This window comes from Malus domestica, chromosome 04, assembly GCF_042453785.1.
Source record: "Malus domestica chromosome 04, GDT2T_hap1".
Lineage (NCBI taxonomy): Eukaryota > Viridiplantae > Streptophyta > Magnoliopsida > Rosales > Rosaceae > Malus > Malus domestica.
In genome coordinates, this window is record NC_091664.1 from 23,037,931 (window position 1) to 23,182,109 (window position 144,179).

At 37.8% G+C, this 144,179-nt stretch overlaps 9 protein-coding genes and 3 long non-coding RNA genes across 14 annotated transcripts; 4 read left to right on the forward strand and 8 right to left on the reverse strand.

The window, feature by feature from the left end:
* The first annotated feature begins 1,581 nt into the window (after nt 1–1,581).
* LOC103433576 (transcription factor DIVARICATA) lies at nt 1,582–4,223 on the forward strand. The gene is made up of 2 exons (XM_008371842.4): nt 1,582–2,965; nt 3,436–4,223. Exons 1-2 carry the CDS (start codon nt 2,541–2,543, stop codon nt 3,932–3,934), a joined length of 924 nt encoding a protein of 307 aa, XP_008370064.2. The 5' UTR covers nt 1,582–2,540; the 3' UTR covers nt 3,935–4,223.
* A 4,666-nt stretch (nt 4,224–8,889) lies between these two features.
* LOC139195188 (uncharacterized) lies at nt 8,890–10,560 on the forward strand. Its single transcript, XR_011579822.1, has 3 exons — nt 8,890–9,013; nt 9,405–9,482; nt 10,354–10,560. It is a non-coding gene; the product is annotated as an uncharacterized lncRNA (long non-coding RNA).
* Nucleotides 10,561–29,270: 18,710 nt separating this feature from the next.
* LOC103433645 (BAHD acyltransferase DCR) lies at nt 29,271–31,296 on the forward strand. Its single transcript, XM_008371911.4, has one exon. It carries the CDS (start codon nt 29,279–29,281, stop codon nt 30,869–30,871), a length of 1,593 nt encoding a protein of 530 aa, XP_008370133.3. The 5' UTR covers nt 29,271–29,278; the 3' UTR covers nt 30,872–31,296.
* A 1,888-nt stretch (nt 31,297–33,184) lies between these two features.
* LOC103433646 (sulfoquinovosyl transferase SQD2) lies at nt 33,185–37,928 on the reverse strand. 2 transcript variants are annotated; one of them, XM_029101243.2, is made up of 11 exons: nt 37,311–37,928; nt 35,698–35,764; nt 35,429–35,499; nt 35,182–35,299; nt 34,979–35,052; nt 34,772–34,827; nt 34,604–34,687; nt 34,392–34,479; nt 34,229–34,306; nt 34,024–34,080; nt 33,185–33,825 (listed from the first exon to the last, which is right to left on the reverse strand). In XM_029101243.2, exons 1-11 carry the CDS (start codon nt 37,652–37,654, stop codon nt 33,324–33,326), a joined length of 1,539 nt encoding a protein of 512 aa, XP_028957076.2. In that variant the 5' UTR covers nt 37,655–37,928; the 3' UTR covers nt 33,185–33,323. The 2 variants fall into 2 exon arrangements, with proteins under 2 accessions (XP_028957076.2, XP_070676754.1); XM_070820653.1 differs by having other exon boundaries at nt 34,979–35,073; nt 37,311–37,877.
* Nucleotides 37,929–64,931: 27,003 nt separating this feature from the next.
* Nucleotides 64,932–65,327, forward strand: LOC103433648 (uncharacterized). Its single transcript, XM_008371915.1, has one exon. It carries the CDS (start codon nt 64,932–64,934, stop codon nt 65,325–65,327), a length of 396 nt encoding a protein of 131 aa, XP_008370137.1.
* A 618-nt stretch (nt 65,328–65,945) lies between these two features.
* On the reverse strand, nt 65,946–68,655 carry LOC103433580 (tRNA (cytidine(32)/guanosine(34)-2'-O)-methyltransferase). Its single transcript, XM_008371845.4, has 9 exons — nt 68,252–68,655; nt 68,103–68,152; nt 67,899–68,007; nt 67,720–67,780; nt 67,573–67,625; nt 67,286–67,378; nt 67,083–67,146; nt 66,573–66,680; nt 65,946–66,386 (listed from the first exon to the last, which is right to left on the reverse strand). The coding sequence occupies exons 1-9, from the start codon at nt 68,420–68,422 to the stop codon at nt 66,145–66,147; spliced, it is 951 nt and encodes a 316-aa protein (XP_008370067.2). The 5' UTR covers nt 68,423–68,655; the 3' UTR covers nt 65,946–66,144.
* A 257-nt stretch (nt 68,656–68,912) lies between these two features.
* Nucleotides 68,913–72,377, reverse strand: LOC103433578 (26S proteasome non-ATPase regulatory subunit 7 homolog A). The gene is made up of 10 exons (XM_008371844.4): nt 71,982–72,377; nt 71,571–71,663; nt 71,396–71,477; nt 71,058–71,154; nt 70,846–70,921; nt 70,650–70,708; nt 70,344–70,466; nt 70,136–70,193; nt 69,958–70,043; nt 68,913–69,366 (listed from the first exon to the last, which is right to left on the reverse strand). The coding sequence occupies exons 1-10, from the start codon at nt 72,166–72,168 to the stop codon at nt 69,295–69,297; spliced, it is 933 nt and encodes a 310-aa protein (XP_008370066.1). The 5' UTR covers nt 72,169–72,377; the 3' UTR covers nt 68,913–69,294.
* Nucleotides 72,378–73,107: 730 nt separating this feature from the next.
* On the reverse strand, nt 73,108–75,960 carry LOC103433647 (protein NRT1/ PTR FAMILY 5.5). The gene is made up of 4 exons (XM_029101738.2): nt 75,158–75,960; nt 74,826–75,040; nt 74,197–74,750; nt 73,108–74,073 (listed from the first exon to the last, which is right to left on the reverse strand). Exons 1-4 carry the CDS (start codon nt 75,180–75,182, stop codon nt 73,203–73,205), a joined length of 1,665 nt encoding a protein of 554 aa, XP_028957571.2. The 5' UTR covers nt 75,183–75,960; the 3' UTR covers nt 73,108–73,202.
* A 3,045-nt stretch (nt 75,961–79,005) lies between these two features.
* On the reverse strand, nt 79,006–82,911 carry LOC103427616 (protein ENDOPLASMIC RETICULUM-ARRESTED PEN3-like). 2 transcript variants are annotated; one of them, XM_008365685.4, is made up of 4 exons: nt 81,246–82,911; nt 81,031–81,142; nt 80,865–80,921; nt 79,006–80,136 (listed from the first exon to the last, which is right to left on the reverse strand). In XM_008365685.4, exon 1 carries the CDS (start codon nt 82,710–82,712, stop codon nt 81,276–81,278), a length of 1,437 nt encoding a protein of 478 aa, XP_008363907.1. In that variant the 5' UTR covers nt 82,713–82,911; the 3' UTR covers nt 79,006–80,136; nt 80,865–80,921; nt 81,031–81,142; nt 81,246–81,275. The 2 variants fall into 2 exon arrangements, with proteins under 2 accessions (XP_008363907.1, XP_008363906.1); XM_008365684.4 differs by having other exon boundaries at nt 81,031–82,911.
* A 13,794-nt stretch (nt 82,912–96,705) lies between these two features.
* Nucleotides 96,706–99,491, reverse strand: LOC139195316 (uncharacterized). Its single transcript, XR_011580132.1, has 2 exons — nt 98,781–99,491; nt 96,706–96,987 (listed from the first exon to the last, which is right to left on the reverse strand). It is a non-coding gene; the product is annotated as an uncharacterized lncRNA (long non-coding RNA).
* Nucleotides 99,492–102,542: 3,051 nt separating this feature from the next.
* LOC103427617 (glycerol-3-phosphate 2-O-acyltransferase 6) lies at nt 102,543–105,757 on the reverse strand. The gene is made up of 2 exons (XM_008365686.4): nt 104,921–105,757; nt 102,543–103,566 (listed from the first exon to the last, which is right to left on the reverse strand). Exons 1-2 carry the CDS (start codon nt 105,536–105,538, stop codon nt 102,670–102,672), a joined length of 1,515 nt encoding a protein of 504 aa, XP_008363908.2. The 5' UTR covers nt 105,539–105,757; the 3' UTR covers nt 102,543–102,669.
* A 3,776-nt stretch (nt 105,758–109,533) lies between these two features.
* Nucleotides 109,534–114,279, reverse strand: LOC114824407 (uncharacterized). Its single transcript, XR_003772701.2, has 2 exons — nt 114,057–114,279; nt 109,534–109,904 (listed from the first exon to the last, which is right to left on the reverse strand). It is a non-coding gene; the product is annotated as an uncharacterized lncRNA (long non-coding RNA).
* Between the last annotated feature and the right edge of the window lie 29,900 nt (nt 114,280–144,179).

Here is a 144,179-nt window from a genome sequence, read left to right on the forward strand (position 1 = left end):
TACTTGGGCTACATTCAAAAAATATAAAATTAAAAAAAACAAAAACAAAAGAAGAAAATGAGGAGAGAATTTTTGAAGTCTTTTTTTCTAATGACTCAAGAATATCAAGTCACCGCCTTCGGCTATCCTCTTCGCTTGGAAACTTGGGGGACTCCCACTATATGTTACTACACTTCGGTATTCAGAAGTTTCGTGATTACTCAGTGACTTGGATTTTTCAAATCCCCAACCGAAAAGCTTTCCTCACGCAGGAACTTAGGGGAGCACTGTTGTACCATACTTGACCAATCCCGAAACTACCAAGCACCAATCAACTTCATACCTTCGAGGATCCACTGAGGGGTTCATGTTGAGGCACCCATGTTGAAGCACAAGAGTTTTCTTCCAACCAGGAGGCCAATTACAGCACGACACATGTTAACGTCAGAATAAAGCTCATAGAGTCCCACATCGACCGCAGACAAAAGCTGAAGACTCTCCTCAACTATAAAAGAAGATCATTCTCCTACAATGAATCCCTAATGTCATTATTGTACTTAAACTAGTCATTAGAACTCCCTAATGATGATTATGCTTGAATATATGAATTTGTGTAAACCCTTCACTATTAATAAGAACTCCTTTACTCTGTGGACGTAGCCAAATTTAGGATGAACCACGTACATCTTGTGTTTGCTTCCCTATCTCTATCTATTTACATATTTATCCTCACTAGTGACCGGAACAACCGAGCAAATGTTACAAACTTGACATTTTACGTTGTTCCAAAATCTTCACTGATTTTATGCATCAACAAATATACAACAATATTATGTTGTGATGTCAACGTGAGAATGTGACTTTGCATGAAATAGTGATTAGAATAAGTTTTTTATTTTTGTCTCATTTGAGATCTGAAGTAAAATTCTAAATCATACTGACCCGTTAACACATTCTACCTCCTTACTTAAGCTAATTTTATGAAGTTTTTATGTTCAGAAGACTTCAAAATATGATTAGAAATATTCGTTACCTTATACCGCAGACACATTGTATGTTGAGTTACCATACGTACATTTTATAAAGAAATTAAACATGATTGGTTCTCTATTTGACTTTGTTGATCACTTCATTGTTTACAAATCCAAAAGATGCATAGGCTTCAACTTCATGCACTAATGAAATTTGAAAGTGTTTAAAGATTATTTAAACGATGAAAATGAGTAAAATAGGTACACGCTTAACATTTATTCTAACATTTTTCTAATACGTACGAATATACGGCATTATATATGCAAGTGCACGTCAACCGACAGTTATTTACGACTTTCAACACACTTAATTAATGACGGTTTTCACACGAATTAATAATTAATAATCCCTTGGTCGTGTGTGTAGGATTGTCCTTAGCAACCTAATTGAATCTGTAATACTAAGATGTGGCAAAAATTCAAAAAATATAATATAAAGTATCTGGGATATTTTACTGGAAATAAAAAATAGTTTGGTCTGCTTCTGTGCGCAATTACCAAAAGGCCCACATGCGCATTCTGTCACCAATCACTGAATCACAGGCTGTCCATTTCAAAGTCTCAACATTTTAGTTCGGTTGGGCATCTCTCCTCTCTCTCTACTCTCTTCCCTTCTCTCTCTACTCGCTGCCCCCACAAACCCCATTCCCAGCAATCACAACTCAACAACTTTGACTTCTCCTTCTCTCTCTCCCCTCTCTTCCTTTCTCTCTCTAATCGCTGCGCCCACAAACCTCATACCCACCAATCACAACTCTACAACTTTGACCTCTCTCTCTCTCTCTCCACTCTCTTTTCTTTCTCTCTCTACTCGCTGCGCTCATAAACCCCATAGCCACCAATCACAACTCAACAACTCTTCTCTCTCTCTCTCATTTGTTCCTGTTCCATAGATCCCTCTGTCTCACAATCCCTCCTCTGCATTCACTCGTTTCACGCTCTTCACCTTTCTCTCTGTCTTTAACTCCAAACCCCACAAACCCAGCAAAAACCCGGCAAAAGAAAACATCCCACTTTCTCCTCTTCAGGTCAGCCCTGTAAAATCCCTCTCCTTTTTCTCACTTTCCTTAATTGGGTTCTTGTTTTCCTTTCTGGGTTTCGTCATAATCTTCCAAAGTTTCCATATCACCGTGCAAGCTTCAATCTTTCATGAAAACTTGATCCGGGTTTTGGTGTTTTTGTGATGTATTTGTGTTTTTGAATCGGATTCTAGGGTTTATCTTTGGCAATCCAAGATCTAATATTTTCGAATTTGCTTGTTGGATCACCTTCGGGTTTGGAAAGGTTGGGCATTTTTCAGATTCCACAACACGTGCTTGCATAAAATCCCCACTGAGATTCCTTCCCAAATGCCACTCCTTGATTAATGCCTCTGTGGTCACAAAGACTTCCACTTTTCTGCATTTCCTATCTGGGTTTTCTCTCTCTTTGAACTTTCAAAGAGAGGAGAGAGAGAAACAGACGTATTGGCATACTTGTTATGTGATTAATTGCTGCCCAGATTGAGCAAACTATCTTAAAAAAAAAACCATGTTCAGAGGAATGGAAATTCCATCTCCAACCTCCTATCTGCAGAACTCCAATTGGTTGTTTGAAGAAAGCACGGGAGCCGAATGGACTGTGGAAGAGAACAAGCTATTTGAAAATGCTCTCGCTTTATACGATAAGGATACACCCGATCGATGGCTCAGGGTGGCGGCTATGATCCCTGGAAAGACTGTTGGAGATGTGATCAAACAGTACAAGGAATTAGAAGAAGATGTTAGTGATATCGAAGCTGGGCTTATCCCAATTCCTGGTTACACCAGTAACAATTTCACAATGGAGTGGGTTAACAATCAGGGCTTTGATGGATTGGAGCAGTTTTACAGTGTTGGTGGAAAGCGAAGCTCCTCGACTAGGCCCGCAGATCAGGAGAGGAAGAAAGGGGTGCCATGGACAGAAGAAGAGCACAGGTACACTTACATTCATATTGAATGGTTATACATTTATTCGTCCTGGTATTTTGTTGAGTGTGAATCCCATGTCTGAGAATTAAAGCCTTTCATAAGAGTTTACTCTCGTAACAATACTTGGCAACAAGGGATGTCTTAAAAGAAACTACTTGAAACCAATTAAAGCTTAGAAGATATATACATGGTATAGTTAAAAATCCAGTTGACAAAGCTAATGGTATATAGAGCTTTTTAAGCTTAGATTATGATATGTTTTAGCAGTGAATAAATCTGGTAAATTAGGTTTAAAATCCAGTTGAACTAAGTCTGTTTGATCTGTTAAATTAGGTTTAATTCGTACAATTTAATATACACATGAACAGTGAAAAAATCTGTTTAAAAATTGGCTTACTATAAAAGTGCTTTTGGATTTGCTTCGTAGTGGTGTTCTGCTGCAGCTTTTAATGTTGGTGCTTCTGTGAAAATTGTAGGCAATTTCTGATGGGCCTTAAAAAGTATGGAAAAGGTGACTGGAGAAATATCTCTCGAAATTTTGTGATCACAAGGACGCCTACTCAGGTTGCTAGTCATGCACAAAAATACTTTATCAGGCAACTCACAGGAGGGAAGGACAAGAGAAGATCTAGCATCCATGACATCACAACCGTCAATCTTCCTGATGTGAAACCCGCCTCACCAGACAGTACTTCTAAAAGCCCACCATCATCGGATCTCTCCTCAACCCTGGTGCAGCAGCCACACCAGCACCAGAAGTTGGCCAGCATGAGCATTGACTGGAAATCGCCCGATGAGGGACAGCAAATGGTTTTCGGTTCTGCAAATGGGAACAACTTCATGGGACCGTTTTGTGGGATGTCTTCACATGTACCTAAGCTTGAGGAGCAAAATTTTCTGAGTGGCAATCTTCATGGATCGCAGTTGGGACATTACAACGCCTGTTTTGAGATGCAATCAATGCGATATCAGTGAACGTGTGCATTAGTTCGATGTTTTTGGAGCGAGAAGAGTGTACTATTTGACCTATGGTGAACAAAAGTCGATGAGGACTGAGAATAGTTAGTCCCCAGGTTCTTGGACTCTACAAAAAGATCAGTTAGTTCATCTTGTGATTTAATATTCGAATTCTGAAAGTATTGATCCAAAAAAGGGAACTTATTTACATGAAGCTTTGAGCTCTATGATCACTCGTGATGTTCTGGTTGTGTGCTTGAGGAGTTTGAGTAAATAGTCAGAAATGAGATTAATTTGGGATTGAAAATTTGCATGTGTTTATAAAGTATAATTTCTTTAAAAGTTATTCGATGGTACATAAAATTAAGTGATCAATCTCCCATCTACTTTTAAGTTTTTTTTGTACAGTTAAACCATCATGCAGAAATCAAAATCCAAAAGTCTTGGAATGGGTAGATTCTTGCATGAAACTGATAATTTTATTTTTCATTAGTATTTCGCTCGTTACATGATTTATATAAAAAAAAAAGGTCGTACCCAGTGCACAAGGCTTCCGCTTTACGCAAGGTCTGGGAGAAGCATGCATAATTTTGTTTAAGCGTGACTCTAGATACAAAAAACACACACCAACCTCCCCTAATTTATCATGTTAATCATGGCACACTTTTGGTCTCACTCCCTCGCATAAAAAAGGATTGCGAGTGCTGCACAGAAAACCCTCTCCTCTTTTTTTTTCTTCCAAAAAATTTTTCGCTCATCAAACTAGGTCATTGCACGAAACGAGCTTACCATAAGTTTATTCACCAATAAAAAAAATTAATGTCATATGGTTATATCATATATCTCTGGTTAAAGATTAACTCAATATACAAGGCATCCAATGGTACTCACAATGGATTTTTTGTTTTTTTTGTTTTGGGTTTCTAAAGATCATGCCATTCTTAATGTAGCTCTCACTTGTACAAAGACAGCAGGATATCACGTCATCTGTAATGTTATTAATATCACACAACGTCATTAGTATTTCTTTCGTCACGTAAGTACTAAAATAATTTCAATGCCTACGCATGGTTTTACACAATCCATGTCTTCAGATGCTTCAGTCCAACTGTCCAATGGATTACTGCAGGTGACAAATATAATTGGATCTCTTCATCCCTTACTTGTCTAGGGAAAATAGTATTTTATATAATGCATCTGACTTCCCTTAATTGGATCGAATCTCGACTCTAAGCTAATACCAAGAGCCACTAATTCAAGCATCTCATGCTTCAGTCTGCCCTCCTCTCTTTCGTCACTTCTTGTGGATGACTCTAGCCAACTACTTTTTGTTCTCATATACTTGACATTGTATTCATTTGGTCACACTTGGAACGATTTTATCTCTTAACTTATTATAACCTTAACTCATTTCTTCTTTACATTTCTTCATTTTGATAAACTCAAAAGTTAATTTATATAATCAAGGCGATGTCAGGAATTAAAGTAAAAGGAAGGGAACCCCAAAAAATTCAAGCTCTTTTTAAGAGACAAATCAAGCTACTCTTAATTTTAAATCTCAAACTATCTTTTTCTTTACCTGTTTTAAGTAATCGAATACTCATGCATATTAAAGGAAATATATACAACTCAAAAGGGAATTTAGCCACGAGGAGTGGAGAGAAAAAAGCAAACAGAAAAGGGGCACTTAGATTAAGGGGAATTTTTTAATAATTTTTTAATATCTAGTGGTTAAAATCTTTTATTCTGCACATAAAATTCTGAGTTCATGCCTCCTCTCCTAGTAGCCCTTGTATAAAAGAATATATATCAAACTAACAAGGCTCCTCATAATCCAAGGAAAAGTAGATCCTCCAAGATAATCCAATAGTAATACCAATCTAGTGAATAATTCTCTGTGTGTTTTCAACAAAGAGCCGTACACAAGAAAAAAAAAATGAAACCGTACAAACTTCCCTCCCTCCCTCAAAAGCTGGTATCTGCAGAGCCTTGGATTTTGGTTGACCTGCCAATTGTAATCAACAAAGGGAATCATGGTTTAATGATTCTTAAGTGTACTATGCCACATAAAGCTAAACTTCAAAAAGTCCCCCATAATCCTAATCTTATGTTATTTCATGGTACATTTAAGCAATTATGTGTCAACTAATCACTCTTTATGTCAATTTTCTGCATTTTATCATTTTTATTTGGACCTCAACATATGGGGGAGCTTTGGATTCTTTGAGAAAAATATCTTCTTGGCCTTTTATTATGCGTGAAAGCACTTTGATGACAAAAAGTACCTCTTGCTAGTCAATTTGCAATGTGGATGGAGCGATATTGACTGCCAAGTTGCCAACCTAAGAGACTGTATGAGTCACCGGTGCATGGATATCATCAAGCATATGAAACAGTTAACCATCCGCGTAGTGCGCATAAACGACAATAAGGGTGCGTTTACGTAATTTGATTGGGGAAGTGTCTGACTTCATTCCTGCGATTTCTAATTATTTTGATTCCTGGTTATCCTAATTGTTCATTAGTAAACGTGTCCTAAGAGTAAGGATTCTTCAACCGTTAAGTTAAATGAACGTAAGATAAGATTCAAAAAGACCAATTTCAAATATGTAGCATTATAGTTGAAAATTCTCCAATATTTAGACCAATGTCGAAGTAACAACATTATTGTTGAACACTCCATAATGGTAATTGTTATTTAAGATAAATAGTCCTCAATGCACTCGATCATTATGTCTGAGTATGCACTTACTATTATCGGATGAAACAGTTGTGAGTTGTCCAGTCTTAATTGGCTAGATTTGAGAAAAAATAATTCGTACTTAAGAGTAGTCTTAATCTCTTAGTATGACTGTGGATGAGCAGTCATTCCACCCAAGTCTACTTGTTGTTTTACAACTGTGTGGAACTGTTCTAATTGTGGAACTTAGGACTAACCACCAACTTTGAGCTTGACTAAAATCAAGTAATTTTCTTGGATAATCATTCTTTGTGTCACGTGTCATCTTGTCACTGGAACTAAAAGATTTACCCCATGCTTTACCTAGGAGGTAAATCCCAAACAACATCCATTAGGCAGTAAAAAAATTGAAGGATAACACGATCCCTGTATTCCTATTCCCTTTGTTTAGTTGCATGCTGTTGCTAATTGCTGGCACTAAAATTATTGTTTGCTTTTTGCAAAAACCTTATGAGAAGTCTAGTGCCCACCATATTGCCTTGCCCACGCACTAGACAAAATACTTGAGGCAACATGACCAAATTGTAAAGAATCCAAACAAAAAATTGAACTATTAAATGACAAATTTACCCACTTTCTTTTTTAAAGAAGCAACTTTTCTGCAAGTTGCATTGCAAAAGCACTTTTGGCAACCTTTATTCTAATTTTGATTATTAACTTTTTTATGTTTGATTTATGACCACTCATACCATAGTCTCCCACAAAACCACCGCCCACTTTTTGGCTTTCTTGTGTTCCTTCAATGTTTATGCAAAAGTATTTTTATTCTTAATGGTTTTGAACTTTCAGTCGACATGCCTCTCGGCCATGTGTAAATAAAATTTGGCAACCCACATGCCACCCTGGTCTACTTCACGAGCCTTCCCTGTCCCGTTTGGTAACTTCCCTTCTTTCGTCCGTTCATGACGTTGTAAAAAAAAAAGAAGAGAAAGGGGCGGCTATCCAGCGGGAGTCGTTTCGGTTGTATGCCACGAGGTCCCTATGGACAAGGGGACAGGTGAATCATCGCTTTGGGGCGTGGACAACTCTCTACCATCCATCCTATTGCATTCCATCGTCTTGTATTGTACTATACCGTATCAGACCAAATACATCTATTGTGTGAGAGAAAGGAAGAAATTTGTTTTGTTTGAACAAAAACTGTAGCAATAATTCATTGATACGAAAACTCGTACATTTAAAACTCTAAAATTTTTATAAACAAATTACATAAATGTGAATTTAGCAGGCGACTTCACGTGTAAGAAACTAATCGTACTTGAAAGAAAAAAAGCTCAATGATTAGTTCGTGAAGATTATTTATTAATTCTCTATAGTGCATCATTCTAGTCGTTAGTGTTTATCACCAGAAAAAAAAAATTAAGAGGGAGAAAGTGGAAGAGATTTATTATGTAATAACCCATGTACACACTAATTATATTAAGGAATACTTTGGATTCGGTCCCTAATCCTTAACATTTTTTGACTAAATCCTTAATGGTTTTCAAAGTTTGATCAAAGTCCCTTGACTTTGTACACCTCATTATATTACTATTAATATATATATTTTTATAGTTTTAACATTAATTGTTTAATATTATATGAGATTTATAATCCTATAAATTTAAAGTCCCTCATTATAGTACTATTAGAAACGGTTGCAATAAAAAAATTCAAACATTTTGATTGAATAAATGGATAAAAACTATGTAACAATAAGAAATAATAAATGACAAAATAATGCATCCATAGTGTTAAAAAAATTGGTACGTTTTACAAAAAAAATGATACATTTCATGTCACAGCCCGTCCCGAGATTTTCTTATTAAGGACGTGAAATGTCGGATTTGCCCTTAGCGGGGGCTAAGGTACGTGTGTGTGACATTATTTGGATTAATTCTATATAAGTTTTGGATTTAAATTTTAGTTTTATAAAATTTTGGTTAGGGAATTAGATGATGGAGGGTGAGGATTGGATGTTGGACCATCTAAACCCCCTGCTCTTTCTCCCTTCCCGTAGCACTCTCTCTCTCCTCCCTCACGGCTTTCTCTCTCTCTCACTCTCGAAGTGTACGGACGAGACCCAAAACCATCCAAAACTCAGTGGATCGAAGCAAACAAGGTAAGATTCTTCATCCTTGTGATGTTCTCAGTTGATTAGTGCTAGTTTTAGGACGTGGAACCTTCGATATCATGTGAACCCGAACCCCTCATTTTTTGTCACTGTTCATGCACACGTGAAATGCTGTGTTTCAGGGAATTCTAAGCTTATTGTGGGCTTAGTGAGGTCCCAAGGAAGCTCGAAGTGCTTCGTTTGAAGGTTTTGGACGTCGGGATCACTAGGTTCGATTTTGGCCAGTTTTGCTTGGAATTTTCCGGTGAGATTTAGTTGTTTTTGGAGCTTAAAAGTAGTGTATCGTGATTCTACATGTTTGGGGCTTCATTTTGGTATAAAATACGAAGAAAATGGTTGAGAAACGAAGGAGAACAAGGAGTTTCAAAGTTGGCCGGAAACCGGCCGTCGAAAAGTTCAATCCGGCGAGCCGAGGTTAGGGATGATGCGCGTGGGGGCGCGTGTCCCCGTGCCTGTCCCGACGCGTGTCCCCTTGCCTGTCCCGGCGCGTGTGGCCTCCAAAAACTTATCTAAAAATTTCTCGACGTCCGTGACGTCGAGTAGGTCGATGTGGTATATTCATATACCCAAATTGAGCATCGTATGAAAAGTTATTTCGAATTGTTGGTTATGTGTTTAAATTAACGTTTTTATAGTTGTTTCGCATATGACACCTATCCCGAGGACGAGCACATCCAGGGACGTCACGGGGGTTACGACCCATCGACTTACCAGTGAGTGGGCAGTTTTGTTTTCGTATTACCTATATACTACTGTTTTTCCCAGAAAATGCGTTTATATGAAAATATGATTTAAATTGCCATGCATGTAATTGTTGAGTTATGAATTGATAATTGATGCATATATATGTGTGAATTGGTGTCGTGGACGCACATGTGAGTATCAGGTGAGTTTATATGGTTTATATGAATGAATGATGATGTGATTGCGTTGTGAGCTCATAAACTGCACCTTTCGTATTAGTGCTTATAGTATTCACCGCACCGCACACTCGCCTTGGATCCAAGTAGGTGGATGTCGTACAGACCACTAGAGGTGGTTCCGACATGCCAGTCGTACAGACCATTAGAGGGGTTCCGACTGGTGGGTGACTTTAGATTATGTGCACAGATGATTGATAAGAAAAGCACTAGAGCGTATTATTTCACCATCTTAGTCGTACAGACTACTATAGGTAGTTCCGACTTATGTGCAGTGTAGTGCCGTACAGGTCACAGTTGGTGACTCCGGCACGGCCGTACAGGTCACAGTTGGTGACTCCGGCTGGATGGGATATTGAGCTATAGAATCAGCCGTACAAGACCACTGCAGGGTCTCCGATTGATTTATTATTTCACCTGAGTTATATTGATGCATTCATATTATATTTTGGCATGGCATGGCATATTCTTTCTGAGATGTTATGTTGATAGATGGTAAGCTGAGTTTTGATGATTTATGTATATATATATATATGTTTATATACTATTTTTCTGGGAAAGTATACAGGTTTTACGGTGAGGGGTTAGAAATGTTTTAAATGAAATGTTTTGGAAAAATCTTTGGTTTTACTGACCCACTCATCTTTGTTTTGCGCCCCTCCAGGTTCTAGTTAGCAGTTGGTGGCTCACGAGGTCTTTTTCGGCATTTTGACAGACGTTCTGCATGTAGGACTCACCTGCGGGTGTTGTACTTTAATTATGGTCCTACTTGACTGCACTTATACCTACGCTCTGAATTCGTGTGTTTTACTTTATAACTCTCTCTTGTATGCTAGTAGGTTATGCTGCTAGTGGTTGGTTTAAATTCCTTCATATTTATGTTATATCTTGCTTCCGTGTCGCACTTTTGGCTACGTCACACTCACGTGACGGCCAGCACGCCTTGATTCTAGGATCGGGGTGTGTCATTTCACATATAACAACGTGGTACATTAATAAAGAATAATGGGTACAATATAAATAAATTAGGGTACAAATAAAAGATTAAAAAATTATGAATACAAATGAATTTTTAAAAAATATGGGCGCTAAAAGAAATTAATATATGGGTACAAATTAAAACTAAAAAGAAAAGACTACAAATTTAAAAAAAAAATATTGCAAATTAAAAGTGGGTACAAACTAAAAATATAAATATATGATACAAAGTTTAGACATAAAACATAAATATACCATATGTAGTTTTTCTATCATTGATTAAATATACAAATGTTAAGTGACGGTAAACACATGGGTACAAATACAAATAAAACTTTAAAAAATATGGGTACAAAAAGAAACTAATATATAGGTACAAACTAAAAATAAAAATATATGATAAAAAATTTAGCCATAAATATAGATGCACTAAGTGTAACATTTTAAACACTAAAAGAATATATTTAAAAATAAAAATATTTTATTATTCAAATAATTAATGATGTTATTAATACCCAAGAACCTTGATCAAAAATTAAAAATGAATAGGGTTTTAATCAATGTAGTAGCAAAATGAAGAATATGAACCTAATTAAATTAAGTTGCACATTTGGCATCCAAACAAATTAAACATGTTTTAATAACTTTGCAACAAGGAAAGATATAGTAATATAACTAAAATAAGAGTGGCTTGCAGCTTTTGGGAAATAGCAACACACAGCAAAAGTTGATTATTTCACGTGGTATGTGTTATTCATCCGTTTTGAGCTGCGTGGGTAATGTGGTGAGAGGTGCAATTCCTTGTCATGTTTTCCATTACTTGGTTCAAAACCCTATCTTTTCCTTCTCTTTGTGAAGGTTGCTCCTAATTCTTGTGCATATATACCACCGTTTAAGGATGTGTTTGGAAGTGTTTTTAAATTGATTGAAAATGTTTTTGGAAATCGTTAGTAAAAATGCAAGTAAATCCTAAAAAAAAAAACATTTAAAGTGCTTCTTGTAAAAAGTACATAACTTGTGTTTCTTCTAAAATTCATGCTCTTGCTTGTGAAAGGGGTTGCTACTTTATTAGAGTGGAAAGGGGAAAAAAGGCAATAGCACATACACCTCGTTTGGTGGTATCAATTCACTCATATTATTAGTTAACAATATCATCTTCCTATATTATGACACATAAATTAGTAACATCATATGACAATGTGACCATCACACTTAAAATGTTTCATACTGTTATAGACTTCATTATTGCAAGTTGAGGCACATGATGATATATATACCAAAAGCAAAAAAAATTATATGGAAACAAGAACAAGAGGATTTGGTAAACTTTTGCATGCACAGGGGTTGTTGGTGTTATCATTGATTAACACAGAATCTAGGTCCTTACTACTCTTGCGAGATAAAAGATATATTTCAGTATGAACATCTCACAATCACGTAATGCTATTAATTGCTCAAGTTAAGATCAACTGTATTTGAACGAATTTGTAAAATCCTTATGAATATGAATAATAGATATATATCATTTCTAATCTAACCCAACTATTCTCAATTCAGAAGTGAGATATTTCTAAAGGAATATAAAGCTATTCTTTAATTATAGATAAAAAGGACTAAGATAGACTAGTTGTATGATTAAAATTGGAGCTGACTTTGTATCAATGTCAACCCCTTCCAAGAAATTTGACTTGGAACCCAAGAAATATAATTTTATTCCCACATGAATATGGAACGAAAGAACCAGTACGGATTGGATTTTCCATTCATTGATTTGACCCATTCTCCATCTTGACCCAAAATCCTAAAGTTGAATTCTCATATTTGCATCCTGAGTCCAGCCCATATTTTGAATCTTTGTTACTTGATTTGATCCGTTTGGTGGACAAGTGAAATGAAGTGAAAATTTGCCCAATCCAATATGAACCATAAGGAAAATTTGGCATTTGTTTTTTTTGTTGCAAAATATGGAAAAAAGGAAGTTTTTATTACTTGAAGATTTCGTTTTGTGTTATTCTATTAAGATTTAGGTTTTATTTTTTGTTGTCATTGTGCGGTAAGGTTTGTTGTGATTTATTTCCTATTATTGTTCATTTGTACTGTAATAAATACTTCATCACGGTAAAAAAAATTAAAGTATTTTGAAGTTTATAAAGTTATTAGAGAATTCTGAATTTGTCCTAAACTTTTATTTTTGGCCTTTTCTTGATATTTTTTCATTAGAATCCAGTTAATAATATTCTTTTAAAAAAAAATTAAATAAGAGATAGAATAAAATTGGCGTGATAAATATATAAGAAATGTATAAGGAAATACATATAAAATGAAACTAAAAATCAAAAGTCATTTCAAGTTGTTTTCACGTTTAATATTTTCTCATTCATAAAAAAACCCCACTTTACGACAACAAAACAAAAGATTTCAAATTTTATGGTTGATAGGAGATGTATATATGCAAAGACCTTTAGTCAAAAATGTGATGCAGACCCTAAACCCTAACCCTCGCGAGCTTACTTGTCAATTCCTCAGTGACACTCCCCAGTTCCCACGGACGTACGTACACTAAGCACTAAAACATTGACTGATCTTAATTTTCCTTCCTATTTTGACTAATTCCAATCATCAGCAAGAGGTGAACATGGAAAAAAGAACAAGTATTTCGCCATCATCTCTCTTCAAATATCTTTTCAACGACCAGATTACATGAATGTATTGGGAGACAATTCAGATAAGACCTTAATAGGACGTTGTTCAATTCATCTGCGCCAGTGGACCATTCCTACTTCACCATCCAATTCCATCCATCACGTTCTCCATGAAGTTGTTTCTTTTCGGTAACATCTGTTCGGATATCGAATGATTCTTTTATCTTCACATCTTCACACGTCCGTTCATATGTCACGAACTTTTAAATCAAACACGTGAACAATACGAATTGGATGACGTGAAACACTTGTGGTCATTGGGCTTCGCATGTGGGCTAACCTACTTTGATACTCTAAAGAAAGTTGAGGTTCTACCATAAAACAAATTGACAATATAAGGAGTAATCCAACCTCTCATAATCCCTTGCAAGATTTCTCCTTTCATCGATGTAAGACTCTTTTACCTTCACATCCTTACAGATACTGTATTTTATAACTTTGTTTCTAGTACGTATTTGTAACTAACGCAGCAGATAATGCATCTAAAACAGGTCGACAAAGGTTGAATTCAAGAGCGTCAACTGGAATATATCCATAATTTGAAAATCACCAAAAAAATAGAGAAAACTCTCAAGTTTAACCGGTAAAATGGTGAATGATCTTGACTCATAAATGCAGAGACATAAATTGACTTGAATAAAAAACATAAAAACTCTAATTCATAGGAATCCCTATAAAGTATCTAGAACATTTTCTTTAGAAAATTCTAAAGTTTAATCGAAATCGGCTTCTCAAATATGTTCTTTAGACTCACTCCAATGGTGGGCTATGGGCTAAATTTTCTCCCAAAATTCCCCCCCAAACTCAATCCAACCCAAGGGGAAACTTTGGACTAAAAGCTAAATGGGGAAGTGAGGCCAGATTGAAGATTCCGCCCAAAATTTAGCCCAAAAGTCGATGTGGGCCCCACCGAAATGTTTGATTTTCAACGTTTGGGCGCCAAATGCAGCCCAACCCAACCCCCAACGGGCCTAACGCGCAAGCCTTCCGACCGCAAGGGACCCACCCACGTGGGCCTGTCGGCCATGTTCCGCCTTGCATCCAACGGCTCTTTGCATCCGACGGTCGTGATCATCAGGCTGTTGGTTAATCCAACGGCCTAGATTCAATTTTTTTTGTTTTTATATTTATATATTATTGAATCCAACAGCTGAGATCGAATATAATCAAATATAACGGTAAAAAAAAAGATCTAACAGCCCAAATGTGAATCCAACGGCTAAAATAATTAAAAAAAATTTGGTGAATTGAAAGTTAGCCTATGGTTGAAAGATTGGTGAAAGTTGAAGGCTTGCTTTGTGGAAAATTTAGTGTTTTTTCAATATTTATCCGAATTTAAATTTTTTTGGATTAAAATGTTCATAAAATTAATTTACAATAGTCTACATATTTTTTTTTTTAAATTTAATTTAAGAAAAAATAGCCTAAGTTCATTCTTTAATAATCTCGGGCTAAAATTTTATGCTAGAACGGTTAGAGCAGAAAAGCTGTTTTTAGGCTAAAAACTAAATTTTCCGGGCTAAAAAATTTGGTTTTTAGCCCAACTATTGGAGATGGTCTTAGTGCTTTAAAATTTTCTTCAATTCAAAAGCTAAGTGATGTGAAAACTCAATAGTAAACTCAACAGCTTATTTATTATCTTCTGTATATATGTTACACCATCATCAAAATAGTTGCACATAAAGTGACATGAAAGAAAATAACGATTCATGAGAACTCATTTCATCATTTGCCATTCTTTGATTTTTAACTTGACTTGTCTTTCTCCGGCTTTTTGTAGATAATTTCATCACGAAAATGCACTTCCTAATAGTCTAGATGTAATCATCTTTACCATATTATTTATGCGACTTTGATGATATCAAAGTACGTGCATGAGACATTTTTTGAATCACGACGTACTACGCGTAATTTATACGTTTTAATGTATTTATATGCGTAGATTGACAAAAGAAAAGTCAAATATTTGAAGTAAATGAATAATCTTAGATCATGATAGAAAAAACCCCTCACAAACCTATCAAAGCAGCTGAATTCACATAATAAAATCGATATTTCAATTTCCATCTACATTCTATTGAATTTACATTAAAAATAAAGAAAATAATATTTAATAAACAACTTATTGAATTACATTATTGCTAGCTTATTGTGAGGCTAAGCCCAGCCCCCTCCCCCTTAGTATAGATAATATCATTTGTTCAAAAAAAAAAAACAATCATTTGACAACTAATTTAATCACATTATTATGTGCGTGTGAAAGATTTTTTTATTACCTGCATTACACGCCTCTTAAGATGTTTTTAACATGTTTAAAAATAGAGAAAATAATATTTAATAAACAACTGATTGAATCACATTATTATTAGCATATTATGAGGTACTAATTTATAAAAAATAAAAAATAAAGAAAACTGTAGAAAAAAAATTAATTATTAAAAAAACACTGTTAAAATGACAAAAATATCCCTGCATTATTTTGGATTGCTTTTGAAATTTTTTGTTTTGAGGGTATTTTTGTTCAAAAAAAATTGTTGAAACTTGTGACCCTAAAAGGGGTTGTCGTTGGCTTTATATATAAAGATATTGTTTGTCAGCCGTCCAGTCGCTAAAATTTTCAGTATGCAAACTTCCCCTAAAAGAAGCACTAACCTTAATATCTTCAATATCCTCAAAATCATACTGACGACATCCGCTGCAGGAAACTCCTCCAACACATCCCTTCTCAACAAAAGACTGTCTACAACAAGCAGTGATTAACATTGGTGTATCTTAAATACCCTTCCTCCAATTATCAACGTTAATGTGAGGTTTAACTGTATCTCCCATGGTCGTTTTCCATTAGAATAGGATAAACTCCTCTTCTATTACTAGTTGAAACAACGAAAAATAACCCATTAAACCATAAATCATTGATTCTCTAATTATTTTTCTGGATTAAATGTTACTTTTTTTTCTTTTAACTTTATTATATTTAAAATAAGGAAGTTTTAACGAAAAGCCCACGGTACTGTTCATTTTAACAAAAAACCACATTTTTACACTAAAAAGTCAAACCTGGTACTATTCACTTTACCCTTTATTTTGTACTTATCATTAAAATTCAAAATTTTCAAGCCTTTTTCATTAGTTTTTCTTTAAAATAACTTTATTCTTTTTTTTTTATTTTTTTTTAAGAAAAAATAACTTTATTCTTTAACCTACAAACAAAGGACAGTTGTGCGTGACTTGATTTTGACACTGCGGCCAATTAGAGCCAAAAGAGGCTTATGTGTTTGCCAGACTTGCTATGGCCCAGGTGGTCTTGTTTTTACGTGTAGAAACAAAACATAAAACGCTAAGAGCTCAAGCCATCAAAGTTGCCAAGAATCGGTTGCGCATAATGCACAAGTGCTCAACTAAGTCTATGTATATATATAATGCTTTTGCCAACTTCTTGTTGTCATGAGGGGTTGAACTTCCCATGTAGACATTGCATCTAATCTAATCATGGCAAAATCCTACGTACCACGAAAAATAAGCACACACAGAGCGTGAAAGAGGGTGTACTTGTACCAGCTTCTCACTCACCTAAGTTGTTGGAAATGGAATATGGTTGGTCAGCCTGTCTGTGACCAAAAACCAATGATTTCTTTTTTAGAAAAACTAATGAAAAGAATTTGAAAATTTTGAGTTTTAACGATAAGAATAAAATAAATGAGAAAGTGAATAATACCATGATTGACTTTTTAGTATAAAAATGTGGTTTTTCGTTAAAGTGAACAGTACCGGAAGCTTTTCGTTAAAATTCCCTTCTTTTTTGGGTCTAAAAGACATAAATATCATTGAAACCTAAGAAGTTGAAAATGTAATAGGATGCCATCCTAGAATTATACGCAGAACTGTCAATATGAACATAATATTGTCAATTGTAAATTTGAATCACACACATAATTTATTTATGTAAGAACTTGTGGATTTCAGCAGAAAAGGATCCTCTCCGGATCCATCAATCACGACCATTCATCGTACATCGTGCGGTCAGTTTTCGTTAGATATTATTTATATTCAATTTTAAATTTTAAATTTTAAATTATTTTTGACTGCATAATGTATGATGAGCGGTCGTGATTGATTGATTCCCCGGATCCCCACAAAGACAATCCGGAGAGGACCCTTTTCCAAAAAAGTTAGCAATTAGGTTAATTATTATTATTTAACATATATCCGTAGGGTTTCAGCGTCTTTGTATTTACAAAGTTGTATTTTTCTATGTTATATGATAGTTGTAAGACGCACCATCCATGTTGTGTCCTGACAATGTATATAATCCTTCCTTTTTGTTTGGTTAAATTAGTAGGAAACAAGTGTTCAATACTTTCTTTTATGTTCCCTTTGATTTATAACACAATATAACATAAGTTTGATTAAAGAACATATTGCTCGATATTAAAATATCTTTCTTCCTCTCGAGTTATTTGCAAAAGTTAATTGTATTTTAATCCTAAGGCCCACTCATTACTAGCAAAAGACTCACAACTAGGAAAGTATGTGGGCTAATCATTTGGATTAGTATCGTTGCAGCAGTAGTCAAGATACCGGATTCTTATTCTTAATGTGATTACGTTCATGCACCAATGTCCAACTAATCATTGGGATTCTATTAATTAAATGGGTATTACCACCAAAACATGTTTGGAATCACAGAAAGACTAGTATGAGTGGGGAAGTTAGCATCTTGTCAAAAGCACACGATTAAACAATATCAACATTCATTTCTTTCAAAGAAAAGTAGTTGATCTTTTTTCCTTTGGCTCTTGTCGTCTTTCGTCCTCTCTCCTAGTAAGGTAAACAGGTTCAGATCCTCAATATCTTTGCTCCCAAGTGGCTTTACACATGTTGATGAGATGAGAGGACATGGAGTGACTATGTTCGAACAATCTACTTTTTTTTTAATCTAGGGTTTATATACTCTCTAAATTAACTGCACTTAGGGCTGTTAAATTGACTCGAATGGTTCGAGTTCTGACTCGTGTTCAGCTAGTTTGTTATTATGTTTATTTTAGTAGGTCTTGGTGAAAAATAAGTCAAACTAAACATAAACTCAAGTTTTTTTTGAAGAATGAGCTGAGCAAAGCCAATTAAAAGCTCATACAAATGAGCCAAGCTTGAGCACCTTGGAATTCGACTTGGCTCGACTCATTTACCCCCCTAACTGCACTATATTTATTGACTTCATTACTGTCGAATCTCATTTTCATTACATGTACATGTTGATGTGTGTAGTGTTCATTAAAATGCATCAACAGTGAAAAATTATTACAAGTATATATATAGACAATTGTATTTAATATTTACAAAGGAAGATAATCTAACGGTGCTATCGATAACAAGCAGTTACTCAAAGTTTTTTCAGTATGAATTAGTTCTTAAGTTAGCAGTATCATATTCTCAGTATTAGAAGAATGTCTCAAATTTGAGTTCTCCATCTTTCCATTCATTGAACAATAAACTTACATTTGTGGTAGTGGGAGAAATGGGAGAAAAGTTAACTATTGGTTAGTGTAAGTGTTGGGTGGTCCAAAACCCTCAAGATTCATGAACATCAGAATATGGTTTCATTTCAAAGAAACAATCGAGTAGCCCGGTCTCAGTTGTTTTATTGTGGTTTTGATCAGTTAGGATCTAATGAGAAAAGGGCAGATGGATTTGACTATGTACTTTACTTTGGCCAACAACATATCGATTAAAGTCCGGGCATAATACATGAACACAGCCAATAGAACCAGGACACGCTTTTGAGATTGCCATATACATGGTTGGTCACTTGGTTTTTTTTTTTTTTGTCAATTTTTTGTTGGCCACTCGAACATGCTTTTCAGATGTCCTATCCATGGTGGAAGAGAGTTGAAATTATTGGCCCCCCATTTCTTAGTTAATTGAACAAGATAATTTACAAAAATCCAAGTGGCTGCAGAGGTACCAGATTACACTTTCATCGGTACTTATCGTTTCTTTCATGGCTCCTGTTATCCGTCTAAGTTAGCTTGACATGTTTGATCACTCCATTAGATTTTGTTTTGGATATGTCCCAGCGCACTTAATATTAATTTGCATATCGAATTATATGTGGATGATCTTCACCACTAATTAATCAACTTTATAAGTTAAACATTGTTGAACACAAAAAATCTTAAGTATTCATTTTTCTTTCTCTCTCTCTTTCCGTAAAGATTTATAGCTTTATCGACATAAAACTTTTATTGTGACAGTCTTATTGTTATATAATATTATTCATTCATGTGTTACATCATGCTTAGACGATATTGTTGATACTTCATTAATAAAGGGTATATATTTAATAAATAAATATACATATGTTATAATGTAAATGGACTCGATAACATAGAGTTACAATGTGCTGATGTGACAGTCCAAAAAAAAATCCTCATTGTTGTATTGTCGTCATGTCATTGTTGTGTCGCCGTTACTGAAAATGATCATCTCAACAAATTAAATGTCAAAATATAGTTATTGTAGCTTATCCTTCTTTTATATTCCTAGGTAGAAAACACTATCCTTTTAAATTTTAATGGAGTCCATCAAAGACTCAAAAGTTTCTTTATGTGTTACACATGTTTATATGATGCGTAAAGCAGTGGTTTCGGTACTTTTTCTTTCGTCTTCTTCTTTTTTCAGGGTATAGAAAGTAGTTAATTTCCTAAACAGAACAAAACAAAGATTGTTGGGTGACAAATTATTGAACGCAAATTGAGCAAGCGTAAACGAAATGGGCTGCAGTGCTTAGAAAAGAAAGAGCCTGCGCATGTACTTACCTAATTGTAATTAGATGACAAAACTGGCTTTCCGAGAAGAAGCAAAAATGGTTTTGCACGCGTGAAACTAATATTAAGTACTTGATGTACTTAAAAGTTTGGGTGTGAGAATGTATAAGCCACGTCAAAACCCTAGCAGTGGTGTGATGGCAATTCTGTTCATAACATATCAAAACCCTAGCAGACCTCTAATTCGGTAGTCTTAGAAGTGTGTTTAATTGGAGTGAGAATAGAAATTCATTACTTTAGAACGTTAACCAAGTTAACTGTAGAAAAATCTCGTGCGAATAAACCACATGAGAGAAATTCAGAACAAAAAAACAGAGCAACACATGCCAAGATAACTTACTAGACTAAGCAAATGTCGTTTTACCATAGTAACGGAAAAAAATATTTATGCCTACGCACTCTGATGCAAACTCTATCCCACTAATTCTCTTTTCGCCTACTAACTAATTATTTAGCCCACGAACGTTATCCGCTCCGTTGTAAGAAAAAATCACTCAACTATTACATTATCATATCGGAAATACACTCCATAAGCCATGACGGGCCAGCGTCCTGACAGAAGGAGAGACCTCGAACCTGTAAGCTACACCGAGCGATCCGATTTGCTACTTGATTAACAGTTCGAGGGACATACTGAACATGTTCCTGGTGTGTTTAATCTGTATCTATCAGAAATATGTGTACTTCTTATCGGTGTGTTTGTTCAGATGGAAGGATATATCTCCTCGTTTCATCCAATCGACAAGTTTCTAAAAGAGATGCTAGATTGCAACTATTAACTACTAAAAGCATATTTACTAGCGACAGTGGGCGACATGCAACGTGGGTTTATACGTAGGCATAGATAATTGTGGCGGAGAAATATTCAAGGGTGATGATATTCACACAATTATTTTTATCGCCCATCCATCATTAATTAATTTCTGCATTTGATATTTTTCAATTCATTCGATCCAATAATCAATGTTCGAAAATTGAGAATGATCCGATACCTATATTTCGATTTGGTATGACAATTATTGTTTCGTTATTTTGTATTTTATATCTATGTTCTGACAGTTGAACCAAATAATGAAGTGATTTGGCCTACTAATTTTCTTCTTGAAAACGATAAGAAAATAATTAGAAAATGATTGTCGAGTAAACCCAAAGCAACAAACAGTCAATGAGGTTAGCCCAACGGTGCCGATAACTGTAGGATGATGAGTGGAAATAGGCTTAAGCGCAAGTTCCAAACCTTCCAATGAAAGCAAAAAAATTGTCGAAATCGAGAATCTCCATATGCCAAACCAACCTAAATCGATCAGACTGGCAACATTTTGTCCAAATCATTACTTATTGACATGGTCGATTTGAACTACTAATTAGATCCTAAACCAAAAAAATATCTAACTCTCCCCAACCTTATCCACATTTAAGAGGGATTGAGGGAGTGATCCAAGCATGACTCTATGTAGCAAGAACTAAAAGAGATTCTTTCATAGGGGTATTTTCTATCAACTTTTTATTATCTCACAGTTTCATCATAATTTTTATATTAATATTATACGAAAAACATAAATAGTCCAGAAGTAGTGAGGATTCTCGTCGGATCCTTTTTATGAGGATTCCGGAGATCTACAAATCACATTTATTCATCGTATATCGTGAGGTAAAAAATCATTATAAAATTTTTTATTTAAAATTGAATTAAACAGTACTTAACAAAAATTAACTATATAATGCACGATATACGATGAGAAGATCCTCTCTCGTCTAAAAAGAGTCTCACCTCCACATTACTTTTCTTACTCGAAATTCAATGAGGCAGAGGAACTGCATGCTTTTCAATCGAGGCGTGAATATTCCCAATTCCGAAGGATCTTGGCACATGTCGCACTCTGCTTTACCCATATTCTGATGAAATCAATTGAAAAACCATGCAGCTTATGAGTCATGACCAAATAATTGGTGATCTGATTAAACATGACTAAGTAATTGGTGATCCAATGTAAGCGTGCTAAAATATAAACAAACTATTTTATTGGACGATGTTTTGTGTTACTCTAACTTACGACTACTATTCTAGAAAACCCTGCCTAACCTAAATAATTATAGGCGTTTTGAAAATTAAGAAAGATGTCTAGACCTGTTTAGACCGTAGCTTTCATTCAAACAAAAAACTTAATAACTTTCATTTTTATTTTTATTTTTAAATAAATTCATAGAGACTTGTTAAATACTTTGAGGAGCACTCATTATATGTTTGTTCACCATATTTTTAATATGTTCTAATTCATTATAATCTATATGTCATTTGATTTTGCAATTTATGTACTCTGATACAATTATGTATTTTTTTAGTATAAGTAGACATTTATATCTACATGTTACTTAAACATTAAAGGTTTAAATGTTATAATGGTTCGTGTGTTTTAGTCATTGGATCAATTTAGTCCATGTGTTTTCAATTTGGCCAATTTGGTCATTGTATTTATTTCCGTGAGCCAATTAAGGATATTTCCATCTAATATTTGTTAAAAAAATTCATAAATTATTATAAACTTAGCTATATAATTATTTATTTGATTTAAAATATTTAATAAAATTTAAAAATAAAAGAAAATTTATTCTCCTCCCAACTCTCCGACTTTCTTTGTAACGTTACTTCCCTCTCTTTTCTATGTCATAACCATAATAATTTTTCAAATTTGAAGTTTTTTTTTCTCTTATATGTGTTATTTCTCATTTATTTGCATTTTTTGTAAAGAGAAAAAGTAATTATATCTCTTATAATTTTTCTTATGAATTTTTTAACAGAGATTAAATGAAATGTCCTCAATTGGCTAACAAAGATAAACACGAAGACTAAATTGGCCAAACTAAAAACACGAGGACTAAATTGACCATATGGCTATAATGTTGAATATATCATTCCAGCTCAACAATAGTTAGTTAGACAGTTAAGAATGTGGCTGCGTTGTTATAGTTGTTATCGAATTAGTTAGTTAAATAGCTTAGGTTGCAAGCTAGTCATGATGGCTATATAAATTGTATTCTCATAGTTGTAAAAATTAATTCAGTATCAATGTAATCAATCACTTTCTTTCTTTCTTTCTCTCTCTCTCTTTGCATTTCTTTGATACATGCTATTTTTGCATTTCTGTGTTTTTCTGCATTTCTGTTAATATGGTATCATCGTCGGAGGTCGATCCTTGGTGATTTTTCTATCTTCGTTTTTCCGCCGCGTAGTGTGTTATTGCTATGTTTGTGTGGGACGATTTGCTGTTCTTGGTGCTCGAATCCGGGTATTTCAACAGGGAAAAGATTTGTGCACTCTAGCTATTTGATGGGTTGTCTCAGCCGATTATCAGAGTATGAAATCTTCTTTGAAGGCCGATTGCCGAAGAAGTTTTGGTTCCTAATCTTGTTCTTTAGTTGTTGCGAATCTGCTATGACAAAGATTGTCGTGTGTGTTCCTTGATGGCCATCATCTTCTGCTCATGGTGGTTTGGTGGAGGTTCTTCGATGGGGTTTTCCGATCACGAGCTCGAGTCTCAGGTTTTGTTACTAAATTCTGCACTTTATCTGTTTGCTTAAATGCCTGAGTAAAAAGAAAAATTTGTTTCTTCAATAGGGTTTCTTCTATGCAAGTTTATCTGTTAAGACCGATAGCCATTTTCTGCGAGATTATTGAAGGAACACAAAGGCCAATATCCATTCATTTCTGTTGCGTGATTAGTTCTTGGTTGTTTGAGATTTGTGCACTCGAAAAAGGATGATTGCCAAGAGTGTGTTGAATGCAATTTGTTTCCTCCATAAGGCCGATAGCCGGAGTGAAAAGTTCTGTCTCAGATATTGTGTGTTACTTCTTAAAGGCCGATAGTCGGAGTAATGTTCTTGAAAAGTTTTGTTTGTTGTTATTGTGTGCAACTCCATTAAGGCCGATTTCCGGAGTGCAGTTCTTGTTCCTTTCTTCATTGAAGGCTGATTGCTGAAGAGGGGTATGTTTCTTGATTTATGTGATTGTAAAGCCTGTTGTTTGATCATTCTCGATTGTGAACGAAGAAGGATTTGGTTAGAGTAATCAAAATGTCTGAACATAAAGTGGAATATGTGAAAATTGAAGGTCTTCTAGGAATGTTGACTGTGAAATATTGGAAACCTTATCGCAAAGAAAACAATAGCTACAGCGTTGTAGAAATCAATTTGAGGGGTTGAAATTCTTTGGGAAGTTGATTGATGAGTATGAAATTGATAATGCAAATGGATGAAGACACCTTTAAACACCAAGAACAGAGGATTAATTGATGATGGGAGCAGGGCTAGGAGTACATGGACAAGAAGGATTTCATTATTCTGCATTTCTCAAGCATTCATTCAATCACAAACTGGGAATCCCAGTTGAGATTGAGGGGGGTGTTGAATATATCATTCCAGCTCAACAATAGTTAGTTAGATAGTTAAGAATGTGGCTGCGTTGTTATAGCTGTTATCTAATTAGTTAGTTAAATAATTTAGACTGCAAGCTAGTCATGATGGCTATATAAATTGTATTCTCATAGTTGTAAAAATTAATTCAGTATCAATGTAATCAATCACTTTCTCTCTCTCTCTCTCTCTCTTTGCATTTCTTCGATACATGCTCTTTCTGCATTTCTGTTAATATATAACACATGGACCATTTTGACATTTAAGCCAACATTAAATATCCGTCTAGTCCGCCTAGGCTAGGCCTTGGCCGCCGCCCAACTAGTGTCTAGCGTTTTTTTAGAACCTTACTTATGAGTTACGATGAGTGGAATTCGAACTTGATAAATGGCAGATATAATATACTAGTCAATGGTAATTTAATCCATAATGTAAAATTTTAAGGTAAATAACTTTGAAAGAAAAGTTGTTATTAATATATTTTTCGGTCAAAATAATTGACATGAAAGTTATTACGCATCAATGTTTCTAGAAAATTAGATATGAACTCAGAAGCATTGGGTATAACAAGAATAAACCAATAAAGTTATTATGCATCATCTCCTTCACCTATTATGCTGTACCTTTTCGATTTTTTATTTTTTTTATTTTGTACCTTTTGATTAAGTACCTACCAATTAAGTTGGAATTTTTGATTTTTTTTACCGAATATGCATACCAATTTCTATTTTTTTTTTAACAAACGATATTATCTACGTTAAGGGAGAGGGGGTGGGCATAGCCTTACAATGGGCTAGTAATAATGTGGTTCAAACTTGCCTTTGGGTGAGAATTGAACATAAGACCTCTCACTTACAAGTGAAGAAGAAGACCATTAGATCGTAGCACTAAGTGATATATATGCTTATCAATTAAGTTCGATTTTTTTTCCCTTTGGTTTGGCAAATAGGTTTATGGTTTTTTTATTTGAGCGCTATTGTTTGGACCCGATTTTACACTATCGGGCCGTGGTATGGTTCTAGACCGTTAAGATAATTTTGTTGGCATTACTATTGATTTTAATCATAGTAATTATCTTGAAAATATTGTTTGGACCCAAATTTACACCATCGGCCCGTGCAATCAAGGTCGTTGAGTGAACATAGTTCTCAATCGTCAGATAGAAAAGTGGAGATAATTTTGTTATTGTTAAAGGGTAATATTATGGTTTTTATCATAATAATTATCTTTTAATATAAATTATCTGCACCTTTTTAAACCAGATATATAGGATGGGAATTCAATCCCAAGCAAGCAGTACAGTTCGAATTGATTTGGGATGTCTGACGACACTTGGAAGGTAAAAATGAATTTGAAATTCATTTGATTAGGATGCATGCATGGATAGGTTTAAAGGTCATCGAATTATGATGATGTGATAAGCATGTGATTTGATGGTCTTGGACAATGGTGAGATAAGAAACCTAGGTAGGCTAGGTTATTTGAGTAGTGATGGGTGTTGTCAAATGAATGATGGTGGAATCACAATGCATGTTGTGTGAAAGATTACTTCCCATGTAATTATGTATTGCGAATTTGGTGGTGATTATCTCCAAAAAAAAGAACCAACCACAGCAGTGCAGGTCGATTGGTGGCTGTTTAAATGAACATTATTTGTTCAAATCTAAGCATGCAGGTTATATTGGGATTCGATGGGATAAGACTAAACACATTTTGAATTTGGTTGCATTTTTTACTAAGTTCAGAGTTTTGGGAGTAGTAAGGCTTATCTGAGGAAGAGTTTTAATAGCTTGGGAGTCTTTATCAGCTTATAAATCAGTGCGTACTTGTCCCTATAAATACAAGACACCGTGTAACATTTCAACCCCTCCAATTCAACACACAAACTGCCCTGCGCAAATTCTCGCTCAACGCGAAACCTCTAAACAACCTTGAGATTTTTTTATTTTCTGTTTCGCCGACACATCTTCAGTTTAGATAAATAGCACTGTGAAGGCAACTAGCGACATCTTTAGTTGGGATAAACAACACTGGAGCCGTAGAATCAGCAGACCGCGAAGCTCCTTCAATTTGGATAAACAACACTGCGTCGAGGCCGATTGGTTATCTATCCAAGTCTCGGTCGAGAAGGATTTTCGAATCCTTATTGGTAGAGGTCATCTCATTAGCCTTCTCGGCGAAGTGAGGTATTACAAGTTGCTTCATTCGGCACATTGAAAGCTGAATTTGATATTGAACTTCGCAGAACTAGCAGCCTTGTCTTTAGGCTCTAAAACCCGAAGGTCGAGACGTGTTCCTTCCTCGGCTGCAATCGCAAGATCAAGAATTCAGCAGCATGCTCAACACAACATCAACTCATTTTACTCACCGGCCGAGCTCGGCTGTCGAGCTGGCACGCCCCGCACACAACCGAACGACGTAGTTAGCTCATTAATTACTCGGCCTACGTACCACGTAGGCTTGGTAGTTTTTAAGGTCTAACAGCTATTATGCCCACCCTCTTTTCTTATCTCCCCACCTTATTTATTTTGTCACCCACCATTAAAAACAGAAACAATGAGATGCTATATCTACAACCACCATTATTTCAAAAATAACCTTGATATTTTAAATTCTTAACAATAAATAAAAAAGAAAATAACAATTAAAAATTTAATTTGTTTAATCTGCTCATGATTTGTGAATAAAAAAAAATCATGAATTAGGCCTAGTGCTCCTTATCAATGGAATTTTTTTCGGTGATATCAATGGAAAAGCTTGAGATCTCATAGTTTTTTGAAAATTTCCCTTTGGATCCCAGCTGGAGACGGTTGTTGTGGGTTGGATTTGGACGAGAGAAGCTGTCGCATGTGGGGTATGGAGAAGGCTAGACGTTCCAGTCCGGTTGTGTATATGGAGGATTCGCGCGGGTCGCCTCTTCTTGGACCTGCAGGAGGCCAGTCTGCAAGTAACAGTTCGTGGGTTCGTCACGGGTCTTCTAGCTGTGAGTTTTATCTTCGCACGAAAAAAAGTGGAGGACGGCGGGGAGCAGTGGTGGTCCTGGTAGATACGGAAGAAAAAGAAAAAGAATGGAAGGTTAGTAGGGGACGATCTGGGCAGGGTTAGTATTCTCCCTCCTTTTTTCTAAACTTTTTCTTTATATTTAATATTCAAATGAAATTTATATTATTTATAGACAGATATTTTTTTAGGTCTTACTTTGTCAAAATCCCTTTTTGTTTAGGTCTTTCAAAATCATTTTGCAAGAGGGTAAACAAAATAGTTAATTTGAAGCGGATGGAGAAATAAGACATAGAGGTGGAATAGTAGAACTCTTTTATTTTTACCTTTTCATTACCCTTTTGAGTTTTTTTTTAGGTAAATTTTATCTATCTTATGGACACTAACAGTAATACAAAGAAGATCAAATTTTTTAAACCAAATATGCAACATAATGGTTGTAGGTGATTGAATTACTAATAAAATATCAATTAACGTGCTTATTTAGAGCATCTCCAAATGAGATGTCAAAATGTCCAAATCAGCAATAACGGTAACAAAAGACAGCATTAATGTTTTTCAACCGAGAAGCCAAATCTGATGTGGCATAACATGGATTGACATCTCTCCCCTTGCTGCCAAATTTGACATCACCTTCAGATTTTTTTTTAATTAGTTTTTAAATGCTTTTTATTAATTTTTTTATTGGTTTAAAACCATGGTCTAAAATATCCATAATATCCCGATATTTCCATCGAAATTTTCGTATTTTTGGACTACCGATACTTCCGATATCATCGATATTTTAGACCTTACTAAGTCACTCAAGTATCTTACCATGTAATGTATAAAGTGTAAAATATTGTACTAATTCATTATATATAAATGATTATGGTGTGTTTAAACTTCTTTCATTAATTACTACATATTTTCTACACTCATAATGTTTGCCAGCTCGCTATATAATCAACTTAAATCAATTATATCTATCTTGCAATGCATTTCCTTCTAATTTTTTTGTGATAAACTAATAGATAATTGACTAAATAAACATCCTGCAAAATTTCAATAAAAATTTTCAAGTTTTTCTTACAATTTCCGTGGTTTTTATTCAATTTTTATCGATATCGATAATATCCCGATATTTCCATCGGAATTTCCGTGTTTTTGAACTACCGATATTTCCGATATCATCGATATTTTATACCTTGGTTTAAACCATTATCCTTTTGTTTCTTTTCATTCCCAATGCAAAGCAAATACATATGAATTATTATTTTATGTTTAAAATTTGACATATCGATTGGATATTAAAAGTTTAAAAGATGTCAAAGTGTCACGTAAGCCTTCAAATTTAAATTTTAGGTTTAAAATTTAACATCTCATTTGAAGATGGTTATTTGATGACACGTCATTTAATTTTGTAAATTTAATTTAAAATTTCACCTTAACATTATCCGTAACAAAAACTAGATATGCAGCAGCAGTCAACAACATAAATATTCAAGATTGAACAAATGTCGTTTTACACCCAGTGCGAATGAGTAATGACTGCTCAAAACTAACGATCATCATCCATCTGTCCCAATCTTCAATAGTATACTACCCCTCCCCTTTATTGACACGTCATCATATCTCCCTGGCCCCCGCTCTTTTTCAATTACAATTGTCCAACCAGAAGGTAGGAGGCAAGTTCATGCATCCAACCACCCTCCCCACCACTATATATACCCCCTCCCTCCTGACTCCCTCGCATCGCAACTCACAATTCAAACCCCCAAACTTTCTCAGTCGACCCACCATCAAAACGCACCGTTTCACCATGCCTTCCTCCGATTCCTTCTTTTCCGTAATTTCGCAATGCACAATTTACCTCCACCAGAAATCCACAATCAAATCCCTGAAGCTCTCCGTCTCTGATCTTCCTATGCTCTCCTGCCACTACATCCAGAAGGGCGTCCTCCTCGAATCCCCGTCCTGCTCCTTCGCCGACCTCCTCCCCTCCCTCAAACACTCCCTCTCCCTCGCCCTCTCCCACTTCCCCGCTCTCGCCGGCCGCTTCGAGACCGACGACGACGGCCGCGTCCACATAGTCTGCAACGACGCCGGCGTCAATTTCGTCCATGCCAAAGCCAAGACCCTCTCCGTCGACGCCATCTTGCGGCCCAACGCCGACGTTCCTCATTGCTTCAGGAAGTTCTTCGCCTACGAAAGGACTTTGAGCTACACCGGCCATTTCAGGCCTCTGGCCGCCGTACAGGTCACCGAGCTCGCCGACGCCGTCTTCATCGGATGTACGGTCAACCACTCCGTCGTCGACGGCACCTCCTTCTGGCACTTCTTCAACACCTTCGCCGAGATTAACAGAGGCGCCAAGAAAATGTCAAAATCTCCTGATTTTTCCCGTGACACCGTCTTCAATTCGCCGGCGGTGCTCCACTTCCCCGAAGGCGGCCCTAAGGTAACCTTTTCCGGCAACGACCCGCTGAGAGAACGAATCTTCCATTTCAGCAGAGAATCGATTCTCAAACTGAAAAACAGAGCCAATAACACTCTGTTTAAAACAACACATAACTGTAACGGTAATGGTAACGATCACGGTAACTGTAACGGTAATGGTAACGATCACGGTAACGGCCTTTCTGAATCGGCCGAGATTTTCGGGAAGCAGTGCAATGACAGCTGGAAAGCCGTTCCTCCATATAACGGCGCGAAAACGTCGGAGTTTTCGTCATTTCAATCTTTGAGCGCGCAGCTCTGGCGTTCCGTGACACGCGTCAGGAATCTGCCCCATTCCAAAACGACGACGTTCCGTATGGCTGTGAACTGCCGCCACCGCCTCCAGCCGAAGATGGACTCGCACTACTTCGGGAACGCGATACAGAGCATCCCGACCGTCGCTACCGCCGGCGATCTGCTTTCGCGAGATCTGCGCTGGGGAGCCGAGCTCCTTCACAAGAATGTGGTGGCGCACGACGACGCCACCGTTCGCCGCGGCGTGGAGGATTGGGAGAGCGCGCCGAGGCTCTTCCCGCTGGGGAACTTCGACGGCGCGATGATCACTATGGGCAGCTCGCCGCGATTCCCGATGTACAACAACGATTTCGGGTGGGGCAAACCTCTCGCCGTGCGGAGTGGCGCGGCCAACAAATTCGACGGCAAGATATCGGCGTTTCCTGGGAGGGAAGGCAACGGGAGCGTTGATTTGGAGGTGGTTCTGGCTCCCGAGACGATGGCGGGGCTGCTATCCGATGGAGAGTTCATGCAATACGTATCGGCTGTAGAATGAGCCGGGTTGTAGCCGATCAAGCAGTGACAGTGGGTGGGAGCCGCCGTTAATGTTCAAAACACCGTTAACCCGTTATGGTGGGTGGGCCGTGGAATTAGGAGTGGTTTTTTAGCGTATTTAAAGCGTCGCTGAGTATAATATGTGTTTTAAGCGCACTGAAATTTTTATGGAAAATTAGGACATGTCAAAACTTAGTCAATCGCTGTACGAGATTGATTTGGACGGTTGTGATGAGACGTCAAACAGCGACGTTTTGGCTACTAGCGTGTGTTGGGTTGTTGGTACTTGGTACTTGGTACTTGCCACTTGGTAGGGGATTAGGATATTATGTTATGTATATTATATATTTTATCTGCTTCATAAATATGCACGTGACGATATTGCCCAACTTAATCTAATAATAATCCTTTCCATTCTATCGTTTATTTGGCAATATTGACTGCTCATATTCCTAATTGTTTAAGCAGAAAATAAAATTCGTAAAATTTTGCCCAACCAAAAGAGGTTATTCAAGTGAAACTGGTGGTGATGGAGGGTAGTTTTTAATTTTAGGTCAATAATTTTTAATCACGAGCCTTATATTCAAATCACAATTTGACATACATACAATAATTACTTGGTAAAAAAACAAAACCAAGTATTTGCGAAAGCAAAATCCTAACTAATGTAAACTCATTTCTTGACCTGCATTTTACTAGTCAAATATCTATCTAGACTTTATTTATTAAGGTTTTAATCATTCAATACATAAAAGAATCAACCCATAGCAAATTGGATTTCGATTGAGTTTAATCATTTAGTGAACATGTTTCATGTAAGTCTTTCGCATAACATTGTATTATTAAATTTGAATGCCCTATAAACGATAAATCCGTTTCATGTAAATCATTTTTATCGGTAATGGAGACACCAATATCACAAATAGTCCTCAAACCGAACAGCGTCTGAGAGTGAGATAAACCTCGACCATTGAGTCCCAAATGCCAAAACTTGTTTTCATGGGGCAGCTTAGGAAAGCTGCAGGTACCTGTGCATATGTTCCGCAAGATGCTCCCAACCATCCAAAATGCACGTTAGATAGATTCTCCTCTCTTTTTGACAAGTATTTGATTTGGTGTTTTGCAAAGGGAATTATTATTAGTACTCCAAAAATCTCATTCTACACACCAAACTTTCTAATTAGGAAAAAAAAAATACATTTGTGAGGAGTGTAGAATGAGATTTTTGGAATGCCAATAACCCTTCCCTTTGCAAATTAGCCACTAAATTTGTTTTGTGAGATTTTCATCAGACTTCCTATCCAAACCCAACTCTTAGTTTTACATTGTACACATGACCTAAATTAACCTAATTAGCACGAGTTGTGAGGAGGAAGTGAGGAGAAACGGCTTAGAATTAAAAGAGATTAACAGTTTGACTTTAACCGAAAATTTAAGCTAACTGCGGTCAGTTTTGTCTAAAAGTACATGTTTTAGTGCCATGCTAAGATTTCAGAAAGACGTATCTTTGCTCCTTACTTCAAACACTGTTATCACCCACACCTTAATCTTATGCACAAAGCAGATATGAGGTTTTATCATGATAGGCGTCGTATTACTAGTTTGCATTATTGCGTCAAACCTCCAGAGTGAAACTTTTACACTCTTCAACAAGAACGTAAGAGACGTCTAAATCCAATCCCTTATGCTATGTGCAACGAGCTTGGCATAGAGAAAAATACTTCCCTGCCTTGGTTTCTCTATCCCCATTCTCTTCCTACATGCATCGGATGATTTTTCGATGTGAAGAAGTTAATGAACACCAAATATCTTTCTTTCCCGACACTTAGAGGTTTGGTACTGAGGTGCTTTTATAAAAAGTGGGTATAAAAAAAAGCTGAGCTCAAAAATGTGTTTGGTAAACACTTAAAAACAGCTTATTTTCACAATTTTGCAGCAAAAATGAGCTTATTCTCACAGCACAGCAAAAGCAGTTTTTTTTCAAAGCACAGCAATACCAAACCAGCCCTTACTGTAACTAGCCGTCCAAGTACCGTATTTATGGATGAAGGAGATGAAGTGCAAGTGAAATGCATGGAATCAAACAGTGACTTTGCACTTGAACTTACTGTCAGCTGACATCTGACTAAAAGTTACCTCGTTAAAACAACATACGAGGAACTTGCAAAACGTTGGACGCAGAAAACATGCACACAGATCTCTCATTTCCCATTTGGTTGTGCAGTAAAATTACAAATTTCTTGGTAAGATGTCGCAAAGACGGGTTCGAATGCACTTTCGTGAACATACGAAAATTAGCAGGAGACGACACAACTGACATTGTCTACCGTCCAATATGTACAACAAATAATTTACAATTATCCCAAGTACAATCCACCAATAACTTCTTTTGAAAGCGCAAAGCAAGTTTACAAATAACTAGTTACCTGTGCTGAACGTCGTAGGATCTGAAATCACCTGTACTTGATTTCTGGTGTGGTTGGAGGAAAGATGCGCTTCATGAACCACTGCAACGGTCTCAGAAATTGCGCTCTCTTCTTCCTCCAGAACCAAATGGCGTCACTGTATTGCTCATTTCGAATTACTCGCGTGGCTGCTTTCCAATCGTACTTCTCCATTTCCTCACGCGCTGCCCTGCCAATTGTTTCCCTTAATTCCTTGTTCTCCAGCAGGGGCTGCAACTTACTTAAGCAGTCATCAAGGTCATTGTAATCGTAGAGAAAGCCAGTTTTCCCCTCCTGATCTGCCGGAATTATATCTGGGATTCCACCAGCACGAGCTCCCACCACAGGGATACCTGAAGACATAGCCTCCAATACAACAAGCCCTAGTGTCTCTGATTCTGAAGGCATCACAAAAACGTCACCACTGGCATATGCCTGAGAGAGCTCTTCACCTCCTAACATTCCTGTAAATACCGCGGGCATGCCTTCAAACAGTTTTTCCAGATCCTCCCTGCCAAAATAAAAACCATATCATTGAATGAGTACCAGTGATTGTTATGTTGAGAAAGGAACATGCTTTTCCCCAAATTTCCAAATAATAATCCCTAACACCAATGGTAAAGCTGCTGCATCATTTTTTTACAAGCTTTTCTGTAGACGCAGATTACTCCCTAGAATTCTAGAAGTTCATTATGTACCAGAGTAATACCTGTATGGTCCATCTCCAATGAAAGCAATTCGTGCTTCGGGAAGCCGATCCATGACACTGTTAAATCAAAATGGTTTATAGGTTTAATCGCTGCAAATTATAGAAATATTTGTAAAATCAAGGCACATATTACAGAGGAGATCTACCAAAACAACATCCAAGTTTACGCTTTAAATATGTTATTTTTAAGAGAGAAGAACACTACCTTTTCAGAAAATCCAAACTCTTCTCCACTCCAAGTCTTCCAACATGAACAATTAAAGGTTTCTCAGGTTCGCCATTGCTATTCACGACAACATACATGAATCAGAAAAGTTTCCAAACTCATGGGAAAGTGAAAGACACAAACTGACAAAGTGAGGCACTACCTCAGTCTTATGCGCATTTCATGAGAACGGAAGCGGGGATTGAAGCTTTCAGAATCAACACCTTTATTCCAAAGACGGATTGTATTAGCTGCAAACAAGCAATTAAAGATTAGTTTACATTTGTTGTGAATCGACACGTTTTTTCTATTCAGTCAACAATTTCAGAAAAGTAAATCAAGGATTGAGACATCAAACGAGTTTACTATATTCACCTGCGGCCACCCCAGCTTCTAGGAGATCCTTACTGATTGCAGCTGATGGCACTAGTGTGAGATCAGCAGCTCTGTGCAGAAATTCTGATAACGAAAACAACAATGTTAATTATATGCTCTGGTATCCATATCACTATATGAGGCCATTATAAAGGTAGGGTTACATACTTATGACCAACCACATGGGTTTCACCAGCCAACTGAAGGTGTATCTCGGGATATATCTGCACAAAAATAGAGATCAAAGCTCAGTCCTAAACGCTCATCAACGTATATTACTTTCTTCGTAAGCAATTATATGATTTTTCAAAATATAAAATGCAATCTGACAAAGTTTATGCTGAAAACTTGAACAAAATTAAGAATTAAACTCACACTGGCACATGAGTGTGATACGACATCACTATGGGGACAGATAACAACTTAGCGATAATGAGCGCGCCAAAAACCTGAAAAATAGTGTTATGCATCTGCCATCTTTTCAATTCTTTGTAATTAATCTATTTTATCTATAATAAAATATACACAATCAATCTACCATCTACAAAGAAAAGAATAAGAACGAATTAAACGCCTACCATAATTCCAGGCGAGGATGCATGTATAATGTCAGGCTTGAACTGAGCAACCTCCGAAATTATTCTAGGACTAAGTGCAAGGGAAAGGGGCACCTTTTGATACAAGGGGCAGGGAAAGCTGAGAAATAAAACAAACAAGAGCAAACCAAAGGGAACGAGATCAGGAAGAGTAATGTTTTGTATGCTTTCTGTCTACTAAATTTTTTAGGCACTAAACTATTAGAAATTAGATCACTATATAGCTTACCTTCGGGATCCAATCAATTTTGCTCCATAAAATTCGTCAGGGACTCCTTCGTGGGTTGTCACAACCATCACCTATACCATGTATCAGTAAGAAAATATGTCAGTCCTCGTGCAAAGACAATCGGCATTTAAAGAATTTCATCGTCATGGAGTTTAAATAAGCCAATGTAACTGCCAGTTTAGCCAGGAATCTCATTCTCACTAATGCAGGTTCACTTAAGGGAGTCCATACTCTATATAATACAAAGCGTGGAGATATAAAGAATTTACCTCATCCCCCATTTCACGCAAGTATCTAATGAAATTCTGGAACCGATTTTTATAACCTGACACATATCTGCAAGACAAACCGAAAAACAAAACATATCAATAGGGAACCTTTGGTGGTTCATATCTGCTGAACATTTAACAGGGTAGAAATTACAAATCATCATAATAAAGCTCAAATTACGTTTCTAATGTGTTTACTCCTGTACGGCAAGATTTACGTGAATGCAGTACATTATTTTAATTTACGTTTTAGTGCAGTTGAATCAAGCTTAAAGAACATTCTTTCTCTTACTCAACAAACTTCCAACGGTCAGTAACTCAGAACATGAGAAGAAGCATATTGGGAAAAGAGAGAATAAGAAGCAAGACTCATAGTTAACAAATACAAATCATACTACCCATTAATTGTGAACTACAAGATAACTAGAAACCAAGCAATCTCTAAGATGACAACTAATGCGACGTCACACGTCAACCAACAAGCTCACCAAAAATGTAACCGAATAGATTTTATCAAAAGATAAATCATTAACATACAAAGACTATTATACTACAAAACCACAAGATAAATTCAGCACAAAAACCTTCAGTCAGAGCAACCAAATTAACTAACCCACAGTAATAACTGAAGGAAATTGAGGTTCCGCCCTAAAAGCAATCGGAAATAGTGGGAATGACCCAACTCAAGCCCTTGCAAGGTTCCTTAATTTCCCTATGTGGGATTCACACACTCAACACCACGCTCATATCTGGGGTCATTTAAGCCTAACACGCGGAAAATCCACATTGGCAGATGTGGAAGCATGTGGACTTTTGGGCTCAACATGTGGGATAGCATGCCAATAAGGAAGTTGAGGTACCAACCTAAAACCAATTGGCCATAGAGAAAATACCTTATTTCCCTTATTCCGGATTCAGACTCTCTACATGACCATCCAATTCCCCGAATAAACGGACAAATACAAAATTAAAATCTTAATCCCACTCTTATGACGGGCAAAATGTGAAACAACAAATACTATCCAAATAAAAACAACACTTAATAGCTAATGGACAAAACTAGCCAATTACTCATCAAAATGATCCCAAGAGACGCCGACGCCATACCAGAATGAACAAACCAGCAAGCCGGATAGCAGCTGGCATATAACCAGATTACTCTACCATTGAGATGGAAGAACCACCAAATCTACCAGCTAAAACAGCAGCACGAGTCATGTACTTAATCCAAAACAAAAGCAACCAAATTTTAGCTAAAGTTAATGATAGTTAATATAGAACCTTCAAAGGAACCACAGATGCCTTATAGTCAAAGTTTTAAACCGACAAAGATTCTCGATGCAGGACGTCCGTCATAGACAGTTCATCAAACACAATTTTAGTCACATCTAAAACCAGGTTAGATCCAAACCTACTGCCAAAGGCAGCACCTAAAGCCACAAACTTCACTTAATTGTGGCTTAAAATTTTAAGCAACCATAATTAAAAACAGATAAAGAAAGCATTTTGACAACACGGGTAATCTCAAAATTGAAAATTTAGTGAAGCTAAATCATAAAGTTCCCAGAAACTCTGAAAAAGTCAAAGCAGCAAAACAGGAGAGAGACACTCACGCAAAGGGAGAAGGCTCAACAAAGAGAGCAATGCGACGAGGTCTGGAATTAATCTCCGACTCAACATATGGAGGAGGACCCTCTTCCACTTCCTTTTCCTCTATCTCGACCTCTGTAATTGTCATGTCGCTGGCTTTAAGCTCAAGTTTTCTACTTTTTGGTCTCTCGGAGGCACACAATCGAACACCTTGAGTCCAAAGGCTACTGGGTTTTGTTCGCGAGGATTGGCCGCCTGGGAATCTGAGGGGAGGACAAAAGGCAGATGATTGGGTGGTGGATGCCGAAAAGGAGGGAGGAGAGAGAGAGGGATTTATAGAGAGAGAAGCAGGAGAGGAGGTCAACATGATGAGTATAATGTAAATTGTAATATAAAAGGAAGTAGAAGTTGGAATGGAAGAGGGTTTTTGTTACCAAATTTGTGGGAAATATTCCGTTGGGATTAAGGAATATCATAAAATTTGGGTTCATGTGGAGGATAAGATGAATTATTTGCTAGGAATCTAGATGACCTTGAAGGACCTTTGGCAATGGATATTCTTTGGGAGGTGGTATCAAATCTAAGCTCTCTTAGCATATGCCCCATCTATTCCTTGTTAGTTTGAGATGTTTGAGAACTTGAGTTGAATCTTTCTTCTTCACCATTCAACAAACCAATAAAACGAGGAAAAAAAATCTATACGCAATTCAATTTAGAGATATGGTAAAGAGCGTATCAACGTCAGTATAGATAATTCTCATCCGCTGATACATTTCAAACGTAATTCGTAAATAATGATTAACTTGAAGTGTTCACATGCACATGACTAATTATCTCAGTTTTGGTGAACGAGGTTACTAGCTCGAGTGGACAATTCTTAGCCGTTGATGCGTTCCAAATACAATTATTTAATAATCAAAACAGCCGAAAGTTGTCTATACGAACTGACGAGTAACTTAATTAAACATATTTTTTTACTAACCAAGAGTTGAGAGCTGCTTACTGAAACAGAACGAATTAGTCCACATAACCCTTTAATAAATTAGGACAAGATGGAAGATTAACAAGTAAAGGAATAATTATATAATGTAATGGGTATATGGTTTACTTTCTCTTATGGTGTCAAGGCATTAATTATTTTACAATTGCGTGTATTTTCTACAAATGTACAATATTTTGTTTGTAGCATTGGCCAATCACTTGATAATATATACTTTTTTATTTCACACTTAGAGAAACATATAAACAAATTTGAATTACAGTCAAACTTATAAAAAAAATTGCCACAGTAACACACACAACCTCCATCCCACGGAAAATTCTTCTATCCGATTCGTGGTGGGTTATGGGGAATGAGGATAAGGATCACGAAGATCTTTAAAACGTGTCTATTTACCGTACATTATGTGATCAATTTTCGTCAGGTATTGGTCATGTTTAATTTTAAATAAAAACATTTAAAATAATTTTTAATCGTACGATGTACGAGTTATAGGATAATAGTGGTCCTCAATATCAAAGAGATGAGTATGTGAACTTTATTGTGTCCGAAACTACACTAACACACACATGGTTCGAATATCGGATCCCAAAATTTCTCCCATCCTACAAATCCTTGCCTCAGCATCATAGAAAAGTAGGGGTGGGTTCAAAAAACCAAAAACCGAAATCCGAAAAAAACCGAACCGAATTGAAAAAACCGAACCGAACCAAATTCTTTTGGTTCGGTTTCGGTTTCAATGGTCTAGAAACCGAACCGAATTAATTAAATTAATATTTTTTTATATTTTATTTATTTAATTATCTGTTTTGGATATTGTTTTCACTGTGCTCTTGGAGGATAAATCAATGAATCAAATGCTGATGGCTGTCATGCCTCTTTTATGTTTTCAGGGGGAACCTGGTTTCCTTGCTTCCCAAGTACTTATTTCTTGACGTGGTCATTTATATCATCTAATCAATCATCTTACATTATTATTATTATGTTTGGCAGGACCGACTTCATTTGCACCTGTAATTGGACAGGCCATGACCATTGTTGAGGAGAGTGGTGGCCAATACCATGTCTTGTTCATAATTGCAGATGGCCAGGTAACTTGCCTTATTCTTGTTGTACTTAGTTAAGCATGCAATTAGAGGGTCAGACATGCGCCTTTTGGTTTTAGAGTCTAGCACAGTTCAGGAGTGGGCTTCATATTTTTAGTTTCAAAACACACTAATGGTCACTACTCTAAATGAATCATGAAAAACTTTATCAGTTAAGAAGTCGGTCAGACATGCAGGTTACGCAATAATAATAGCATCTTCTTTAGATCTGTTACTGGTGGCTGCACTAGCTGCTACTTAGATAATTAGTCGTGTAACGAGCTTTGCTTATCCTTGCTCTTCTGTTTTACGATGGCTTGCAGGCTGAGCCCTCAGGAACAGAACACGGGCAATGAAATGGTTGAATTGTTGTGAAAAATTTACTGTAAAATTGGATGAGTAAAAGGGGAATGAAATGGTTGAATTTTACTGTGAAAAACCGAACCGAACCGAATAGTAATTTCGGTTTGGTTTCCGGTTTCGGCAAAAAATCGAACTGAACCCACCCCTACAGAAAAGTACCAAAACAAAGAAGTTCCCCCACCATTACTATTACCAATTATTGTATTTACCTTTTTTTTTTTTTTTTGTCAAACTATAGATTTTGTTAGATTAGTTACTAACATGATTCGAATCCACATCATCATGTAAGGGCTCAACATATTTCTACCACTGTGGTAACCAATTATTGTATTTACCAAATTTCAACTTTTGATAAATAGCTGACGGAAATTTTTTATGTTATCATATGAACTAATACACCCTTTTCAATTTGTTATATGAATTAGAATTTTAAAATATTTGTCATATCAACTTTTCAAAATTATTAATTTATCATCTCATCCTAACACTATTAAGTTTTTCATCCAAAATAAGTCATCTACGAGTGTTCTAGGTTATTTCGAACTTTGATCTCCTTTTCACAAGTTATTCATTTCTCTTTGGTACAAACTCTTAAACTTTGGCTAGTTAAAAAACACGTCGTGTTTGTTTGAAATTTTTTGGTGAACAAATAAAAAAGTACATCACTAACATGAAGTTGTGGCTAATTACAAGCTTTGAGAATTCAACATAGTCAATCATGTTCATAGAAAAAAGTGGTCAATCATGGCCATCTCTTTCATTTCATTGCTACCATACTAAGAATATTAATCCATTGCTCAATCATGTCCAAAAGAGGAAATTGTAGAAATGGTCCTTAACTTTAATCCAATTAGAGAAATTGTCCCTCAACTTTAATCCAATTAGAGCAATGGTCCCTCAACTTTATTTCCATGACCATTGGCCCCTTAACTTGTCAAAATGTGCGGCTATAGTCATTTTCCTTAACACCGTCAATAAATCCGTTAAATTCAATCATGTGCGTGGCACATGAGACTGACTGTAGGGGCAATTAAGGAAACATATTATTTCCCAGGTTAAAGTCAATACCCATCCCCAATTGAAACTTCCTCCATGCCCAATTCTCAAATTCCCACCATGTATTGCAGTAATCAGCTTTTAATGAAGGAAAACAATTGCAGAAACTCAGTTTCGAAACGGTTATGGACGATGTGGTGTGGAAGAGATTTACTGCACTAGTATAGAGGAGAAGGGATAAGGCTTTACTGCATTGGTATAGAGAAGAACGCATGGAGGAGAAGGCAATTCACTGAACCCGAGAGTAGCATGAATAATTTGGAAGCCATTGCCAATGAGGAAAAGGCATGGAGGGAAAGCATGGATGTGTTACAATAGTACCAAGAAAATGAGCAAGAAGAATGAATTAAACTGCAATTCAACATACAACACTTGCTAGTTTGGTTTTTTAGAATTTACTAAAGCATAAATTTGTACATGATTCTTATTTGCTGCTTCCGTGTGTTGTGATTTTCCAAATGTGCACACTTGCCTAAATAGGCTTAGTAATTGTGAGCATATGCCTCAATGGCAACATAGAAAATACAAGCCCCAAACAAATGCTAAAGGGAAAACAAGTGATGACAAACCGACAACATTGGGACCCCAAAGTAAGACCACAAACACTATAATATCAACAAAAGCTGCAGACACAAGAATCTCAAAAGAAAGCATGACAAGGATGAAGAAATCAACTAATAAAAAGGAAAAGGATCCTCACCGGATTCTTTTTCTCGAATCTTATGATCGTGACCATTCATCGTATATCGTGCGGTCAGTTTTCGTTAGATACTATTTATATTTAATTTTAATTTTTAAATTTCAAATGATTTCTGATTGCACGGTATATGATGAACAGTCACGATCACGAAATCTCTAGGATCCAAAAAAAGAGAAGGATCCGACGAGGATCCTTTTCCCTAATAAAAGGTACATATTCTCTTCGAAAACACCCATATAGAATAACAAATTATAAAAGGTTCAAGTTTTCTGGAAAACCTTACAATATTTCGGAGGATCTCTGGTTCACCTTATGATATCCAACAACTCCATCGTCCTCTGCTAAACTAACCCTGAAATCGAACATTAAAACACCCAAATTTCCGATTGCAAACCCAAGTGCACTAAGTATTATCAGTTTTGGAGGGATTGAACACTCAAACAACTCATAAATAACCCTTGTTTGTACCATACTTAGGGCCTCCGTATTTAGATCTCGTATAAATACTTGGGGGACTCAAATGTAATTATGTAATAAATGAAAGGGCAAATATGTTATAAGTGAGGATCCCTTATTCTATAAAAGGACTCCCCACTCTCCTCATTAGGGAGGTCAAGTTTGAGACCATGGGAAGAGAGCATATAGAAAATAGGCTAGAGAGCACACTGCCTCTAGCCTCTTGTATATTCACCATTCAGAGTGAAACAATATCAACATCAATGTGGACGTAGCCCAAACATTGGGGTGAACCACGATACATCTTGTATTCTTTACATTCTTGCAGATTCACAGTCGGATTTACGTTGTTCCAAGACCTCTCGGTTTTGTGCATCAACATTTGGCGCCGTCTGTGGGAATCGACACAAAACGTTATGTCGATTCTCTTTCATTTTTTCATCTCACCACCTTGAGACCTCATCACTGTCCACCGTGAATCTGCAAAACCCAAGGGCCCAAAACCTCACTTTTGGATTTTTTTCCAGAAAACCCTCTCTCTCTCTCTTTCTCTCTCTTTGATTCCCAGAAGAAAATAAAAAGCTTTAGTCTTTCTCTCTCTACTCAAACAGTAGAAGAAACCCAACTCAAGATGTGCCTCTCCTTCTCTGTCATCTAACTCTCTAAACCTTGTTCTTTCTCCTCTTCTTGCTCATGAACTCAACGCCCGTGAAATGGCCGAGATGTCCGGAATGGATTTTGGGATGATGGGTTTGGAGGGTTTGGTGGGTCACGACGCTATAGGAGGAGGGTTTGGTGGATCCTTAGTCTCGTCTTCCTTCCTAAAATCCCAAAAAATCCATCAGATTTGCGGAGCTTCAAGATCTCACTCTGCTGCTCCACTTCTCAGAACGTGCTCTCCAGGTCGTCCATGTCTGGCACTCCAATAAAGATCTGACTCAAACATTGAAGAATGGATGTTTCTCGTCGATTTACGATATGGGTGTTTACCATTTTGTTGATTTTTGAATCCGAGAGCGAAGCAGCAATTTCTCGGCCGCATTTGTGAAGAGGTTGTCGTCGTTGAAGGATCAGCACCTCAATAGCAATGGAGAAGAAGATCTAAAATCGAAAGACATGACGGAGTTCCATCTCTCCGGCCTCAAAGTGACGGTCAAGCTTAAAAGCGAGTTTGACGACCACCAACAACCCCTACAGTCAGTCTCATATGCCTCACACATGAGTGATTTTAATAGAATCATTAACGGTGTTAAGGAAAATGATCATAGCTATACATTTTGACGAGTTGAAGGACCAATAGTCATGAAAATAAAATTGAGAGACCATTGCTCCAATTGGGTTAAAGTTGAGGGACCATTGTTACAATTTTCTCTATCCAAAATTAAAGCACTAAGTAATGAGAAAAGTGTTCCTTTAATTTCACAACATTTTCAATTGATTTCCTTTAAATCCTACAGTTATCATAGAGAACTTAATGGATCATAGAGAACTTAATGGAGTTAGGGTGATATGACAAAGTAATCATGAACTTAACGGAGTAATGAGGTGTTGAAATGCCCATCGTGAACAAACACAACCCCTACACACACTTAGGAGCACCCTTTCTTGCATATCCATACGAGACTCGAGTAGGCGGGTTGGGAAAGGAAAGTGGGGCAGGAAAAATAACAATTTTGGTGGTTGATAGTGGAGCAAAAGCTGGCTAAAACGTACTACACCACCAGGCGGCTCATCTTAATGTTGAGTCTTTCTCCTCCGCCAACTCAACGTCGTCGCCACCCGCTAGACAAGGCAACTTTGAACATAAGTCATAACTTATTTTGAATGAAAAACCTAATGGAATAAGAGTGAGATGATAAATTAATGATTTCAAAGTTGATATGGCAAATCGCTTAAAATTTTATTTCATTTAAAAAAAAAAAAATCCAATAAGTGAAGAAATGGGAGTGTGAAATTGGATATTTGTAGACAAAATCTTCATTTGTCTTTTACCCAAAAAGATTTTACACTCCAACAATGCATATATTGTTAGGGGTCCCAATTATTCAACGTCCACTTGTTCTTGTCATACTTTCTACATCTGGCATTTGCATGACAGTTTGGTAGGACCATTCATTTGCAACAATTATTATTTTTTAAAGGCTAGCCATTTTGTCCAATGATTAATTCTTTAGCCTGTGAAATATCAAATATATACGACTCATAAAATCATATGAAATAGATTTACGTAAGTATCCATGAGCACGTAAATAATATGACGCATACAACATCAGATTGCTTAAACGTGAACGTCTGAACTTAATTGGCTTATGTTCTTCATTTGAATCTATATCTTTTAGAAAACTAATTAAGGTGCTTAGCAATTTTATTTTAATTAATGTGAAATATGTGGACGTCTTAAAATATCCAGAGGATCAAATCATATTCTTTTGAATATCCCTTTTCTATTTTTATTATTATTATATATATATATATAGATATATATCATGTGGTCGCACTCAAATAATGTCTAACCCATCCAATGTATCGATTAAGTAGTATCATTTTTTATTATGATTAGGGTTTAGTTATTGTTGAAAACTTGAAGTTGTTTAATTACGTAATTAGATATGAATAATATGATAAAAAATAAGTTACGTAATCAGATATGCTGGTGTAGGTCCATTAGGGTTTGTAATTCATACAAAATTACTAGCGAGAGAAACACCAAACTGTGGTTGGATTTTTCTTTTCTGTAAGCATTTTTATTTAGGGTATCTCTAACCTAAGAGTCTAAAATTTCAATATTTAGCCCTCTATTTTCAACTATCATTTATATATATGAGGTTAGCCAATTTTTTCATCTAACAATAAAAAGGTAAGCGGCCTATAATTCTCACCGCCCACAAACTTTATAATTTGTTAAATTTTGTATTTCGTTGATTTTTACTTTTTGGCCAATAATTTTGGATAGTTTTTATATAATCTCTCTTATATTATTTTTATGAAATTTTTTATGTAAAAAAAATTCAAATTCTAAAAATAAATAAATTTAGTAGTAAAATATGAGAAAATTGAATTTTTTTTATGGATTAGTGAACAAATGGATGGGTGTTTATAGAGTTTTGGAAGAGTTTTGGTGTTGTATCTGTTTTGGATTAATTAATAATATTATCTTGAGAGTTGAATTTAAATTTGAGCATTTAGATCCTTTTTATTACTGTTAAAGTTGATTGAATTGCTCTTCCAAAAAAAAAAAAGTTGATTGAATTGAATTGAAGCCGTTAGATTAAAAAAGAGATGTAGTTGGGTATGCCACACTAGATCAAAACTCAAGAGACACGACAACAATTGGATGTCAACGACACACCAATTTGGGCCATAGAAAAGTTGTTTTCCGTGCGCTCGCCCGTAGACAATTTGTCCCCTTTGTTGCATATGTTGAGCAGGGCCCGTGTGGGCTATTATTTAGGCTATCTCCAACCCAAGGGGCTAAAATCCTAAAACTTAGACCTGTATTTTCCATTGTTTACCTATACGTATGAGGTTAGACAATTTTTTCCTATAACTGTAAGGGACCTAAAATCCTCACCCCCAACTTTATAATTTGTTAAACTTTTGTATTTGGGTAAATTACATTTTACTCCCTTAGGTTTGGGGTCGATTTCAATTACTTACAACATCTTTAAAACATTTCAATATCATCTCTCAAGTACTATTTTATTTCAATATAATACATCAGTTACATTTTCCATCAATTGATCCGTTAAGAGCTGACGTGGCTGCCACATTTGTACCACGTGGCAATTTTTTTTTATACAGTAAAAAAATATTATAATAATTTATCCTATTAAAAAAATTAAAAAAAACTGAAACCCAGAATCCCATTCCCCACCCTTCTCTACTCTTCTCACACTCTTTCTCTCAAACCCCAAACCCCCCCAAAATCCCCAGATATAAAACCCACACAATGCAGCTCTGTCGGGCCACCACCTTCAGCGCCTTCCTCCCCATGTTTACACTCCTCACCACCCCCATCGAAGCGCACAACATCACATGCTGACCTTCCCGTCATCAGATTTCTTCAGCTTATTCGGGACGACCCGGACTCCTATGATGCCGGTTCCATCGGAAAAAAAACTACATTATTGTCAACTACAGCCCGTTAACCTGCGGCTCTGATCAGTTTGGCCCCAGATTCAGCAACGACACTGACCTCTTCGCCCGCTCATGGCAAAATGACAAGGATTTTCGATTCACCGACGTCGTATCCGAATTCGCCGTCTGATATGTCTCCACTAGAAACACTAGTGCCAACACAAACTAGAGCCCCAACTATTTTTTGATGAAATTGTACCAATCGGTGACGGTCGTTGATGGCAAAGCCCTGGAATATGAATTGCCAGTGGACGCGAAGCTCGATTACTTGTTGTGGTTCCATTTTGCAGAGATCGAATTGAGTGTGAAGAAGGTGGGGTGGGATGGGGAATTTGGGTTGCAGGGAAGGGGTGGGTTTTTTTGGATGAAAGGGGAGGTGAAGAGAGTGGATGAGAGGGAGAAAGGGTCGAGGAAGATGGTTTCAGTTTTCTTTTTAATTTTTTTAGTATAATTATTATAATATTGTTAATGTGTAAAAAATTAAATTTTTTTTTGACGTGGAACAAATTTAGGAGTCCACGTGGTAGACACGTTAGCTCTTAATGGATCAATGGATGGAAAATGTAACGAATGTATTATAATGAAATGAAATAGTACTTAAGGTATGAAAGTGAAATGTTTTGAAGATGTTGTATGAGGTTGCAATAGACCTCAAACCTGAGGTGGTAAAGTGTAATTTACCCTTTGTATTTTATTGATTTTTTTTTTTTGGCTAATAATTTTGAAGTTAGTTTTTGTATAATCTATCTTGTTCTATTTTTATGAACGTTTCAGATACTTGCGCGGGCCCGCGTAGGGTTGTCTTCAGGTGGGCTAGCTGCTGCAGCTGGTCTCACTTCTGTCCTTCAGCCCACTTACAATCTTATCCATCTGGGGTGGATGCAAGACCCAAATACCCACTCTCAAACCCATAATCTTTATTTTTCCCACCCCAAAATACACCACTTGAAGAGGTTTTGGGCCCAAAATTTGAGTTAATTTTTCTGTTTCCCACCTCTCCCTTGGAGATAACCTCACATGGTGTTACAGCTGATAACCTCACGTGCTGCTACAGTTGATGCACTGGGCCCATTTGCCTTATCCGTCCAGGGTGAGGAGCAGACCGAGATTCCCACCCCATATCCAAAATCCCCAAATTTTCACCCGAAATACATCTCTTAGACAATCTCCAACCGTTTGATTAAAACTTAAAATTTTTAGCTCAGAAAATTTAGGTTTAAACCCAGAAACAACTTTTCTACTCTAACCCTTCTGACCTAAATTTTAGCCACAAATTATTAAAGAATGAATTTAGCCTTTTTTAAAAAAAAAAATTTAACTTTAAAAAAAAATTATGTAGACTATCCGAAATTAATTTTATGAACATTTTAATCTAAAAATATTTAAATTCGGATAAATATTGAAAAATCACTAAATCAACACATGAAACTCATGCAACACTATAGAAGAATATGAAACACATGATAGAGATGTATGCATTTTTGGGTGAATTTTGAGTTATATATATATATTTTAAATTATTTTAGCTGTTGTATTTAAATTTGGGTCATTAGATCTTTTTTTTACCGTTAGATTTGATTATATTCGATCTTAGCCGTTGGATTTAATAAATATATAAATATAAAACTAAAAAAAGAAGTTTACACATGGACCATTAGATCAACCAACGACCCATTTAAAATTTGCCGCCCAATTAGAAATAGAGCCGTTAGACTCATTATTGCATGGGACAAGTGGACGACAAGCCCATGTGGGTGATGTCGGCATACCTGCTGGGCTTGGCGCGTTCGCACGTCCTTGCCTGACGGGTGTTGTGAACACGGAAAATTCCTGAAACGAAAGAGACAAGAACAACGTGCACAAACAAATATTTTGTGATTTTGATTTTGGGGTTACGATCTCTTTTAACTTGATCCTCTGATTCAATCTCCGTAAGGTGTTGATTTGTGGATGTGCGATTGATCCAAAGGGCCGTTGGGCTTGATCTAAGGATGAACGTTCTTCAAGGGCCGTGGACTTGATCTTGAAGGTGGATTTGAGCGGATTTTCAAAGGGGCTTTTGGGCTTGATCTTTGAAGAACAGTGATGAACGGATCTCCAAGGGCTTTTGGGCTTGATCTTGAAGAACGGTTGAACGTGTGGATTTGTTGATGTTGTTGATCCAAGGGGCCGTCGGGGCTTGATCTTAGAAGAACGATGAAAGAAGAACGAAGAACACTTTCTTCAAGGGCCGTCGGGGCTTGATCTTGAAGGTGGATGATTGTTGATCCAAGGGGCCGTCGGGGCTTGATCTTAGAAGAATGATGAACGAAGAATGAAGAACGAAGAACACTTTCTTCAAGGGCCGTCGGGGCTTGATCTTGAAGGTGGATGATTGTTTCTTCAAGGGTCGTTAAGGCTTGATCTTGAATAACGGTGATGAACGGATCTTCAAGGGCTTTTGGGCTTGATCTTGAAGAACGGTTGGATGTGTGGATTTGTTGATGTTTGTTGATCCAAGGGCCGTCGGAGCTTGATCTTGGATGAACGGATGATGAACGATGGTGCTTTCTTCAAGGGCCGTCGGGGCTTGATCTTGAATTGGTGGATGGTTGATCCAAGGGCCGTCGGGGCTTGATCTTGGAAGAACGATGAACGAAGAACGAAGAACAAAGAGAGCTTTCTTGATTCTTCGAGATTTGCTTGAGAGCTTTAGAGTTTCAAAGCTTCAAGGATTTTGGATGTGTGAGGAGTAGAGAAATGTATTTGTGAATTCCTTCCTTGATTCTTTGATGGAGGAGCCTATTTATAGGCTTTGGGAATGAATCACCACCATCCATTTGTTTTGGTGGATGTTGTAGGTGAATTTTGGTGGATGTTGTAGGTGAAACTTGGTGGATGTTGTAGGTGAAACTTGGTGGATGTTGTAGGTGAACTTGGTGGATGTTGTAGGTGAACTTAGTGTATGATGTAGGTGAAGTGAATGAAGGTTGTAATTTTAATACAATGGTCAACATTTATTTTACCAAAATTTCAATGTTTACAAATGTAATCTTAATGCAATGGCTAACATTTATGCCACCGAAATTTCAATGTCTACAAATGCCCCCACTTCAAGGCGCGTTGTATACATGTGCTTGTTACATGTAGGAGATGCGTTTTGAAGTCCCTTAATGTAGTTGTCAATCCAAGGGCCATCGAGGCTTGATCTTGAATTGGGCTGGAGATTTCTTCAAGGGTCGTTGATGCTTGTTCTTGGACTTTGTTTGAAATTCCTTCAAGGACCGTCGAGGCTTGATCTTGAAGGTTGAAATTGGACCACAAGGAGCTTTATGTGGTAGATGATCTTTGGCTTTGGTAGTGGATGAATCGGCACGTATTTGTTTTTGCGCTTTGTTGACTTTCCACAGCTTTGATCTTGAACTGGGTTGAAGGATTTTTTTGGATTCCTCCAATTGTTGATTTTCCACAGCTTATTCTTGAACTGGATTTGATTCAAATATGGTGGACGCTTGATCTTGAATCGGACTTGTGATTTCCTCAAGGGCCGTCGAGGCTTGATCTTGAATTTGGCCGGAAACTTCTTCAAGGGCCGTTGATGCTTGATTCTTGAAGGTTGACTCGAACACATGGCAAGCAGGCACGAGGTGAAGGTGACGACTTGTTGCTTTGTTCAATCTTTCTAATTCACACTTGAGCAGTTTGGTCAACGGTATGATCTTCAAGATTGATGGGCTCTTCTTCCAGTTGGTGACTTGATCTTTAAGGACTTGATTCAAGGGTGGTGAAATGGCACATGCAGCCCACAACGCCTAGCAAGTCGACCCAAGAATTTGAGGGTCAAAACGAGTCCTCCACCCAGAGTGATTGCAAACCTGATGATATGAGATACTTTTGATTTTGAAGAAGTAGCGGATGAATCGACACGTGCTTTGTTGTGCTTGTCTCCACATGCTTCAATGTATCATTTTCCCTTGTCTTATCTATTCTTCTGGTAGAATGTAGCATCTTCTCGAGTTCTTCAGCTCAGACTCCTTCTGCTGAGCTGACTGTGCATGCTGCATTATTCTCTGCTTGTTTCTTCAAGCAGATGTGGCAGCTTCTTAAGTTCCTCAGCTTGGACTCCTTCTGCTGAGCTGACTGTGAAGACTGCATTCTTCTCTGCTTGTTTCTTCTGCACGTTGTCTCCACATGCTGCAAGGTATCATTTTCACTTGCCTTATCTGTTCTCCAGGCAAATGTGGCATCCGAGTTTGAGTGGAGGTTCCGGCATATTGTTTTTCTTTATCCTTGTCTTTGTAGGTAAGAACAAGGAAAAAGGAAAGGACAGGGAGAACGCATGATATGAGATACTCTTGCTTTCTACCCTGGTGATATGAGATACTTTTGCTTTGGTGTCATTTGTTTGCAGAGGTACCCCAAGGAATAACAAACACTGAGTGACTCGAGAGGCTTCGTTGGGAAGGCATTCTCGGAGATGAAGAAAGGTTCTCGGAGATGAAGAAAGGTTATGTATGTCTGCCTTGCTATGGAGGGTGAAGGTGGACAGTTATAGGAAATTCTTTAGTACCTGTAGAGGTACTATTCTTTTACTCGTGTCGACAACCAACGTGTTTGATCAGTATGGCTTCACGTGCTTTCTTCTTTATCAGAAATCTTCGACAAATTGTCCGTAATTTTTGTCAAGCTGAGTGTGCATGTGACATGTGTTGACGAGGCTGAAAAAGACTGGCGCCTCTTCGATATCTGGGATCGGCGCTTCGACAAATTGCCCGTGATTTCCGTAAAGCTGAGTTTGTGCGTGACGGGTGCTGACGAGGCTGAAAAAGACTGGCGCCTCTTCGATATCTGGGATTGGCGCTTTAACAAATTGCCCGTGATTTCCGCAAAGCTGAGTTTACGCGTGACGGGTGCTAACGCGTCTGGAAAAGCAAGATGCTTCTCCGATTTTTGAGCTTGCCTCTTTGATTTTTTGAATTGGCCTCTTCGAATTCTGAGCTCGCCTCTTCGATCTTTGAAATCCCGTCGAGTGTTGATCTTTATAGAGGCACGCAGTTCGTTTCAAAGCACACTTGAATTTTCGCTTGTAGAAATTCCCTTCTTGCACTTCTAAGATCTTGATTTGTTCGACCTCTTCTTTCTTCAACACCTTTGAAAATGTCTGGACCCTCCGACCGTCGTTTTGATTTGAACCTTGGTGAAGAGGTAGTCCCGTCTTCTCCAGATAACATATGGTGCCCATCCTTCATATCCCTTACTGGTCCTCTTACCGTTGGGGATTTGGTGGTGAAGAATGATATGACTGCTGCGGTGGTGGCCCGAAACCTTGTCACTCCCAGAGATAACAGACTACTTTCCAAACGGTCTGATGAGTTGGCTGTTAAGGATTATCTGGCTCTCAGTGTGCAGTGTGCAGGTTCTGTGTCTAATATGGCCCAACGCCTATTTGCTCGAACCCGTCAAGTTGAATCATTGGCGGTTGAAGTGACGAGTCTCAAACAGGAGATTAGAGGGCTCAAGCAGGAGAATAAACAATTGCATAAGCTCGCACATAGCTATGCGACAAACATGAAGAGGAAGATTGACCAGATGCAGGAATCTGATGGTCAGATTTTACTTGATCATCATAGGTTTATGGGTTTGTTCTAGCAGCATTTGCCTTCGTCTTCTGGGGCTGTACCGCGTAATGAAGCTCCAAATGATCAACCTTTGGCTCATCTTCTTCCTGGAGTTCCGCCGAGTGGTGTGGCTTCAAACAATCAACTTCCGGCGCTTCTCATTTCTGAAGCTCTGCCGAGTGGTGAGGCGGCACCTGATCGTCCTTGAAGATCCCCTCTTGTAAATTTGATTTGATTATTTATTTATTTATTTTTAAGTATGTATAATGCAAATTTATGTAAAATTTCCAGAAAAATAAATAAAACGGACTTTATTTCTCTCAATGCATTTGTTTTGTTTTTGTTTTTGTTTTTTTTTTTTGTAAATACATAATAACATATGTATTTATTTATTTATTCTTTTGTAATAAAATTGACTTTCTTTAATAAAACTTTTATATTTTTTTTTTTAATTTTGATATGACTGAACTCGAAATTGAATGTTCGAGCCGCCTATGTACCCTTCCAAAGAAGAGATCAAGCCATAACGTAGTTCAAATGAGTGATGAATTTAACAGTAATTTTGATGATGATTTTGCCGTACACAGTTTATGCTCTTGCGGGCCAGGAGCTTTGGTTCATGCAGTTTAGGCTCGTGCGAACAAAGAGCATGAGTTGTCGCCTTTCAAGGGTAGTAGCCCTTCAAGAATCTGCCATTGATAGGGCCAATTTTCAAGCCGTCTTCCGCCATGATTAAGTAGGCGCCATTGGTGTAGACTTCTTGTATTACGTATGGTCCATCCCATTTTGACGTGAACTTGCTCTTTGTCTTGTGAGTTGTGATGATAGGCCTACGCAATGAAAGGACGAGATCTCCCATTTGAAAAGAACGAGGGAAAACTTTCTTGTTGAAGGCCTTTGAGAGTCGTGCTTGATAACACTCCAAGTGTTGCTGGGCTTCGAGTCTTTTCTCATCCAGGGCTTCCAGCTCTTGAAGGCGCAACTTTGCATTCTCTTCGTCAGTCAAGCCTTCTTGTAGAGCCATCCTTAGCGAGGGGATTTGACTTTCGAGCGGTAGAACAGCTTCCACGCCATATACGAGAGAATAAGGTGTAGCTTGGGTAGGCGTTCTATATGTCGTCCTGTATGCCCAAAGTGCTTCGCCTATTCTTTCATGCCAGTCTTTCTTTGTTCTGCCGATTACCTTCTTCAGGAGGTTGTACAATGTCTTGTTAAATGCTTCTGCAAGACCGTTGGCCGGAGCATGATGCATGGAGGATTTATGCTGCTTGAACTTGTATTTCTCGCAGAGCTCGTCCACGAGTCGGTTGGAGAACTGTTTTCCGTTGTCAGCGACAATGTAGCGAGGCACGCCATATCGGTGGATGATATGTTCCTTGATGAAACGGACGACAGTTTCCTTCTTGACTTCCTTCAGGGGTATGGCTTCAGCCCACTTGGAGAAGTAATCTGTTGCAGCCAGGATGTAAGCTTCTCCTGCAGATGACTTTGGCGCAATTGGTCCTACTACATCTAATCCCCATGCATCGAATGGCCATGAAGTAGCTGTAGGGTGTAATGGTTCAGGCGGTTGATGTATGAAGTTGGCGTGAAATTGGCAGGCTTGGCACCTTTTGGCGTGTTCTAGGCAGTCCTTTACCATGCTTGGCCAGTAGTAACCCATTCTTTTGAGCTGGAAATGAAGCTTCGGTCCGGACTGATGCGCTCCACATATTCCTGAATGTGTTTCTTCCATGGCTTGATTGGCTTCTTCCTCGCCTAAGCATCTCAGAAGTACTCATTCAAAAGATCGCCGGTAGAGTGTCCCTTTGTAATAGAGGAAGCGATGCGCTCGTCGACGTACTTCAGAACGGTGTTTTGGATCATCTAGGAGTATTCCATGCTCCAAGTAGTTGATCAGCGACTGTCTCCATTCTTCAACGTTGACCGGAAGTATGGAAATAACATTTGTATCACTTAGTACCATTTCAGTGACAGGCGGGATTACCCATCTTTGGCAGACTGGCACGTTTGTGGCTTCGTCATCTCCTAACGTTATGCTCGAGGCTAGGTTGGCGAGAGTGTCTGCCATTTGATTCTCTTTTCTTGGCACGTGTTCTAGTGTTACGGCCTCGATCTTTTGCAGCAATTACGTTGCCAGCCGAAAGTATGGGACGAGATCATCTTTCCTCACCTCATATTCAGTCAGGAGTTGATTGATTATGAGATTGGAGTCGCCATATATCTCAAGGGCTGTAATTTCCATGTTGATCGCCATTTGGAGCCCGATGATCAGTGCTTGGTACTCAGCGACGTTGTTGGAGCATAATTCGCTTAGTTGGCATGAATAAGGTAGTATTTGCCTTTGTGGTGACATGAATACTACTCCTGCCCCCGCTCTGTCTGCTCGTGCAGATCCATCGAAGAACATCGTCCATGTCGGGAATATGTCGATGTAGAACACCTCCTCGTCAGGCAAGTCGTCTGAGATTTTCCAATCGGCTGGGATTGGATGGTCGGCAAGGAAGTCTGCTAGTGCTTGTCCCTTGATGGCTTTAGCTGGGACGTAGATGATCTCGTATTGATTGAGAAGCAATGCCCATTTAGCTAGTCGTCCTGTCAAAACTGGCTTGGACATGACGTATTTGACCGGGTCAGCTTTAGCAACCAAGTGGATGGTGTAAGCATGCATGTAATGTCTGAGCTTCTGGATGGCAAATATCAAAGCAAGGCACATTTTTTCTATTGGGGAGTAGTTCAACTCAGCGCCAGTGAGCGTTCGACTGAGGTAGTAGAGCGCTCATTCTTTCTGGGATTCATTTTCCTGTGCCAAGAGTGCTTCGACTGAACTTTCCTGAGCAGCGATGTACAATATGAGCGGTTTCCCTGGTAAAGGTGCCCCCAGGACAGGTGGACTTGATAAATACTTCTTTATGCTTTCAAAAGCATTGTTGCATGCTTTGTCCCATACGAATGAAACATCTTTCTTCATGAGTCGACTGAACGGTTGACAACGCCCTGCAAGGTTGGAGATGAAGCGTCTGATGAAGGCTAGCCGTCCTTGTAGACTTTTCAACTCGTGCAGGTTTCTTGGCTCGGGCATAATTTGAATGGCCTTGATCTTTGATTGGTCCACTTCAATGCCACGATGCTTGACAATGAATGAAGCCAAGGAACTTTCCAGATGTGACGCCAAATGCACATTTTAACGGGTTCATCTTGAGGTTGTATTTTCGCAACCTTTCGAACACTACTCGCAAATCCTTCAAGTGATATAATATTTTCTTTGTCTTGACCACCACATCGTCTACATAGCATTCTACGTTCTTGTGTAGCATGTCATTGAAGATCTTTTGCATTGCGCGTTGATATGTAGCTCCAGCATTCTTCAGACCAAAGGGCATCACCTTGTAGCAGTAGATACCTTTTGGAGTGCGGAATGCTGTTAGTTCCTCATCTTCAAGAGCCATACGAATTTGATTGTATCCAGAAGAGCCGTCTATGAACCTCATGGCCAGTGGTTGCGTCCACCATGATTTCAATGATTGGCAAGGGGAAGTCATCCTTTGGGCAAACATCATTGAGGTCTCGGAAGTCTACGCAAACACGTATTTGTCAAGATTTCTTAAGGATTATGACGATATTGGAGATCCACTTGGGGTATTACACCTCTCGAATGAAGCCTGCTTCGATCAACTTGTCAATCTCGGCCTCGATTTGCGGGATGAGCTCGGATCGATAGCGTCTTTGAGTTTGCTTTATTGGTCGCGTTCCAGGCTTGACTGCAAGATGATGCACAGCAATGATGAGGTCAAGGCCAGTCATTTCCTTGTAGGTCCAAGCAAAGACGTCATTGTACTCTAATAGCAGCTGGTAATACTTCTCTATCTCGTCTGCACTTAGTAATGCACTCACGAAGATAGGCTTTGGTTCCTCACTTGTGCCTAAGTTGAGTTCTTTGAGATCGTCAACTGTGGCTTGCCCCCCATCTTCGAGTTGTGACGGCGCTGTAATGACATCTTCCTCGAGGATTTCATCTTCTTCACCTTCTTGGATTGTGATGTGGAAGACGTCTTGGGCCTCTTCTTCGGTGTTGAGCCCTTGAGTTTGTTGGCATGAAGATTGTCCATTGTGGATGATGGTGCGCCTTTTTACTTTCAGTGATCCAACTGTGTTAACCTCCAAAATTTTTTGGCGCTTCATTCTTGAAGGAATGGAACTTCGAACGTCATCTTTTTCTGCCAGACGATCGATCTTTTCTACTTCTGGTGTCGTCTTTCTCCTTCTGGAAGGCTTTTTGGCTTCTTCAAGTCTTTCCATAACTGACTGTCGTGGAGGAAAGCTAGTCGTATTGCTTTGCTTCTTAGGTTTCGACAACCTTTTGAAAACAGAGCTTCGAGATGCTGACTTGTTAAGCCTTTTGAAGACGGAAGTTCTGTTTTGACTGCCAATGAGTTTAGTTGCCGAAACTCTGGGTCTTGAACGATTCATTCTATCGAATACTGACGTCTGGGGGGCAGGTTGAGGCTCTACTTTATTTTGTATAATGCTCACGCTGATGTGTTGAGCGCTAGCATTGTTTGTCTTGCTGGCGATCTTCACCGGTGCATTTGGTGTGAAGCCAAGTCCAGCTTTGTTGTTGTTGACCCCGTAACCATGTTCCTCCAACTTCTTCTGAGTTTTTGTGAGATCACGTTTGTTGTCTTTGATGGTGTTCAAACCCTCCTTTCCCAAATTTGCAGAGGAGGTGAAGTTGTACCCAGCTTTAGACATGAGTTTGTAGGCATTTGAATCAAAACCTTCTTCGGTCCTCTTGGTTGGGAGAAAGCTTGGTTCTACCCCTTTTGGCAGGCCTTTTATGAAGCCTTGTGATGGTCCTGCAACCTTAGTGTCGCCTAGCTGTGTTAAAGGCAGAATTGCATTTGTTTTAAGCAATTTTACATTATCCATGTGCCGCTGTGCATCGGCTTTGCTTGCTGCAGTTTCAAACGGGGATTGACCATTCTTTCTTCTAGACGTCGGGATGTATCGGAAAACGGGTATGTTTGGTCCATTTGAGGGCGTTCTACTCCCTTTGGTTGTTGCAGGTTTAGCAAGCTTATTGTTGTTTTTGCTTGAAGATGGCATAACTTCTTCTTCTTGCTTTTTTGGCACGGCTTGCCACTCCTGCTTTTTAGGTGTTGCTTTGCCCATGGATTTGATCTATTTTCGAAGAGTTTCGGGCACCATGTCTTCATCCATGTAGAACTTGGCGTCTGCGAAATGTGATTCGGCTTTAGTGAATGGCTTGGTGTCACCATAAATCACCTTCACTCCTTCTCGGTAAAAGTTTAAGCATTGGTGAATGGGGGACAGTACTACTCCATTTGCATGGATCCAAGGCCTTCCTAAGAGCAAACCGTAGGAAGTTCTTGCATCAATCACGTGGAATATTGTGCTTGACTTGAGTTCACCAATGGTCATCTCCACTCGGACCATGCCCATCGCTCTTTGTCCTCCTTGGTTAAAACCTTGAATTAGTAGACGGCTTAGGGATAGTTCATCCACCTTGATGCCGATTGTGGTCATTGTTGACTTTGGCATGATATTTATGGCTGATCCACCATCCACAAGCATGCGGCTGACTTTATGCTCCCTTACGTACCCAGAGACGAAGAGAGGTCGGTTGTGAGGCTTGGATCCTAGCAGCAAGTCTTCATCGGTGAAGTGGATTGCGTCCTCGACGGCACAGCATGTGGCACATTCATATGGCCGAAGCTTCAAGCTTTCGTTCTTGCTTTCTTGCACTTCTTGGTCGTCGGGACTTGCCAAGACCGCTGCCAATGCTCTTCGCATCTCCTTTGGCAACCGGAGCGCTCATTCGATGCTAAGGTGTGTTGGCAGACCTTCTTCAGTTGTAAGAGTCTTTTCCCCCTCAGTGGTGACAACTTTGCCTTTTGAGGGTTCTTCCATTTCTACTTCGACCATGTGACATGCAGTGATAGTGCACTGTTGGAAGAAGTCATTCGGGAAGTATTCGTGCAAGGAGATGGGAATACGTGGCTCTTGCTCCATAGGTTCCCCATCATATGTTGACTTAGCAGCTCTTATACTTCTTTTAGGCTTCCTATTGTTGAGGCGATGATGCTTTCTCGCTTGCTCCCTCTTTGGCTTTATAGCTTGTGGTCTTGGCTTCCTCATCTTCTTATAGGTCACCAATGTCCACCATTCTTCATCATCGATAGGTGCATCCTGGTCGTTTGCCCCCAATGATGGTTGTGCAGAAGGTGCCGTGTAGCTTGTACATTGATAGGAATGGTCAGGTATTTCTTGAAGAGGCACGGGATCAAAGGACCCGAACATGATCGTAGTGGTATGCGTTGCGGCTGTGTCTTCTAGGTTGAGCTCAATACGCCCTTGCTGTGCCAACTTCATGATGAGTTCTTTTAGGATGAAACATTTGCCCACATGATGACCCACGATACAATGGTACTTGCAGTACTTGGGATTGTTGGTACGATTCATCTCTTCAGGGCGTTTGCATTCAGGCAACTCAATCACCTTCTTCTCCAGCAAGTCGTCCAGCATTGCATCCATGTAGGAGTCCGGAAAAGGGTATACCTTCTGCTCCAGTTCCCTCAAAGTGTTTTTGTACCTATCTTGGGTGTGGGAAGGCTCGCTTCTTTTTATCTCCTTTGCTTTGTTATTGAAGGAGATTTTGACGGGTGCGGACGAGGTCTTGATAGGGATGGTTTTGGTGGTAAAAGCTTCCTTTGCGGGCTTTTTCCCATGATTGTCTGCTCTTGAAGTAAACACCTTATCCATTTTGAAATCGGTGATTGGCTCCTTCTTTCCATGGTGGGCGATGCTCAATTCCATGTTGTGGGCACGGGTGGCTAATTCTTCAAAAGTTCGTGGCTTGATACCTTAAAGGATGTATTGTAAACCCCATTGCATGCCCTGGATGCACATCTCTATTGAAGAAATCTCGGAGAGCCTGTTCTTACAGTCGAGGCTTAGATTACGTCATCGGTTGATGTAGTCCATGACTGGTTCTTCCCTCCATTGTTTCGTGCTCGTCAGCTCCAGCATGCTCACAGTGCGGCGGGTACTGTAGAAGCGGTTGAGGAATTCCCTTTCCAACTATTCCCAGCTGTTGATGGACTCGGGCTCCAGGTCTGTGTACCACTCAAAGGCGTTTCTTTTTAACGAGCGCACAAACTGCTTGGCAAGGTAATCTCCCTCCGTCCCTGCATTGTTGCAGGTTTCGATGAAATGTGCGACATGTTGCTTTGGGTTTCCCTTTCCGTCAAATTGCATAAACTTCGGCGGTTGATAGCCCTTCGGCATCCTTAAGGCGTCGATCTTCCTGGAGTAAGGCTTTGAGTACAACGTGAAGGCATGAGAGCTTCCTTCATATTGTGCCTTGATGGTGTTGGTGATCATTTCTTGCAGCTGCTGGATAGAAAGAGATCCCATGAGTGCCGCTGCTTGGTCTGGCTCCGGCTTCACATCGATTTTCTTCACCGGGGGCTCGTCTTCTTCGTCGTCTTCCTTCTTCAGATGATCAATCTTCGAGTTGGGTTTCTCGCCATCCTGGGCCTCCAGTCGATTGACGAGTGCTGCAATTTGTAAGTCTTTTTCTTCCACAGTTTGGGTTAACCTTGCAATTGCTTCATTCATCTGAGCCAGCTGCTCATCGATTGAAGTTGCTCCGGTAGCCATAACTTGCATGGATGTGCTGTCGCTTGAGTCAGCATCGAAAAACAAAGACTCGGAGTACTTCTTCGGGCTTTCCTCCCTTGGTGCCTTTAGTGAGGCCAGGGTGATCACAGGTTCGTACCTCGGGTACTCTTGTTCCTTTGGCAGGGTTGATGTAGGGGTGGAAGAGGAGGCAACAAGAGCTCTTGCCTTGCTTCGAGTTACGATGCCTGAAATGGCGCCACCTGCGGCAAGGATGCTCTTGTTCTTCGTGTTGGTTGTGGGAACAGCTTGAGCCTTCCTTGATGTCATTGATTTTGGAAGTGTGCTCGAATTTCTTGAACGGAGAAAGAGATGAGAGGTAGAGATGGTCCCACTGGGCGTGCCAATTTGTGAACACGGAAAATTCCTGAAACGAAAGAGACAAGAACAACGTGCACAAACAAATATTTTGTGATTTTGATTTTGGGGTTACGATCTCTTTTAACTTGATCCTCTGATTCAATCTCCGTAAGGTGTTGATTTGTGGATGTGCGATTGATCCAAAGGGCCGTTGGGCTTGATCTAAGGATGAACGTCCGTGGACTTGATCTTGAAGGTGGATTTGAGCGGATCTTCAAAGGGGCTTTTGGGCTTGATCTTTGAAGAACAATGATGAACGGATCTCTAAGGGCTTTTGGGCTTGATCTTGAAGAATGGTTGGACGTGTGGATTTGTTGATGTTGTTGATCCAAGGGGCCGTCGGGGCTTGATCTTAGAAGAACGATGAACGCAGAACGAAGAACACTTTCTTCAAGGGCCGTCGGGGCTTGATCTTGAAGGTGGATGATTGTTGATCCAAGGGGCCGTCGGGGCTTGATCTTGGAAGAATGATGAACGAAGAATGAAGAACGAAGAACACTTTCTTCAAGGGCCGTCGGGGCTTGATCTCGAAGGTGGATGATTGTTTCTTCAATGGTCGTTAAGGGTTGATCTTGAATAACGGTGATGAACAGATCTTCAAAGGCTTTTGGGCTTGATCTTGAAGAACGGTTGGATGTGTGAATTTGTTGATGTTTGTTGATCCAAGGGCCGTCGGGGCTTGATCTTGGATGAACGGATGATGAACGATGGTGCTTTCTTCAAGGGCCGTCGAGGCTTGATCTTGAATTGGTGGATGGTTGATCCAAGGGCCGTCGGGGCTTGATCTTGGAAGAACGATGAACGAAGAACGAAGAACGAAGAGAGCTTTCTTGATTCTTCGAGATTTGCTTGAGAGCTTTAGAGTTTCAAAGCTTCAAGGATTTTGGATGTGTGAGGAGTAGAGAAATGTATTTGTGAATTCCTTCCTTGATTCTTTGATGGAGGAGCCTATTTATAGGCTTTGGGAATGAATCACCACCATCCATTTGTTTTGGTGGATGTTGTAGGTGAATTTTGGTGGATGTTGTAGGTGAAACTTGGTGGATGTTTGTAGGTGAAACTTGGTGGATGTTGTAGGTGAAACTTGGTGGATGTTGTAGGTGAACTTGGTGGATGTTGTAGGTGAACTTAGTGTATGATGTAGGTGAAGTAAATGAAGGTTGTAATTTTAATACAATGGTCAACATTTATTTCACCAAAATTTCAATGTTTACAAACGTAATCTTAATGCAATGGCTAACATTTATGCCACCGAAATTTCAATGTCTACAGGTGTGTTTCAATTATTTTTTCTCACTCTAACGCATGGGCTCCACGAATGAGTTTGGCCTAAATCTTGGTTGGAATTTGGCTTTATTTTTTTTTAGTTCTAACACTTAACCCCATTTTAGCACAGGGGTTGAAATGAAATGGGGGAGGGGGGAATAGAAGGAAAAATTTGAGACTTACTCCAAGGGTTGGAGTTGATGTTAGAGAGGTTTTGGGCCCAAATTTTTGGTTTTGTTTCCACACCTCCTTGGGTGAAGTAAACAAACATTTGAAATAGGGTAATGCTATCCACACTCTCATTTTTACTTCTCACGCACCTCTCTTAATTTTCGGTCATCAAATTTAATGAATAATCATTGGTAAAAAATTAACAAAGACATGTAGAAGATAAAAATAAGTGTGTAAATAGTGCTATCTTAAAATAAACTGAGAAAAGCATGCATGCTGTTTTAGTGAATGTGAATAACAACTTCGAAAAGACCGGTAAGAATATGGCCTACAGTCTTAATTACTCCATATGGGAATTGTATGAGAGTGGTAAGACAATTGTTTGCTGTCTGCACTTGATCTGCAGAAATTTAATATAAAAAGACTTGTCGATGACGTGTATGTCTCGATATTAATCACAAAGATTTTGATGTACAAATAGATCATCTGATGAGAAAGATAGTAAGATGGCTATCTATACGTCTCGTGAGGGGCATGTGCAGCCAAGAATCTCCGCTAACTCCATGGCTAGCCTGTTAACTTGTATTGTTTAATGCAGGTTTTGTTTGCTTATTGCTGTTATGCTGTGAATAAAAACAAGATTTATTTGGTTTTGTTTAGGTTGTTTGTTTAGAATGAAAATGGAAGTTGTAACCAACGGAACAACCTGGGAAGTGCGGATGATCAAGGTAGAAACCTCGCTGCTAACTGGATGTTTGGGACTCCTAGCCCCCGGAGAGGATAAAGAGTAGAGTTGTTTTGCCTTTGACTCAATAGCATGAAAGAGTCTGTTCCCACATAGTTTGTGAATTATTTTGGAAAATTGATACCATATTATATTATATGCCCGGCCCATCAAAACAGTGATGAACAAAAGATTAGCGCAACTTAAGGAGGTCAGGACCATGCACCATTTACTAAAAGCTTTATTGATTTTTTTTTATATGATAACTACGTACCTTTTTTCTTTCTACAAACTCCTGTTTAACCATCTTTGTGTTTTTCATTTCATTTATTCAGTCCAACGAATAGAAAGAAAAAAGAGTGTGAAGGCAGAGAAAATTAGAGTACAGTATTATTCTTTTTTTTCTTTGTTTAACGACAAAGCAAAAGCAATAGAGCGTAGTTTCGCATGCAAAAATATTCATGAAGGTTCAGTCATCTAGCTATCAAAGTAACTACTCTTTCCTTGCTCAAAGTGATTTGGGGAAACTCCCTAATTAAGCCAACATCCATAGTCATCATGAAAAATTCACCACAAAAAACCCTATCCCACAATTCTTTATTCGTATCATCGATATCAATTAGATTAAATATATTATTATATCTATGTAAAAATAATTAGTAACACTGCATAACCGTTAAAGCAACTCCCCGTTGAACTTAGAGACGGGACAAATATGATGCCTACCTAGAGTTGTGGTCCACCTGGGAATCTATGGCATCAGCAGCATCTAATAATCTATATTTTGAATAGAGGACCCTCGGACCAATCTCCTTCCATACTGCAACGACTGTCGAGGTTAGATATACAAAAGTGGCATACATTGATTCCAACAAGTCATGATTCAAAGCAGACACCTTTGAACCCAAACTTGAAATGTTAATTTCATACAAGACTTTACCGACGAAACGTAGTGGAAGACTCAGAATCCAATACAAATTGGAGCTGAAAAATAGCCACAAAATAATTAGAATTTAGCAGGAAAAGGCATCATCATGATGAATGAAACCAATGCAGTGTTTCATGTTTCATCTTAATTTTTTTATTCAAACTATGTTTTAATTAATTTAATGTAAATTACAGTAATAGAAATTCAAATGTAATTATCGAGAAAAAGCACGCTGCGTTAATCACCTTAATAACGTTAAAAAGAGAAACACTATGTTTACTTGTGTCGTAAACAATGAGAATAAGTTCTGGACTGAATATGCAAATTCCATATTTATTGGGGACTGGGATGAGCCTGTTGTACCAGTCAGTCAAAAAGAACCAGTCCCAGCAAACAGATTCTTCGACCCGAGAATTTTGTACTATTTATTTTCATCTGCCAAAAACAAGAGAGAAGAAAATAAAGTGTGCCCTAATATTCACGCCAAACCCACATCTGTCGTCCTACCATATATACAAAATAGATTCTTCTCTCTCACTCTCTCTCTCTCTCTCTCTCTCTCCACAATTCTGATGAACAACCGCGGGAAAAAGTAGGGCCTGCACTGCACTGCAGGGAGCACCTAAAAAGCAAGAAATATACTGCTGTTGAGAAAAGAATTCCAAGTGCTTGTCTCTCTTGCTCCCTCCTCCTTTTGTCTTCCTCTCACGGCTCCACCACCACCATCTCAATCTTTTCTTTTGACCAAAACCTATTTCTTCGAGATTCCATCACAATCTTCCATGGTAACTACTAGAGATTCAAAAATTTCCTGCTGTTCATACCTACTACTAGTGTAATCTGATTAGTAATAATAATCACCTTTAGCTCTAACCATAATCAAGACAAATATCAAACTTCTCAGAAATAAAAGAGTCATTCTTTCGTTACATACAAATTACAGTTTGATGTGTGCATTAAATTTTTCTTTTGTCATTTTGATGAGTTACTTTTGCATTCATGTTAGACTGTGATTTGTAAGCATAGATGAAAGGGGAACTTTAACGAAAAGCTCCAGGTACTGTTCACTTTAATAAAAAACCACATTTTTACACTAAAAAGTCAATCCTGATACTATTCATTTTACCCTTTATTTTGTCCTTATCATTAAAACTCAAAGTTTTCAAGCTCTTTTCATTAGTTTTCTTTATTATATATACACCCTCTAAGTTTGAGGTGGTATTCAAAATGAGCCATGAAATTTTAATTATGGGGTCTTTTGATATGGGTCCAATTGGACTAAAAATTGGACCTATTTCAAAAGATGGGCTATAAAATTGGATCTCTTTCAAATTTTCCCTTTAATTTTTCACATTGCATCCTAAGACTTTGAAAATTGTCCCAATTTTTACGTTATGTTTGTTTGAATTGAATGTTTAATCCTTTGCTAAAAGGATGATCTGCGATACGTGAGGTCTATTTATTGGCTGACGTATATGTCATAGTTGCAATGTCTGGACGGGGATACAAAACATTGATTTAGGAGAAGGTGAAGCTCAGTGATGAGTACTTTTTGTTCATGTTAGCCTATAAACATGTCCTACACTTGTAGTATCGATTTAAAATGATCAGACAGCAAACAATCTAAAAACATAAATCGATACGATTTAAAAACCTTATGTAAAATATAGTTACCATTTGATCCAGTTCATGGCCGGCCTACACAGAATGTGGGTTTAATAATGATCTATTAATTTACCATCTTATTACATCACTCACACCGTGTGCATGGCTCATGCAAGCATATAAATATGAACCCAGTGGAGTGAGTGAGTGAGTGCGTGAACCAAACGCTTGTACTTGCTGGGTCTTTGTAGTCAAACCAGCATTTTGCTTTTAACACAAACACAAACCATTTCTCAGTTTTTAGTCCAACCAATCCTCTCTTTTTCTTTTCCATTCTGTATCCAAACCAATCCTCCCGTTTCCTTTTCTCTCTTTTCCCAAATCGAATCCAATCCCACCATAAATACCTCAAAACAAACCCAACTACCCTCTGCTCCACAATCTGGTGCTATTTTTTGTTCATATCATAACCCTCTCTCTCTCTCTCTCTCTAAAATGTCAAGGAGAGCTTGTACGAGGGTGAGTTTCAGTCCTGATGTGAATGAAAAGCCAATTCTGTACCTGAAACAGGCTGGTGGCGGCAGCGGCACCAGAGTAGGTGGAAGTAGGAGCAGGGTGACCGGAATTTGGACTTCAAGGTTGCACAAAAATACACAAGTTTTTTCCACGCCCATCAAACTGCTACGAACCCTCAGAGCGAAGGTGGCTACAGCAGTGTGTATTCTGTCAGCAAGAAAGCGGACGTCTCGGAAGGTGTCATCGTCCAACCACCTGATAAGGTCAAGGTCTGTATCCGACCCTATCGAATCTCATCGAGTTGAAGCTTTGGAGGATTGCATCGAGTTCTTGAATTCTGCTGCTTCTTTGCAAAGGACAAACTCAGTTGCTTGAAATTATTGTTAATTAGAGATTTGTGGAATGATTAGTGTTCATAAAAGGGGAAGAAATAAAAAGGTTTTGGTTGTTGCATGACAAATTTATCTGTAACATGTAGAAAGATACATAATGAGTGCGAATCACATCATCTTGTGTGAATTTTTACTTTTTTACCAAGTTGTTTTAATTTTGAGCAATCACTGATACTATCTAATTCCTGTGTTCGAGTCACTTAATCTACATCCAAAGTATTGTGTTCGAATCAGTAATTAGCAAGTGTGTAACTCAAGAAGTTAAAAACTTGCAACCCCAGCCGGCAAAAGCTTTTTAGTCTACACCCGAGGTTCTGTGTTCGAATTAATAATTATTGTGCTTGTTCTTCAACTTCAAAGTACCCATCGAATATTTTACAAGTACATAAGATGATGCAAAGTTACCAACTCATGGATACTGATAAATTTTGAAGAATCAGCATGGGCTGTGGGTCTAGGCTTTAGAGTCCCGTGCCTCTTTTTACCCCATCAGAATTCAGAAGTTGCTATCAGGATTGGACCACAATATTTCAACTCAACGAATATCCCATTTGTTCACATCAACTTTATCTCAATCTTTTTGACCCAACAAAGCTGCTCATTTACCCAGGAAGATCAATGGTTAATTCAAGATTAATCAAATATCTTGAGACATTACACGCTTTTACAACAAAGAAGGATCGATAATTCTCCAAAAATCGGGGCATAAACCCATGTATTGGTTAAATTATACGATAGATATTAGGATTGCTAATGTTGCTTGCTCCTGTGTATAAATGATGAACAATAACAAAACGCGTTCAAGATTCCAACGAAAGCTTCTCATGCTCTGTAATGCCCTGGCTGGAAGCTTTCTTCATTTCCAGAGCTCTCTTATAAGGAGGGGCGATTGGGGGCTGTACGGGATCCAAGCTCCGGTAAGTTCCCTGGGCGTCTTTAGGCAGAGGGTAGGAGCGGTCGGAGTCATACCCACTCAGATCACCGCATGCTAAAAATGGAATGTACACCTTATTTGGCCCTTCCAACCACCCGCTAGTGCAATCTGCCAAACGACACGATGACCTTAATTACTGCCATATCAATGTCCAAAAAAACACAGCAAAGCTGTGCTCTTCATTCGATTTTGAACTGTGATTCTTACAAATCCATTACTCATAACCGAAGAATTGCAAGAATGGCTATGAATACTGTAATTTTTGTGAACAAAAGAGTCTCAATGTATATATACCTAGATCATCTGCTCCGGAGGGGCTTCCCACTTTTTCTAGCAGGCGATGCAGATCCTTAGGGTTGAACTCATCGGGAGGGGAATAATTCTCACAAACTGCAAAAGCCTCTGTATAACATAATAAGATTATACCAGTATTAGTTTTACACAACAGAGGCATACCTCCACGTCATTTTGTTAATATGTTCAGAAGGCTAGAAGGGACACTAATTCGGCTATAATATCACAAGACGAAGATCATTCTGCTCCATTTCATGTGAAACTTAGATCTAGACCAGAATTATATCTGAATTCCAACTTATAATAGTAACCAGAAAGAACCCAAATTTTTTCACACAATCCACAATCCATTGCTCCTGAATTTTGGTACTCAAAGTCTCAAATGGTTACATGATAAACCATAACATAAGACCGATGATCCAACATGCTACTTAGAATCACATACATTCAATATTTTACAAGCCGAAAATATATAAATACTTGAAGAGAATAAGCAGTCCAATTTGTTACCTATGCTGGAGTTGCGGCTGCTTTTCGGCTTTGCAAAAGTCACGACAGGGAAAAATAATTTCAGCTGCAACAAAATGAGCAAAACAACAAGGACATTCATTTAATGAAATCATGGCTTTTGATGCCAAAACAGAAGAAAAAACTGCAGAAATATATAGTTGTAACAAGTTTTTAGGACCCCAAATTTCAGAGCTTTAAAATACCTGACAGTACAGAAGACTTGTATCTTTCCCACGGAATATCTTTGCTATAAATTTACCACCTTCTTTCAGTACATGAGTCACAATTGTTAAACCCTGCAAGGAAGGTCCACCCGGCGATATCAATACAATGCAAAGCTCAACAGTCTATGCATGGGTTAGGAAGATTGAATGCAATGTAGACTAACTAGCATGGACAACAAACGATGATCCACAGCCGTCTACAACAAGTAATTATCATGCAAACTTATGATGGAAAATTGCCTTGGAAAATCTTCGAGGGCACTTACTGCTAGTATCAGCTGGGACTGGACAAATTCATCCATGTCATGAAGGCCAGTAACTGCAAATCGGATAAAGTACAGCTTAAGAAAATAGTAACTATAAACAAGAGCAGTAACAATGCGGAGGACCATGAAACCAGATATGCTGCATACCGTCTGGAGCACCATCACACACAACCAGGTCAGCTTTGCAGCCGTCGAAATGTCTGATGACCTAAAATGGTTGCAAAAATTCCGATAAAGAAAAACCAGATTACAACACACATCACCATATTATGATGACAAACAATATGCAGAGGAGAAGGGAAAGTAGAAATGTAGCTGATTGTTACCACTTCCGCAGTTCGGGCATTAGTTATATCACCCTGCACTTGAATAACACCTTCAATTGGAGCCATTGGCTGCAAATCAATAGCTACAATAAGTGGCACACCGCCATCCCTCAAAAAACCGGAAGGATCAAGTTAGGATCTTTGTTTGTTAGAACAACAGCAATACTACTACTACTAGCAGCTGAAAATTACATGAAAACTTACTTAGAATCAGATGAACTTTTTGCTGGGAGATACAATTTCCTACTCAAAACCTGCACCAAATTACGCATCGAAGTTAGGAACTTTGAATTGGGTTTTCAGCGAAATCACAGCAAGGACAATGTCAACATCATATACGAATCATTTGATACCTGACTCCAGCTACCAGGGGCGGCACAGAGATCGACGACACGCTTGACGCCGTCGAAAATATTGAACTCCTCGTCGATCTGGAGGAGCTTGAAGGCGCTGCGTGCACGCCATCCTTCTTCCTTTGCTTTCCGGTAGTAGATATCCCTCTTATCCCTTGAAGCCTTACCCATCTTTCTCTGCTTTCGCAGAAACAGTGGGGCGGTAAAGTTCTGAGATGGGTTGTGCTCCGGCGGAGCGCGGTGCCGGTAAACCCTAAACCCTCCTCTGGCTCGTTTTCAACTTTTTTGTTTTACTAGCGGCGGCAGGGCTAAGTGGCTATTGCCGCCACCGTGGGTTTTGGTAAATGAAGATGTGGACAAATAACGCTGTGCCGTTTCGTTTCGAGGATTATCAACTGAACGACGTGTAGTTTCTTTGTTGGAGACATTTTATTTTGTAAATTGACGAAAATGATCAGAAATCAACTCTCACGAGTCACGACACAAGCAATTAGAATTGAGCACGTACTACAAAACTGATCATTTTAGCAACAGAAATTTGAAAACATCATTTTAGTCACTTCTTTGAAAAACACTATGATGGAATGTCACCGTCGATCATTAGTTCTAATCATTCTGCCCGAAGGGGTTATTCCTAACATAGGTTTCAAAGGAAGCAACGTTTTCGACAATCCGATTATTTCCATTACGCTGTACAACCATACATGCAGTTTCTTGAAAAGCACGCATGGCGCTCATACAGTTTGATCTTCAATCATGAAATGGCACACTTATTTGGGAAGGGAATGGTTGTCCATCTGAGAACTGCATCGAGAGTCTACTCGTGCAGTGTAATTAAGCATATGCTACTAGATGATTAAACCGTTACCGGCGTCGTATAACAAATCAATGACAGAGATATCTCAACCTGCAAATCCCCTCAATCTGAGAATACAAAATTTTCAATAAAGAACCTCAAAAGTAGCAGATCGAATTGGCTCCACAACGAAAGTTAGGGCACTGTCACAACGGTTGAAACCCCAATCACCAGCAAATCATGGTTTTCAGCTTCCAGCGACAGACGGGGCAGTTGTCGGCTTTGCATCCTCAGCTTTCTCATGTTCTTTGTTGAGCATCTGGAAAACAGATTTGGAAAAATCATAAAAATCTACGCCACAATTTAAATTCAATTGAATGCGTTCTAAAAGTACCATACTCCAAATTCTTATGAATAAAGAGATGTAATGCTAATAGCATATCCTTTTCAATTTCCAATCTAAAGTAGCATATTCACATGATCACATTTTCATCTGTTAAGAGGCACAAAAGGATAGAACACGTTCATCCCCAACTCAAATTGTCTTACCAACTGGGAGAGGTAGGAACGTTAACAAGATTAATCGACTTGCAGTTTACTATTTTCGTTTTTTTTTTATAAGAATAGATTCATATCTTTTGGAACAAATCAAATGAAATGAAATCCTTGCAACGGGCTGAACATTCACTCTTTTTCTTGTTCGTTTACAGAAACTTGTATTCCAGGGAAAAACAAAACCTTAACAGTGGTGGTGAGCTCCTATAAGGTGTTTCTTAAGTTCAGCTCAGAGACAGCTAAAATAAGAGGGAGGTATAAGGGGGTCCTAAAACCTATAAGAAAATTCACCATGTGTGTGGTGTGGCTGTATGCTTCCTGTTGGATGGGAAGAAGTTAGAAGAGCATTGGTTACCTTGTTGTTGATCAAGTTGTGGAGGGCGATGACGCTTCGGATGAGAGAAGAAAGATATATAACCAACATCATGTCATTTGTTTTTACTGCATACGGAAGGGAAATATACATCAGAAGGCCTAAATTTAGAGCTATCTAAACTACTTAACTCACACGCTAGATATTTTTGCTTGTATACCTGAAAATCCCTTCACTAATTCTGCCACATTGAGATTTGGAAGTAGATTGAACACGTCCTGAAAGTCAAAATAAAAAAATCTCAATTTGACTAACTTATAATAAATAAAGAAATAAAAAGTAAATAAACTGAGTATGCAGGTAGAACTATAAACAGAACAAGGTAGAAATAATGAGACAGAGAGGTAACTTATCATTGAAAAGTGTACCTGTAAATGGTAAAGTATCTCATGATTAAGTGGAAGCTTCTCATCAATGACAAGATCTAGGTAACTGCGTATTTCTCGTAACCGTGCATCCAAACCCTTTAGAGCAGTAAGTTTTCCAGTAACCTATAAATAACAAAAGGTAAGTGTAATCCTTTGTAGATGAGTTTTAACATTTATGAGTCAATGCTCAAAAAATAAAAAATTCTGTAGTTTAATGTCAAATTGAGCTTTGTCGTGTTTGTTTTTCTTAAAAAAAGAAGACAACAAGATGCCTCAAACAAAAGAAGAAAATTTAAATTGAAAAACCTCATTTGCAAGTGTGCTGATGGTTGTATCCTTTACATCTCTTAGTAAGTGTTCCACTCCTGTTGATAAATAACAGAACAGTATATTAGGATTTTAACACTAAAGGGAAAAAAATCAGCTTGTGTATCCTACAGTTTCTTTAATAACAGGGGAAAGTTCTTAAGTGGGAAATGTTGCTATTCATCCTATGACATACCGATTTCCTCAACCTCATGAGCAGCAATTTCAGAGGGCACATGAACAAAAATCTTCTGGCTTTTTTGAGTTGCATTCTGTAAACATTAGCAAGCTTTTACATTAGTTGCATTGGAGGCTATGTGGAACCGCTTTATGGAAATGTCGTAACAACTATGTTCCTCGACATCTAATCAGGGATGTTATCCAAATAAGATCTAAAGCCGTGGTTACCTCTTTAACTTCTTCGACATCATAGTAGGCTTTGGTGGGTATTCCCAACTCCTTAGGCTGAACATCAATAATGACCAGGACTGGATTTGGGACATAACTACAAACCATAAAGAACTAAAGTTTATAAAGAAATTAATAACAGTTAAGCCCGACAATCATGTATTCCAAGCTTGAGAAGAGTATATGGATCATATAACATTCATTCACTATACGACAAGCCATGATGGCCATGCAACGAATAATCAGGACAGTAGTAACTACAGAGGAAGAAAAGCATATACAGGGGAAAATGCACAATGGCGCTAAATGCACGCATATAATAATTTAAATGATCTTACTTGTGGAATAAACTGTGAATATCCAGATCATTCTCTTTAAGTTTTGGCCCGGTGCTATACCAACCTACAACGTGCTCTTTGGCTGCAATTTAACAGACACATACACAGATTACTAACAACTACCAGAAAAAAAGAGCAAGCATCCATATTTACACAAAAGCTGAACAAAAGTTACCATTGATCCTCTTGAACATGGAGAACATTGCTTCATGGTAGTTATGGTCAAGAAACCAAATGCTAGGGTCTTTCTCATCTTCTTCGAAGGGCACTGAACATCAAAGTAACAATTTCGAGCTCAATCTTCAATTACGGTAAAACAAACCCAAACCCTAATCCAAATTGGCCCCAATTGCGCAAACCCTAACCCCCAATTAAATCACTCATACCCCCTAAAAAAACCCAATAACAATCACGAAATTACTGCCAATTTCAATTTAACAAAACCCTATAATCCCCAAAATCTCAAAAATCCACAATGAATCCAACAAATTTCCGGATCTAAACCTAACGACGAGGCAAATTAGGGGAGAGGGGGCAAAATTGAAATAATGCGGTAAATCAATCGAGGGAAATGAGATAATCAGACCTGCGTAGCTGTTGGAGACGTCGACGACACCTTTGTAGGTGCTTCCGAGCAGAACGCCAACTACCCGCTTGCGAGTGTCCTTGGCGACTCGGTTGTAGTTGTCTACGATGCTGAGCAGAACGAGCGGGTGAACTATCACCTTCTCGATCAGTCTCGCTGAAACTTGCTGCGTTTTGATGACGTCCATACCAAAGCTTCGATCCGTGCTCTGACGGTGAAATTCGTTTTTCCGTGTCCAAATTTCTAAAACCCTTCGAGAACGAAGAAAAACCCCGAGAAAAAAAAGAGAGGAGAGAGATGATAAAGTACTGGGATTTCAGGCTACTAGGGGTTCAGATGCCGTCCGATGCATTGACCAAAAGGATTCACACTGTACTTAAAAAAAAAAAAAAAAAAGGCTTGAAAACTTTGAGTTTTAATGATAAGGACAAAATAAAAGGTAAAGTGAATAGTACCATGATTGACTTTTTAGTGTAAAAATGTGGTTTTTCGTTAAAGTGAACAGTTCGTTAAAGTTCCCTAAAAAAAAGGGGTATTCACCCTTCCGAGGACGAGAAAGATTCACACGAGCATTTCAACATTCTTTTAGTCACAAGTCTGACTTTCTATACTAGGAGTTTTGAATCCAAAACCTCTAGTTTTTATTTTATTATTCGAAAAATACTAACATTCACTGAATTGGACTGGCTTAGCTAGAATTATTAGTCTGTGTATCATCAAGTGTGGGAAGAAATCGTTGTCGAAAACTGATGCCCACAGGAACCAAGCCTCTGGATCTCGATTCCCTCTTGTGATTCTTATTTGCTTTCCACTACTCATTCCCTTGATTTTCATTGTTGACAGGGGCTTCCACATTTCCGGTCAGTGCTAAACGCTCTATTATCCTTATACTACTTAGTCCATGCCAAGTCAATCTCACTTAGTCCCTGAAACTAGTTTAGTCCGAGATAGTCCGATGCACGTACACACCATGATCTTTATATTTGATCATTTCAGTCTATCAAAGATTCAAATGTAAATTTTGCATTCTCTTGTAATCCACTCTTCTCTTTTTCTCTAATCTTAAGAATGAATAAATTAAAGAACCAATTGACGAAAATAAGGACGCAATGCATATGATGAGAAACTGTGTGAAAATTACAACCCTATGAACTTATTTTTGTTTAGTGATTGAACATGATACAAAAATTTTATTTTTGTAATGGCAGTGCCTACGAAAATCTATATGCAGCAACAGGAGCACTCCACTTGAAATTCGAGTTCCTGACCAGTTGCACCAGAATCTTCTTCCTCCTCCGATTTCGAATCGTTATAAGCATACCAAAAGCTCATCAAAATATAGAAAACAAGATTAGCTGCAGCCAGTGCAGCCAAGGTCCAATAGTAATTATCCAAACGACTTTTGTTCAAAGTGTCTTGAAACCAACTGGATCTCCCTCCCCTTCCACTTATCTTACCAACTAAATGAACCGACAAAGTACTGCCCATTGTCCCAGCTCCAAAAACAGCAATGGCAAACATAACCATGTACTGCGCCATGGACGGAGGAACCTGATTAATGAAGAACAAAGCAATGCTATTTTCTGCAATCCCATCAGCACCTCCTAGGAGAAGAAACTGTGGAAGCAACCAAAATATGGTCATGGAAATTGTTTCCTCCGGCTTGTCAATTAGACCATGGCTTGCAACCACGCCTAGCCTTCGTGTCTCCACTTTCGCTGCCGTGATGCAACATAGAATTGCAAAAATCATTGATACACCAATTCCAATTGGGGGACCATACCTTGTTAGTCCTAAAAGTTGTGTGAGTTTTCCACAAAATTGTTTGGCTTGGTCATAGAACCATAGAAGCAATGGAAGAGGAACCTTTATTCGCCCAACTTTGCGGTTCATGTGGATTGCTTGCTCGATGAAGTAGGTATTTCCGATTGAAGTTACAACACCCAATAGGATAAAGGTTGTGCATAGAGGAATCATGCATAGGATGCTTTTGGTTTCTTCCACTTCTGTGACTCTGCAAAGTCTCCACCTATTATTTTGTTGTTGCTCTAGAGGTTGGGTGGCTGATAAAATGGCAGCCTTGTCTAGGCACCTAGTTTCAAAAAGCAACTTGTGGGATTAAAATGTTACAAGAGGTGTCATTGTAATTGCGGTCATGTATTTGTTTATGTGTAAGTGTACGTGTGTGCATGAGTGCATAAGAAATAGTCCAAACCTGAGGTGGTTAGTGTGAGGTATGCAATAATCAACATCATGTCTCTCATAGAGCTGAGAGGCATCTCTCGGGCATTTCTGGAAAATTTTAGAGGCTGAGGCCACAAAGACCCTAATCAGAGTTGTGAGAGGGCTGCCTTGTCCTCTAGGAGTGTGATACGAGCGCGAACCAGTTAAGAAAATAAGTAGAGCTACCAAGGTACATATGGCTGGGATGCCATACCTAATTGACCAAGGCTTTATAAAATAAGCTGCAAAAACTCCAGCTATAGGGACGAGGATTGCCATAACGGAGGCTAAGCAGCTGAGGAAAAATTGCAAGAGCCTGCCCTCCTCAAGGTCTGAGTCTGCGTCTTCGTCTGGGCGCATGAACTGCTCAGCAATGAACGTCCCTAAGGAGGTCAAGTGACCGCAAACTCCCACAGCTATTAGGGCTAACGCTGTGAAAAAGAGGGCCTTTTGTGCTTGGCCAATGCACTCGGGCTCATATGCGCTGCAAGTGCCTGTTGCCCCGGTAAGGACTGGTGGCGTTGACATTGACAAAAAACCTAAGCCCTGCAGTCCAAAATGATTAATTTAGTGACCATATTTTGCTTAGAATTATATCAATTTTGTCTCGAAGAAACTTACCACACAGTAGGAAAAACTGGAAACTAAGACCATCCAGAAGTTACCCATGAAAGCATCCACAAGAAACTGCAAGCCCACTGGCATTATGGCCACCATGCCCCAGAAAATATTGAGAATTCCAGCCGCGTGGGTGGGACTGAGCTTCCATGCATCTGTTAAGTATGCCATGGTCATCCACATTGCATATGCAGCAAGTATATCCGCCCACATCAGAACTACAAATTGAAGACCACACAAGGAGACGAGAAAATGTTATGATGAATTATTGTGAAGAGTTAGAAATGTGGGTTAACCACAAAACAAATAAGTAGTGTGTAACTAGATCCAATTACCAGTGATCTTCACCAAAGATAACATAGTACTGTATAGCTCTCAGAACTTGCACAATCACTACGATTTTTTTTTCTTTTAACAAAAGAAAAGACTTCTTCGATGTAGCACAGAAACCATGTCGATTCTCAATAATTTAGAAGAAGTTTAAACGAGAAAACTTCAGAAAAGTCACACTCAAAGTAATGATATTATTCTCTGCATATGTAGGACATATATCGAGAATTGGGAGAAGAAAATATACAAAGTGATAACATCGAAGAATGAGTCATATGTTCCTCCCTGCCGTGTATGTATGATACGAAGATATTGATAGTAAACTCGACAAGTTGACATTCTTCTCTCCCACCTACTTTAGAATACAATCTTCAACTTGTAGATCTCTCCCTAACTGATAGAGCTAAAAAAATGGAGGCCAACTTGAGCATAAGTTGACATTTTCGATTGACAATTTAAGCTGCAGTAGGAAAAAGAAGAAGAAGAAGAAGAAAACATAAATCCAGTAAAACCGATAGGCAAACTATGTTGGAATGCGTGGTTATCAGAGAGTCCATAGTTAGGCATTTGAGAGTATTAGCTTTAGGGCCTTTGATTGTTTTTGACTATCCATAAAATAAAGGTCTCAAGACAAATACTTGAACAATTAAGGAAGATTAAAACGATCAAAGTGGAAAAATTACCCGGAAGGTGTTCTATGACACTATCACATTTGTATTAAAATAGACCTGCACATATATGTACGGATGGTTTATACTAATAAAAATGCGGCTAAATAACCAAAATGGTTTCTGAGATTTGCATAACTCATCACTTTGGTCCCCTAACATTCCAAATCGATAAAAGTGGTCCCTGAGATTGTCCACCATCCATCATTTTGGTCATTCCGTTAAAAACTCCGTTAAGTGTCCCGGTGCTCTTGGCCGGAAGTTTGGGAAATTTTCAAAGCTTCGTAACTCAATCGTTTTTTAACCAAATTCGACCCATAATATATCAAAATGAAGATAGAAAAGTGTAGAATAAGATTATACCATTTGGAAGCCCAATGCCTGGCTGAGATAGCCGGAAAATAGCCTCAAAGTTGACTGGTTCGAAGGAAAACTGGAAAACTCACCGGAAACTGGGTAAACTTTAAACGTTCATAACTTCTTCAATACTCAACGAAATCAAGTGATTCAAAAACGAAAATCATACTTCTCGACGAGAAAAAGAGAATGGTATCTTTTTAAACGGCTAAATCTCCGTGGTTTGTCCGGAAAAAGGCTCGAAAGTGGCTGTCTTGGTCTCAGTTAGCCACTTTCAAGCCGTTTTCCGGCCAAACCACGGCGATTTAGCCGTCTACAAAGGTACCATTCCTTTGTACTAGGGCAATGAACTCAGCCTCATATGCAGTGCAAGTGCCTGTTGGTGGTGCGGACATAGTCAAAAGACTTAAACCCTGCATTTTTTCCATAATGATTATCATCTATCTACATGCTACCAACAAACTTATATGTAGAGTGAATTTATATTTTGTAGTAGTAGTAGTGACTATATTATTATGATGGTTCTCACTTCTTGACTAATCAACTGACGTGACAACGCGTGAGAGACAAGCACTTTCTGTTTTCTTTGGTCTCCATTATTTGGCATGCTTTACTACTTTAAGTCCATTTCGAATGTTCAAAACTCCATAGAAAAATTAGAGATAAATCGAGTTCATGGTTTATCCTTATTTGCCAACCAATTTATATTACAAGAGGTACAAGGACGACCTAAAGTAAATTAAAAGTCTCAGAAACGCTGCCTATTACATCTATAATAGCATTTCAGAAACGCTATTAAAACAAGAGTTTATGATGGAGTTTCATAAACGCCACAATAAAACTTGCGCTATTACATTGTTGACTGACCTAACCTTTTTTATAACACTAATATTGTATCATTTCATAGCTTTTCCAAACTACAATCTATTTGGAGTTGTGGTGTAGTGATGAACCAGAAAGGTAACTAATATCAAATCACTGAACACAGTAATTGGTGACTGGTAGAAACTTACAGCGACGAAGGCAAGCCTGGAGAGCAAGACCATCCCATAGCTACCGATGAAATCACCCACTAGTAATTTCATGACCGCTGGCATTATACCCACCACACCCCAATAAATATTGACGATTGCAGCAGCCCGTGTGATGCTTATCTCACCAACGCCAGTTAAGTATGTAACGATAATCGACGTGAGATAAGTGGTGAGGAAACTTGGCCACAACGCGACTACAATTGAAGGGCAGAGTTACTATCAGAACATTAATTAATTTTTTCATATGAAAAAAAACAACGTCATGCAAAGACCATAAACAAGGTGTGCAGAGGATTAAAGTGGTGTGCGGATATCACCCTTCTTCTACTTACCAACGCTTGTCAACTTGGGTGATACTGACGCTTCAAGTGGCGACGACATCGACATTTCTAGGAAACAAAAACTCAACTTCTTCAGTCTGATCTCCCCTTCTGGTTTCAGGAATTTAAATGTTTATATAGTCACAAAACTCAGTATTATATAGAAATTAATTGACCTTGAACTTTAATATTAAAAGGAGGTTCATGCATTCAAAAGAAAAACGAAGCCTCCACATGAGAATTATTGTCGATCAACAGTTTTTAAGAAGACAGACAGAAAGGGTAGAAGTTTTAAAGAAGACCGTGTTCAGAAAATTCCCTAGTTGGTCTACCCAAGTCAATTAACTAAATTACTTTAACGCATCTTGATCTTAATTAATGAATTATAGTTTTGGCCGTTGTCTTATTGAATTACCTGATCTGAAATATTATTCGATCTTTAGAAAAGAGCTAGATACAAGTCCAAATTTATAAGCCATGATTACGTACAATCCACTTTTTTTTTATTGTCGAGTTAGATCTGACATCATTTTCTTATATCCTTCTGACAAATTTAATTTTAAGAAGATTTCTCTTTGGAAAATTTTATTTGAACCCATATAACTTATCTCTACACTCAGCTTACTCTCTAAACCCATATTATTTTTAAATCCATTTACTAATTAAACTATCAATATCTCTTTAAACGTACTACTTATACTATCCTCACAAATCCAATGCAATATGTAACTTTATTTTTACACATATGCTACGTACTAACTTGTTGAATTTGGAGGTTTGATTTATATTTGTTATTTAATCCTCAAGTCACAAATCTAAGTTCTTTGTCTCTCTCTAAATTTCTCATCGCCTTATCATTCTGTAATTTTCATCTAAAACGATTTATAAGATTGATATTGTTATTTTTGCATGTATAACAGTATAAGCTTCATATGTTGCACTTCTTAAGTGCAGATAAAATCGAAGATATAATTGTTTTCATAAAATTTCTCACGATGTTAAACTTCTTAAGTGCATATAAATTGCCAATTAATTTTTTAATAACATGATTTTTACTCATGCTACTGACTTACCACAAATTCAACAAGAAAGAAGCCAAATTCCTGAAGTAAACGCTTTTAACACTCAACAATGAGATATTGACTGCAGTAAGTTCTTAAACATCGACTGAATTTTTGCTTGGGCTCATAAAATAATTGAAATCAAACAAAATAAAAAATGTTACATAAATCGATCCATATCTTAGTTTGAAGATCAAAAACTTCAAAATCAATATCCCTACATAGAAGAAAGATTGCCCGATGCTAAGGGTTTGATTATTAGATGTGGTTTATTGATAAAGTTTAATTTTACTGTTAATTTAATCTTAATCTTAATCTTATACTTTATGGTTATTATGCAATACGGTAAAAAGACACTTCTAAATGAGACTTCGATCGAAGTTTTATTGAAAACATTACAATAGGCGCACTCAAACATGAAAGATTGACGTTAATAATTTCATCAACAATAGCCATTAAGATGGGCAACAGCAAAAGCATTGTGCAGTATCATCAAATGATTCACTACTTTATTCACAATTACACACTAAATGTAACAGCAACGTCAAATATCTGAGTTAACAAACGCCTCAAAGTTTCCTTATAACCCATCTCAGAATTGTAAGTGTGTGCCATGAAGTCTCACCACGGCCAACGTCCAATAATAACCATCTAACAACCCCCGTCTGCGGCGTTTCTGAAAGTCGGGACCAACTTAGCTGCCTCTTTCACTAATCTCACCTGCGTCTCAAAGTTCCTCTTCTTAGTGAGTAAATTGTCTACCTGCTCGTTGAGGAATTAACTCAGAACACAGTTGTAGAATAGTCTCGCAGATCTTGCTGATCATCCATTTTCGTAACCATCTAGCTTCCCGAGCATCTGCTTGTGGAGCAATAACACACGGTGGCATGCTTAAGAGACAAATCATTTCCAGAAGAACATAAGCTCCCCAAATGATGCGGATGATGAGCGCAAGATGACTGAAGTTTCTTCAACTTCAGTGACTGCATAAGTCTCCGTCTAGCCTTCTCATTGTTGCTTTAGGGTTTCGGCTGGTAATATAGGTTGAGGCCATGTGTGAGAGGCTCCAAATGAAGACCGCCATCATCCTTTTACTGTAAAAGAGGAGCATACCTCGGGAGCGCTTATGGAAAAACCTTGAAGCCACAGGCTACAAATACCCTAAACAAAATTGTTAGCAAGCTTGCCTGCTACATGTGCATACAAAATTGTTAGCAACCTTGAAGGCGCAGGCTACACGTGCAACAAAGCATCTTTGACCTTGGAAGACAAGATTGCCGTCACCATAATTTCTCTGGCATCCAACCTAATAGACGACACTTAAAGTAAGCTAGTGTTGTGGCTCTAACTAGATTGGTTTTGTCATCTGTGAATTAGAGAGGTTTGTCACTTGGAAATTGGCATACTATGGCTTCAGTCTGTCCCATGTGGAAGAGGATTTTCTGTTTGTCAACTAGGCACAATCAGGATCCTTCACACTGCAGGTGGCCGTAGCTTTAGCAATGATACTGGTGGTATTGACGTTGAAAAAAAAATTCCAAACCCTGCATGACAAAAGTTTTGGTCCTCAGGTGTGAGAAGTTTCACAAATTTGAGGCAAGTTCCTTCAATTTGTAATTATTACAGGAAACTAAAAGAATGATGAAATTAGACAATGACAAGTAAGACAAAAGAAACCAGTAGAAATGATATCGGACAGTATCATAATTCTAAGAGGCCATAAAAGTTCTATTCCTGCGTGTATTGCAAGCATGTGCCTAATTGGGGATTATTGCAACTTAGTAGTTCCTACGAGTGGTATCAAATTTGTATCTGAGCCATTAAGGGAAACTTTCTGTACTAAAGACAAACAAGAAAGCGAAAAAAAAGAAGAAAGAATTGCAATACAGATTGGGCTTGTGAACACATTGGACGGAGAACACAATTAAAACATTATATAAGTGTGTAACTGCACTGAAGACTGTAGTAGCGTGTGTGAAGTTAAGCTTCCATACCACTTTTAAGTACGTTTTCATCGTATACGCAAACAATATTATGCAGGTACGAAAGCAGAAGACAGAACTGCTACATAGTGTGAGCATAGAAAAAACCAAACCAAAAACCAACACTAATTCTAGTTGTTAAGCGATCCTCATTGGATGTCAAGAGGCATAATAGCTTCAACATCACCCAAATACTACATGACAAAGGAAATAGCATGGCAAAACCGTAATCAGCCTTACAGAATAATCTAAAATGTTGGTCAAGACGAAGAAAATCAAACTTTACTTACCATCAAATCGGAAACAAGTTATTGACGATGCGTGTCCACGATAGCTGGTCTCCACTGCTGCAATTATACCAACAACGAGAAAGTGAAGTGATGACACCGATAAGCAAACGAAAACAGAGCAGCATTGTTGATTAGAATTGGAATGATGGAATATAAACGTGCTTACACAATGAATATGGAAGCATCCGAAATTAACCAATTCAAAAGCTCCGAATCATGTAGAGGGTTACCAGGGTTACGGGTGAGGACCAGGTAAATGCAATGTCCGAAATACTCATCTATGTAACGAAGAAATCAAATGAAATCAGAGACAATGTCTCGCGATACCAATATGCAGAAAATGTGAAAAAGTAGCAATACAGTAAACACAATTGACATTACAGTCTGTAATTTACAGAGCCTCCATTGGAATCACAACACCGAAATCGCACGGGAAGAATGAGAGCTTTCCCACACCTCAATACCCTCAACATCTTCCCGAATAACAAACAGCCTGTCTCCGCCGCCTTCGATTTTCTTTATAACCCCTCTCTCGGAATCCTCCTCTTTATCCACAAAATTCCTCCTATACCACCCCTCACAAACCCCATTTTCTCTTTCCACCCTGCTTTCTGCTTCTGCAACCCTCGACCAAACCTCCAACCCACCTTCCCTCCCCACAAACACTTGCTTTCTGTAACACCTAACCACCCTATTGCTATCGCCATCCGTCCCGTCTCCGCCGGCGTTCCTCAAGCTTGGGTTCTTGTCTTGCAAATATACCCACGGATCATCCCCTAATTTACGCAAGTCTGCCACTGCCAAATCGCCGGACTTTGAACACAACTTGAACAGAGTCGACTCCTCAACGTCGGCGTCCACGTCGGCGAATGAGTCCCCGAAGCGACTGCTCCGGCCTGAACCCGGTTCGTTCGCCTCCCATATCACCTCATTCGACCTCGGGTCCCACAAACGGATATAACCAGAGTACCCAAAGGCGCCGCATGTGACGGAGCTCCCGACGATCAAGCCCGTCTCAGGAAGCCACCTCAGCTTTCCAACGGCCAGGTTCTTCGCCGAGCTTCCCGGCTGCCGGCTCAGCTCGGATACGATTTTGAGAGTCGATTTGTCGATCACGAGTATGCAATTCTCTTTGCGGGGGCAATCAAACGACGCGAAGACAGAGCTCGGTGAGGCAGCAATGGCGGTGACTCGCGCCTTGAAGATTCTGGGATCTTCCGGGTCGGTCCAGTGAATAGACCCCAGGTTTCGCACGCCTGAGAAATCGTAGAAGTGGAGTCCTGCACCGGATTCGGATCCTACAGCGGCGATATCAGGATACACTCGGCAAATCGAGGTTATGTCCTCCAAATGCGTACGGATAGTACTGGCGTGGCTGAGATTCCAATCGTAGCTGGATATCTGGCCGCCATGGGCGATCCAAACGGAGCCGTCGTCCCCTGCGGTGATCGCCGAAGGACGGCCATCGGAGGCGGGTTGGACGGTGGTGACAATTGAGGCGTCGATTCCAGAAAAAGGAGGCGGCGACATCACCGACTTGAGCTGCGACTCGATGCCGTAGTAGAGGGCTTCATCGGCGAGCTCCTGCTTGGAGAATCGGCGAGCCGTGGAAGGGAGGCTGTCCGATCGGAGAAGCGAGAGGATGACGGAGAATATCTCCGGGTCCCGGTCTATGAAAACCGGGTTCGGGTCGTCGGTGGAGCGGTTCGATAGGGCGGCTAAGAGAGAGTCGGGTCCGCCTGCCTGGATCGTTTTTAACGTCGTTTCGAAGTACTTGCCGCCGACGTTGAGCTTGATGCGGTCGTCGGTGTGGGGCCCAGGGGCAGTCTGGGAATTTCCGTTATCCATTACGAGGCCGCGTGAGGTTGAAGATGTTTCACGGTCTTCAACTTCACGGGGACTTTCTGGATAGCTGCGAGGCGGGAGCGATCGGCAAAGCGACGGAAAGTTTTATGCTTTTCTTGACACTAATACCCTTCTTGTTTTATGAATTTACTTAATTGTTGGTTTGTGTGATTGCCTGCAAAAATCCAAAGAAAGCCCTTTTTTGTCATTTTGAATTGGAGCTTGTGTCCCAAAACTCTTGGGCTCCGCCCACGAGTTATGATTGGGCTACATTGTGGATCTGATTGTTTTTGGTACAAGCCCATATTATAGGCCCACTTTCTAACCAAAACCAATCTTTCAAGCTCACGTTAGACCAACTCCTACCTTGGAGACAAACCCAAATATTTAGGTTTAAACCCAAAACACGTCACCCAAAGTTAAGACCCAGACCTAAAACATTTGGGTTTGGACCCAAATCAAAATCCAAATTTGGCTTACCCAAATCTTGAGTGGGTCCCATTTAAAAAAAAACAGGGTTTCTGAATATAAACTGACTAGCCGACGGTTGGGCCCCTCATGGCAGGGACCCTAGTTTTCCAATAATAACCTTGGGTTTAAATACGCCTTTCGATTTCTGGACCGTTGGTTATCAACGATCCGGATCAAAATCATTTTTTTAGCAAGCCTTTGATATTGATCTAAGAGTCCATATTTGTTTTTATCAAATCCAACAGTAAAAAAAAAAAAAAAAAAAGAGATCCAACTGCTGAAATTTAAATCCAATGATCAAAATAATAAATTTTTTTTTAAAACAAATCCACTTCAAAAAATACTCATTCATTTGTTCATTCATCTACACAAAATCAATTTCTTCCTCATATAATTTTCATATACTTTCTTCCTCAATTTTTTTGAAGATGTCTTTAGGACAAACTACAAGAGGTTCAAATTGGAAGCAAAAAGAAGATGAAGCTTTATGTTGTGTTGCAATTTCTCAAATGAAAAATTATTATTGTTTGGTGATTGTCTAATTAGTTTTGACTGGTGTTACTGAAGTTTTGTTGATGTGGGTATTGAAGTATGATTGATTGGTTTGTATATTGAAGTTTGGTTGGTGTGTGCATTGAAGTTTGATTAGTTGGTTTGTATGTTGAAGTTTGGTTGATTGAATGATTAGTTGGTGTGATTTGTTCGGTTTGGAATTTTGTTGGGAATATAAACTTTTTAGATTAAAACATTCATAAGATTAAATTAAGATAACATAACTCAAAATTAAAAAAAAAAAAATTTACCACAAAAAACAAAGTCTTGAATTTAGGTGTGGAGAATTAGGTGACATTCATTGTTCAAATAACTAACTTTTGTCTTTTATTGAACATAAATATTTGGGTTTGGATCCAAGAGTTGAAGTTTGTCTTATAGAAACTTATGAGCCATTCACATTACTATTTCCAAGAACTCCCACCTTCCCACATTCATTCGATGCTTGTGAGCATCAAACCAACTGAACCATCCAAACCGACCAATCCAAATCGTTTTACTTGGTTTGGTTTTGACCATGAAAAAAGTCAAACAATTTAAAAACCAAATTGAACTGATTTTATGTTGGTTTGGTTAGGTTTTGATACTTTTAAAACCGATCAAAACCAAATCAAACCGAACCAACCATATATCTTTGAGATGTAATTTTATTTATTTTACACATGTCAATATATTATAGGTCATTTGGATATCTAACCATACATATATTATAAGTGTTAACATATTAGAAATTGTAATGACTATTAACAATTAAAAATTCATTCGTATTTTAGGTGTATGTGAGCTTGTAAGTAATAAACCATTTGCAAACATGAGATTTCATCTTTTATATAATTGAAACTTAGTCCTAGTTGACTTGATGGAAGTGTTTATGTTAAAAAAATTTAATCTTTTGTCCAATTGGAATGTGTGAGATATGTTGTATAAAATTAAAACTCTTGAAACGTAGGACATTTTTTATGGATGTGGGGGAATAGGCTTAAGTTGACCGAACAAAACTAAACTAAACCAATTAACAATGTTTGGTTTTGTTCGGTTTTAATAGTGGTATTGGTCAAAACTGAACAAAACCGAATCATTCAATGCGATTTGGTTTGGTTATATTTTTTGTTTTAAATCGAATAAAATCGAAATTCACTCACCCCTGCTTATTAGCATGAGCTTAAACACACTATGCGCAAGGAGAGAAATTCTCTTGAAACCAATATAGTGTCCAGTGCCATCACCGATAGCAGAGATGATCCTCATGTCATCATATATTGCATAATTTGTTCATTGAATAGTTGACTATTGGTGTCTTCAGTGATTTGACAGATATCAAAACTTACTATTACCAAGTTTAGTCACATAAAGTTGTTTGCAAATTACAACAAATCACTCCACAGCCGCATTCACCACATTACAATTACCAACATAGGGGGATGAATTTGAGCACATCAAATATAGAGTTACATCTATTTTTCCAAATGAGTCATAAGCCAAAAATTCATAAATCTCCACGAATGTTTTGTCTAATACTTTGTTGGCCATAATTTATGTGGCTTCCTCTTTCGTGGCCTCAGTTGTAGAGTATTCATGGATACTCCGCTAATATTGATAGTGAATTTGTGGTTACCGTCCAATTTTTTCAGTAGTAATTCATAGGCCCTTGTCATAAGGGTCCACTTTTCCCCTACCTCTATATCCATACATAGCACAAAAAAATAGGGAAAAATGTGTTGTAGGTCAGTTGGCAAAATGGATCGAAAATTAGATTGAAAGATGTAAATTCGGCAATGAAGTCTCAGTACTGTAGACTTGAGTTTAAGTATTCGATTTAGGCCAGTAACCTACCATTTTAAACTGAAACCAGGTCATGAGTCCAAATAATATAAGATTTTAGAATATTTTCGATATTTTGTTATTTTTCTCTGTTTTTACTTAGAAAGTCTAGGGCCAAGAGGCACTATATACCATCTTTAGGTTCTAGAATTTTTTTATCTTTAAGTTATCTATAAGTTTTGAGGTTTTCTTATATTCTCTAGTGGTTTAGTTCTCTTACTTTAGGTAGGTTATAGTTTTATGCCTTCTCCTTATAAAGAGCAAAAGTGAGCTGAAGATTTCTTGCCTACTGACGTTGCTGAAAATAGTAATCATGGCGGCCGACGGCAAAATACAGGATACTGCGGCCCGCCGTCAGTTGAGAATAAACCCAAACATGATGGTCTGGAAAATTGCCCCAAAACTTTTGAATAAACCAATTAGAATGGGATAGGATTTTTACCACCCACTTTAAAAACACCTAAAATACTTGCAAGAAAAATAGTATAGTTGACTTACGTAAGGTCGTTCTCCATAGGGATTATTTTAAATAAATTTATGTGAAACAAAATCTCAACTAGTTATTGAGAACGAAGTTTTGGAAAAATGTGATTTAATGACCTAAATTAAGAAAAATGAATTTAATTAAAAAGGTTAACAAAAAGCTGCAATATTAAAGAAGGAAAAATGAGACAATTTTTGAAAATTAAAGTAAGAAAGCACTAGGGTTCCCCTATCACCTTAACAATTTTACGTTGTTCTTCCAATTACTTATGAATTACACATGCATATTTTGAAGTTTAGGTTTTCCTAGTGTATGTCCTACTTGTAACCTCCAACATATAACGTAAACATGCAACCCGTCCGTCCAGATCGAATGTGAACATGTCAGACTCATTAAGTTTTATGAAACCTTTTGAAAAACCATGCAACCCTTAAGACGTGACATCCATCCTAAGTGAAGTTACACATATTAACTACAAGAAGCCTTAATCAATTTAAGGGACATTCCTCCACTAAAATTGCATCAAATTACTTTTCTAAATATCCTAATGGTCGCGAATCACTAAGATAAATAGATAGTTTAAATCGATGATTAATAATTCAAAACCTGCATGCATAATATCATAAGCAAATTAAAAAAGACTACATATTCATGCTAAGGCTCATGGCCTCCCCCTAGCAAAGAGGATTAGTTACACGTATTCATAATTAAAATAAAAAGGATCTTATTGAAATAGAAAAAGAACGAAAACACCTTGAAAGTATAAATCTTGAAATCTCTAAGCCTTGACCAAAATCCTCTCTCCAAAGCTTGCATAGAAGAAGAAGAACTAGGGATGGCCAATGGCTTATTTATACTACATAGAAAATCCAATCCTTACTAGAAAAGGACTTAGAATAAAACTAGGAAACCAAATAAATTAAAATAAATTAGGAAACATAATCCTTAATTGGCTAGGCAAATTCGTCCAAAATCTGCACAGCCATGTTTTGAACCCAAATCTCTTCCAGAACCGGCCCAAAATGGCTGGATTTAAAGCTTAAAATAATTTGAACACTTCTTCAAAAGCCCACTAATCCAAAATAGGTCATCTTAGGCTCCAAAAATCGCAATCACGAACTGCTTATTTATTTAATCGCCAAAAAATAACCACTTGGTAGAAAAACTGAAATTTTGACACGAACAAGCTAAGGGACTCACAAATGTCATCCAATTTGAATCACTCCAAAATTTGTCCGTTTGGTCATGTTTCGCTTCCGAGGAATTTGAATATCCTATATTGGAAATATAAGGCAAAGTATGAAAATTCTACCAAAATATACTAAAAATAGGGTAAAATACATAATATGAAATCGACTCATATGAATGCATACAATTTTTCCTCTAGAGAATAGATTAGAATTCAAAGAGAATTATGGACGGCTTTGATTGTATTTTTCTGTTCTTACTTAATCTTTGAGAATCATTTTACTTCTTAACTTTACTCAAAGTTAATTAAAATTGAAAAGTGTGAGTGCCTTTGAAATATCAAATACTTAAAAATCCCCCTATTGAACAGCCATTTCCTTACTTCCCTTAATCTAAATTCTCCAATTCATTGCATCTCTCATTCTGTTTGTAACATTCCTAAGTTCATATATAAATAAAATTGGTTTAGCCTAATTAACAATCGAATTGCACAATCCGTAAGACATCGATCATGATAAGTCTTAATTAAGTTATATAACTTGATTCCTAAGCATTCCCAAAAGTATAGAGACCAAATTAAGGCTGGATAAGGACTTTCTTCCAACATAATTAACCTGATGAACGGCCTGACCAGCATATTTATGCTACAAGTTGCTATATGTACATGTATATATACTCTCTTGTGATTGGAAATTGGCCAATGAGAGAGCTACACAAACTGGGGGTAAATGATGTAAGCAGTATATAAATAAGTGAACTACAGCAACGTAGCTAACCAACACAACTCTAGGATTACCAAAGAATACCAGATTCACAAAATTGGAGAAACAACTTATAAACTGAGAGATCAACTTACCTGGAGGTATCACCATTGAGAAACAAAAGAAGAAGTCTTCTACTTCCAACACTCGAAATACTCCTATCTAAGTGAATAGGGTTTTAGATATATTGAAGATCGTGTGTGAGGAAGCAGGGACTCCAACTATTTATATAACCACTCATATAGCTAAAGATTCACTCGGTCCAACCAATTATCAGAAAGAGTGATGATCTCTATCTCTTAATAAGTTTTAGTCCCATCATGACTCTATATAATAGTATATACTTGATAAGAATCAAAATAGAACAGCTGCAACATATAAAACTCCATGGCTCTTATCGTACTAAGGTCCTCAAACTCCTTGTGTTTCACATAACCAACACAACTGGTTAAGCGCCATCCAAGTAGTCCAGTTATAATCTCATTGTCATTCAAACAAGGTTTTACATTCTCCCACTTGAATGTAAATGATATGCCTCAATATTATAAGAATCATTGAGTTCACAAAAGCTTGCAACTGATCCTTCTTAGTAACTTGTCATCTTCAAGAAAAATATAGGACCATAGAAAACAAAGCACGCATTGCTTGCACTTTGCACTTTGCACTCTATGATCACATACGTATTTAGCTTAAAAAAATACTATGTTACCCTTGAGAGTCATGATGTCAAGAACTGACTATTCATAATGTCAGTTCCACATAACAAACTGAAATAATTCTAGTACCAAAGTTGTTTGTAGAAACATAATCAACCATTTAAACAAGTCAATAATAATAATGAATTGCAAGGCAACTAACAACTGTCAACAATAAACAAAATTAAATGAAGCAAAACCAAGACAGTGTATGGAGTGCTTACTCTCACTCATTAACTGAATCAAAGAGCTCTCTTACTCCCGTGTTGAAAACATGTTTCTTGAAGACTCCCACTGGTAAGGCCTTTGTCATTAGGTCAATAACCATTAAACTTGTGTTGATATACTCAATTTCGACAGTCTCTTTCTTCATTTCATCTCTTACTTTTAAATACTTAACATCCATCAATCTACTAGCATAAGACCTCTTGTTATTCTTTGAAAAGAAAACTGCAACTTTGTTGTCACAATACAACTTGAGGGGCCTTTCAACACTGTCAACGATTTCCAATCCTTTCATCGTGTTTTTAAGCCAAATCGCTTGTTGAGTTGCTGCATAGCACCCTATAAACTTAGCTTCCATAGTTGAAGACACAATACTTTTCTGTTTTGCATTCTTCCATGATACTGCACCATTAGCTAGCAAAAAAATATAACTGTTAGTTGATTTTTTGTCATCCACACACCCTGCTAAGTCCGAATCCGTGAACCCTACCAATTCCAGCTTGTTTACATGACTGTAAGTTAACATGAAATCTCTTTTTCTTTTGAGATATCTAAGTACCTTTTTTGCTGCAACCCAATGAGATGCACCAAGATTTGATTGAAACCTACCTAGTACACTCACTGCAAAAGCCAGATCCAATCTTGTACATACATGGTGTCACATCCCGGCCCGGGGCGGATCACTTCCCGGGCCCGCTCTACCACCGTAGCACGATATTGTCCGCTTTGGGCCCCGACTACACCCTCACGGTTTTGTTTTGGGAACTCACGAGCAACTTCCCAGTGGGTCACCCATCCTAGGAGTGCTCTGACCTCCTTCTCGCTTAACTTCGGAGTTCCTACGGAACCCGAAGCCAGTGAGCTCCCAAAATGCCTCGTGCTAGGTTGGGATGGGAATATTCATATAAGGATCACTCCCCTGGGCGATGTGGGATGTTACAATCCACCCCCCTTAGGGGCCCGACGTCCTCGTCGGCACACCACGGCCAGGGTTAGGCTCTGATACCAATTGTCACATCCCGGCCCGGGGCGGACCACTTCCCGGGCCCGCTCCACCACCGTAGCACGATATTGTCCGCTTTGGGCCCCGACTACACCCTTACGGTTTTGTTTTGGGAACTCACGAGCAACTTCCCAGTGGGTCACCCATCTTGGGAGTGCTCTGGCCTCCTTCTCGCTTAACTTCGGAGTTCCTACGGAACCCGAAGCCAGTGAGCTCCCAAAAGGCCTCGTGCTAGGTAGGGATGGGAATATACATATAAGGATCACTCCCCTGGGCGATGTGGGATGTTACACATGGGCATACATTAGATTCCCTACAAGAGATGCATAGGGCTTGTCTTTCCCCTCATTCTCCAATTCATTTCTAGGACATTGATCACTGCTCAGTTTGTCTCCTTTGCCAATAGGCAATTCTCCATTCGAACACTTGTCCATGTTGAATCTTTTAGTAACTCTATCGATGTACTGTCTTTGGAAGAGACCAAGAGACTTTTTAGCACGATCTCTTATAATTTCTATTCCCAATACAAATCGAGCTTCCCCCAAATCCTTCATGTCAAAGTTTTGAGTGAGCATACTCTTAGTTAACTGTAGTAGAGACATATCGAAGCTAGCTAATAATATATCGTTTACATACAATACTATGCATATGACTTTTGCACCAAGAACTTTCAGATAAATACACTCATCCATTTTGTTCTCTTGAAAACTAAAAGCTACCATTACTTGATCAAATTTCTTGTTCCATTGCCTCGAGGCTTGTTTTAAGCCATATATAGACTTATTTAATTTTCAAACCATCGTTTCCTTCCTCTTTCAACAAATCCAGATGCTCGTTGCATGTAAATATCTTCTTCAAGATCTCCATTTAGGAATGCCGTTTTGACGTCCATTTGATGAAGTTCTAAATCAAAGTGTGCCGTGAGAGCGAGGATTATTCTCATGGAATCTTTTGTTGAGACTGGAGAGAATGTTTCATTATAGTTGATTCCTTCCCTTTGCGTAAAACCCTTCGCCACTAGCCTTGCTTTGTGTTTTTCAATCTTTCCTTGTGAGTCTCGTTTTGTTTTGAATACCCACTTACAACCAACAATCTTTCACTACTACAATATACCTTATCAATGGCGAAGCAAAAACCGACAAGAAACCCAATTTATGTCGAAAATTTAGCAAAAATCCGACATAAAACAATGTAATGTCGGATTGGAATACCGACACTAATGCTAGCGTCATAAAAGGGCTTCAGTGTCAGTTTGTACGCTTAATCCGCCAGTACACAGCGTCGGTTAAAAGCGACACTGACACTGACGTCGGTTTAAAGCAACGCAAACTTCAACATTACGTCGATTTAAAGCAACGCTAATTACCAATTTAATTATAAAATATCCAAACTACCATCGGTTTTGACCGACATTACATAACATATGGATACATAAAATAATTATTATGATGTCGTTCATAAGCGACACGAAATATATTAATAATAAATAAAAAATCATTTTCCGTTTTTAATTAATAATAATTAAAATTTATTATATAAAAATAAATCCCACCATATGTCAATGAAAAAACAAACAATTTTAAGCAAACTTCATATTAAAAATAAAATTTCTACCAACTAGATATTAAATTTAAAATTAACTACAATTCCTAAAAATGTACAACTCATACAAATTCTTCCTCAACTCTTGCAAAAGATTTTGAACCGGTTGTGTGGTTCATAGTTTTCAACTGCCGATTATGGTTATTTTTTTCAGCAATCTCCCGAAAAATAAAAGAATTTATTAGACAAATTTCAAGGTATAATAAAATAAATCATGAAAGGTTTACCATTGTTTTTTCTTTATTCTAGTATGCCACCATCGAAATATTTCTGTAATCTTTAACCTCTGCCGCTACATGTTTCGAAAACGCACTAGAATTATAACTAATGCATTTTCCAGACGAATCAAATGAACAAGGCTGTTCCTTCCAATTCAGAATTGAGGGTCTGTATCTCTGTTGAGTTGATCCTTATAAATACAGAAAAAACAATTAAAAACCAAGAAACAAAAATAAATTTTCAATTTAAGCATAAAACTAGTTAGAATACAAAACAGAAACTAAAATTAATAATCATAATAATTTAAAAATGAACCACCATTGACCTCTTCCTCTTCAAAGTAGAGTTCCTCATAATGTTGATCTTCAAAATGGTGATCCATAGCAAATGGGGAAGGAGAAGAGGAAAACCTAAAAAGGAGGAAGAAAGGGACGCACAGATGAAATGGGGAAGCAAAAGAAGAAAGTCTGAAATTGGGGGAGAAATGAAAGCACGGATGAAATGGGAAAGAGAGGGGTTTAAATATGGGTACTTATTTTGCGTCGGTTTAAACCAACGCCAACTTCTGACACACTTTTTGAAATTCACATAGCGTTGCTTAAAACCGACGCAAACTTCTGACACACTTTTTGAAATTCACATAGCATCGCTTTAATGAAACTAGGGTCGGTTAAAACCGACGCCAACTTCTGACACACTTTTTGAAATTCACATAGCGCCGCTTTAATGAAACTCGCGTCGCTTTAATGAAACTAGCGTCGGTTAAAACCGACACTAAGTTTCTCCATCCATGTCCTCGTGCAAAACAAGCCGGAAATTTCCCACCTAATAATATATATTAATTTTATAATTTTATAATTTTATAACCCTAAAAAATACTATAATAATTTAACAATTTTATACCCCTAAAAACTATAATAATTATATATATTAAATTAAATTTTAAAAATTGGTGACCATTGGATCGGCTTAAATATACATACCATTCAATTTCTTAAGTGTTATATGTACAAAATAAATAAATTTAAATCTACTTAATATATATATACACACACACCATTGAACTTGATGGGATATGAATTCTACGAAACTAATTTCAGCGATCCAACAGTCAAAGTTGTTTGTATATGCTTCGAGATCGCATCAGCAAAAAATTGCAAAAAACAAACATTCAGAGATCAATTAACGAGACAAAACTTTTCGGCAGTTATAAAACGAAAAATCACGATTTAACGGTTATTTTAACTCCGATTTTGATGATTTTTTACAGTTACACTCCTTAACCCTATATGAATACAATGAATGAGCTTGATCTTCAATTTAAAATATATTACACTATTGGATACCACAAATTCTTATGTTATACCTAATGAAAGTATAAATAAACTCTAAGTGTTAGTGAATTTATCATTTTCATGGGATACGCATTCTACGAAACTAATTTCAACGATCCAACCGTCAAACTTGTTTATATATGCTTCGAGATCGCATACGTCAAAAATTACAAAAAAAAAAAAAAACATTCAGAGATCATGTAAGGAGACAAAACTTTTTTACGGTTATAAACAAAAAATCATGATTTAACGGTTATTTTAACTCTGATTTTGATGATTTTTTACAGCTACACTCCTTGATCCTATATGAATACAATGAATGAGCTCAATCTTCAATTTAAAATATTTACACTAGTGGATACCACAAATTCTTATGTTATACTTAATGAAAGTATAAATAAACTCTAAGTGTTAGTGAATATATCATTTTCATGGGATACGCATTCTAAAAAACTAATTTCAACGATCTAACCGTCAAACTTGTTTATACATGCTTCAAGATCACATACGCCAAAAATCTCAAAAAATAAACATTCAGAAATCAAGTAATGAGACAAAAGTTTTCGACGGTTATAAACGAAAAATCACGATTTAATTAATATTTTAACTCCAATTTTGATGATTTTTTTACAGCTACACTCCTTGACCCTAGATGAATACAATGAATGAATTCGATCTTCGATTTAAAATATTTACACTAGTGGATACCATAAAATCTTATGTTATATTTAATAAAAGTATAAATAAACTCTTAAGTGTTAGTGAATCTATCGTTTTCATGGGATATGCATTCTACGAAACTAATTTCAACAATCCAACCGTACTTGTTTATATATGCTTCAAGATCGTATACGCCAAAAATCTCAAAAAACAAACATTCAGAGATCAAGTAATGAGACAAAACTTTTCGACGGTTATAAACGAAAAATCACGATTTAACGGCTATTTTAACTCCGACTTTGATGATTTTTTACAGTTACACTCCTTGATCCTATATGAATACAATGAACTAATTTGATTGTCAATTTAAAATATTTACAGAAGTGGATACCACAAAATCTTTTGTTATACTTAATGAAAGTGTAAATAAACTCTAAGTGTTAGTGAATCTATCGTTTTGATGGGATACGCATCATTTGAAACTAATTTCAACGATCGAACGTCAAACTTGTTTATATATGCTTCGAGATCGCATACTTCAAAAATCACAAAAAACAAACATTCAGAGATCAAGTAACGGGACAAAACTTTTTGACGGTTATCAAGGAAAAATCACGATTTAACGGACTCCGATTTTGATGATTTTTTATAGCTACACTCCTTGACCCTATATGAATAAAATGAATAAATTCGATCTGTAATTTAAAGTATTTACACTAGTGGATACCATAAAATCTTATATTATATTTAATGAAAGTATAAAAAAATTCTAAGTGTTAGTAAATCTATCGTTTTGATGGGATACACATTCTACAAAACTAATTTCAACGATCCAGTCATCAAACTTGTTTATATATGCTTCTAGGTCGCATACGCCAAAAATGGTAAAAAACGAACATTTAGAGATTAAGTAACGGGACAAAACTTTTTGACGGTTATAAACGAAAATCACGATTTAACGATTATTTTAACTCCGATTTAGATGATATTTTTACAGCTACACTCCTTGACCCTATATGAATACAATGAATGAATTCGATCTTCAATTTAAAATATTTACACTAGTGGATACCACAAAATCTTATATTATATTTAATGAAAGTATAAATAAATTCTAAGTGTTAGTGAATCTATCATTTTGACATAGATATTTAAAAAAACTAAAATCTATGTCGCTTATAACCGACGCAGGCTTTAAAATATTTAAAAACAATACTTTGTGTCGCTTAACAGCGACACCAATACTTTATGTCACTTAAAAGCGACACTGTTTTGTTTAAAGCGACGCTAGTATTTAAAATTATTAAAATATATGTCGGTTATAAGCGACATTAAATGTTTATGTCGGTTTAAAAGCGACGTAGACATTTTATGACGCTTATAAGCGACAGTAAATCCGACATCATCTTCAGTTAGTGTCGCAACTATCTTATCTGCCACTATATTATATTAAACCGACGCCACCTACTGACACTATAAGGCCATTTTGTAGTAGTGTTTGTTATCCCAGGAGGTTTTGGAACCAGACTCCATACATTATTTTTCTCCATAGACTCCAATTCTTCGTGCATGACATGTTTCCATAACGTTGATCGTGCATTTGTTATGGCTTAATTGTAGGACAAGGGATCGTCTTCATCACCTATAGTATGTTCTGCCTCATTAAGGTACACGAAATCAAGCAACAATACTACCTTGCGTACCCGCTGTGATTTTCGAACATTCAATTCCAAGACTGTAGTGGCTGGAGCATTCAAGAAATCTTCTTCAGTTTGTTGTACTGGTGCATGTACTTCATTTTCTTGGGCATTTGCATGAGGCACATGCTCCTCATTTATTATCTTATCTTATCTTCATGGGACATATATAAATTATCATGAAAAGGACGTGGTTGCAAATCCATGGGAATAATGAGAGTGGCTGCAAATCCATGGTAACCCACTGTCAAGTGGGATTTCTTCAAACTCTTGGGATGTAGCTGCTGATGTATTGATGTCAATCTCATCCTCATCTTCAAGAAATCTTGCATTATGTGTTTCCATGACCCTCGAGTGACTGTTAGGGCAATAGAATTTATACCCTTTAGACTTCTTAGAATACTTAATGAACTTGTAACTGGTGGTTCTTGGATCAAGTTTTTTCTCTGTTGGATTATAAAATCTGGCCTCGGCATTACAACCCCATACACGAAAGTGATTAAAACTCGGTTTCCATCCAGTCCAAGCTTCGAATGGTACCATGTTAACGGACTTGCTCGGTACACAGTTTAGTATATAGTTTGCAGTTTTCAATGCTTTTCCTCAAAGAAACATTGGAAGCTTTGAATGTGCCAAAATGGATATGATCATGTCCTTCAGGGTTCGATTCCTTCGTTTAGCAACTTCATTTTGATGAGGAGTCAAGGAGTAGTATACTGAGCCATGATGCCATTTTGTTCAAGATAAGTTGCAAAAGGTCTTTTGTGTTGTCCAGCCTCAGTGAACCTGCCAAAATACTCACCACCTCTATTGGATCTCACAATCTTAATGTGTTTTTCTAGTTGTTTTTCAACTTCCAAATGAAATGTTTTAAAACAATGCAAGGCTTCAAATTTTTCAGAGATAAGAAAAACATATGCAAACCGTGAAAAATCATCAATGAAGGTTATGAAATATGATTTTCCACATATGGTTTTAATTGGAAAAGGTCCACATGTCAGTGTGTATAATTTACAGTAGAGATTGGCTACGGTTTTACCCTATTTTCCTAGTATTGGTGAGTTTTCCTTTAAAACAATCAATACACTCTTTAAAGTTCCTGAAATTAAGTTGTGGCAATAAGTCTTATTTCGTAAGCGTGATGATTCTTTCTTTAGAGATGTGCCCCAACCTTTTGTGCCAAAGCATTGAGGTTTTTGCATGAGTGAGCACTTGTTTGGAACCAACACTTTGAACGTTGAAACATTTAATCTCATAAGTACAATTCATTTGCCACATATCAACTTTGAGATAAGCTTCACCAAGTAATTTATTCATGTCATTTGAATGGAAAAACTTTACACTTTGACTGTCACCCACAAATGTAAAGCCGGACTTAACTAGCTTAGATGCAGAAGTTAAATTCCTTCACATGGAAGGTACATAAAGTACTAGACTCAAGTATAAAATAAAGCTAGAGGAAAGAACTAATTTGACACTTCCTATGGATTCAACATCAACTTTGCTCCCATTCCCCACATAGACATTGTAGACTTCATTGTTTATCACCCTTGTTTTTTAGAAGCCCTGCAAAGAATTGGTTATATGAATAGAGCATTATGTGTCAAACCACCAACTTTTAGGAGGAATGTAAACTAAATTAGACTCAACACACACGAAAACATTTATTTCATTACCTTTCTTAACAAGCCAATTCTTAAAGCTTGCAATTCTTTCTTAAGTGACCTATTTCTTTGCAAAAATAACACTAATTTTCTTTCTCAGTGTAAATGTTAACAAGCTTTATTTTATGAGATCCCTTAGAGACGATGTTAGCATTTTTAAATGAAGAAGAAATTTCTTTCTTCTTCTTCTTACCAGCAACCACGGTTGAACATTGAGTGAAGTCCCTTTTGCGTTTTTCTCCTTGCACAAAATTTACATCTATTGATTTGTCACTCTTGAGCCGATCGTCTTCTTGTGCACACATAATGATCAATTCTTTGATACCCCATTTATCTTTCTGAGTGTTATAAGAAACCTTGAGCTGCCCATTTTTTTTTTAGGCAAGGAGTTCAAGGCCATATGAACTAAGAACTGGTCAGTCATGGGTACTTCAAGATCTTTCAACTTCTGAGCAAGATCAACCATTTTGAGAATGTGTTCTCTGACACTTCCCTCACCATGAAATTTCATAGAAGTAATTTGAGTGAGAAAAGTCCTAGTTTCAGCCTTGTCAGATTCTTTAAACTTTTCCCTAACTGCAGCCAAGAAGTCTTTTGCATTGTCTTGTTTTAGAACACCCCCTTTAACTGATGAAGCCAAAGCCTTCCTCATAATCATCAATGACATTTAGTATGTTCTCTCCCAATTTTCAAACTTTGCCTTATGATCTGCAGTGCTCTCTACAGTAATAGCTGTAGGTTTTTCCTCTCTTAATGCCAAATCAAGATCCATAAGGCCAAGAACCATTTCAACATCCTCCTTCCACTTGTTGTAGTTAGAACGAGTCAAAGTCTCAATATTGTTGAAATTGAGGGATGTCATGTGAGGAGCCGCGAAACCAAATGTTAATTTTTATAGTTGTTAGTCATTAAGTGTCAACAAACAGAAGAAAAGATTACACATAATCTTTTCCCAACAAATAATCGTATAAGCATAGTATCATATTTGGACAGAAACCATTTATACTAGATTTGCATAGCCAAAATATTGAATACAAGGGCAATTTTACATAACTTCAACACTTTTGAGCAGATGAAGAATGCAATCTTGTCAATTCAATACTTCACTATACATTGATTCATTTGTTTAACTTGAATAAATAAACACTTTTGAGCAGATTATTATTCACTTGATACACACAAATCACATGTCTAATTACTTAGACAGCAAGCCAAAACCAACAAACTAAACACTTTTGAGCAGATTAGTTGTTGAAATCCTTGTTTATGATTCAAATCTTATTTATCAGTTTGACTTTTGACAAATAATATGAATCCGAAAGGTCTTCTTGATTGAGTTCCCAGTATTGTAACTGTTCTTTGAATGATGTTCTCAGCACAAGATAGCAAACACAATTGGAGGAGTACATGGTAATATTTGATTGTTTAATGATCATCCAGATTTAATTGTCAGTATGCAGCGGAAGTATTAAATGATACAGGATCAAAACATATAGATCATTAATATCGAGAGTTAACGATGTACAGAATAAGGAACCCTAGCCATGTTGGGTTGGCTCTGATACCACATGTAAGCAGTATATAAATAAGTGAACTACAACAACGTAGCTAACCAACACAACTCGGATTACCATTGAATACCAAAATCACTAAAATTGGAGAAACAAAAACTTATAAACCGAGAGATCAACTTACCTGAAGGTATCGCCATTGAGAAACAAAAGAAGAAGTCTTCTACTTCCAACACTTGAAATACTCCTCTCTAAGTGAATAGGGTTTTAGATATATTGAAGAGCGTGTGTGAGGAAGCAGGGACTCCAACTATTTATATAACCACTCATATAGCTAGAGATTCACTCGGTCCAGCCTGTTATCAGAAAGAGTGATGATCTCTATCTCTTAATAAGTTTTAGTCCTATCATGACTCTATATAATAGTATATACTGATAAGAATCAAAATAGAACAGCTGCAACATATAAAACTCCACGACTCTTATCGTACTAAGGTTCTCAGACTCCTTGTGTTTCACATAACCATTACAACTGGTTAAGCGCCATCCAAGTAGTCCAGTTGTAATCTCATTGTCATTCAAACAAGGTTTTACAAATGAATGCTAAACAATTAAGTCACCAATACCATATATACATGAATAAAAACAGTACGTTCGGAAACTCACAGAAACCTTACTGTTTTGGGAACCTCTGCCAGATGCTGCCTCTTCTGTAGTAGTGCTACGACTACTTACTGAACTGTAGTTTATCGAATGCATGGCTAATTAAGTTCAGCAGTAAGTACTTCTTCCTCCCTAATTATGATGAGTTACTACTCCTCTATTATTATCATGGGTCGAATAACTAAAGTATATGTATGAATTATGATGAGGTGCCCATGAATATAGACGGTCAGTATATGTTCAGTTTGGTATATGGATATGGAAAGCACGTGAAATTTAAGACGCATTAGTGACGAAATGTGGGCAAGGTCCCAGCAGCCATGGCAGGCCAGATATACTATTGGAGTTTCAAAAAGTTGAATATCAGTGCGCAACGAATAAAATTAACAAAATAATAGGAATATTATTAAATAAATGAGAATGCCGGAACGGCTACAAAAAAACCTAAGAGACTACACTGTGAATAACTTGTTATTCTATAGAGTTACAAAGTACCATATATATATATATATAACTAACCTAACCCTAATAGGCAAGGAAACGAAACCTTAATACTAACGGGCTAAGCCTAAAATACCAAACATTAAAATAAATCTAAATAATAATATTTTCCAACACCCCCCGTCAAACTCATGGCGGTACACGACATGGGTTTGCCAAAGTAGATGTGGATGCAAGACTCCAAATTCCAGTGCCAATGCCGATGCCGATGCCGATGCATACCAATGCCAATGCGAATTGTGAGCTTCCAAACAAACCTGAGCAAACAAAAAAAAAAAAAAAAAAAATTTCTTTGCCCGTGTGGGGGCCTCAAAAACTCCAAACAATTTTTTTTTCTTTTTCCTTCTTTTTTCTCTCTTTTTATGGGCGAAGAGGTGCAACATCGCACCTTTTTCCTTCTTTTTCCTTTCCGTGGTTTTTTTTTTCTCTTCTTTTCTCCTTCTTCCCCTTTTTTATTTGCTAGGGGATCTTCTCCTCTGCAAGCAAAACCTATTTTTTTTCTCTTTCATTTTTCTTTTCCTTGCAAACAATCAATACCAACTAACAAATCTAAAACGAACGACGACAAAGGCAAACAAATTGATACCAACGCGAACGGATTGAACCCTAAGGATCGAACCCGCTCTGATACCAAGTTGAATATCAGAGTGCGCAACGAACAAGACTAACAAAATAATAGGAATATTATTAAATAAACGAGAATGCCGGAACGGCTACAAAAAAACCTAAGAGACTACATTGTGAATAACTTGTTATTCTATAGAGTTACAAAGTACCATATATATATATATATATATATATAACTAACCTAACCCCAATAGGCAAGGAAACGAAACCCTAATACTAACGGGCTAAGCCTAAAATACCAAACATTAAAATAAATCTAAATAATAATATTTTCCAACACAAAATACATATAAAAGAAGCTAGCTACCACTATGAATTACACCTTGTCAAACCACGTGTTGTCTTATAGCTAGTACGTATTGGGAGAATGACTTATATAGCACATGTATACCGTTATAATAATGTCTTGTGTTATACAAAAATATGTGTAAGTTTAGGTTTACCTAACGTTGTATCATTGACATGAAACAAACACGGTATTAGTGTACCAATACCATATGTCAATCCGAAAGCCCTAAGTTAATTGGACGAACAAGATTGATCGAGCTGGTAAAATTTAAGTATATAAAAGGAGAGACACTAACCCTAAAAGATATGGTCCCCATGGCACACATGCGCTGCTGCTCATGCAATGAAGATTAGAAAGGGACAACTGATCGAGCTGGGTGATTCGTCTCACTCACCCTCCTAAAAGCATATATGGAGGCTTATATTAATTAACCAATTTGTTAGTTGAGTAGTACCAGATACCACGTTGAAATATAGGACCAGCTTCTTAATTAGTAGAAATTTCTCTCTCATTTGCCTGTATATACCAAGAACTGAACATATAGTGATCGTCTATATTGATATATTGTTGATCCTATGTAGGAAATACATGGTCATATACACACAATATGAAAGTACTATCGATCCCTACTCTGTGAACAATGGAGTCAGATGATCAAGGAGTATATATATATACTGTGGAAATAAGAACTGAAGTGATTAATTAGAGTAACCAAAACACAAAACCCTAAATGTTCTAAAAACCCTAACCGTTAAGGTGATGAAAGTCATGGAAAACACAGTACTCTAGCCGAATCTCTGCTGCCTAATGGTTGATTTCAGTCCAACTCTCTCCATCATTCTCGTGTCTCGATGAGTTATTCTTCCCTCCAGTGTATTAGGCTAGATGGTAGCTAGGCTAGCGAGTTTCACAGGATGGGAGTTGAGCGATAGAAACGACGAAGGTGTTTCGACGCCAAAATATAGGTTTTGCATATTTATGCGAATATAGAGGGTTTTGAGTTTTAAGATATTAAAGTTTTTAATTTGTTTTTAGTAACAAATTAGCTTGTGTGGCAAGTTTTTTGGTCTTTCAACACATCTTCGCATTTGTAACATTTGAAACTACAAAAATCATCATACGTGAAGACATAAAAAGACCAAAAACTCTGACAAAATTAAGCCAAATTCCCTTCTAACCTATCCTTATATTCACTGCCAAAATAAAAGAACCTCTTCCATTTCAACCAAACTAACCTTCTCTCAACCCAGTTGACAAAATGGGATAACGTGAGATACTGCTGAGGTTAAAGTGAGATAGAATAAAATGCAAAAGGTATGAGATTTCGTAATGAGTATTAGGACACGTCTGAAAATAAGGCTTCTCAAAATGATCTCCACGATATCAAGGCATATTCCATCAGCTAATGTTTACCTACATATTCAGGCTAAATAGTTTTCAACACACGAATCATGTGCTTATTTTTAGATGGTCACCAAATTAATTAATTTGAAACTGCCTTACATGGTCAGAAAATTTTACTCTCAAACTTTCATGGAGAAGGCCGGGCCTCCTTCACTACATTTCTGGAATGATGCTAGTTAGGTTGCTCTTCCACCAAACATAATTGGGTACTGTAAAACGTCAGGAACAAACCTTTTAGTTTTCCAGTTTTCCAGGTGTTCATAATTTTGTCTCTATGTTTTGAAGTTGGCTTTTTTTACGAGGCAAGTGCCTTATATTTCACATTTATACCAGCCAGGTAGTCACCTAATCATCTTAACTAGGTCCTGCCCTTGCCACCACCACCATATATGAAAGTGCTAGTGTAATGTACACTTGCATAAAAATAATAAGGTATAATATGGTAATATACTTTTTATGGGATTTGTCACAATCAGTTTCATTGTTATGCGAAAAAATAAACCTTGAACATATTGGAAAACAATAGAGAATTCATCATCTTCATGATGGAGGTGATTAAAAATAAAAATTAACTTGATCCCATGCTTAATTAAACTTTTTGCTTTTGCTTTTCCCTTTCTTTTTCCTTGTTGGATGATGGAACTCTGCCATCTGTCCCTGCAAGTATGCTATACTTGTCTTTCCTAGTTAAATTTGTGCACTCAAACCCTAAAGTTCCAGCCAACACCCTCTGGATATAATTTGCAACTTCAAAGGCAGATTTCCCACCTTTGCAAGTGAGCTCCGACGGGAGCTGGTTCAAGAACGTAATCTCGTACGTCGGCATCGGATTCATGAACGCGAAGTAAGGGTCCAACCATTTGTGTCCTCTAACCGTTGTCCCATGAAATACACTTTGTTTTGTGTTGATTGCAACAGGCACAATTCTATCAGTGAGCTCAGCAAATAGCGCACTAAACCTCAACAGAAACGGCTCCCTGCACGTAGTGCCTTCTGGGCAGATCACCAAGTCGCCTTCCTCGAGCAAACGCTTGATGTTCGCCGCGTCCTTCTCTCTCTCCCTTGACAAAGCCACGGCCTTAATCGGAGAAATTAGTTCTGTAAATTTGCTAATACTATATGTGACACAACTGATTTTTCTTCCTAGGGCAACTGCCAGGACAACGGGGTCTAGGACCGTACGGTGGTTGCAAATGAATAGGACCCCACTATGACCTTTCTTGGGCGGAGGGGGAGGGGTGCCCTTAACTATAAGGTTAATCCCTAGGAGTTTGTAGTTATATCTTGCAATTTTCTCAGGCAATGGGATGTTGGTGTAGACTCTGAGGACTGCGAGGAGGATACCAATCGGCATCCATAGGAAAGTCAATAGAGCAACTATTGGGGTAGGTCTCTGGACTAATCTGCCCTCATGAAATATGACTGGACTGAGAAGCTTGTTTCTTGGTAGCGGCTCACATCTAGTCCTTTGGACCATGTAACCTTCCTGCAATTAACAAGTCAACACAGTTTAAAACGGGAATTTAGTTTCTGAAAATTTTGACTCATGTGGTTAACATCAGAAGAATTTTAAGTCAAATTGTCATTGAACAGAACTTAGTTGGGATAAAAAAAAAAGAAAAAAAAAGGGTAATGCGATTAATATGATCAAACATGGTCCAATAATGTATACTTGCATTAAAATAATACTTAAAAGAGTTTTACAATATTCCAAAAAAATGTCATCTTACACTGTCTTGTCTTCAGACAAATTGGGCGTCACATATATAGAGTGCTGAAAACTACTTTTTTAACTGGATATACAACTTGTGGTGAAAGGAAGCTTGGGAAGTCACAAGGATTGCGCTAACTAAGTAACTGTTTCATGTGGGACTTAATTGAATTGAATAAAGAGAGTGGGTTGGGGCATGAAGAGCGTATGGGGGTTGTCAGTTGGACACAATGTGAAATAAATATGATTTTTGTGCTTTACAAGTCACAAATTAGAAGGACAAGGACAAGGATTGTCTGCCTTCCTGTGTTCTTCTGTTTTGTGTGGTCACAGTTAAGCCACGTCAACATTTTATATTATTTTTTAGAGAGATAATAAGACAAAAATAAATAGTAATATAAAATGTTGATGTGGCTTAACCTTGACCATATAAACAGGAGGACACGGGAGGGCACCGGAAGTGGGAGGGTAGACAATCCTTGTCCAAATTAGAAATCAAGGTTAAAAGAATCAGAATACCAGTTAAAAAGCATGGGGATAAATGGTACCCAAAAAACTCACAAAAAGACAATGAGAGGCTACAAGAGGTTAAAATCGTTCCTCCAAATGCAGAGTGCCGGAAACACGGTTCGGTACACCTAGTATCATAATGCAAGTGGTTGGATACTTAAAAAAAAAAAAATTACAACTACTTGTATTATAACACATAATGTACCAAACCGTGTTTCTGGCACACCGAAACATTTCTCAAAACTGCATGGATATTGTATAGTAACTAAGTAACTCATCATATTGGTTGATACTAAGGTTCTCACCAAACTTGTAATAAATCTAGGTGAATGGGCAGTGACCCTTTTTAATTTGTACCCCTTATTTCAGCTAACAAACAGCTCACGAAGTTCAACCTTAAATGCTCACAACAATAAGAATAGAAATAAAAAAAATAAAGGATAATGTTATCGGCACTTCTAAAATATTATCGTGCATTTTTTTAATACAAAATTTTCGCTCTGTTTTAATATGGTTGAGGGCAGAATAATTTTTTAGGAATATAAATAACAGCTCTTAATAAAAAAATCAAAAAAAAGAAATTAATAGTGAGTACTGAAAATTTCATTTTATAATATACCTTGCAAATGGACATGAAATCATGGTCGGTCTCTCTATCTCCCAGTCCCAAATCAGGCAAGTTTGTACCAAACTCCTTGAGAACCGCCTCTCTTTTGTGCTCTCCAACTAGAACACCTGGTTTACTCACAAACCCAGTTGCCCTCCCAGATTTTGTTGCTTCCAACTCAGTGCCAAGAACTTTATCAGCTCCTAGATAAGTCTTGACAAAAGGTTCAACCAAAATTCTAGGGTTTGCTGTGATTATGTAACGCTTTCCGAATGAGTTGAACACCTTCCAGGTTTGCGGGTGAACGTCTTCGGCGTAAAATTTCGGAAGCACGGAGCGTGACACTATCTCAATGTCCTTCATTTTGAGACCAGCAAAGGAAATGAAGATCAAGGTTTTGATTGCTATGGACTCTGAGAAAAACAAGTAGGTGAAATAGACAAATGGGACTGATAGTAATAAAACTAGGCCTCTTAGGAGACTACCAGCTTCAATAGCTACAAGCATGAAATATGGGAAGGCACTGCGTGCCACAAGGAGTGTGCCATCAAGGTCTGCTGCCACGGTTTGGTTTGATCTTCCCTCGGTGTTACATCTCGAAATCGGCTGGAAACGACGCTGTGGCCCCATGGCAACAAGAGAGAGAGAGAGGGAGGGAGGGGGAAGGAGAGAAAGCTTATTAGGTGGGTTTGTGAGTTTTTGTTTTAGAGGGAGGGGGGTGTTTGAGATTTATGTTATGGAGAGGAAGGTAGGAGAAGGGGTTTAAAAAGGAAGGAGAGAAAGTTGGCCATGATGTTAATTCCTATATTGCCATGAAAATATTATGTGGTTGCAAAATGTTAAGCGATTGAGTTGATTGAATTTTTTTTCTCCTCAATTTGGGGAATTCCAAGTGGAGTTTTTTTTTTGGGATGTGCTATCCACACACCCTATTTTACTTTTCACACACTCTTTGTTAATTCATGTTCGTTGATCTTCTTCAATCCATCCGATCCGACGGCCGAAAATTAGAGGGGTGTGTGAGAAGTAAAAAAGGGTGTGTGGATATCACACCCTTTTTTTTTTCTTCTTTTCAATACAACAACATTTTACACAAGGACGGAAGAATAATAATGTAATATCGTACTTAAAAGTAAAGAGAAGGACGATTAGACTATTATACCAATAATTAGTGAAGAGGTTAATTAAAGAAAATTATTATTTGCATTTCAAAAAATCTCATTTTACACTCTTCATAAGTTTATTTTTTTTTTCAATTATAGAAAATTTGGAGTTCAAAGTTATTATACATATGCATATAGATGGAGATAGAGAGAGATTTTTTTGGCGTATAAATTAGGGGCAGTTGGTGGGAGTAGTTGGAGGTGGATGCCAACACCAACATTTTACATTGAATTGGCCTATTTTTCAGTTTATAGGCGCCGGCCTCCTTGCTCATTAAAGCTCGGCTTATGACTCACTTCTCTGGTAAATAAGCTTGCCTCTTTATTTGGGTTGACTTTCATTCGCGGTCAAGTAAACACGTATTACAACTAATTTCTATATGCTTTTTTATGCGAAATTTTAATTAGTGAATTTCATATATCTCAATTCGATCACTAATAACTAGGATACTAATTAATTAAGAACTGAATATAACCTAAACACTTGTGAGTAAGTGACAAGAAGGAGAGTTAATTGGCTTAGATTTACAAGGCATATTTGCAACAAGTTAATAGCAACTACTTTGCAGCAAATAGCAACAATTCAAATTAGAACTGAATATATTACTTCTACTTTTGTACTCTCCTTGAAAGTAAATGCTGGGACCTTTACCCAAAGGTCCACCGTTTAGCTCGTTTTGCTTTGTATCAGGTGATGTTAGAAGCCCATCCGAGGAACCTTCTGCTTCAATTCATGATGTTTTGTTCGAAGATACTGGTTAGGAGTAGAAGGAGACGAGAGGTACTTTATTACGAGTTTGATTCTTTCTAATTACTATGAGCAAGAAGAAGGTATAGGTTATACTAGTAGCTCGACAACAAACTCTCGAATCTTAGTTTTTTTTAGCTGCCCTAAGCTAGAGGAGAGTAAGACTATAATAGTAGTTCGGCGACCAAACCTTTATGTTTGTTTGATTCACCTAATCTTTTATCACCTTCCACTTTTTTTCTTTTTTCTGATTCCAGTTTTTACTTTTTACTAGATTGCTTACTTTTTCTTCAATAAGCTAAAAAACAAGCGTTTCTTTGTTAACTTATCCGTTTGTACTTTTTTTTCTTTTGGTGTGTGTGTGTGTGTTGTAGTTTGAGTATGTCTGTGCACATAGAGATGCACGAAACTGGACTCATGGAATTCTATATTGCATAAGTTTCCATGTGGTAGATATCAACATTAACCAAACTCTCATTCTCTTTCACTCCGTCGGTCAATCACACGTATTATTTGCCAAAAGACAATCTGTCATTTCTCTCTCTCAAGAAACAGATAACTTGAAATCAATCATACCCATATGAATGATTCCACAAACGGTTGAGGATTTTGTTGTTGAGATTAGCTAGGAAGCCTTTGGCTCTCCAGACTTCAACATTTAATAAACATCAGCTGGCTGCTGCCAAACTACATTGTTTACCAAGTTTCCATGTGCCGGCAGATATTCAACTTCCTGGACAATTTTGACGCGGCCATAATTAATTAATTTATTAAACTGGTAAACTTTGAGTTTAAAATGTCCAAAATAAGGAGTAAAAATATACTAAAAATTACTTCACAAATAGTTCATATTTCACGGACTTGGATTGTCTGCCCTCCTATTTCGGTGCCATTCCCGTGCCCTCCTGTTTTGTGTGGTCACGGTTAAGCCACGTCAATATTTTATATTATTTTTTTTATAAAAATAATAAAACAAAAAGAAATAGTAATATAAAATGTTGACGTGGCTTAACCGTGACCACAAAAACAGGAGGCACGGGGAGGGCACCACAATTAGAGGGCAGACAATCCAAGTCCATATTTCACCACAAGGCACAAAATACAATGAATGTTCTCGGGCAATTTTCTCAAAGAAAATGAGACTATATGTTATGTTATAATCAAGGAAGAAAATATCGGTAATATCGGAAATATCGGTAGTCCGAAAACACAGAAATATCGATGGAAATATTGGGATAATATCGATATCGATAAAAATTACATGGAAACCACGGAAATTGTAAGAAAAGCTTGGAAATTTTTAATGGAACTTTGCAGGATGTTTATTTAGTCAATTATCTATTAGTTTATCACAAAAAATTGGAATGAAATGCATTGCATGATGGATTTAACTGATTTAAGTTGATTATATAGCGAGCTGGCAAACATTGTGAGTGTAGAAAATATGTAGTAATTAATGAAAGAAGTTTAAACACACCACAATCATTTATATATAATTAATTAGTACAATATTTGGAGGTTTTATTTAGGATATTAAAAAAAAAAAAAGGGAAGTGAATAAAATGATAAAGAATAATGTGCCGAATTTGACACTGGTTTTCCGGCCAAACCACGGCGAGTTGGCCGGCGTGCAAGGTATCAATCTCTTCGTCTCATCGAGTAGTACAACTTTCCTTTTTGTTTCATTCAATTTCGTTGAGTATTGAAAAAGTTATACTCATTTGAATCTTACCCAGTTTCCGGCGACCTCGGTGACTTTCAAGGAATTTGCCGGCCAAACCACGACAATTCAGACGTCTTGTGAGGTACCATTCTCTTCGTCTCTTCGAGGGCTACAACTTTCGTTTTTGTCTTGCTTGATTTTGTTGAGTTTTGACAAAGTTATGGCCGTTTAAAGTGGGTGTGGATTTCCGGCCGAAATTCCTATTTTCTTCCTTGGTTGAGTCCCACATCGCCCATGTGAGGGCAGCGAGCAAGCAAGAATGCCTTTAAAACCCACATTCCCAAGCTAAGAAAAGCATATCTTGGTTGGCCTTTGGGCTATGATCAAGTGTAGTATGTGTTGAGATTTTTCAACATTTTTAAGTATTTTTTAATATTATATTGCGATATTATTGATATTTTGACGGAAATCATTTGGATAGTTAAAAAAATATTGAACTTTTGAAAAAACGATAATATCGGTGAAATATTGCCGATATTATTGATTTTTTCTTCCTTGTGGATAGTTAAAAAAATATTGAACTTTCGAAAAAACGATAATATCGGCGAAATATCGCCGATATTGTCGATTTTTTCTTCCTTGGTTATAATTAAGGAGACTTGGGACATCTGTTGTTTACCAATTTTTTGGGAATGTCATCTTTTTAGTTGGGATAGGATTGGATGGGAGACCTGGCATTCGTGTCTTATTTTTCGTGTTCGTGTTGTTTTCGTGTCATACCCGATATCTTGACGGGTCGTGTTGTGTAACACCCGTTAAAATAAACAGGTAAAATGACTTGACCCGAAATCGACCCGATATTATTAACAGGTAATATGACCCGACCCGTTACCCGTTAAGGAAAATATATTTTAAACCAATAAATAATCAAATGAAAAACATAATACTAAATAAGTATATACATACCGTATTATCACATCCAAAATATAAAAACGTATTTTTGTTTTAAGTATATATTTATATACCCAAAATAAGAGCATAACAAAAAAAATTAGAACATTACAAAATATCAAATGTTCAAAATATTTACAAAATTAAGGACATTGGAACCTTACATATTTTCTTCCGCACATCCGATTCTTTCACAAGATGGACACATAGTGAGGGTGGTTGTTGGCATATGCATGTACAAAGGTTGGTTTAATCTGTTAGTGTTTCATATAACTTCTTCAAGAACTCACAGTCTACCTCAGTTTGCTTAAGCTTTGTCCTACTATATCCTAATCGTTGTTTGGTACGAAATTATGAATAAGTTGTGGCATTTCTTGCAGCCATGGATATCATGGCTGAGCAATTTCCTGGAGCCTTCTCTGCGTATTCTCTACAGGTACTTCACTTTTCCCTTATAATTTGTTGCTGATGCTAAATATATTATAAGAGAAAGTCTAATTATTTGATAAAAAGGATCATTTTCAGTATAATATTGACATTCAAATGAAAAGAATGAGAAAATGCCTTGCGTGAAGAATGAAATCCAAATAACAATTAGCTCAAGAACTACAATCCAATTCAAATCGAAAACCCACATTAGAATTACATACCTCCAAATACATTAAACTACATACATCCCAATACATCCCAATTTGGGAAGGACTAAGTTTAGATTTGGCAGGTTTAAGCATAAATTAACATCAAAGGTTTAGATTTGGCAGATTTAAGCATCAATTAACATGAAACCTTAACAAAAACTAGAAGAAAAAAAAAACCCAAATCTGAAAACACAATTCTTGATCCAAATTCCAACTAAATTCAAAATTGCCTACTCATATTGAAATCCCAATCCCAATGGACCCAATCCCAGCTTTTCAATTTTTGGAGAAGTAGACTTACGATAGCAGTGTCGTCGACAACTGTGGTGTTGCCGAAGAGGAGAGGGTTACAAAAGTGGGGAGAGAGAAAGGGATTAGGGCTTTTGTTTTGATCAAATGGTAAAATTGGAAAATAATGGAATAGAGAAGGGGTTTTTATTTGTCCAAAAAAGTTCTAATAATATAAGTGAAACAGAATCCAATAGTACATATTTACTCTCATTTATCTTACGGTTGTTATTTAAGTAAAGTCTTTAATAGTTTTTTAATTAATGTAGAAGTGTAAAAAAAATATAGAAAAAAAATATATAAACGCTCGTAATGACAAGCTTTACAACTTTGTGAAAAGCTTAACTTTGAAATTCGCCACTATAATCATATAAATCATGTATCAAATTTAACCGCTGATTGTTGTTTACATTTACGCTTCATTTTTCTCATCAAATTTTGTTTTTTTTTCTTTTTCAGATTTTCTTTTTTGAAAATATGATATATTAGAGGATGCAGGAAGATGAACGGTTTGGATCATTGATATTATGTTTAGAGTTTTATGGTTAGTAAAAATATTGCTTGATGTCTATAACATTTCTACAAACTATATGACCTAAACTCATATTTCAGTTAACCATAAATATCGAAATGTGATATCAAAGATCTGAACCGTTCATCTTCTTACATCCGCCAGATGATCATGTTTAAAAAAAAAAGAAAATTTAAAAAATGAAATTCAGTAAGAAGAATAAAGCTAAATGACAATTGACGGTTAAGTATAAATTTAAGGTTTATGAATTATAGTGTTGGATTTCGAAGCTAACCCCTTCATGAAAGTTGTAAAGTTTGTCACTATGAGTGATTGTATATTTTTTTTTTACATTTTTTACACTTCTACAATAATTATTATTAATTTTATTAATTTTTCCCTCAAATAAAAAACATTATTCATAAGGGTTTGGAGGATTTGAAAAATCTAAACAATAATGTAATTGTAACCATTATCTACTTGTGGAGGAATAATGATGAATCACTAGTGTTTATATATTCTTTCACATTTTTTCATACTTGTATGTATGTCTTCTTAGTTCTTGCCTATACAAATACTATACTGGTTTATTTTAAGGAGAAGTTAGGTTCTCATCCTTTTTTTTTGCTACTCCATTGATTAAAATCCTATTTATTTTCAATTTTTAATCAATGTCCTTGGGTATTAATAACATCATTAATTATTGCAATAATAAAATATTTTTTTATTTCTAAATATAATCATTTAATGTTAAAAATGTTACAATTAGTATATTTATATTTATGACTAAATTTTTTATCATATATTTTTAGTTTTTAGTTTGTACCCATTTTTAATTTGTAATTCTTTTTTAACTTGTACCAATTTTCCTTTCAGTTTTAATTTGTACCCATTAATTTATTTTTGTGCCCATATTTTTTAAAGTTTATTTGTATTTGTACCCATATATTTTTTTTATCGGAACTTTTTATTTTGCTAAATGTACCACTGCTAATTATATGTACCCATTCATGTAAAACTTTTTAATCTTAAAATATACTCATTCTTAAATATACCTATTTGTTATATGTAAAATGTACCTTTTTTTTTGTATATAAAATCTATTCAAGTTTTTTCTAATCCATTTTTAAACTTATATGGGTACATTCTTTTTTCTTTGATTTTAAAATGTATCCATGTCAAGTTTAATCGAAGAAATTTATTAATGTTATTAAGCCTAATATCTTTGTTTTTTTGTTGTTGTGATTTTGAAGAATGTACCCATGTTTTAATCCAATAATTTTTTTGGTTAATTTTGATGAATGTACCCATGTACACACACACACACACACACACACACACACACACACACAATAGTATATTTATATTTTAATATTTTTAATCCCACAAATTATGTTTTTTTAATTTAAAATCTCATTTATATAAACATCTAAAATTTCTAATTTTTAATTTAAAAAATATAGTAACGTACATAGAAATAAATTATCACATTAATTTTAGGGACCTCGATCAAAAATTAAAAACCAACAAGATTTCAATCAAAGAATATTCATAACTAAGGACTGCATCCAACGTCTCCCTTATTTTAATTTTGGAAACAACATGTTAAGTAAAATTTATCCTAGTAATGATAATAAGGAACTCTCATAATAAAAATAAATAATGACTAAAACTTAAAAAAAAAAAAACTTATATAGAATAATAATACAAAACTATATATTTAATATAGAATATATTGTATATATTAATATGGCTATTGTATTTTATAATAAATCTTTTAGTAATTAAACTTTAAAATTATCAAAATAATTTTTTTCTTAACGGGTCTAAACAGGTTACCCATATGTTACCCACGTGTATACCCGTTAACGGGTTCTTAATGGGTCACCCAATAATAACCCGATTAGTTATGGTGTTGACCCGAAACCCGTTATTTTCATGTTGTTTTCGTGTCGTGTCAGAAACTGCCAGGTCTAAGATGGGTATACAAGTCTTGAATGCACAATATACCTAAAGAAAATTCTAACTAATATACAAATCTTGATTGCACAATATACCTGACTATGTACTATCCTTTATAGTTCATAAACGATACTCAAAGCATCCCCGACTACAACGAAAGTATAAGATCAAAATTTGCGTAGACAGGATGAGAATAATTAACTAATTAACTACGAGAAATTTTATTCTTATTGTCAGAATAATACTACCTTGATTTAACAAGAGAATAAATGAGAGTTTGTATTTGAAATGCAGTAGTTTGAAGAAGAAAACGAAAAAGTTTCATGCATAAGTACAGCTCTAGTATCAAAATTGTGGACAATCAACTGCCCACATTTAATTAGGGTTAAGCAGATTATCTATCAATTAGGGTTAAGCAGATTATCTATCTTCTTCTTAAAATTTAAGGGACTTAAATCTTTAACAGATTATTCTAAGGGTAATGTTAGGGAGACCAAATTTTTTAAACCAAATTTGCAAATCGAATGGTATGGATGTAGATGATCAGATTATTAATTAAGTATCGATTAACGTATTTGTTTCTTATTAGTGACACGTCATTTAGTTTAAAAATTGAATCTCCCTATTATATATCCTTATTCTAATTCCATCACATATTGTAATTGGGTAATATTAGAGACTAAATTAATAGGCAAATTTTGCAAACTAAATGATGTGTTACCAATAGGGATGAACACATTTATCAATGCTTAAGTAATAATCCAATTATCAACTCCATGTCATTTAGTTTACAAAATTTAGTCTACAAATTTAGTTTCCCTAGGTAGACCAAATCTTTAAATCAAATTTGAAAACCAAATGATGTGTCACCAATAGGAAATAAATACGTTAATCGACACTTAATTAATAATCAAATCATCAATAACCATATCATTTGATTTGCACAATTTGAATTTTAGTCTCCTTAACATTACCCTTTATACTTATAATTACACATGTATTTCCCTCATATCCCCCTACTTTTAGGAACTTTTCATGGACTGTTGTAAATGCATGTCCATGTTTTCCTTTTAAGTTCTATAAAAATTAGACGAACACTACGTACCCACTTTTGAGAATGAGAATAAACCACATTTCCAACAAAGAAGAGAGTGTAAGAAAAGTTGTCACAATGCCAAGCTTAACGTTGTAATTAAATTAGTTAGTGAGTGGCTGAGTTGTTACCTGATTTGTAGGAGTGAGAGAGAGCTTACTTTTTTAAGCATGATCTCTCATTTGAAAAACCATTGTTGTAAAAGGATGATCTCTCAGCTAGTAAACCTTGTGCAACCCCTTGCTTACATTAAATTAGGCTTTTGAAAGATGATGGTAGAGACCATATGAGAGTCTAGAGCAATATGGAATTATTGTAAGCGCATTGCAATATCTTATACTCACAAGGCCAAACATCGGTAAATCAAGTCTGCGAATTTATGTATCCACCAATAAATCACATGTCGTTGATGTGAAAATGATTCTTAGTATTCAAAGGGGGAGACTCTTTATTTTAGTCAATTCATGTTTGGTCTGGGCATGTAGAAGCATGTGGTCTTGTTATATTCTTAGCCAACAATCCTATTCCATAGGCATCTAAAATAAGGTACTTGTTGGTGTCAAAAATGGGACAGAGTCGAACTTAGGTTAACACATGATTTACCTCGAGTGTTGTTTTCATTCTCTGTGTCATAGGAAGCTCATGAGAAAGTATTCAAAATAGACATGCCACTATTGGAGGCTACCAATAGACAATGTTTGCTTAGTGATTTGTAGGTTTACGCTTAGATCTGATTCCTTAATCAAAGTGATAGAGCACCGAATGAGATGCTGATTTGGTTATAATTATATTCTTTTTTTTATGCCTATATCGAGGACTTGAAATCCAATGTTATGTATTTCCTAAGAATGTAAGTAGAAGAAAAGTGGAGAGAAAGAATTGAGTGTAATGGAGAAAAGTTGATTGGTGGTCCTTTCTCGGATTAGGCGGATTTTAGTTTTAGGTTCTATTTATGTTTTGTGTTGTGCCGCTTAGCAAGGTTGTAACGCTCCAGTGGGTTTTTGTGGCCTCGCTGTTATATCGGTGGTTTGATGTGGTCACGCTTTTAGCGCTGATGTTGTGTATGCTTTCGGTGCTGAATTTGTCGCGTTTATCATCTTGTATTGTTTGCACTTAGCTCTTGTGGTAGTTTTGCAGTACCTTGTAGGATGTTTAACTTATTTGTTAGTTGCGCAAATTAATCTTCAAACCAAGAGATTGATCATTGAAGAAGATGTTTTCATATAACACCCTTGTGTATTTGTTCAATTCGAATTAATGAAATCACTCTATCGTTGCTTGTAAAAAAAAATCTTCGACGATACCATGTACAAAGTTCATTCTTTTGTCAAAATGAAATCACCTACTACATCTACGTGCATATGCATGTAGATAACATTTCATATATATATATCATTACTCCACATCTTAAGGACCCATGCCATGGCTAATTGCCTGAGCTACGTATGGATAAGGAAGAAATTATGAGAAATGGGGACCTAACATAACGAAAAGGGGGGTGCAAATTGTTGTCACATACCCTCTTATGGAACATAATTTAATATGAATGGATATTGATGTTCATGTCGTTTTCCCATCTCTAATTCTATGCAGAATTAATACGTTGCTTTAAAACATTTCATTATTGAGACTTCAAGGGCACATGTACATCCTTGCCCTTTCCCTCACCTAAATTAGTCGATCCGTTAATGGCCGACAATTTGAATGAGTAATGTCATATAATTTATTAAAAGTTATTTAAATAAATGATATTTCTAGTATTACCTCTTTAAATTAGATGTTTTGAGGTCATCTTCATAGGAAGAGTCAAATTACAATTGATGATTGATGTAACAATCTGAAGTCTTATGTCAAATTTTGTACTTCTTCAACCGAATTGTCAAATGTTATTTTCTTATGTAAATAGAGTTTTAAATTGTTGTAATTACTAAAATATTGTTGAAACAAAGTTTTCATAGATTGAAATGTTAGTGGAATAAGAGACCTACCATTAAAATGAATTAAAAATAAATTTGACATTGATGTCAAATTTGACTCCTAATCACAGAGTCTTCAGATTGGGTCAGCAAATAACAATTTGGTTAGATAGATTTTTTATGTCAAATATGCACAGTTGCATTCCACATACGATTTTGACATCTCTTTGGAGATGCTCTGACGTGAATAGATTAGAGCATCTTCAAATGAGATGTCAAAATGTTCACATTAGCAATAACGGTAAAAAAAGACATCACTAGTATTTTCTAACCAAAATGTCAATTCTTATATGGCATGACATGGAATGGCAACAGAGGAAGTTGCTGTCAAATTTGACAGCAACTTCTATTTTTAGTAATTAATTAATGCATTTCATAATTTTTAGTCTTATCTTTTATTTTAAAAATACTATTTACAACTATAAAAAGTAAATAATGTATTAAATAATAGTTTAAATTTAACATATCAACTAGAAAACAAAATTTAAAAAATGATCAATGTGCCACATGAGTCTTCAAATTTAAATTTTATGTTTAAATTTTAACATTTCTTTTGGATAGGGTCTTTGAATTCATCTCACTTTGCACTCATTTACTTGTCTTCAATGGACACGTACCCTAGTTTTTTTTGTCTTTAAGTTATTTTCACGTTTTGGCATCTCCATTATACGTACAGCCCTCCATCTACCATCGTGCCTTAATTTGACAACAACGGGTTCTTCAATGGGATCCAGTAACCTTGAGGGTATCGTATATTAATCAAGTATCGGTCTCAATCATCGATATTGTTATCACATTATGGATAATTAAGCACCGCATGAAATTTGGTAGAAGGGTTGTGCTATCCACGCATACTTCTTACACATTTTTTTAATGTATGATTGTCGGATCGATTAAATTAAAGAAAATCAAAATACATAAATTAATAAAAGGTGCATGAGAAGTTTAAAGAGGTGTGTGAATAGTATACCCCTTGGTAAAAAGTATCCCATTTCTCAATCATCGGTTTCCTCTCTTTCTTTCCCTTCACACTCTTTTGTTTTGTATTTAAAAGAGTAAATTGTAGTAATGATTCATCAACTTTAACTTAATCGGAGCAATGGTCCCTTAACTAAAAATTTATTACCATTGGTCCATCAACTCATCAAAATGTGCAACTATGGTCATTTTCATCAACATTAGAACTTCTGTCCAAATAAGTCAAGTCATGTGAGGTTGAATCAAGGGGCAAATATGAAAAATCAAATAAGATTCTTTTTTTATCAATAGTCCCTCAACTTTAATCCAACTGGAGAAATAGTCCCTTAACTTCATAAATGCTCCGGATAGATGGAATATTCGAATTATTTTAGAAAACATACCCTGGTTTGTTTTCACTTCTTCAAGGTCAAAATTTGGTTAAGGAATTATAACCCGAAGACCTCATAAGCGAGGGGGCAATGTTTGGGTCCAAAACAATGTTTTGGGCCGAGACTCTTGATCCAGTGGTAGTAAGGGGGATAATGGGCCGACTGGGTACTGGGGGTTGTTTAGTTGTTTGTCAATCGAGCCCCTTTGTGAGAAAGATAGATTTGGATAAAGATGAAAGATGAATCCTTAAACCCCCAGGAGTGTTAAAGCTAAAGGCACTAAGGAGCACGGAAAGAACCTAGTTCGTTGTAGAGATGTGTTCAAAGTCCTAATTAAAGTAGGATTGGCCGAGTCTTAGTTAGATTAGGATAAGGAGTCCTAGTCCGGGTAAGGTTCTAACTCGGCCGGAAATAGGTTCACTCATATAAATACAGAGGATGAACACACATTCAGGGTCTACGACAAAACACATAAACTGCCCTACCTAAACTCTCGTTTTACGCAAAACCTCTCAACCACCTTGAGATTTTTCGTTTTCTCTTCCGCTAACACATCTTTAGTTTGGATAAACAGCACTGTGAAGGCAACCGGGGAACATCTTCAGTTTGGATAAACAGCACTGCCGTTGTAGAATCAGTCGACCACGAAGCACTTTCAGTTTAGATAAACAACACTGCGTTGAGGCCGACTGGTTATCTATCCAAGTCTCGGCCGAGAAGGATTTTCGAATCCTTATTGGTAGAGGTCATCTCATTAGCATTCTCGGCGAAGTGATGTGTTACAAATTACTAGGCTCGGTACATTGAACGCCGAGTTTTTTATGATTGGTTATTCACAAGTAGGGTTTAAAGTTCGGCATTCTAACGACCGAACCATGTTTACCATCAAGACATATATTTCCATTAAGTACTTGTATCCGTATAGTTTGGAGTTGGTTCGGTGTGCTTATACTCTCACGAATATAATCACTGTGACCGAACCTGATGCCAACGATTTGTGAACTTTGCAGAACTAGCAGCCTTGTCTTCAGGTTCTAGAACTCGAAGGCCGAGACGTGTTCCTTCCTCAGCTGCAGTCGTAAGATTAAGAAGTCAGCAGCGCGCTCAACGCAATATCAACATATTTTACTCCCCGACCTAGCTCGACCGACGAGTTGGCACACCCGCATACAACTGAAGAACGTAGTTAGCTCATTAGTTAATCAGCTTGCGCGCCACGTAGGCTTGGTAGTTTTTTAGGTCAACATTTTGGCACGCCCAGTGAGACTGAGTGCTAAAACTACGAAGTTCATGACCGTCGAAACACGATCGGTTAAAAAGAAAACAATCATGGGAAAGTCAACGACTGATCTGCTAGTTTAGAGTCCTGGACAAGAAGTGTCACATGCACGAAATCCTCTTGTTGCTGTGATACCTGAGGCTGCAAGTGTGACACACCGAGAAAAAGAAGTTTGTCTCATACCCAGCCTCGGAACATAGAAATCCCTAACAGAACTGTAGGTGTTTTCATTGAAGGGATAGTGGAAAACTGCGACAAATATGGTGGTGAAGGCTTTGACCGTCCAACTAGATCATTTCTTTGAAGACGACTTGATGAGCAATCTCGGCAGGTTGAACATACAGTTATCCAAAAAATGAACAGTTTGCTCGAGGTAATACGAAGTAATGGTGATACACATAGCAAATTACTCGAATTATTATTTAGTAGAGTCTTCGAAAGGGGCCTGCTGATCAGTCATGCCAGCTTCCACTCAAAAGTAATCCGCTACAGGTCGAAACAAGATCTACTCGGCTCAAAACAATTGACTTGGAAAAAAAAGGAGGATCAAGCAGTAGATTAGACGAATCCAACCAGAGAGTGGAAGCAACATCGGTCGATATGATTGAGGTCCAAAAAATGATCGATTCAGCCTTAAAAAAGGGGCTGAAGTTCTCGAAATTCATCTATCCATACCCAGTTTATGTAGAAAAGTTCGAATATCCTAAAGGCTTCAAGAGCCCAGATTTCAGCCTTATTGCTAGAAAATCGTCCCTGTCCTCGTTAGAACATGTGGCCTGGTTCACTGCGAACGGAGATGTCAATAGTGACTTCCATAAACTGCGACTATTCAACTTTTCATTGACGGGCTCAGCATTCGTATGGTACATCAACCTTCCACCTAATTCTATCCACAGTTGGGAGGAACTGGTCGAGAAATTCCACGAGCAATTCTATTGGCCGGGGATGGAAATGTCAATTTCTTCATTAGCTAGGATGGCTCAAGCATCTGATGAGTCACCAATGGATTACCTTACAAGGTTTAAATCGACCATGAATTCGTGTCGAGTCCCTCTACCTGAAGTCAAATTTGTTAGGCTTGCTTTGAATGGGCTTGACGTGGAGTACAAAAAGAAATTCCTGAGGGCAAACTTCTGAGATATGTACGAACTGGCCCAACACGTCAAGCAATATGATTATTTGCTCTGAGAGGAAAAGATCTCGAAGTCCCCATCCCGGGCAACGATTTATAAAAATCCCACAGTGAGCTATGCATCGGCCGAATGTGAGGATCCCCAATATGTCAGTGTGGACGTGGCTGAAATAGTGTTAGATAAACCGTACGTTTGCCAGGCATTGGGTCATATTAACTCCAAAGATGTTAAAACCTGCTCGATTTCTGAAGAGACGATTAAAACATCAAAAGTTTACACTTTCGATATCACCAAGACCGATGCAATCTTTGACCAATTGCTGATGGCAAAGATCATCAAACTTCAACTAAAACACAACATTCCTAAGGCCGAAGAGTTGAAAGGAAAGACATATTGCAAGTACCATAATTCGAATAAGCATACCACAAACAATATGTTGTGTTTCGTGATGCTATTCAAAGTTGGATCGATAAAGGCAAAATAAAATTTCCTGAGAAAAAGATGACTGTCGACGTTGATCCTTTTCCTTCGGTGATAGTTGGCATGGTAGATGCTCATTTACCCACAAACAAAGGGAAAGGGAAGGCCGAGTTTATTCCAATACAACACGTCCCAAAGAAGAACTCTCTTCTGTGACCCAAGATTGATCTATTTTCAAACGAGCCACCTACAGAGTTTTCGGGACCGGCCATAGTTGAATCCATGTCAGACACCAGTGCAGAGGAAGCTGAGGGATATATGGTTTTGTGTAGCCGTTGTGAAACATGTGTCGTCCTAACCGAGGTAAATGAGAAACTACCTCAGGCTCCGACACCACGATAACCATCCAAGGCTGAGGCAATATCTCTAATGAAACTTGGCGAAGGTAGCGCCAGAAGGTGTTTGATAGGCTCGACCCTTAAACACAAACGGACGACCCCCTTAAGCTAGACGACATTTTGATTTTGACGCGCCATTTTATAATGAGGATTATTACTCACGTAACTTCAGTAGCTCGATTTCATCGGTGAATTAGAAAACCTTCAAGCCACCTGAGCCACGCGACCAACATTGGTATAGTTACAATTTTCCTATTGGCGTGTATACTGCATTATCCAAATCTTAGAAACGTCGATGCCAGCATGGCTCGACGGCAGGCAGCAGAAGCCACTTTGGCTACCAAATGGCAGCCGAACGAAGCAACAGGAAGTGGAAATGATCAATAAACCCCAACAATCATAGCCGAATTACTTCAAGGGAAAAAGGTAATTGGTTACGACTTTGAAACCACCATTGAAGAATTCGAGAAGCGCATCAAACTCCCCATTCGGCCCGGGGAGATGAAAGCTCATTTTGAGCATTTCAGACAAGAAGCTGAAAGCAAACTTCCCCCATTACCCCAACAAGAGCCATTAATAAGAGTTCGACGGAATTTACATCCTTCATTCCTCGGAGAATCCTTGGAGTACATGTGAGAGTTTCACAAGACATATTCTGCCAATGACTTGTACGGTCTACCCAAGGCGTTGCAAGAAGCCCTCGACCTGGCACTCACTTGCCCTGATGCTGAACAGATTATTCAGAAAACTACCGACCTAGCAATGAAAGCCAGGTTCCAGCACATATGTGAAGTTCGGGTCCTCGGCTTCGAGGTGGACCCGTACACGGACATAGACACCGTCGAGCTCCCTTTCTCTTTCGAAGACCTTCAGTACTTACGACATCATTTCGAAGTCTTCTCAGCCGTATCTCTTTTTAGCCTTACGGTCGATGAGAAGGATCATGTGGCTCGTTTGGATGCCTATCTAGACACAAGGGACGCCCAAATCACCTGTGAAGAAAGAGCCCGTAAAGCATTGCAAGGACAAAACTAAGCCCCAACAACGATCGAGCTCGAAGATGACAGCCAGAATGAAACAGGTTCAGTTGACACACCACAAGAGCAGGTACCCGATGAGGCGAGAGATGATCATGTTGAGGAAGCTCCAAAGCATGATACCGTACTCGATAACCTAGCAGACGATAACCAAGACTCGATGGGCCCTTCAGTCCTCGACAATATGGAAATCAGCATGGTCCATATTCTACCTACTGAATTTCAACCAACTACACCCCAACCAAATTCCTTGAATGGGGATATGGTTGCTGAAGAAGCAACACAAGTTGATTTCATCGTTACCGAAGAAGATAAGCAAACAAGTAAAGCCAACAAACTTAAAGCAACAAACTTAAAGCAGCTATGGTCATACTTTTTCCCTGCTCTTCTTCGGTTAATCTTCAACATTTGAAGTCATTGTATGTCATGGTTCACATCGAAGGTTATCTAATTTCCAAAATCTTCGTCGATTGTGGGGCTACGGTCTATATCATGCCAGTATTCATCATGAAGGCACTACGACGGTCCAATGATGAACTTATCCCATTAGGAATAACCATGAGCAGCTTCATCGGTAACAAGTCTCAGACCAAATGGGTGCTTCCTTTGGAGGTAAGCATTGTAGGTCGTAATCACATGATCGCATTCTTTATCATCGACCCCAAGACTAAGTACAATGCATTGCTCATTTTTTGGGACGGTAAGTTCGTTATGGTGCATCCGGCCTGCAATCAACCTTTTGAAGCCAATATGATTCAAGCACGGTATTACGATGATCATGTTGGCTATATTACCCTATAGGGTTTAAATGAGGAATGACGACCGACTCAAATTTTGGTACAGAAAGTAATCGAGGTAGGCGTCGAGACTGTCTATCAAGATTCGGCGAGGCTTGGATTGGCCAATCTGATCGCAGATACTAATGTTTGAAAATTGATAGGACAGACGCCAGGTCGCGGTTTCATCTATCATGGAATGACTGCTGGCCCACTAGTATGCTATTTCTAAGCAACCAAATTCGGGTGTAAACTTAGTTAAATTTTTTGCCGAAGGAGGTCGTTTATACTATCACTAGACAAGGTTTAGGTTGCACCAGCCAAGCTCGAGGATAGCCAACCTCAAGTTAAAGATCCATTAGAGGAGATAAATGTTGTAACAGCCGAAGAGCCACAACCTTTATTCATTAGTACTTTGTTACCCCAACATGTAAAAATTGAGCTTTGTAATTTGCTTAAAGAATTTATGGATTGTTTTGCTTGGAGTTACCATGACATGCCTAGTTTGGATCACACATTGGTTGAACATGAACTGCGCATCAAAACTGGGTGTAAACCATTCCGCCAACCACCTCGACGATTCTCAACCAAAGTACAGCTTGGTATAAAAGATGAACTCGTGCGATTTTTAAAAGCTGGGTTTATTCAGACAGCTCAATACGTCGAATGGCTGGCAAACATTGTACTCGTTTTAACGAATATCCAATGCCAATTTCAGATTTGTTAATCGATGTAGCGGCAAACCATATGATCTTATCCTTTATGGATGGACATGTTGGTCATAACCAAATTTTCATCGCCGAAGCTAATGTCCATAAAACCGCTTTTTGTTGCCTAGGGGCACTCGGCACATACGAATGCGTCGTCATGCTATTCAGCCTCAAGAATGTCGGTGCCATATATCAACGAGCCATGAACACTATTTTCCATGATTTGATTGGTACCATCGTCGAAGTCTACATCGACAATGTTATAATCAAATCAAAACGTCGACAGACACATTTGGATGACCTCCGTCAGACTTTTCTGCATATGTGCGAACACAACCTTAAGATGAATCCTGCCAAATGTGCTTTCGGTGTATTAGCCGGTAATTTTTTAGGATTCCTTGTACATCATCGTGGCATTGAGGTGGACGAGAGTAAGGCACGAACAATCATCAATACTCCACCCCTGACTACCAAGAAACAACTACAATCGTTGCTCAGCAAAATTAACTTTCTTCGCCGATTCATTGCTAATTCGGCGGGAAAAATGAAAGCCTTCTCCACGTTATTGAAACTTAAGGACACTGACACATTCGAATGACATGCTAACATCAAAAGGCATTCACACAAATTAAAGTCTTCCTCACAACTCCACCCATCCTGGTCTCACCACGACGTGGTATACCTCTCAAGCTATACATCTCTACGATCGATGAGTCCTTCGGATGCCTTCTTGCACAAGACAATGATGCTGGGCATGAACAAGCTATTTTTTATCTTAGCCGAAATCTCAACCCACCAAAGATTAATTATTCAACCATCGAGAAGCTTTGCATTGCCTTATTTTTCGTCGCATCCAAACTCAGGCATTACATGTTCCCATCAGTCACTCTGGTTATCACCCAGACCAATGTGATTCGTTACATGCTTACTCGACTGATAGTAAAAGGCCAAATTGGAAAATGGACAATGGCGTTGTCCGAATTCAATTTGCAGTATGTGCCCTAGAAAGCTGTCAAAGGCTAAACGTTGGCCAATTTCTTGGCCCAACATCCTTCACCATATGATTTTGGGGGCAATGACATGGACATTGATATGGTGCAAACATGTGACAATTACTAGACAATGTACGTTGATGACTCTCATACTTCCGTCTTGGCTAGCGTTGAGATCGTTATTCAATCCCCTAAGCATAGTCGCTGGTATTTTTCTCTCAAGCTCGAGTTCGAGTGCACGTATAATTAGGCCGAATACGAAGCCCTCATCATCGACCTTGGTGTCCTTCATGATTTGCGGGCAACTCGAGTCCTTATTTTCGTTGCATGAGTTGTACTTTGACGCCATATCACATGGTTGCTAGCCATTTGGCTGAGTCTTTTGACGACGTTACCTTCAAACACATTTCATAAGTTTGAAACACTGATGTCGACGAATTAGCTCAAATAGCCTTCAGAGCATAACTCTTGAGGGGTAAACTAGGTCGAGAAATACCTGTGACCCAACAAGCATACCCATCCTTGGTTAATCAGTAAGTTTTCCAACGTGATTACATGATCCATACACGAGTGATGTCATTACCATCGTTGTTAGAGCGGAAGGACCTTATAGAGGTTTACGCAATCAAGATGATGCCGGATGACTGGAGAAAATCAATTATACAGGGTGAGGACGGTCTATTATGTAATGTACCAAAATGAATTGTATTGAAGGGGTGAGGACGGTCTATTATTATTATGCCTTGGCCCTCAGGAGGCTGCTCAAGTAATCATAGAGGTCCATGAAGGTATTTGTGGGGCTTATCAATCTGGACGAAAGATGAGTTAGCTAATTCGACGACACGACTATTTCTGGCCGAGCATTATGAAGGATTGTATTGAGTACGCAAAGGGATGTGTACAGTGTCAAATTCATGGGCCTATACAAAGAGTTCAGGCCGAATTACTCCATTTGGTCACTAAACCATGGCCGTTCAGGGGATGGGCTATGGATGTAATCGGCAAAATCACACCATCTTCCGGGTCAGCAAAGCATGCGTGGATACTTGTCGCAAAGGATTACTTCACCAAATGGGTCGATGCCAAGTCATATGCTGAGTTAACGTTTAAAGAAGTCTATAATTTTGTAGAAGAAAACATCGTGACTAGATTCGACGTACCAGAACCAATCATAACAGATAATGGTATGATCTTTACATCCGACAGGTTTCAGGAGTATACGGAAAATCTAAAAATTCGACTCGAGTAGTCTATATCGTATTACCCGCGGGCGAACGGACAGGCCGAAGCCAGTAATAAGGTTTTAATCGGTATTCTCAAGAAAATGGTAAAAGAAAGACCTGGTATGTGGCATTTAAAGTTAAACGAAGCATTATGGGCATATCGAACTTTACCCTAATCGGCCACTGGAACGACTCCATACGCATTAACCTATGGCCACGATGCTATGTTACCAGTTGAGCTAAGTATAAACTTGTTGCGACTGATTGAACAAAGTAGTTTGTTCAGTGCCGAGTACAGTCAGGCCATGCGACAAGAGTTAGAAGATTTGGAAGAAAATAGGCTTGATGCTTATAATTTATTAGTGGCATAGAAAAAGATTGCCGAGCGAGCTTATAATTAGCGAGTCAGACAAAAAAATTCATAGAGGGCAAGTTAGTTTGGTAAACTGTGTTGCCTGTAGGAATTAAAGACCCTAGGTTCGGCAAATGGTCACCAAATTGGGAAGGGTCGTTCATCGTTCACAAAGTTCTCAGCAAGGGGGCATACCACCTCAAGAATCAAACTGGTTTAATTCACAAGTTACCAATCAACGGGATTTTTTTAAAGAAATACTATCCAGTCACTTGGGAGACGTGAGAATAAAAGATCATTTCATTGATTTTGCAAAGAAATGTACAAGCAAAGTTACAAAAGATTCCTAAAGACCAAAATCCTAAAGGGTCGAAGGAAGGAAGGCTTCAAGAGTGGCTTTCAGTTCCAACCACCTTACTTCACCCATGGTGACTTTGGCTTGCCTTGTCCTTCTATTAAGCTGAAGTTGCTGGATCTGCCTTGCGCCAATCGCGAAGTCCGTTAACTGAGCCTTATTTGCTTCAAAATTCTTTTCGAGGTCCGAGGCAACGGCTAACATTTGTCATTAAAGTTCGGCAATTTGATGTTGCAGCTCTGCGATTTGATGATCAAAGTCAGCCAACTGTGTTTTCTTTGCTTTAATGGCCTTAACCTCCAGCCGACTGGCTGCATGAGCAGTCTTGGCAGCCTTTAGGTCGTCTTCAGCCCGGAGAGCTCGTTCAAAAGTAGTAAAGAACTACCTAGTTTACTCCAGGATATCCGATAGATGGACGACATTCTCAATACTCAGCAGACCACCAGCTGCAAGAGCGTTTAGGCACTCTCCTACGAAGTCAAAGCCTTTGCATTGAAGGATTTGTGAAGCAGAGAGAGATATGAGTTCTTGCAACTTGGCGAATGCATTGGATTTGGCCTCGGTTGTTGAAGGCTCGATCGACGTAGTAGATGATCCGGCTACTCCAGTAGTATTCGAAAGGAGAACATTGAGCTCGACTTCCCATGAAGGTTGTACATGAAAAGGTTTTAGGCGAAAAGAAAATTATAAAGAATATAACAGAGAGAATTTGCTTTAGACCTGACGGGATGAGCTTAATGGCTGACCTTAGTATTTAAGATTGCTTCTCAATTCACGAGGTCGATTAACGATATCTATGTTTGACGGCCACTGAGGTGGCCAGGAAATATAGATAAAACCCTTCGGCGCATAGAATTATCGGTGAAATGAATAATTGAGCACTTGACATTTAATATTATTCTCGGTTCAGACTTGTTACAGTAAAATCAACGAAAGAAAGGGATCGAGCCTTACAAAAGACGAAATAACTTCTTGAGGAGGAATGCCAAGGTTCTGATCCTGCAGATGGATTGTTGTCTCTGTCGTCGTTTTAGGCTCAACAAGAGGTATTTTTCCACGATCAGCTGCAGGAGGATCAACCTGGTCAATTGCCTTAACCACAGGTGGAGGATTGTTGGTAAGAAGTCTAATTGGTCGAGGGTGACTCATTAGAGGGATTTCTTCGCTGTTGTCATCCTGAAAAAGAGTTGTTATAATTCAAAATCTAGTCAAAGGAAATTTTACCGGCGGCATAATTATACCTCTTCCTCCAAAATGACCACTGGTTTTGCTTTTGGATTCGGGGGGAGATTTTTCTTGGTCAGGGAAGTCACATTCTTTAGTGTAGCTGTCATCGAGCCGGCTTTGGCATGAGCAGTTGCCATTGCTGGAGTTACAAGCTGCTTGACAAATGGGTCGATGGCCGGCTCAATCATCGGGTCTGGTCGTACTATGACCGAGACTTCGACGACAGGGGGAGGGAAAGAAACACTAGGAGCAGTTGTTCTTGTAGTCTGACTAGAGATAACGTGAATCTCCGCTCCCATTTTTTAGCCAACTTCTTGACACGTTTTTGGGGCCGGGGAACGTCTCCTGCAGCTTTAACTTCTGGGTGATGACATTTGCTTGGCGGGGTTGTTTAAGCAGCTGTCACCTTTTTGCAGGAAGGGCAAGTTTCTTTTTAGCTGCGGCCAATGCCACCACTGCAACCCGTTTTATGCTATGGCCATCTGGGGACATTAACTCAACTTCAAAATAAGGCTTGAAAGAAAATAAGGAAAGTAAAGGAAGTTATGTACCTTAGATCGTTTCCTTAGGTTTTGAGGTTGCGATTTTTGGACGACCGTCAAAGATTTTCTTCACGATTTCTTTGGCCGGCATTTGGAAGAGGTCCTTGTTGTAGGTTTCCCACCATTTGGCGAAGGTACTGGTACACCAATATTCTAGGGCCTTTAGTCGAAGGCGGAATTTGGTGAGTCGTTCAGCAAATTCCTTCTTGGCGATGTCGCACACTTTTTCTAAGGAACCAGAAAAGCGTTCTTATCTTAAAAGGCCGCGAAAGGCAAGGAATGGTAAGGGGCACCCTTGGAGGTAGCCTAATTAATGAGCCAGGAAGTTGGCGTGATAGACTTTCCAGCTACCTTGACAAATAGGGCAGGTCGCGAGTCATGATGAATGACCCCCAAAACTCTCGAAGATTAGCATCATTGGCCACCTTCCATACCGATTGTGGGAGAATGATGGAAGACGGGTATGTCCGGCGACAACAGATTTGAAAGTCGTCGTTGGACAGGTCTTCTAGGCCAAAGAAATGTTGAAAAAATTCTTCGGCCGAGTGAGAATGAATAGGGCGTGAGGCCAGCTTCAGACCCATAGCTTCAGAGGAACTAAATTTAGGATTTCAGGCCGCAACATTGGGAAGTAAACTTGCAACCAAAGCTGGAAGACCCATAATGGGCCGCTTTGATAAGGGTTGATTTTCCTAAAGGTTGCTTCGGCCAAGCATCGGGTAAGGTTGGCGAGGATGGTTGAGCTAAGAGCTAGGACGTGACCGCTTGCTAGAGCCTTAGTGATAGGTATGTTTTAGGCCAATCACTTATTTGACTTGGCACTAAAAAAATATTTGTTGTACAGTAAAATAAGAAAGCCCCATGTTCCTCTTTTTTGATACTTTCCCTTTCCGAGCCGACAAAGTGGGTGATCAAGGTGTTTTAATTGAACAAGGTTTTGTATAATTTTTGCATTTCTTCTTTCGACGGCCTTTGGTCTTCTTTTGTCAGGGCTTCAATGACACGTTTTTCGAAGACCACCTTCAGGTCCAAGTCAAGTTTATATCCAGCAAGAGAAGTGTCAACTAGGAGGCGGAATGGAGAAGTGCCAAGGATAGTGGTTATGTCCAAAATCGTTGGACAAAGGGGCCGAGAGGGAGAATCATCGTGTTGATGACCGGGCTCCAGAAGCTCGATGCGGCCATCACAAGCTCTCGGTCTATGTTCATCTCGATGGTCGAGATTTTAATCGCATCGAAAATACCGAGAGCCCTCCATTTGTCGTCGAAGTGTGGTTCCATCCGGGTGACCCAGGCAGCCCAGGATGGAGTGTTCGAAGGCCAAACACCTTGGGGTCTGACAAATTCCCATTTCGGCCAATTGTACCCTTGAAACAGGGGTTTTAGGCATTGATCCTTAAGCATTTCAGTGATCGCTTCTGGAATGTCGTCCTTGAATAATGGACGAAGGGTTTGATGAGAGGCGTTTGGTTCATCTTCAAAACGAATGGTTTTGATTGTGTTTCGGTCGGTAATGTTTTGGCATTTGTTGCACTTTTTGATTAACTTGGTAATAAAAATGTTGGCGGCCATCAGAGAAGACAAAGGGGAAGTTTAGTTTTCTGGGTTTGAGAACAAATAGCAGAAAATTCGAAAGAAAATGGCAAGATGATTTGAGAGTTTTGGGAGTGTAAGAAGTTGAATGAGGAAAGTTAGGTTTTTTATAAGTGTGTTGGGGAAGATTCAACGGTTTAAATGTTTAAAATGAAGGGTTAGATTTGAGCGGGAATTTGGTAATCATGATAAATATTTAAAGAATCCAGATGAAAGGACTGAGGAATTCACGGATCGAGGTTGCACGATGGCATGTTGCGGCGAGTTTAATGATGAAGAAACGTTCGAGTATCTGCACGTCTCAAAAAGACTACAATTTTGCAAATCAAGGTTATAATGATGGCATGTGGAAGGCTAGGCGTTTCAGTGTCAAGTAAGAACAAGCATGGTAGGAAGTTGCCACGTGGCAGGGTATCTGACAAAATTAAGATCGTGCAATCATACTTCATAAATGCGCCGGATAGATAGAATATTCGAATTGTTTTAGAAAATATACCCTAGTTTGTTTTCACTTCTTCAAGGTCAAAATTTGGTTAAGGAATTATAACCCGAAGACCTCAGAAGCGAGGGGGCAATGTATGGGTCCAAAACAATGTTTTGGGCCGAGACTCTTGATCCAATGGTAGTAAGGGGGATAATGGGCCGACTGGGTACTGGGGGTTGTTTAGTTGTTTGTCAATCGAGCCCTTTTGTGAGAAGGATATATTTGGATAAAGATGAAGGATGAATCCTTAAACCCTCATGAGTGTTAAAGCTAAAGGCACTAAGGAGCACGGAAATAACCTAGTTCGTTATGAAGATGTGTTCAAAGTCATAATTAAAGTAGGATTGGCCGAGTCTTAATTAGATCAGAAGTCCTAGTCTGGGTAAGTTTTAACTCGGCTGGAAGTAGGTTCGCTCCTATAAATACAGAGGATGGACACACATTCAGGGTCTACGACAAAACACATAAACTGGCATGGGCTAACTATCGATTTACGCGAAACCTCTCAACAACCTTGAGATTTTTCATTTTCTTTTCAGCCAACACATCTTCAGTTTGGATAAATAGCACTGTGAAAACAAATAGCAAACATCTTTAGTTTGGATAAACAGCACTGCATCGAGGCCGACTGCTTATCTATCCAAGTCTTGGCTGAGAAGGATTTTCGAATCCTTGTTGGTAGAGGTCATCTTATTACCCTTCTCGGCAAAGCGATGTGTTACAAATTACTAGGCTCGGCACATTGAACGCCGAGTTGTTTATGATTGGTTATTCACAAGTAGGGTTTAGAGTTCGGCATTCTGACAGCCGAACCACGTTTATCATCAAGACATATATTTCCTTTGAGTGCTTGTGTCCGTATAGTTTGGAGCCGATTCAGCATGCTTATACTCTCACGAATATAATCACTTTTGAGTACTTGTCTTCAGGCTCTAGAACCTGAAGGCTGAGACGTGTTCCTTCCTCGACCGCAGTTGTAAGATTAAGAAGTCAGCAGGGCGCTCAACGCAACATCAACATATTTTACTTCTAGGTCAAGCTCAGTCGACTAGTTGGCAGGCCTGCATGCAATCGAATGACGTAGTTAGCTCATTAGTTAGTTGACCTACGTGCCACGTAGACTTGGTAATTTTTAGGGTCAATAGCATGTCAAAACACATGCCCTAAGAATTAAAGATAATCACTGAAAATAAAGCATGTGACATGTTGTACATCTCCTAATTATAAGAGTAATGTTAGATAGACTAAATTTGCAAACTAAATGATGTGTCAAAAATAAGAAATAAGCACAATAATCAACAATTAAGTAATGATCCAATTATCAACTTCTAAGTCATTTCGTTTACAAAATTTAGTCTCCTTAGCTTACCTCCTTATAATAATGGGGTGTGCTATCCACACACCCCTTTTTATTTCTCACACACCCCTTGTTAATTTATGTCCTTTGATCTTCTCCAATTCATCCAATTCGACGATGAAAATTAAAAGGGTGTGTGAGAAGTAAAAGTGGTGTGTGGGTATCACACCCCATAATAATTTACCTTGTCAAATAGTGCTTATATATTTTATGGTTTCTTCTTCCTTTTTCATTTTTTTTCTTTTTTACAAATTATAACGTTAGTAGGTTAAATTGTTATGTGTTAGGGGAAGGGGGATCGGTGGTGATGGAACGTACACATAGAAATAATTGATTTTTGTCAATGCGGTAAGTGTCATCTACTTCTTCTTTTTTTGTGTTTACTAAGCATTTTCCATGTAGTATTATTTTTTTTAACAAACAATATTATTTACACACTAGTACAAAAACACATGTGCACGACGGAGAAAATTACGTTGCGCAATGACATTTTGCACAACATTGACAACTAAGCGTCACGCAAGGACATTTTGCTCAACGAAGCATTCTGTTGTGCAAAACAGTTTTGCACAATGAGACTTTGAGCGACAAAGCATTCCGTCGCGCAAAACTGTTTAGCGCAACGAAGGTGTACCTTTGTTGCGCAATGTTGGGAAAAAAACGGAAAAAGCCTTGGTTTGGTGCTAGAAAATTGCGCGACGGACCAAATGTGTCGGACAAAGGGTTTTTGCGCGATGTAGCAACTAATGCGTCACGCAAAGGGTGTTTGTGCGACGAAACAATTGCATTGTGCAACCCTTTGGGTGAGGTTATAAATCTCCATTGCGCAAAGAGCCTTTGCGCGACGTGGTTGGTCCTTTACGCAATTTTCTAGAAAAAAATCATTGTAATTAGAGTTAAAATAACAATCGAATTAGTTCATTGTATTCATATAAGGTCAAGGAGTGTAGCTGTAAAAAATCATCAAAATTGGAGTTGAAATAACAGTTAAATTGTGAATTTTCGTTTATAATCGTCGAAAAGTTTTATCTCGTTACTTGATCTCTGAATGTTTGTTTTTTTGCAATTTTTGGCGTATACGATCTCGAAGTATATACAAACAAGTTTGACGGTTGGATCGTTGAAACTAGTTTCGTAGAATGCGTATCTTATCAAAACAACAGATTCAACAAACATTTATAGTTTATTTATACTTTCATTAAGTATAACATAAGATTTTGTGGTATTCACTAGTGTAAATATTTTAAATTGAAGATCGAGTTCATTCATTGTATTCATATAGGGTTAAGGAGTGTAGCTGTTAAAAAATCATCAAAATCAGAGTTAAAAAACCATTAAATCGTGATTTTTCGTCTATAACAATCAAAAAGTTTTGTCTTATTACTTGATCTCTGAATGTTTATTTTTTGCGATTTTTGGCGTACGCGATCTTGAAGTATATACAAACAAGTTTGACGGTTTGATCGTTGAAACTAATTTCGTAGAATGCGTATCCCATCAAGTTGAATGATATATATATATATATATATTTATATTTAATAAGTAGCTTTAAAATTTATTATTGTAGTTCGAATCGGGTTTTTTTTAGAAAAATATATTATTGTTGGTTTTATGTAAAAATAAAAGAATTTGAAAGGAGTAAAGTCACATTTTCAATAAATTTTATAATAATAATAATTTTTTAAAATAGAACTTGCGCAATTCCACAATGGGATCGTTGTGCAAAAACCAATAACGCGACGGCATAATGTATACTCGCGCAATTGTTAAAATTTTGGCGGTATTTTAAAATTTTCCCAAATTACTCTTTTTAATTGGACAAAATGGTGGTGCAATTGGAAAAGAGTCCAGACACTACCCACCCATCCGCCACTCGGTCTCACTCTTCCCTCTCTCTCACTCGTTCTATCTTTCTTCTCTCTCACTCGGTCTCTCTTTTCCCACTCGCTCATCTCGCCCTCTCTCTCACTTCCTCTCGCTCTTCTCTCCCACTCCGTTAGATGGAGACAAAGACGAAGGAAGACAGCACTACCCACCCATCTGCTCCTCACCGTTTCCTCAATTCCGAAGGCCCCTTCACATCTCTCTCTCTCTCAATGTTTTTCTTTTTGCTTTAATTGTTCAACATATGATAATTAGGGTTTTATTTGGTGAGTGTTGCAGGAATTTGTTGTTAATTTAAGTGTAATTTAAGTTTTTGTGCAACTATTAGATCTAAATATAATCAGTAAACTAAAATCATTCGATTCTTTGTACTTGTATGCTGGGATTTGGTAATCTAATTGAGTTTGGGTGGTTTTGGGGGGTTTTTGGGATGGTCCAGATTTCAATTTTAGTTTGTGTAATTACATTTCGATTAGAAAAACACTGGGTACATCAAAATCGGAATTTAGATTTCAATTAGATTGCTCAGTTAGTGTGTCGTTTCCCAAAAGAGAAAATGGACATGGAGTTAAACCCCAATTCTTTTCAGTTTCACCCTCTGTAATTTAAGCACGCAGAAGATGAAATATGGTCCTCCTCTTTTGATCCTAGTAAACGATATGGTCCTAGCTAAAACTAGTACTTTAATTGGTCATTTCCTTATGAACGGTGGAAAGTGATTTCAGCATACTTCTTAATTTCTATTAGGATGGTTAATGGGTACTCTTTTAGTTAAATAGAGGACCATTTAAGTATAGATATGTGTTATCTGTGGCGGTGAGTGGTGGCGTTTGTGCTTGTGACGATGATGATAAGATATGGAGTATCCATGAGCATCCATTTACCATCCCTACTTTCTATGTATGTACTTCGTTTATTTGTCCATCTTTTGATAATTATAAGAGAATCAGAAGACAAAAAATAACACGTATGTGCAAAAAAAAAAATTGTGCTAGCATTTCTTTACATGATCTCTGATGAATAATGTTTTTGGTAATTTTTTATGTTGCAGAATGTACAAAAAGAAAGAGTAAAGTTTAACTAGGCAATTGAATTAACTACAAACATGATATGAGCTCTTTGGATGAAAAAGGTGCTCAACACCCTTATAGAGTGTGGGAGGAAACATGTTTGTAGTCTTACTGACTGTACTGAAGATACACCCTTAATTAATGAGCATTACTTTTTTATTTATTTATTTATTATTGTTTTTATAACATAGAGTTACTGAATTAGTTTACTTAATTTCTACATGTAAGGTGGCATTTTCTATTTACTTATCTTGCAAATGCTCATTAATGTTTGTTTGTACCATACTTGACCAATCCCGAAACTATTGAGCACCGGTCAACGTTACACCGTCAAGGACCCAGAAGAGTTTCCTTCCAACCAAGAGCCAATCACAGTGTGACACGTGTCGACATCAGAAGCCAATCATAGCTCGACACGTGTCAACATCAGAAGAAAATCATAACACGACACGTGTCAATGTCAAAATGAAACTAGAAACTCTCTTATATAAATAGAGATCATTCTCTCACAATATTGGCTAATGTCATTTGTACTAAATCATTCACTAGTACTCACTAAATGAGAGCTTGAACCTATGTACTTATGTAAAGCCTTCACAATTAATAAGAACTCATCTACTCCGTGGACGTAGCCAATCTGGGTGAACCACGTTCACCTTGTGTTTGCTTCCCTGTCTCTATCCATTTACATATTTATTCACACTAGTGACCGAAGTAGTCTAGCGAAGGTCACAAACTTAACATTTTCTGTTGTACTAAAGTCCTCACTGATTTTGTGCATCAACATTTGGCGCCGTCTGTGGGAACGACACTTCTTCCCACTCTCTTCAGCTTTGCCAAGCTAGTTTCCACCATTCGTACACTCTCTTTTGACCAGGCATCCCTTTCCAACATGGGGAGCGAAGGAAGCCACAGCACACAGAATGACACCCCTCTTGCACCTAGTGCGAAGCAACGAAAGAAGGAAGGAAAGAGGGTTGCTCTTCAAGCTAAAGTTGATGAGCTAGAAGCTCAGAACAACAAGATAACAATGAAGAATGAGGTCCCTCAGGAGTAGTATGAGAAGCTCTTTGAGACGCTCCACGAAACTAGGCGTACTCAAACACGCGAGCTCGTTGCCCTTGTGGACATCAACCATCATCTGGGTGCCCCTCAACACTGAGGGTCACCTCCCTTCGACATGGGTATCCCTGATGAGGAGCGAGCTAATCATCAAAACATTGATCAACATGAGACTTCTCTCAACCCAGATGTTTCGACCCGAAGTAGAAGAAGTGGAGGAAGACACCTCCTTGTAGAAGGGTTGGAAGGATCAAAAGCCATTTATCGTGACTGCCGAGACTTCTTAAAACAACGTCGAAAGAATCCCTTCCTCATATGCTCGAAGATCAATAACCCAAGGTTTTCTAAAAGACTCGGTATTCTCTCGCGACCCAGGCCAGCTGCCAATCTAGGGAAGGAACGACAGGTCCCAGAGGAACATAAAGGTACGGGGGACTCTGAGGTATTTTGACAGACTCGCCCTAGAAGTCAGTACGGTGAGTCTAAGAAAAAACCACACGCCCATGCTCAAACTTTCCTATTTCCAAGAGGTGATGGAGACTTACGAAAGAAAATTCTAGTAGTACATAGCTCTACTCATGACCCCCTTGTCCTACAGCTCTTTAAGGAAGTAAACAAGTTGAAGGCTGAACGTCAGGCTGAGATACCTGACTGGAACCAACCCAGGCCTGGCCTTCTCACAAGAAAGATCCTCGACACCTCCTTCAGGCGAAGACAAAACAAAAGCTTGGTTTACAACTCTATACTAGAATGGAGGACCCAATTGAACACCTTAACCTCTTTGAGTCCACCATGGCATATCGGATGCATACCGACGAAAAACGATGTCTACTATTCCCCTCCACCCTCTCTGGTGGAGCTCTAAACTAGTTTGGCTGTCTTTCACTTGAGACAGTAGACTCATTTAAAGAATTGAGGAAACTATTTGTCTCTCAACACATCTTCCAGACCGATCACTTGCATTCTACAGATGATTGGTACATTATTCGCCAGAAGTCGGACGAGTCACTACAAGAGTATACGGTCGCTTCAGCTATGAGTATTATCGCTGCGCTAAGGCAGATGACAAGACGACCTTCAAGGCCGTCACGACAGGTCTACGTGATTGTTTCTTCAAGTACATGATTAATGCCAACACTTGGAAGACTTACTCTGAGGTGATGGCACAAGCTTACAACCACACCTCCACCGAAGCAAGGACATACCAATGGAACCCCCTATCAACAAATGGGAAGTGGAAGTCAAGTTCTACCAAGTGAGGAGATATTGGCCATTCAGTCACCCATTGAATCATCTCCTACCTTATTTAGCTACTCGCTAAGTCACCAAACTATCTGTCTCTTGGTAAGATGAAGGATTTTTACTCTCAGCAAGCCCATTACAACAAGAGGGATAAAAGTTCGTATCAAGACAACCAGGGGTGAACGTACCGTCGATTATTATGACTATGGGGCCAAGCCTCACTCTTTCAAAGTGGAGGACTAGGTACTGAAGGAAATGCTATTATAAGAAGGCATACACATTACAAATGTTTTGACCCTCAACCGCTTGAGATCTTTTGTCACACAAGCCATTCGGCAAATATTTAAAGAAGAGGGAATTCAAACAACTTCTTCCGAGTCTTTTGCGTTCCTAGCACTGGAACACTTGGTCTACACTGACCTACCCTTATACTTCAACTTAGAGCTTCAACATGCGTACTTTGACACAAAGTATGTGATGCAAGTGTTACAACCAACATGGTTCACATATCAAAAGCATGGATCATTTCATGCATAGCAAAACATTCATAAGCATCACTCATATCAATCAACATAAACATTATACATTCCAACACATTCATACATAAACATCATACATTTCAACACATTTATACATAAACATCATACACTCCAACACATCCATACATAAGCCAATTGTACTTCGGAATGGTTCAACATACTTTGTGTCTTCGACACTTGCTACAATGTGCCTTGACACCTTGCCCTTATTCTCACCAACCAGGTGATAAAATGTGAAGAATGAACTCATCTTCATGCCACCAACCAGGTGATGAAATGTACAACCCGTACTCACCTTCATGGCACAAACCAGGTGATGAAATGTACAACCCGTACTCTAATATCATTTGGCAACTTGCCACTCATGCCACCAACCAGGTGAAGAAGGAACTCATCTTCATACCACCAGCCAGGTGATGAAATGTACAACCTATACTCTCCTTCATGCCACCAACCAGGTGATGAAATGTACAACCCATACTCTAATATCATTTGGCAACTTGCCACTTATGACACCAACCAGGTGAAAAAGGAACTCATTTTCATGTCACAAACCAGGTGATGAAATGTACAACCCGTACTCTCCTTCATGCCACCAACCAGGTGATGAAATGTACAACTAGTACTCTAATTTCATTTGGCAACTTGCCACTCATGTCACCAACCAGATGAAGAATGAACTCATCTTTATGCCACCAACCAGGAGATGAAATGTACAACCCGTACTCTCCTTCATGCCACCAACTAGGTGATGAAATGTACAACCCGTACTCTAATATCATTTAGCAACTTGCCATTCATGCCACCAACCAGGTGAAAAAGGAACTCATCCTCGTGCCACCAACCAGGTGATGAAATACGATAAAAGGTGATGAAAGAACTCACCTTCGTACCACCAACCAAGTGATGAAGCAACTCACCATTCATTCCACCTACCAGAAGACGAGTGGTACAACTTGTACATGTGAACTCCTAGCATTCACAAATAATCAAAAACTCTCAAGCTTGACAGCTCAATTAAGGGAGTACTTATGCCCAACAAGAGTTATAGTCACTAACAAAGTCTTATTGCAAGCCAACAACAACTTCAGTGCATGGCATACGAAGATCAAGCTATTCAACCCTCTTGCATCTGCTTCAGACATTTCTCATCTGTAACAATGCAAACACTACAACTCGTAGAAAGCTTCACATTCTTGATCAAAATAGTGTGAAGGAAAACCAATTTATGGTGCCAACAAAAGCTTCATCAATAGAGGGTAACCACAATTCTCAAAAGCTTCACACACTTGATCAAGATAGTGTTAAGCAAAACCAATTTATGGTGCCAACAAGAGCTTCATCAATGGTGGGCAACCACAATTCTCAAAAGCTTCACACACTCTTGATCAAGATAATGTGAAGTAAAATCAATTTATGGTGCCAACAAAAGCTTCATCAAAGGAGTTCAACCACAATTCTCCAAAGCTTCACACACTCTTGATCAAGACAGTGTGAAGCAAAACCAATTTATGGTGCCAACAAGAGCTTCATCAATAGAGGGCAACCACAATTCTCAAAAGCTTCACTCTTGATCAAGACAGTGTGAAGCAAAACCAATTTATGGTGACGGAGCTTAGGCCGGCTAGTGTGTCCACATGAGTGCTGTCTGCTTGTGAAACTTGAGTAAGGATGTAAGTCAAAAACGCCTCAAGCAGTCTGGCTAGTGATTAGTTGGGAATTATAATGAATTGTGATCTTTTTCATTGCCAAGTATTTTGCCATTTGGAAGCCTGCTAGTAGGGTCTCGTATTCTGCTTCATTGTTGGATACTTTGAAACATAGGCATCGAACCGCGGTTAGGGCGTGCTCGACTACCTTCAGGGCATCGTTGGGCCGCTCTGTTGAGTCATGAATGCATGGTAGGGAACCGTGGAGCCAGGGCCATGTTACACGCAGCAGAAGATGCTCAACTGCTGATATTAGACCACTATAGAGTTGAGTTATGGAGCAAGGGTCGGCTGGGACCGTGTGACACGTAGAAGGAAGTGGTGCTGAACTGCCGGTACATGTTGCTTATATGTAGAATCTTTTGGGGAGATAAGGATAAAACTTGTTTTCAAGTATGTCATTCCAGTGTTCGTCTGCCTTTAGCATGTCTTTTGGGTCAAGTTGTTGCGTTCGTCAGAAAACTTTGCATACGCCAGGGTCTTACACCTTTATCGTCGCGTGTCTAGATTGGGTGGAATAGTGCGTCATGAGGAAGACTGCATGTGTTTGAAGGTAAAACTTGAGCTTCCATGTTGCAACAACTATCTCAAAAGTTAGCTTTTAAATTTCTAATAGCATCGAGGAGAGCTTTTGAACTGTAGAATATAGGTAGTCGGACCTCCAGCTCTTCTTTCATGATGGTAAAGCTTATTACTACTTTAGATACCGTCAAACATGCGAATAAGCCCTCCGCTGCTTCCGATTTGGATAGTAGACAGGTGATATCGGGTACTTCTTCAAGTTCTTGAATGTGCATTGGCAAACCTCGTCCCAAAGTGCATGCTTCTCTGCTAGAGCAAAAGAGTCTTCCAGAGTTAGATCTTCTTTCATGGTCAATTTTTTGAATAGCGGGTGGTTTGCTGGAAGTCCTTTTTGGAAGGCTGCTCTAGTTATCGAGTCGTTGCATCCGACTATCCTTGCCTTCTTTGCTTTGAACCACTTCACATAGTTACGAAGTGACTCTTTTGGGTTCTTCTTGACGTTGAACAAATGGTCAGACTTTTTCTTGATCGAGCGATAGGATGAATATTCTTTGATGAAAATCAAAGAAAGTTCGTCGAAACTCTGGATGGATTGTGGCGGCAGGGTGTAGAACCAATCTTATGTCTCGCCTATGGTGACGAATATCTTGCACATGAGATCATCATTGTTTTGATAGAAGATCATTGTGCTTTAGTAGTACTTTAAGTGTCTCTCCGGCTCCTCATCTCCCTTGAAAGATGTGAAATGTAGCATGCTGAACTCGCGTGGAGGTTCTGCCTGCTCGATCTTGTCCGTGAATGATGACTTGCTTATGTTGGTTATGTTCCGTCGTAGTGCCTCGTCGGTGACCTCGTTGCGTTGAAAATTACGCAATCGCTTAGTCAAGAGTTTCTTTATTTCTTCCTGAATTTGCCTTTGTTGAGGTAATGAAGCTCTCGGCTGCCCCCAACCGTGACTTGTTGGTCTAGGCTGCTTTTCCATGTGTTTGGCTTGTCTATCCCGTGGATGATGTCCGTGTAGTGCATTCCTAGCAGGCGAGTGAGTTCTTCGTAGGCTGCTGGTTGAACTTAAGCTGAATTAAGTGACTGCTTCTCTCCGTCCATCGTGCTGCGTGCTCCGATATGAGGTGGATGATGCTCCTTACAGGCTTAGCCGTGAATGAACACTTCGCCTAAAAGGTTGCTCATGTTGACTATCGGAGTGTGACCCCAACTGTGAATGTATGCTCGTCTGTGGGCCTAGTCGAGAGTGCACGCTCATCCATGCTCTAAGATAGGAGTATACGCTATCTCGGGGGCCCAATCAGGAGTGTACACTGCTTGAATGCTTAGTTCAAGGCTGGTCGAGTGGCTACTTGACGAGACGCTACTGGAGAGGTTCTTTGTCTACCCTTGTCCTATTTCGGACACCTCGTCTGGGGCACGTTGCATCTCGGTGCACTGCAAAAGCTGGTTCACCAAGGTCGTCTGCTGTGAGAGGACGCTCGTCAACTCTATGACTTGACGGGACAAATGTTGCTCACCATTTGGATTGGAAATGCTTGGAAGGAATATGCCTCCTTGAGCAATGGAATGATGGTAGACTCCAAGCACGAGATTTAAGTTAGGAAATATTAAATCCGTGGAGAAATATGGTGAAAATGCCCCCGGCTCGATGGTAGGTCCGAATGGTTGAGATAGTCTTGAATCAATTTGGGCTACTTAGAAGGCTATAAGAGCAGGCTGGGCCACAAGAGTGGGCTGCTCGACGGGAGTAAGTTGGGCCACGAGAGTGGGCTACTCGGCAAGAGCAGGCTGGGCCATGAGAGTAGGCTGCTCGAAGTGTGATGCACATGGGTACAAAGCTTGGGCTCAGCTTGGCAACGCATTGGGCTCACGTTGGGCTTGAAACGACATGGCTTGGGTCGTGGCCTTGGTGCCGTGGGCCTTGGATGACACAGCTTGGGATTGCTTTAGTGGCATGGCTCGAGCCATGGTAGTGGTGCCATGGACCTCGCGGCGGGTGGCTATTGAGGTAGCCACCGCGGTGGTTCCCGTGGTGGAAACTCGTGATGGTGGTGCCGCTCCACCTATTGTCACATTTAGCCTCGTGGATCGCCGTGGTCCCATTTCTTGAATGTTGAAATTTTCATTTGTTGAATTTTCTAAATTTTTAGCCATTGTACTTTTCTTTTACGTTTTATCAAAGAATCTTTTGCAAATAAAAAATTTTAATAATAAAAACGTACGAAAAATCTACAAATGGACAAGAAAATAGAAAACCTTGGATGCGAGAGTCTTCTACGAGTGTAGGACTCAACTTTCAATGAAAGCACCAATTTGCAGATGCAAATTTCTTCCTCCTTGATCTTGGACAAAATTGCACCTACAAAACAATTAACACCTTTGGTTAAGGTCAAAAGCCTCACGCGCCCACGATGAATGGGGGGGGCTTTAGCTGAAGAACCTCCGATGCCAAAGTTAGAATTTAGAGAGAAAAATGTTTAGAGAGTTTTTGGAGTTTGGCAAGAGTGTAGACCTTAGGTTTGTAGAAAAAATGAGATTGAATATATAGAACATGGCCGGCCCCCTTGGAAGAGAGGGTGACCGGCCTCTTTGGTATTTTTTGGGTGTAATGAGTGATTTAATTGGCAATTAATGGATTAATTAGGTAATAAATACATTAATTAGCCAATTAACATAATTTAAAAGGAATGTTTTGGAGGTTATGGAATAATTACCTTGTGGAGAATATAGGATGAGGATGGAAGAAATAATTTTGAATTTGTTACCGATTTTGAGCATTTTTTACTTGGTTGAGGGATGATTGTCTGCTGCTCATGCTTAGGAATCCCGATATGCCTCAAGGGTATTTTTGTCCTCTTTTATTCAAAATTCACGTGTCGCCTTGTGATTATTTTTGGTTCCACACTCTCCACATCAAACATCACATAAATGGTATGAAAATGTGGTACAAAAACATGGTATGAATAGTATTACTGTAAATAGAACCCCTTAGGCCATTTGCTAGGGGTCCTTCATCAACCACACTTTTGCACTCTGTCGTTCTAATCTTCCATTCTACACTGGGTAGAATTTATCTTTCTAATTGTTTTTAATTCTTCGCTTAAATTTCATGTTTACCTAGCACTTCAATTCAACAATTTAAAGTTTATTTCAGTATTTTAATTTTGTAATGTAGATTTATTTTCCGCTTCGCACTTTAATCTTGAATTTTTTAGTTTATAGTTGTGTTCATTATCAAATCAATCTCCACGATCATTGCGTTCAGATTGGTACGATTCATCATACACTCTCACATCACCTACCGCACCACTGATAACCAAATTCATTATACATCCATCACGTGCGAGTATCTCGATCCAAGAGATTTCTCACCCATCTGAAGAACATTCGAATTCACCCATCACGTAACAAGACCCATAGTTCAAGATTAATTACGCCTTTCAACGCCCCTGCACATAAAGCACGGAGAGTCTAGAACCCTTCTTTGGTCACAATCGCTTTGAAAGAACTTAACAAAGTGCAAATCACATTTTACTCGCTTGGCCCCCAAGCTGCTAGTTGGCACGCCCGTAACACAAACTACAAGGATCAACAAATCCCGAAATCCTCAACGTGTGACCGAGATCAATTGTAAGAGCAACAGTCTTCTGATTCTCTCACTTACTTAAATATGTTATCGTCGCCATAAAATGTTGGTAACTATTTAGTTCTTTCTAATTTTCATGTGGAAGTCTAATTGTGGACTTTTAGTGTCCTTTCAGAGAACAATGACAACTGTTCTGTGTGAGTATTAATGACTATTAAAAATAATTTTTTAATTAATAATTATATGATTAAAGAGACCCAAAGAAACAATCGAATGTCACAATCTAGGCTAGTGTGCAATTTTTAGCAGTGAATTAATAATTAAGTTTTGTTAGTAACATATATAAATAAATAGAAGACTTTGGATGCAGTCTCTATTTATCAATATTCTTTGACTAAAATTTTGTTGGTTTTCAATTTTGATCTAAATCCCTAAAATTAATGTGATAATTTATTTTTATTTATGTTACTATATATTTTAAATTAAAATTTGAAATTTATAGTTGTTTATGTTAATGCGATTTTAAATAAAAACCCACAATTTGTGGGATTAAAAATATTAAAATATAAATTATACTATTGTGTGTGTGTCTGTGTGTTTGTATGTCTCTGTGTGTGTACATGGGTACATTCATCAAAATTAACAAAAAAATTATTGTACCAAAACATGGGTACATTCTTCAAAACCACACACACAAAAAATAAAAATAAAAATAAAATATTAGGTTTAATAACATTAGTAAATTTCTTCGATAAAACTTGATATGGATACATTCTAAAAAAAAAAAAAAAAAAACAAGAATGTATCCATATAAGTTTAAAAATGGATTAGAAAAAAATTGAATAGATTTTATATAAAAAAAAATGGTACATTTTACATATAACAAATTGTTATATTTAAGAATGGGTACATTTTAATTACATGAATGGCTACATATAAGATTAAAAAATTGAAAATGTTTTTTAAAAAGCTAATGGGTACAAACTTATTCTAATTTTTTTATTTATTTCGGAAATGTTTTGGATTAAAAATTAGATATGAGTTTAATAAAGGTGTGAGTATTAAAATACTAAATCCATTATTAATTTTTATTTTAAAAAATTATGTAAATGACATGTAAATTCATTATTACATTAATGCTAGGAACTTGGATCAAAATTTGAAAACTAATAAGGTTTTAGTCAATCAATATTAGTAACTAGAGACCTGATACTAATTTTTCCTAAATAAATTTACAAGTGAATCATATATGTGGCTAATGTCCAATTTTTGTAATAAAACATTATTTTATTTCAATGCGAGATATTTGGGCTAAGTTATAAAATTGCCAACCATATACAATAATTAACTTAGACTGTAATATTTGTGAGCCGAACTTGAAACATTTCACTTACAAATAAAGAATAATATTACTAGACTGTAATGTTTGTTG

What these genes read in the sequence shown, in the direction of transcription:
- LOC103433580 (XM_008371845.4), bottom strand. Translation starts at nt 68,422, where the DNA reads ATGGGTAAGGCTTCAAGGGATAAGAGGGATATCTACTACCGGAAAGCA. An exon ending in ATGCCCGAACTGCGGAAGTG is followed by an intron (nt 67,781 to 67,898) that starts GTAACAATCAGC and finishes CAACCATTTTAG; the next exon opens with GTCATCAGACATTTCGACGG. An exon ending in GTGTGATGGTGCTCCAGACG is followed by an intron (nt 67,626 to 67,719) that starts GTATGCAGCATA and finishes TCCGATTTGCAG; the next exon opens with TTACTGGCCTTCATGACATG.
- LOC103433648 (XM_008371915.1), top strand. Translation starts at nt 64,932, where the DNA reads ATGTCAAGGAGAGCTTGTACGAGGGTGAGTTTCAGTCCTGATGTGAAT.
- LOC103433647 (XM_029101738.2), bottom strand. Translation starts at nt 75,182, where the DNA reads ATGTTATCTTTGGTGAAGATCACTG. An exon ending in ATCTTTGGTGAAGATCACTG is followed by an intron (nt 75,041 to 75,157) that starts GTAATTGGATCT and finishes TTCAATTTGTAG; the next exon opens with TTCTGATGTGGGCGGATATA. An exon ending in CCTCACACTAACCACCTCAG is followed by an intron (nt 74,074 to 74,196) that starts GTTTGGACTATT and finishes TTTTGAAACTAG; the next exon opens with GTGCCTAGACAAGGCTGCCA.
- LOC103433578 (XM_008371844.4), bottom strand. Translation starts at nt 72,168, where the DNA reads ATGGACGTCATCAAAACGCAGCAAGTTTCAGCGAGACTGATCGAGAAG. An exon ending in CGTCTCCAACAGCTACGCAG is followed by an intron (nt 71,664 to 71,981) that starts GTCTGATTATCT and finishes TTTGATGTTCAG; the next exon opens with TGCCCTTCGAAGAAGATGAG. An exon ending in ATTAGTGAAGGGATTTTCAG is followed by an intron (nt 70,044 to 70,135) that starts GTATACAAGCAA and finishes TTCCGTATGCAG; the next exon opens with TAAAAACAAATGACATGATG.
- LOC103427617 (XM_008365686.4), bottom strand. Translation starts at nt 105,538, where the DNA reads ATGGGGCCACAGCGTCGTTTCCAGCCGATTTCGAGATGTAACACCGAG. An exon ending in ATTTCATGTCCATTTGCAAG is followed by an intron (nt 103,567 to 104,920) that starts GTATATTATAAA and finishes TGTTAATTGCAG; the next exon opens with GAAGGTTACATGGTCCAAAG.
- LOC103433576 (XM_008371842.4), top strand. Translation starts at nt 2,541, where the DNA reads ATGTTCAGAGGAATGGAAATTCCATCTCCAACCTCCTATCTGCAGAAC. An exon ending in TGGACAGAAGAAGAGCACAG is followed by an intron (nt 2,966 to 3,435) that starts GTACACTTACAT and finishes TGAAAATTGTAG; the next exon opens with GCAATTTCTGATGGGCCTTA.
- LOC103433645 (XM_008371911.4), top strand. Translation starts at nt 29,279, where the DNA reads ATGCATCCAACCACCCTCCCCACCACTATATATACCCCCTCCCTCCTG.
- LOC103427616 (XM_008365685.4), bottom strand. Translation starts at nt 82,712, where the DNA reads ATGGATAACGGAAATTCCCAGACTGCCCCTGGGCCCCACACCGACGAC.
- LOC103433646 (XM_070820653.1), bottom strand. Translation starts at nt 37,654, where the DNA reads ATGTTGACCTCCTCTCCTGCTTCTCTCTCTATAAATCCCTCTCTCTCT. An exon ending in AAATTGATTGGATCCCGAAG is followed by an intron (nt 35,300 to 35,428) that starts GTAAGCTATATA and finishes TTTATTTCTCAG; the next exon opens with CTTTCCCTGCCCCTTGTATC. An exon ending in ATTGGAGATGGACCATACAG is followed by an intron (nt 33,826 to 34,023) that starts GTATTACTCTGG and finishes TTATTTTGGCAG; the next exon opens with GGAGGATCTGGAAAAACTGT.